General features: G+C 46.6%; 9 protein-coding genes and 1 pseudogene across 14 annotated transcripts; 4 read left to right on the top strand and 6 right to left on the bottom strand.

Moving 5' to 3' along the window:
* Positions 1–3,509: 3,509 nt before the first annotated feature.
* TMEM97 (transmembrane protein 97) lies at positions 3,510–15,192 on the top strand. The gene is made up of 3 exons (XM_003416835.4): positions 3,510–3,719; positions 12,288–12,432; positions 13,836–15,192. The coding sequence occupies exons 1-3, from the start codon at positions 3,591–3,593 to the stop codon at positions 14,093–14,095; spliced, it is 534 nt and encodes a 177-aa protein (XP_003416883.2). The 5' UTR covers positions 3,510–3,590; the 3' UTR covers positions 14,096–15,192.
* A 62-nt stretch (positions 15,193–15,254) lies between these two features.
* On the bottom strand, positions 15,255–21,836 carry IFT20 (intraflagellar transport 20). Of its 2 annotated transcripts, none has more exons than XM_064271465.1 (5): positions 21,728–21,836; positions 18,098–18,226; positions 16,865–16,950; positions 16,209–16,312; positions 15,255–15,537 (listed from the first exon to the last, which is right to left on the bottom strand). In XM_064271465.1, the coding sequence occupies exons 2-5, from the start codon at positions 18,222–18,224 to the stop codon at positions 15,423–15,425; spliced, it is 432 nt and encodes a 143-aa protein (XP_064127535.1). In that variant the 5' UTR covers positions 18,225–18,226; positions 21,728–21,836; the 3' UTR covers positions 15,255–15,422. The 2 variants fall into 2 exon arrangements, with proteins under 2 accessions (XP_064127535.1, XP_010594742.1); XM_010596440.3 differs by lacking the exon at positions 15,255–15,537 and adding an exon at positions 15,542–15,691.
* Positions 21,837–22,103: 267 nt separating this feature from the next.
* On the top strand, positions 22,104–32,904 carry TNFAIP1 (TNF alpha induced protein 1). Its single transcript, XM_003416848.4, has 7 exons — positions 22,104–22,233; positions 25,690–26,008; positions 26,636–26,805; positions 27,210–27,299; positions 27,376–27,428; positions 28,217–28,412; positions 30,293–32,904. Exons 2-7 carry the CDS (start codon positions 25,804–25,806, stop codon positions 30,527–30,529), a joined length of 951 nt encoding a protein of 316 aa, XP_003416896.1. The 5' UTR covers positions 22,104–22,233; positions 25,690–25,803; the 3' UTR covers positions 30,530–32,904.
* Positions 32,904–41,323, bottom strand: POLDIP2 (DNA polymerase delta interacting protein 2). Of its 3 annotated transcripts, XM_003416853.4 has the most exons (11): positions 41,117–41,322; positions 39,678–39,759; positions 38,473–38,570; positions 37,687–37,783; positions 37,453–37,528; positions 37,107–37,214; positions 36,497–36,633; positions 35,638–35,664; positions 35,322–35,447; positions 34,693–34,772; positions 32,904–34,110 (listed from the first exon to the last, which is right to left on the bottom strand). In XM_003416853.4, the coding sequence occupies exons 1-11, from the start codon at positions 41,275–41,277 to the stop codon at positions 33,996–33,998; spliced, it is 1,107 nt and encodes a 368-aa protein (XP_003416901.1). In that variant the 5' UTR covers positions 41,278–41,322; the 3' UTR covers positions 32,904–33,995. The 3 variants fall into 3 exon arrangements, with proteins under 3 accessions (XP_003416901.1, XP_064127533.1, XP_064127534.1); XM_064271463.1 differs by lacking the exon at positions 35,322–35,447 and having other exon boundaries at positions 41,117–41,323; XM_064271464.1 differs by lacking the exons at positions 35,322–35,447; positions 35,638–35,664 and having other exon boundaries at positions 41,117–41,323.
* Positions 41,324–41,459: 136 nt separating this feature from the next.
* Positions 41,460–48,669, top strand: TMEM199 (transmembrane protein 199). Of its 2 annotated transcripts, none has more exons than XM_023556189.2 (6): positions 41,460–41,699; positions 42,765–42,838; positions 43,110–43,199; positions 43,644–43,686; positions 44,457–44,518; positions 44,810–48,669. In XM_023556189.2, exons 1-6 carry the CDS (start codon positions 41,489–41,491, stop codon positions 44,903–44,905), a joined length of 576 nt encoding a protein of 191 aa, XP_023411957.1. In that variant the 5' UTR covers positions 41,460–41,488; the 3' UTR covers positions 44,906–48,669. The 2 variants fall into 2 exon arrangements, with proteins under 2 accessions (XP_023411957.1, XP_003416908.1); XM_003416860.4 differs by having other exon boundaries at positions 44,406–44,518; positions 44,810–48,666.
* A 380-nt stretch (positions 48,670–49,049) lies between these two features.
* VTN (vitronectin) lies at positions 49,050–52,674 on the bottom strand. Its single transcript, XM_064271469.1, has 8 exons — positions 52,611–52,674; positions 52,398–52,517; positions 51,985–52,320; positions 51,764–51,903; positions 51,339–51,495; positions 51,029–51,181; positions 50,201–50,545; positions 49,050–50,022 (listed from the first exon to the last, which is right to left on the bottom strand). Exons 1-8 carry the CDS (start codon positions 52,672–52,674, stop codon positions 49,910–49,912), a joined length of 1,428 nt encoding a protein of 475 aa, XP_064127539.1. The 3' UTR covers positions 49,050–49,909.
* LOC135228108 (uncharacterized) lies at positions 52,674–55,916 on the bottom strand. The gene is made up of 2 exons (XM_064271468.1): positions 55,307–55,916; positions 52,674–54,198 (listed from the first exon to the last, which is right to left on the bottom strand). The coding sequence occupies exons 1-2, from the start codon at positions 55,853–55,855 to the stop codon at positions 54,106–54,108; spliced, it is 642 nt and encodes a 213-aa protein (XP_064127538.1). The 5' UTR covers positions 55,856–55,916; the 3' UTR covers positions 52,674–54,105.
* SARM1 (sterile alpha and TIR motif containing 1) lies at positions 55,780–78,579 on the top strand. 2 transcript variants are annotated; one of them, XM_064271466.1, is made up of 9 exons: positions 55,780–56,323; positions 62,500–63,118; positions 65,180–65,392; positions 65,684–65,775; positions 65,881–66,116; positions 68,212–68,314; positions 68,387–68,576; positions 77,276–77,397; positions 77,509–78,579. In XM_064271466.1, exons 1-9 carry the CDS (start codon positions 55,854–55,856, stop codon positions 77,636–77,638), a joined length of 2,175 nt encoding a protein of 724 aa, XP_064127536.1. In that variant the 5' UTR covers positions 55,780–55,853; the 3' UTR covers positions 77,639–78,579. The 2 variants fall into 2 exon arrangements, with proteins under 2 accessions (XP_064127536.1, XP_064127537.1); XM_064271467.1 differs by lacking the exons at positions 77,276–77,397; positions 77,509–78,579 and adding an exon at positions 70,590–72,803.
* Positions 78,580–78,633: 54 nt separating this feature from the next.
* Positions 78,634–98,534, bottom strand: SLC46A1 (solute carrier family 46 member 1). The gene is made up of 5 exons (XM_003416946.4): positions 98,274–98,534; positions 97,021–97,873; positions 83,758–83,841; positions 82,232–82,388; positions 78,634–81,772 (listed from the first exon to the last, which is right to left on the bottom strand). The coding sequence occupies exons 1-5, from the start codon at positions 98,499–98,501 to the stop codon at positions 81,676–81,678; spliced, it is 1,419 nt and encodes a 472-aa protein (XP_003416994.1). The 5' UTR covers positions 98,502–98,534; the 3' UTR covers positions 78,634–81,675.
* A 32,828-nt stretch (positions 98,535–131,362) lies between these two features.
* LOC111752489 (ubiquitin-like protein FUBI) overlaps positions 131,363–139,163 on the bottom strand; it is a 17,852-nt pseudogene continuing 10,051 nt past the window's right edge.

Here is a 139,163-nt window from a genome sequence, read left to right on the forward strand (position 1 = left end):
AGCCCCCATTCCTCAGTGAATTTAGGTTCCCCAGACATAGGGTTTTCTTTTTCTAGAAAAAGAAAACACCTAGTTCCTCATCCCCCCTTGCCTGAGCACCTAGTAGAGGGAGACAGGCTCCACCCCTGAGCGCAGTTCACCCCTTGTGGCAGGACAAACAGCACTGAACCCTCCCTCCCTCACTCTGGTCTGGCTGCTGGGCCTGGGGTTCCAGGCTGACCCCTGAGAGTTCCGGTGGATGCCAGGACTTTGTGCTCTGCTCATGCTCAGCCAGCCATACTAGTCGTTGCTTGCTTACCACCACAAAAGGAGCCTCCACACCCCTCTTCTGCTGTGCTCTTCTGTTTCCCTGTGTTGATTGCCCTCCCCTAGCTAAACATACCCTCTCCACTTCCTGCCCAGAGCCCAAACCCCTTCACTGTGTGGTTCACAAGCCCCTCTACATGCTCAGCCTTCACCTGGCTCTCCCTGAAGGACTTGGCTTCCCTGCAGCCTTCTCCAGCACAGGCTGCGCATTTTCTCACCCTCTGCAAGCTCAGGGTCAGGGGGAATGGGGAGGGGGGTAGGTCACAAGCCTTCCTGCTCCTCAAGGCCGTGTCCACATCATTTCCCCTCCACTCTCTGAGGTTTGGAAACCCTGGTGGCGTAGTGGTTAAGTGCTATGGCTGCTAACCAAAGGGTCGGCAGTTCGAATCCACCAGGCGCTCTTTGGAAACTATGTGGCGTTATACTCTGTCCTATAGGGTCGCTATGAGTCCAAATCGACTCGACAGCACTGGGTTGGGTCTCTGAGGTTTAAGCTATACTCATTCCCACCTTCTTCCTGGTCACTCCCTCTTATTTATTAAAGACTTTGGCAGTGAGCTCATGCCCTCTTTTCACTCAACTTGCCACCATCATCCTAGGTGGCCTTTTTGGTCAACCCGTCCCACACCCTGGGCTCTCTGTCCCTTGACTTCATGTCCAAAGATGTTCTCCTCCACTCCACTTCAGCCACACCCTTCCCTGGACAGAGTCACTTCCTGACATCAGGAATTCAGAAATTCAGCTCCCATGTCATAATCTCCCAACCTTCTGACTCATTTGTCCAGTTACTGCCATCACACTAGGGCCTCTAATCCATTTACTTCTCCACTTCCCCCCAGTCTACCAGCCCCTTTTGGCCTCATGTCACTTCCTATCCAGCTCGAACTGCATGTTCCATCACTTCAACTATTCTTATTCAATTCCTCAAAATCACTAAACCCCAACCCTGGATGAGTCCAATAACACTTTTCTAAATAGACCTCAGACTGCTGAGCACTGCTGGAGAAAAGCACACAGCCTAGAAGATTAGGGCCCCCAGGTCAGGGACCACCTAACTCAACTGGGCCCTCAACACTGCCAGCAATCCTTCTGTTCTGGGCCCATGGCACTAGGAACTCCTCAGACCTAAGCTAATCCTTCCATTCTCACCACCTCCTCAGAGGCCTTGAGCCATACTTCCTGCTGTTTCTCCTGAATGGACAACCTCTCCTAATGTTCCAGAAACTTCAAACAGCATAAAAACCAGTTCTAGTCCCTGTCAAAAATAAGTCCTCTCTTGTTCATGGACCTGCATCCTCACACTTCCTGAATCAAATGTCTTCACTCCGTGCCTCCATTTCCCCACTTGCTTGCCTTACCTCGCTTCGGCCCCCACTACACCACCACTGTTCTCAACAGGCTACCAGTGGGTTCCAGTCAGTCCCTACCTGGTCTCTGCTGCCCTGGCACAGTTGACTGTCCTTCCTTCCCTGTGTTTCTGTGACATCACACTCTTGCTGTCCACCTGTATCTCCATCCCTTTGTTACCCGATTGGGGTCCGTGGCCTGGAGCAATCGACCCAATGAAACGTACTCCAAGTCAGAAAGAGAGAGGAAGTTTATTAGGAGGTGACACCAATGGAGGGCCCCCAACAGCAACGCAAGCTGTCCTTTATGGAGTTCCCCCAAAAGCAATTTTTACATCAGAGTTTATATATCATTTTGGCAAGGATTACCTAATGTTTTTAAGCAAGTGGCCCACAGATGGTTGTATATATCACAAAACAACTACAAGAACTCTTTATTAAAGATATGCATGTCAGACATCTGGACTCTAATCTGTATGTTTGTAACAGGCTGAAAAAACTTACATAAGAATCTCTCAGCTCGTGGAACTGGCCTGCCAAGTCCACTCTGAGATAAGGAGCAAGAAAGAAAGTTGCAAATCAAAAGCGCCAGGCAGCCTTCCTAGCTGCCGTCCTGCAGGCTGAAGGCCATTTCTCAAGAGAACAAAGAAGAGGAGAGAGACCAAGGCCACAGGAGCCAAGAGGGCTCCACACCCCTTTGGATGAGACCAGTGCAGCTGGCAATAAAAAATGCTTATAGATTGCTTAGAGCATCATTATGGTGTTAGTTATATCAAGCTCTCGATCACCCATTTTGAAAAGGAGAAAACATGTTGCAAGCTTTTAGGGTCACACCGTCCTCCTCTGGCCCCTGCAGGTAAGCGCTCCTTCAGGCTGTCTTCCAGACCCTATGCTCTGTGTCTGTCTCAGGCAAGCTCAAACTTTCACTCCCGCCCACAAATCTACATCTCCAGACAGGTTCATCCAACTGACCACTCAGATGATATAGACTGCTCAATATCAACACGGCCAAAACAGAATTACCTTTCCTTCAACTCACTTCTCTGAGTCCCCTCTTCTCAGTGATGGCAGCTCTACCCATCCTGTCCCAATCCAGACCTGGGCCCAGTATGTAAAGAGCAGTACCTTTTGTTTTTAAGAGCAATATTTGTTGAATGAAAAAATGAATACTTGACACCACCCTCACTCTTCACAGCCCATCAGCAAATCCTGTCAATTTGACGTCCTCCTATATCCCTCCAGTCTGTCCTCTCTGCTGCTTTTTTTAATTAATTCAGGCTGGCTACCTCTTACGCATCCTTCAAAGGCTCCCTGGACCCCTCGGTTCGGGGCAGGGGTCTTGCTCTGTGTTCCCATAGCTCGGATCACAACGCACTGCCCCCGCCCTGATCTGTGACACCCTCTCAGGATTGGAGCTTCATCTCTGTAAACTCCCACAGCCCAGCGCATAGTAGGCGCTCAGTAAATGCTAAATGAATGGAATGAATGAAGGAAGTAATGAGACCATTGTGGGCAGCCGCGGCTTTCCTCCAGATCGCGCACCGCTTTGCAGCCCAGCGCAACACACAAGAAGACTGCGGGGGGCCGTCGACTCCCAGCATCCCGACCAACTCGCTTCTGCCCCGCGAGCCAAGGCCTTGGCGGGCAAAGAGCCCGGCCTCTGCTCCATTCGGCCCCCAGTGGCCAATGGAAACAGTCTGCGGAAGCGCCTTCGGGACACGTTACACTCAAAGGAGCCAATGGAGGCGCCCAGCAGCGAGTCCCGCCCCTTCCCCGCGCCTCTGCGCCTCCGCTGGCCAATTGGCGCGGCCTGCGTAGGACGGCAGAGGGGCGGAGCGAGCCTTCGGCCCGGTGTCCTGGGCCTCCGCGGCCCGGTGTCCTGGGCCTCCGCGGGTCTCGGCGAGCCGCACCGTGGCTGCTGCTCGGCCCACCCTACGGATGATGGGGGTTCTGAGCGCCAGGCGCGGCCTCGAGTGGCTGCTGTGCTTCTACTTCCTGTCCCACATCCCCATCACCCTGTTCATAGACCTGCAGGTGGTGCTGCCGCGCGAACTCTATCCGGCCGAGGTGAGGGGCGCCCGGTCGGTCCTGGCCCTCCGGTCGCCGAGTGTGAGGTCTGTGTGCGCTGCGGTTGTGCCCTTGTGTCCCATATGAGCCCCCCACCCCGGCCCTTATCCACTCAGGGTTCCAGTTCGGCACCCCAGCCCACCTCCGCCTGCCCTGCGTTCTGCCCGTGCGCCGGCCCTCTCCTTACCCATCAACTACGTTTTCCGTGGGCCGTTCCCAGTCCCTTCCCCCAAGCCGCAGGGGGCAAAGGCTGTTCCTTTTAAAGGCTCGCACACTCCATCTCTGGTCAGTTGTTAGTATTTGAGGAAAGCCAGGAAGAACCAGTGTCTAAATCACGTGTTGGATTTGTTTTAAAGTGATTTTTGGAAGAGCTTTAACATCCCAGTCTAATCCCGAAGAAATAATCTCAGTAGAATTAGACCCATTTAAAGGTTTGGCAGGAGCCCTGGTGGCACAGTGGTTAAGCGCTCGGCTGCTAACCGAAAGGTCAGAAGCTCAACGCACCAGCAGTCGGCTTCCGTAAAAATGTACAGCATTGGAAACCCCAGAGGCAGTTCTACTCTGTCGTATGGGGTCGCTGTGAGTCGGAATTGACTCCATGGCAACGGGTTTTTTGTTGTTGTTCTGTTTAAAGGTTTAAGTACCTTGGTTGGTGCTGCTTGGCGAGTTACAGACTGTCATTACTTCACGTTCAGGATCTGGTAACTTCAAACGCTCAGAAGAAAATTAATGATTCTTCTTCAAATTGACCCTTTCATTTGGGTTAGAGTAAAATTGATTGCCTCTGTAGAAATGAAGTTGAAAAACCTCATTTCTTGGCATTCTTTACTGCAAACTTTAATGCTTCTTTTCTTCAGAACTACAGTTTTCCTTCTAAGGAGCACTCTGGCTGTACTTCTTCCAAGACAGATTTGTTCATTCTTAAAAATATTCAAGTATTTATTCAAAAAAAGTATTTTGAATAAATACTGGCAGTCCATGGTATATTCAATATTTTTCACCAACACCATAATTCAAAGGCATCAGTTCTTCAGTCTTCCTTAGTCATTGTTCAGCTTTCACATGCATATGAGGTAATTGAAAATACCATGGATTGGGTCAGGCACACCTTAGTCCTCAAAGTGACAACTTTGCTTTTTAACACATTAAAGAGGTCTTTTTGCAGCAAATTTGCCTCATGCAACGCATCTTTTGATTTCTCGGCTTCTGCTTCCATGGGCATTGATTGTGGGTGCGAGTAAAATGAAATCCTTGACAACTTCAATCTTTTCTCCGTTTATCATCACGTTGCTCATTGGTCCAGTTGTGAGGATTTTTGTTTACTTTATGTTGAGGTGTAATCCATACTGAAGGCTGTGGCCTTTGACCTTCATCAGTAAGTGCGTCAAGTCCTCTTAGCTTTCAGCAAGCAAGGTTGTGTCATCTGCATATTGCAGGCCGTTAATGAGTTTTCCTCCAATCTGATGCCCTGTTCTTCATACAGTGCAGCTTCTTGGATTATTGTGTGTGCTTTGTGTTTTCTGGGATGAGAGTCTATAGCTTCCATCAACTTTTCCAAAGGGTCTGACACTCCACAAAAGGCTAAGAGCCACTACTCAACAATGTGTCACCACCTCAGTCTTTTTTCTTTGCTTCTAGAACCAAGCATAACTGGGAAGACATCTGGCCTCCCTTTCCGTGGGAAATGCATAGGGGGTGTGTGGCAAGAGCATTAGATTGCAGTCTGGGGACTTTGTTCTCCCAGGACTGGTCTGAGTCTTGGCATGTCAGAGTTCTGTAGTTGCAAATGTCAGATAAGACAGTTGGGTTAAATTACAAGCTCAAACATATACAGGTATCTTAGTTTCCTGTTGTTGCTGTAACAAATCACCACAATATTTGGTGGCTTAAAACAACACATTATTCTCTTAAAACTCCGGAGGTCAGAAGTCTGCAAAGAGTCTTATGGGGCTAAAATCAAGGTGTTGGCAGGGGCTGTTCCTTCTGGAGGAGAATCTGTTCCTTGCCTCTTCCAGTGTCTGGTGGTTGCCAGCATTCCTCAGCTTGTGGCTGTATGACTGCTGACATCGCATTTCTTTCTTCTCTTCTGTAGTCAAATCTCCCTCTGCTTCCCTTTTACATTTAAGGCCACAAGAATAATTTCCCCATCTCAAGATCCTTAACTCATCACGAAGAGTTACAAAGTCCCTTTTGCCACACAAGGTAACATTTGCAGGTGCCAGGGATTAAGACTTGTATCTCCATTACTTGGGGGCCATAACTCAGCCTACCACATAGGGCCAGGTAGTGTATACTTACTCTAAAGGGGTAGTTGCATCTCTGCACTAGCTATTAGTTTTCCTGAAGAAAGAAGAGCCTACTATTGCCACATTTTCAAAACCTGGGTGGCCAGCAGAACTTGGGCATGCTACCTGATTGCAATCTCTGATGTGATGGGTCCCTTTAATACTGGTAATTAGTATGTGAGAGCTCTGGTGACTCAACAGTTAAGTTGGTAACCGAAAGGTTGGTAGTTCAAACCCACCTAGCAGCTCCAAGGGAGAAAGACCTCATGATCTACTTCCATAAAAATTACAGCCAAGAAAACCCTGTGGGGCAGTTCTAGTCTGTAACTAACTAGTGAGTTACTGCAGGTAGCTATTCCATACATAACAGCTGTTAGTTTCTTTATATGTGAAAACGGCTTGGGGGCAGTATCTGACCTCTTCCAACCTCACAAGGAGAAATGAGAATCAAGATCAACAGGCCCAGACTGATTCCCATGAGGCGGAGATCAGACATGCCTCCTCCCTCTGCCATCAATTAGTAATTCTGACACCAACCATCCCTCGCACAGCACTCTCTACTCCTCTGCAGGGTTTGATAGTTAATTGCAATGGCCACACAGAGCTCACAGACCATACTTACATTTATGGGGCTTATTAGGGGAGTAACAGTTACAGTTCAGGGTCAGGAACTCTCAGAACACAGTTCTTCCATCAGGACAGCCTCTCCCTGGTCTTCAGTCTAACCAAAGGCACTCAGCTTTCTCTCTCCGTGGGCTGGGAAGCCCACCCTGCTGTCTCTTGTTGCCAGGTCTCTCCTGCTGTTCTCTCCATCCTTGGTGGTGGTGGGCTCTCCCTCTCTGCTCTGGAAGTAGTTCTCTTTTAAGGCAAAACTGACCAATTCCCTTGGCGGGCCACAATTACCTTATCACACAGTCCTGCACAGTCACTTGGGTGGTAGTTACAAGACCATGGCTAGAAAGGCCATACACAAAAGTAATTAATCACACTGCATTTTTTTTTCTGAATATACCTTTACTATAAGTCCTTGTTCACTACTCACCAAGTACAATTAAAATGGGCCAAACATCGTAAATACCCCATTTAAACTTACATATTTGATTTGGTAGGAGCCCTGGTGGCACAGTGGTTAAAGAGCTTGGCTACTACCAAAAGGTCAGCAGTTTGAATCCACCAGTCATTCCTAAGGGGCAGTTCTACTCTGTCCTATAGGGTTGCTATGAGTTAGAATGACTCGATGACAATGGGTTATTTGATTTGGTAAAGTTGTGTATTTGTTGTTGTTGAGAATATACATGGCAAAACATATACCAGCTCAACAGTGTCTACATGTACAGTTTAGTGACATCGATTACATTCTTCAAGTTGTGCAGTTGTGTTAGGCTGGGTTCTCTGGAGAAGCAAAATCAATGAAGCATGTATATATACATACATATATGTGTGTATAGAGAGAGAGAGAGAGAGATTTATCTCAAGGAAATGGCTTAAGCAGTTGTAGAGGCTGGCAAGTCCCAAGTCTCTGTGGGTCAGGCATCAGGCTGGAGGCTTCTCCTGACTCATGTAGTTTCAGGGGCTGACAAACTCAAGATCAGCTAGTTATATGGCAGTCTGCTGGTTCACAGGCTGCGGAGGCCAACAGATCACAAAGTTGGTAGGCAGTATGACAGGCCGCTGACTCAAGTCCCAAGAACTGGAGGTCAGATGATGACAAGCCAGATGCGGGATCCAGAACAAGCACAAGCCAGTGAGCTTTGCCGGAACATCCATATATATTGGGTACAGGCCACACCCCTGAGGAAACTCTCCTTACAACTGATTAGCTGATCACATCAAATCACATCATGGAGGTGATTATATTATATCACAAAATGGAGGATAACTACATCATTACCTAACTACCAAATTACATCATTACCTAACTGCCAAACTGCATCATTATATAACTCCCAAACCACTGAGAATCATGGCCCAGCCAAGTTGACACACAACCTTAATCATCACACGCAACCATTCTTACCCTCCTTTTCTAAGTTGTTCTTCCCTCATTACCATAAACTCACTGCCCCCTAATCTTTTGAGTTGCTGTTGTCAATATGATCCTAAATAGATAGTTCTTAAAGGCACATAATGCTCAAGGCAGACCTTTTTTACTAGTTAAGCTAAACTATTGTTTGGTTTTAGCAAGACTTCAGGGGACATTTTTGGTTTAAGGTTTAAAGATTATCTCAAGACAAATGTTTCAGGGGTTCATCCACCCTCATGGCTCCAGGAAGTTTGGAGTTCATGAGAATTTGAAATTCTGCATCCTCCCTCCCCCCGTCACCCTTTCATCAGGATTCTTCTTTGGAATCTTTGATCAAAATGTTCAGCAGTGGTAGCTGGGCACCATCCAGTCCTTCTGGTCTCATGGCAAAGGAGGCAGTTGTTCATGGAGGCAATTAGCCACAAACTCCATATCCTCCTCTATTCCTGACTCTCCTTCTTCCTCTTTTGCTCCAGGTGAATAGAGACCAATTGTTATGCCTTGGATGGCGGCTTGCAAGCTTTTAAGACCCTAGGCACTATGCATCGAACTAGGAGGTAGAACAGAGGCACTAAATACATTGTTAGATCAATTAACTGGGATGTTCCAAGCTTTATTTTTTTGTTGACTTATTGTAATAGGGCAAGGGCCAGTGCAAACAGGAGGGGGGATCAGATCCTGGACTGAAAGGCTTTTGCCTCTATTCACTCTTTTTTTAATTGTGGTTAAGTATATATGTAACAAAACATTTGCCATTTCAGCATTCTTCACATGTATAATTTAGTGACATTATGTTTATCATGTTGTTCAACTGTCACCATAATCCATTTCCAAATTTTTCCATCACCCTTAACAGAAGCTCAGTGTCCCCCAAGCAGTCCTCCTTTTTCCCTTCGTCTTTCCTCCCCTAGTAGCCACTAAAAACTTTGGTTTCTGTACGCTTGCCTATTCTAGATATTTCATATGAGTGGGATCATACAACATTTGTCCTTTTGTGACTGACTTGTTTCATTCAGCATTGTTTTCAAGGTTCATCCATGTTGTAGCATGAATTAGGACTTCAGTTCTGTTTATAGCTGAGTAACAGTCCATTGTATGTATGTACCACATTTTATTTATCCATTCATCTGTTGATGGACATTTAGACTGGTTTCACCTTTTGGCTACTGTGAATAATGCTGCAGTGAACGCTGACGCACAAGTATTCTGTTTGCATTCCTGCTTTCAGTTCTTTTGGGTATATACCTAGGAGTGGAATTGCTGGATCATATGGTATTTCTGTGTTTAACTTTTAGAGAACCGTCAGACTGTTTTCCACAGCAGCCGTACCATTTTACAATACTACCAGCAACGAATGGGGATTCCAGTTTCCCCACAGCCTCACCAACACCTGTGGTTTAACTTTTTTTAGTCTCCATTCATTCATTCTCTTTCTTACTATTCACCCTTGATGCTTTGGGGTGGGAAGTGATGCCTTTGTTGCTTCTGTATGGAGAAAATAATAGTAATAATAAAAACCATATTTACTCTCAGAATCTCTTTGAAAAACGCCAAAATTTAACATCTGTTGTCCCTAGAACTAAAAAGCCTACAGGACATCACATAGTGGGCATCTTGGTTTGAGCCAGATCAACACTTGGGAAGACTCTCACTGTATTATGAAACAGTAGGAGTTTAACTTGGATTAGAACATGGAAAGGGGAACATTTTATAGTGTCATTTGCAGCTGGGTAGCGTTCCTTCTGTTAAAATACTGCCCAAGAAACCCAGGTGAGTCTACATCTGGCCTTCACTTTCATTCCTAAGTAGAGAAGAGCCTATTCTTTAGTAGCAACCCCTGCTTTTCAGAAGGCCATGTATTCAGGCCAAGTGGGTTTTTTTTAATTGACAACAGTGGTGAGTTGAAAAAGTCAAAACGTGAGTCAGGTATAAAGGGAAACCATTTTCTTACCCTTTTTTTGTCTTACCTAATAAGTAATTCCTATTAATGACCAGCTGCATTCAGGTATTTTAATAGAATTGAACGTGAATTTCTCAAAATATGTGTTAATCGCATTCAGTCAAAGAATCTTAACATTTACTACGTGCTAGGTATTGTTCTAGGAAAACCCTGATGGCCTAATGGTTAAGAGCTACAGCTGCTAACCGAAAGGTCGGCAGTTCGAATCCACCAGGTGCTCCTTGGAAACTGTATGGGGCAGTTCTACTCTGTCCTATAGGGTCGCCATGAGTCGGAATCAATTCGATGGCAGTGGGTTTGGTTTTTTTGGGTTTAGGTATCGTTCTAAAGACTGTATATGTATTAAATCTTACCAGCAGTGAAATAGGCACTATTACCATCCCTACTTTATAGGAAGGGAAACAAGTTGAATGAGATGAAGGGATTTGCCCAGAGCCAGGCCCTCTGGCTCCCAGCTCCTGTGCTCGTCACCACGCAGCTGTGAGCCTCTACTGTCTGTTCCGCCCAGCTGTCAGCCCAGGCCTGGTCTGGCATCAGTGGGCAGCTGAGCCACGGGGCAGGTGGTTGTATGCGTGCCGGCTGGTTGGATTATTTTTAAGTTTTGCCGATAATCTCAGCCTGCAGAAATTACCGTGCTACGTTCAGGACAGGTCTGCCTCAATTTATGAAATAGGTGGCTCTGAGATATTGTTTACAAATTGAATTAAAAATGAATTGTTCAAGTGGACCAAAATGCTTTTAAAATCCTGTGGTAAATCCTTGAAAGCAAGGAGAATCCTCCAGTTTTTTTGTTTGTTTTCTTTTAAGTTAATCTAGAAAGCAAAAAAGGACTTAACCTTTATGATTAGTCCACATTACTATCCTGAAAAATGCTTAGAAGGAAGCCAAGGGTATTGTCATGAATTTAAATTTCAAATCAAGTACAAATTAGAGATCAGTTGCTCAATAAATCGGTTCTCTAGCCAAGCCCTCTGAACTTAATATTATGCTAACGGATGTTTGTTTCTGGATGTTTGCTTAAAGCTGGCTTTCTATCAGCAACGCGGCCTCATTATTTCACAATAGCGAGCCTTTGTCTTTTGATTAAAAATTAAAAGGAAAATTACTTCTTCCATTTTACTCAAAATTCTTACATTGGAGCCTTTTTTTTTTTTTTTAATCACAATGAAGACTTAGTTATTTGGCTTTGACGGCAGGTGTTGAGGACAGTGCTATCTCTAGGAGGTTACTTGTGACAGACCTGCTGTAGTCCACATTAAATGGACAGGCCTTGGGCAGCCTGAAAGCCAACTGCTTCCTTCCTCTGCCTAGCGTCAAGTCAGTACGGGTCTGCATCTTTTTATCTGGCAGGTTAATTGCAGGGGTGGGCCCGAGCTAGAACTGAGACTGTTAACTCTCAAGTGTTGTCACAGCCTAAAAGCTATAGTTTGTCAGAGCTTGTTCTTCCATAAATATCCCAAAAGAACAAAATTTAGAATTAGGGGAGTTTAGAATAATGAGTCCCTGGGTGGTGTAAACCATTTAATGCACGGCTACTAGCTGAAAGGTTGGAGGTTTGAATTCACCCAGAGGCACCTTGGGAAATGGCCTGGGGATCTACTTCCAAAAACCAGCCATTGAAAACCCACCCGGTGGCACACAGCTCTGCTCTGACACACGTGAGGCAGCCGTGAGTGGGAGTCAACTTGATGACTTTTTTTTTTTTTTTTTTTGAAAAATGAGGAGCTTATTTGAGATACTAAAGTGTCCAAAATCACATCTCCAAAAAGGTTACATATCTCTCCCCCACCAAAGGGCAAGGAATTTAATTCATTTCTGTATTTGAGGGAATCTGGCCCTCAGAGCTTAGTCCTCAGTTGCTATTATGAAAGGAAAAAAGCCAGGATGGCTTTCACATCTCATTTCTTTACAAAGAATGATATTGTTGGCAGAAATGTCATTTGTTCATTCAGCAAACATCCTGAGCCTGCTAAGTACTAGACACTTGCTGTTGACAGTAGGCAACACACCTGGATACGTGTTATCATGGAGTTACAAATGCCTAGTCGCACAAAGAAGGGGCTGGAAAAGCCAGGGAAAACATCATAGAGAAGGTAATATTTGAGTTAGAGCTAGTGAGTTTTTATGAAATGACCATCTGGGCTATATCACAAAAGGCACCCGGGGTGTGCCATCTACTGCCAAGGAGGTTGGTTAGTGAGAGACTTTTCCGTGTATCTTCAAATGAGTCGGAAGTGCTAAGCCTATCCAGCCAAGATAGCTGTAATTCATTGTGAATTATTGCCTTGTCTTTTTTTCAGTTGAGAAACCTGCTGCAGTGGTATGCTAAGGAGTTCAAAGACCCTCTGCTACAGGACCCTCCAATGTGGTTTAAGCCCTTCGTGTTTTGTGAGCTTGTTTTTCAGCTGCCTTTCTTTCCCTTTGCAACATATGCCTTCTTCAAAGGTTAGTAAATGATGGGAAAGTCACACTTTTGCTCAGAAATCAGGTCCCTGAAATCTTTTGGGAAAGCGTCTCCAAGAGAGGGGGAGTGTCCCTGTAGTTTGTGTGAGGGACAGAGGAAGCTCCTAGAAAGAGAGGATTCGATAGAAATGGCCAGAATAGATCTCATAAAGGGACATTAGTGTGGCTTGGGTTAATGTCTTTCTGTGAGGGAGAAAGAAGAGGTAGTGATGTGACGGGGGTAAGGACGATGGGTATGAAGACAGAGGAAAGAAGTATATAACTGAAAGGAAGTGGGGTGGGGGTAACCAAGGAGAAGGGCCTGCTGGGCAGAGGTCTGTAGAGGCGCAGCCCAGACTGGTCAGCTGGGCTGTATGGCTGCTCAGTCTTCCAGAAATCCCTCTCATACTTCTGAAACCTCAGGCCACCTGAAGGGTGGTCTCCTTCCTTTTTGTGTTTTGTTTTCCCCCCACTGAATTAATTTCTTTTATAGTTGGCTTTTATTTTCCTGCGTTGGGCAGAATCACACTGATTTACCAGCAGGAGCATCAGGCTCATGCCTAAAGAGTTTAACTTCTCATTTACAATTTTTTCTTAGTGTTCCCATGTAATCGATGCTTTTACAAAGCAGTAGCAGTGCACTCGGTAATGAAGCTTACACAGCTGAAAATGCTTCTCTCCCACTGGAGTCCCCTCGAGTCACCGAATCCATCTTTGGTAGCACCTGTGGATCATCTCACCTATACACCTATTCCTCACTTACCAGCTGTCGCATCCGACAGTTCACATTTATGACAATAGTAAAAAAAAAATCTACTAGCCAACTATTTTGCACATTAATGATGTACATTTGGCAGCCTTTCATGGCCAGTGGGGCATACAGCACCCACCTACATTTTCCATCTCTCAGGTTTAGAGGGGCAGGTGTCCCACATAATCTGTGATCTAATGGGCTTGTTCTCCATTTTCACATAATGCCAGTTTTCACATAACAACCTGGTCTGTGGAACCTAACCATGTTGGTAAGTGAGGAGTGGGTGAATACAATTCCTTAACAGGTAGATGCCTCAAGGTCCCCCCTCCCCTACCATTTTAGAACAAAATGGGTTTAACTGGTAATGGCCCTGTGACTGCCCTAGAGTTTTTCTCAGTTATATTCTGGGCCACCACCCTTGGCTCTTTGACAGTTAGTGATTCAGGGTCCGAGCTGTTACACAAAGAAAGAAATTTGCTCATTAGGCAGTATAACACTTTTCCATTTGCTGAGTTTTCACTTAGAGCAGGAGGTAAAATGATTGAGCTGAAGGGAGCAGGCAAGCAGAGACAGGGTGGAGACTATCAGTTCTGGCCCTTGGAAAGAGTCATGAACAGACCTAGAGCTTTTCCTTCCTTTTCCCCTACTTTAGGAGGCTGCAAGTGGATCCGCATCCCTGCAATCATCTACTCAGTCCACACGATGACCACTTTAATTCCAATTCTCTCCATGCTGCTATTTGAGGATTTCTCCAAAGCCAGTGGTTTCAAAGGACAAGGACCCAAGACTTTCCATGAACGACTAACCCTTGTATCTGTCTATGTCCCCTACTTTCTCATCCCTCTCATGCTGCTCCTTTTCATGTTGCGGAGCCCCCACTACAAGTACGAGGAAAAAAGAAAGAAAAAATGAGGGAAATAAGCATTGGCCTCGGGGAAAAGATGCCCATAGGACATATTCCTGTTAGACCCAATACATGGAAAACTGCTCAGAACCTATGTCTTTAGCAGCATTTGAAACACACCGGCAGCAATATACAAGAGCACAGTGCTGGCAAGAGCCGAGACAACGTCGCCTTCCAGGGACACTGGGATGAACAGCCTGATCACCTGACGTTGGCTGGAGGGAGGCAGGTAGGTTGTAGGGCAGTGGTGCCCAACACCTCACTGTGTGCCCAAGTTCCACTTCAGGATTACTAGGAGCAGGACCAGACCAGACACAGGATAAGCTACCAAGAAACATGGCCTACTTAGCATATTGGTGAGTCGTTTGACCCACAATATACACGTGACTAAACCCCTGACTCACGATTCTCTACAGCATGTCACTGATCAGCAAAATGAAATAGTGGGATGTTTCTGGCAGTTCTGAAGTTTGAAGTTAGGCCTCCTTAATACTAATTCCAAAATCATGTCTTATTTCCCCTTCCTCCCTTAGCCCAGGAAAAAAGAGAGAGAACATTCTGCAAAGCCTGACTTTCTGTCAGAAATGGGTTAAACTAGAAGGTGTTTGGTTTCTGTCTTATGCAGGTCACCCCAAGAGTAGAGATTTTTAAAGTCACCTTGCTCATCTTCTTTTCAATTTTTAGTCTTCTATTTTTAGAGACCTAACCTATTAGTCCCTTTCCTCTGAAGTCTGTTATCGCAAACCTGACCTGAAAGTGTGCTTTTTGATGGTTAGCTTTCTCCTTCCTAGTACAGTTGACTCATTCCTTCCATCCTGTTCTCGAAGCGGGGGGAGGGGCAGCTGGGCAGGACCTGCCCAGTGTGTGCATACAGGGCTACTGTATGTCAGTGCTTGGTGTTCCATGAGCTCTCTCTGAAGTTTGTACCCAAAGCCAGCCCTAAAAAAAAGGGACCTGTGAACACATGTAGAAAATAGTAGAAACGGATCCCAGTCAGTTCCCTCTGTTTTTGCCTATTTTTTCCTCACACAGGCCATATCTGGCCTGACTGTTGATAGTATTGTCTGACTTGTGTATGTCCAAATAAAGTAGCTGCTGACCACTGCCTGGCTTGTTTTGTGGACTAGGGGATAGTGTCTAGGGTCCTCTTGCAAGGAGAAGAGACAGATCAAGCCATTTGAAAACAATAATTTATTGTTTTTTCTTCCAAAGCTTTGTGGATTTACAAAAAAAGGATCCAGGTTTACAGATTGCTTAGTTCAGACTAAGAATGCAGAGGTGAGAACCTATGTCTCCGTGGTGGCCGGCAGCCACAGCGCCAGTGTTTGCCAGCATTTATGCCCTGACGCTGTTGGAAACAAGTTCCCCCAAATTTGTGTTACCGTCTTCAGAGATGCGTTCCTTACACACCGTCTCACATGGCATACTTGGGTCATTAGTCAACAAGTCACTGGAATGGTACAGAAGTTTGCTTGGTTTATTTTTTTGCCCTCCTGCTACTATAAAAATGAAAAATTTCAGTTCATTTCTGAAAAATAAATTGGTCAATAAATTCATTTTGTTCTGCTTCTACTTTACACAAAGCTTCATATTCAACCCGATACCTGAAAAACAAAATTGTTAAGAAGCCCTAAAAAATGGATGAAATCAACCTTGGACTTAATTCTTCTAGAGAAGAGTATAGGAGATCGAAATGATTCCAAGAAATGGTGTGAGTCCAGAATGAAGGATTAGCGAGGGCAAGAAGAAAGAAAATGCGAAGAAAAAAAAGAGGCGAAGCCCTACCCATGAGCGCCTGTGAGGAAGCTCCAGCCCTGGGAGGACGGTCTCTTCCTCTCAGAGAACCAGCCAGCCTTGCAGACCCTCGCGGCCTGAACTTTCAGTCTACAGCTCCTCCTTCCGTGTTCTCAAACAACTAGAGGTTTGTTTAATGTTAACACATTTTCTGTTTCCTCCCCATCCAACGTAATTTTATTTTACTCTAAAAATCTTCATATTAGGTTGGGACAAGTAAGACACTTCCTGAGAGAACAATGATGAAGAATAAGGATGAAAGGTGACCATTCCAGAAGAAAAAGTAGAATCTGAGCAAAGAAGAACCTGTATTACATCAGGACTTACCTTTCTAGCTGCATTTTCTTTTCTGCTATTAGTGCTTGAAGTTGCTGTTGCTGGGCTTCCCTCTGCTTGGCTATGGATTTGAGCAAGTTCCGAGCACCAATGGCCTAGAAAAACAGTATCGCCAAAGAAGGTCATGGCACCCTTAAAGCTGGCTACAGCATTAAGTCCTCAACGTGCAGAAGGGCTGTTTTGGGGTTGATATGTCAGTGCCCAGAGGGGAAAAGAGAGTCAAGCCCCAGAGCTTTTGGGTAAATAAGGAGGATTAACCTAATAGCCCCAAGTTCCTGATGAGTTCACTGAAATTCCAGGAGAAGGAACTGCAGCTCTGTGAGGCAGGGTCTAGGAGTATCTCCTGAGTCTGACACGCTGGTGTTCACCAGCCCTTTTGCTGTGCCATTTAGCCTTGTGTCCTTTGCCAAGTCATCTATGTCCTGCAAGCCTTCATTTTTTCATTTATAAAATGAGGATAAAGCTACCTATCGCAGTACTGATGTGAAGATTAAATGAAGTAATTAAAGTAGCCTATCATATGAGAGTTCAATAGTTAATTGGGTCAGAAATTTTTCTCTCCCAACGAAACCAAGAGGGCAGATGGATGAGAGACTGAGAGCCAGGGTCCCAAGCCAAGATGTAAACAGAAGTCATGTTGATCTTACCTTCATTTTCTCATTTTCTGCTTCTTTTGCAAGTTGGTCAACAAGCTCAATTAAACCACCAACTATTTTCTGAAACTGGCCGATTTCTTTTAGAGAAAGAACAAAAAAATAAAATGTCTTATTTTCTCAGCATCATCACTTCCTCCTCCGTGTTCCCTTTGAGGAGGCGAAAGGGCAGGGCTTAACTGCCTCTCCGAATTTGTGTCAAAACAGTTTAGTGCCTGCTGGCCTAAATTCTCCCACCCTCTGTCTGAAGCTAGAAAAGGGTAGGCCAGGTCCCTGAAGCTGGACTAGGGCACACTTGGACCTTGAGTCCCCACCAAGTCAGCTGCTATTAACTCAGGCTGATGGTTCCAGGCTCCTGGTGGGCCTATCCTCCATATGGGTCCCCATCCTGCTTCACTACAGGTGACAGGAAGCACAAAAGGCTGTGTTAGTAAGAGGACTGGCTCAGGCCATGAGTGCTGCCTCTTGACCATAGACACTATAGATATCAGTTAACGGTGGCGTAGAGGCTTTCTACCTGTAACCAAAGCTTCTAAGGAGCTCCATCCATATAAGTACCTAATCTCTTTTCTTCAGTGTCCTTGGTGTGGTGGAACCCCATTTTACTGAGGAGTAAACGAAGGCCCAGAGAGGTGGGACAACATGCACAGCAGTCACAGAAGACGGGAGATGGGACCCAAGCTACCTTTCACTAGTCAAGCTCTTTCCACAGACTAGAGAATCCCCAGAAAGCTCAGAAACCCCTTACTCTGGCTAAACCTGGCTTGTATTCATGGGCACTGAACTTGCTGGGATGCTGGGACAGGCGGCTTCCTAGAGATCTCGGGCCAAAAGATGGCTTCACTGAGTGTTAAGCTGTTTCTAGAGATTTCAGTTATCACCTTTAACTCCAAATAATGGAAAGCCTGACACTGAGAACAGTTTCTCCAAGAAATCAAATCATGAGCACATAGTTCTATTCAGCCCCCATTAAGTGTAAAGTTTCTGAGAACAAAAAAATTAAAGACACACCCCCCACTCACCACCCCAATGTCTGTTTTGATCAATGCTCTGTGTGGGACTATGTGAGAGCAGGAGAGGAAGGCAGGTAGATGGGTGACGACACATGGGTATCAGAGGCCACCTCAACCTCCAGGGAGCTGGACCAAGAGCTGCGGTCAGGGTGGGAGTAGGAAGTGGATGGAACAGCTCGAAGCTGAGTGGCCATGTCCCCCAAATGACACTCACTGTCCACAAAGTCCTTGCACTCTTCCTTGAGCTCTATGGTCTGCTGGGTAACCTCTGGGTCCAACACCCGCAGCTTGTTCAGCTCATCAAAGTGCAGCCCAGCTTCACCCAGGATGTCCTTGGCCATAACTGCAAAGAAACCAGCCTCAATCCCCATTCACTTCCCAGCCACCAGAGGAAATAACCTGCTTCCAGCCCAGCCCTGCTCTTGCTCCCGGACACCAATGCCAAAAGCCCAGATATTCCAAAGGCTTGTGTTCCTTCTGCCTCCACCTCTCTGAGCCTCATCTGTTTCTTTTCCAACTCCCCTAGAGAAGAGAAGTTCTGCTCTGAAGGGGTGACAGTGGTAGTCACGAGAGCTATGTCATAGGAGCAAGGGTCAGGAAAGAATAAAGTCCAGTTACTGGTCACAGGCATCTTGCATTCAACACATATTTTCTTGAGTGCCTACTATACTGCCAGGTGTTGGGGGTACAAAGAGGAATGCAATATGGTCCCCCTGGAGAAGCACAGAGCTTAGCTAGAGGAAGACAGACATGTAAACTGGAACATTATACTGTGGTAAGTGCTTTTACAGAGAGGACACCACAGAGCAGAAGGAGGACAGCAGCTAACGCAGAGGTGAGGGAGCAACATTTGAACTAAGTGGTGAGCAATGAGCATGTTTATTTATCTCCAGTTATGTACCCAAAAAGCCTTCAAAGGGCTTTTTAAATACACGTATCAAGTAAAAGAAACCTGTGTGAAGTAAAAACTAGGGTTAAAATACAAGAGATCAGGAGTAAGAATATAACCATAATCTATACTATAGGGTACTGTACACTTGCCTGAAGTAGAACCCAAATGTGGGTCATCCTGGCTAGCAGGAAACACAAAAAGGAATGAAGAATCAGCAAGAGTGTACCACAGAGGCGGCCAGGGAAAGGCATCCCAAGCAGAGAAAGCAGAGTGGACAAAGGTCTGAAGTCACCGAGAGGGCCTGTCCTGCCCAGAGGATAAAGGGAAAGAGGATGGAAAAGAAGCTGGGTTGGAGCCAAATCTGGATGAGACTGTACGCTAAGCTAAGGAGTTTGGATTTTTTTTTTTCTCTGTAGGCAACAGAGAACCAACAGAGATAGTGTCTGTCTTCCCAGGTCTCCTCACATTTTTGGCTAAAGGATGTGTCAATCATGGGAGAAGAAACACGTAAAACTCACCCTTGTTCTGGCTTAAGAAACAGGCAAAAAACGAACAGAAACAGTGCATGCCCTGTCTAGAAAAGGAGGCAATACTACTTAATTCTAGTCATTGCCTGCTATAAACCAAACCTGTTGCCGTCAAGTCAATTCTGACTTAGCAACCCTATAGGACAGAGTAGAACTGCCCCATAGTTTCCAAGGAGCACCTCATGGATTTGAACTGCTGACCCTTTTGTTAGCAGCCCTAGCTCTTACCCACTATGCCGCCAGGGTTTCCACTGGCTGCTATGCCAATTCCAAAAACCCAGGTATTCCAAAGGCTGCCATCACCTGCCCCTGCGACAGACCCTTCCCTCTGCTCCCACCTCCCCCAGCCTCACTGGGTTCCCTTCTAGCTTCCTGAGAGACGTTCTGTTCTGAAGGGGTGATTCTGATGGTGACTGCCGGGGGCAGGGGCTCCACAAGAGGAGCAACGGTTGGAAAAGAAAGCCCCACTGTTGCCAGCACTTCCGATTTTCAAGGGACCAGAAATACGGATTTTTATATGAAATCTGACTTTTAAGTGTTGGTGTCTAAAGTAAGGGGAAAAAAACAAAACCACACAACACTGTGTGGGCCAACTAATGTATGTCTATGGGCTGCTTGTGTATGACTCTGTCCCAGAGCCTTTGGCCTCACTAGAATCCACTGAAGTGAGTAAGGTAGCATCTTCCTTTGAAACATTTAATCATACCAAGATTACTTATAATCAGGCTTTTTAAAAAGATTTTGTCTTCCTGGTTGTCCTGATACACTGCACCTCTTCCCCAGGGACTATGCATTCATTCAGAAATATCTACCGAGTCCTTGCTCTGGGGATCAAGTAGTGAACAAAATCCTTTAGCTACTGACCTCTGGACAGACAATAAACAAATAATCACAAATCGTAATAACAATATGAGGAAAGTCACACAGAGCTATGTGAAGGTGTAGCAGGAGGACATAATTCATATGGGGAAAGGGTGTCAGCATAAGGCCTCTCCGAAAAAGCGAAACTTAAGCTGAGACCTAAGGATGTCCAAAAGTTTATCAAGTGAAGGGGAAAGGGAGGCAGTCCAGGCAGAAACAACAGCGTGTATGAAGATTTTGAGGCTATAAGAAACCTGAGGCAGTCCAAGAACTGAAAGGCCACTGTGACTGAAACACCATGAGCAAGAGGGAGAGTGGACAGGATGAGGCTAGATAGCAAGGCTAGAGTTGGATCATGGAGGGCTGTGAAAGCCACAGTGATGAACTTGGATTTTATCTTAAGGGTAATGGGCAGCCAGGGGATTCTCAGCAAGGTGGCATAATCAGACTTGCATTTTAGAAATACAGTAAAACCTGCAAAAGCTGGAACCAATGTAAGGCAGAAACCTGTTAGAGAAGGAAAACTCAAATATTTTCCACTAAAATAAGCGATAAAAAAGTAGCAAGACTACACCCTTTCAAAGGCAGAGACCCAGAACAACAATGCAGTCCCGTCGAGTTCCGGCTTTCACAGGTTTCACTGTATAACTCTGGGTCAGGATGAAGAATGGATCGGGGAGAACAAGAGGGCGGGGTTGGCTACACCACCTTGTTCAAACCTGTAGCCCGAGCACATGGGGCCTTGACATAATTGGCACTCAGTAAATGTTTGTGGCATGAATGACTGTGGGAACAGGTAGTAGGCTATTACAGTAACCAAGGCTTGGAAATGACAAAAAGCGTTCTGATTTGAGATATTTTGTAAGTTGAGTCCATTGGACTTGGCAATGGATTGACTGAATGTGGTGGCTGGGAGGTGAATGAAGGAAAGAGGCGTGATTTCCAGGTCTCTATCTTGAGTCAACGGAATGGCTGGACGGGATAGTTAATGAGATGGATAAGACCAGAGAAGGAGTGTAGGGAGAAGGTTCACAGCCAACTACCAGATTCTCTCCTCACTCCTACCACACACGCCATGTCTGGGCATCTGGGGAACACAGGGTAAATAGCGAGGGCTGACTTCCCTCCAAATAGATGCCGTGACACTCTCTGTGCCCCCCTCACCCCTCTCCCCCCCCCGTCCTCCCAGAGCCATGCCAGGCACAACAGTGAACACCATCCGTGGGGTGTGAAGGAAGGCGCACTGGGCAGAAAGTTTGGAAGACCTGGGCGATGGAGCTGGCTCTGTGCTAACTACGTAAACTCTTGGAACTTATCTGAACCAGTTTCCTCGTAAAATCACTGCGCGCATGAACGCGTAAGAAGCTCCTGGCCTAAGCCGGGTGTAAACACAACTCCCAAAGGAAAAAAAAGTCGGGCTGAATTCCCCCTTCACTTTTGGCCCGGGACAGCCTCCGGGCACGGGTCTGTCAAGTTCATCTCGCCCCGGGCCCGCCCGGCTCTGCCCCCAGCCTCGGGGGCACGAAGCCGAGCACGCATTCTTCGACCCGCAGTCATGGCCTACCTGCAGGCCCCGTAACGGTGGCGCGCTGCGGTCCAGGCTGATGTCTGCGGCACTTTCGCTCTCGGGTCAGCGGTACTCTGCCCACCTGCCGGCCTCGGCCGCTGCCACGGCTACAGGGCCTGTTTACCCGTGACGTCCCTACCTGACACCGGAAACACTTACAGCCGCCCACCCCCACAGAGCCTGCTGGGAAACGGAGGCCTGAGGGTAAGGATGACTGCCTACAAGACCCAGAGGCCTCTGCGCTGGCCGGGTTGCCGGAAGTAGCTGTGGTCTCACCGCAGAATACTCGGAGGGGCCGGCCCTCTACCCCGCGATACCGTGCTGGGCATGCCGGGCCTTGTAGTCTCGGGCTCCCCGACTGCAGGGCTGGGCCGCGGCTCCGGGCGGAGTCGGCGGGCGGAGGATGTGAGCTCACGCTCGGGGATTGCGGGCGGGCAGGCGGCCGCGGTCCAGGAGCCTGCTAGAGACCCAGCTGAGAGAAGGGAGCGGCGCCCCTGGGGAAGGTGAGAGCAGGGGCTGGAGCAGAGACGGGCCCGCTCGGTATTGGGGCAGAGGGGAGGGACGGCGTAGGAGAGATGGAGAGCTCAAATCCTCCTCTGGGGATGGGCGTCAGGATTGGTCTCGGTAGTGAGAAGGAGTACGGGCTGGGGAAGACTCCACAGTGGCTCCCATAGATGTTGGGGCTCGCTAAATTTCACCAGGACCCTTTGAATAAAGGCTAAGATTCACACCTAGGATTTCTCCTAAAGCCGTTGTCTCCTGCCAAGATTGGCTTTCCTCACCATCCCTCGTGTGACGAATTTCTTGCTCCTTATTCCTCAGGACCCCACCTTCTCCCACCGTATTCGCGGTGGCTGTTTATCCTTTCTTCTGCTTGAATCCCTTAATCTTCACTGAGTGAGACACGGATACGCCTCTAGCCCGAAAAAAAAAAAAAAGGCGCCCCCAAATAATCCACACACAAAGTCCGGAAGGAAGAGCACTGAGGGTGTCGCAGGAAACTTCACCTCCCTGGAATTCCCTTCTGGGCGTTACCTGCCGCAGGATTCCTGGAACCCATTGGTTTGGGCGGCATCTGAACTGACGTCATTCATGGGCCCAAAGCAGTTGCTTTTGTAGGGAAGGGAATAGGTTAGCTCTGGACAAAGACTTTTGTCTTTCTCTGTTGACTAGTTTAGCTTTAGTGTTCCTTTTTTTGGCAGAACATGTATGTGTACTTTCTTTGGTCCTGGGAACGTTGGGTCTAGACACAACAGACAATACAAGGGGAACTTATTAAAACTTGTTAAGGGGTGGGTTTATGTCTTTGGGTTGGGCTAGGGAAGTAAGGTGATCTCCTGCCATTTGTTACTTGCCGATTGGACAGATTGTGGGTGAGGGCCCAGCTCCTCAAAGTCCCATCGCTGAGGCCAATTGAAGAGCCTCCCGGACCAACCCACAAAGGAATTCAGTACTTCATACAGCACCTGCTCTGGCCTGTCCTTGCACATTCTTCCCAGGGATCTACAGAAATCCTTTCTGGGACAGCTTAAGTCTTAACAAACCAACATATATTAAATACTTAAAATAGGCATGGCATCGTGTTAAGCATTGTTTGCAGAGCAAAACAGTAAACTGAAACCAGGGCACTGTTACCGGTTTGCATTTACAAGGAACGATGAGCAACTGTAAACTGCATGTTGTGAGGATTAAATGAGGTAATTCCTCTTTTTCTGTCTCTGTTACTACAGTGGTAGTCCAAGCCATCATCATCTCTTACCTAGACTACTGCTTCCTCTGCTCTTCCCACTTCCTCTCTCACATTCTTACAATCCATTCTCTCCACAGGAGCCAGAATGATCTTTTCAGAACATAACCACATCATCTCACTCCCCTGCTTCAAACCCTCCTGTGGATTCCCATTGCAGTTAAAATCCAAACTCTCATGCCTGCTTTTCCTGATCTTACATTCAACCAACTTCCTTCTTTTTTCTGTGCATCAGCCATTTTAACCTTGTTTCTTTTTGTCCAACTTGTTTCTAGCTGAGAGGCTTTGCATTTATTCTTCTATCTGTCTGGAATGCTCTTTCAGATCTCAGCTTAAATGTCACCTTCCCGAAAAAGAGTTTCCTGGCCACTTATTTAAATTAGTGCTTTTCCCTTATCACTGTTTTATTATCTTTTTTGCATTTATCACCTTCTAAAATTGTCTGCTTATTTGTTAGTTTTTTGTTTATTGTCAGTTACACACACACACACACACAAACACACACATGCAAACATGTAAGCTCCGCGAGGACATGACTTGTTTGTTCTCTTCTGTATTCATAGGCTTGGCTCATAGTAGGGGCACAATAAATGCTCTCATTTTATTCTTGCTGACATTATGATGCTTCTTGCAACTTCTTGAAGGAAATGACAATCTCTTCATCTTTCTGTCCCTGCTGCATAACATAAAAATACCAAACCAAACCCATTGCTGTCAAGTCAGTTCCAACTCTTAGCAACACTAAAGGACAGAGTAGAACTGCCCCATAGGGTTTCCAAGGAGCAGCTGGTAGATTTGAATTGCCTACCTTTTGTTTAGCAGCCCAGCTCTTAACCATTGTGCCACCAGGGCTCCACTGCAAAAGGTAGGATTTGTTATTGGTGGTGGTGGTTGTTTTTTTTTCCTAAGTTAATTAAATGGAGTCCTGGTGGCACAGTGGTTAAAGCACTCAGCTGCTAACCAAAAGGTCAGCAGTTCAAACCTATCAGCCACTCCGTGGAAGAAACATGTGGCAGTTTGCTTCCGTAAAGATTATAGCCTTTGAAACCCTATGGGGCGATTCTACTCTGTCCTATAGGGCCACTATGAGTTTGACTTGCACGACGGCAACAGGTTTGGTTTTAGGGTTTAATATGTATTAAATGCTTAGAATTATACCTGGCATATAGTAAACATGCAACAAATATTACCATTTTTTCTCCGGCGAATGAATTTTATTGATTCTTTAGAAAGCAAAAAAAATATGTATATATATATATATGTATATATATTATCTAAATCATAAGGGGTGACCTGGCTTTGCTCTCCTTTTCTTTCCTTGCTCCTCCCTCCTATGAACTCCTGTTAGAGTTTCAATTTCCAAGTCACGTAATTGTTTTTAGATTTATCTTCTGGTCTTTTGTGGCCCTTTTCTTGTTGAGAGGGAAGAGAGGGAAAGATAGGGCTGGGCCCCCTCTCAGGAAAAAAAAAGAGAAAACAGCCATCCTGTAGTTGATCTACCCTGAAAAACAGTGATAATTTCATGAACTTGGGATAAGACTGGTGTCAAGAAATGGGAAGGTCAGGAGCCCCCAGCAGGAGCCAGGGTACCTCTGCCAAGAGCAGTGTGCCAGCACCCTCCCACCTGCCTCACTGCCTTCTTTCTCTCCTAAAGCTGCTTTCACTTTCCTTCCTGGAACCAGACCCCAGGTGGCACTCAGACTAAGCACTGGTGCTGGCTGCTTCTGCTTATGGAATCTGGTAGGAAGGAAGTGCATCCTGTCCCTCTGGCTTCTGGAAAACTCCTAGGCAGGCTGCATTCCCAGTAGGTTTGGCTGGAAGTCGGAGATCCTGGGAACTCAGAATAACAGCAAGTCCGACTGGCAGATTCCACAGGATGAGGATCTCTGCTGTCAGTCTGTTCCTCAGACCCTCTCTGACCAGTTCCAAGGACTTGCTTTTCTTTCTTGCTGCCCAGAGCTGAGCTGAGTCTCCTGGAGGCTGACTCAACTCTCGCTTGGTGAGGTGACCAGAGCCAGGCTCTGAGAAACTGTGCTCCAAGCATGGTTCCTGGGACAGTAAAGAACATCAGGGAAGTCTTTCTTACTGTTGCCCAGGAAGTTGGCCTCTGCCAGGGAGTACTTGGACTGGTCACTGTTTCTACTGTTGTCCCTTCTGGTTTGCAGGCTCTACTCTGCTGACTCCTGTCTTCTCTCACATCTTTTGCCCACAGCACTGAGAGTATGAGGCTCTGGTCTCCACTGGCCACTCACCCGTGACCCCTTCCACCACGGTGGAGCCTTCCAAGCCTACCTCCTGCCGTGTGGTAATCTACCTGCAGCGGGAGATGTCGGGGGATACCTGTCTGTGCCCAGCCTCAGGGGCCAAACCCAAGCTAAGCAGCTTCAAGGGTGGAAGCTTGGGCAACAAGTACGTCCAGCTCAATGTAGGTGGCTCCCTGTACTACACCACCGTGAGGGCACTAACTCGGCATGACACCATGCTCAAGGCCATGTTCAGTGGGCGCATGGAGGTGCTGACGGACAAAGAAGGTGAGGCATCAAGGCTTGTTGAGCGGGTGGAGAGAAAAGGAGGAGTTCCTGAAAAGTGACTTCGGGGCGGGGCTTAAGCCTGGCAGATCTAGAGTCTCAACTCACCTACCATAGGACTTCTTCACCTGGAGTCCTTTGCAAGCTTCAGAATCCTTTGAAATTGTATATAGAATGTTGTGCATTTATGCATTTTTCCAGGGAGAAGATCCATACTTGTTTTATAGTCACACAGAACTGGAGTCTCCTAAGAACCATCGCAGTAGTGCCCAGGCAGTGGGCAGGAGAAAAGCAGGGCCTGATGGTTTCTGTGTTGCAAGAGGTGGGCCTAAGTGCTCCTGAGCTTGGACCTCTGGGGCTTCAGCAGAGCCTGGAGGGCTGTGTCTCCCACAGCAGGTGTCGGTTCTTGGTTGCAGGGTGGAGGGGTGAAGAGCAGCCATGGGCCTGAGAGCTGGAAGTTCTGGTCCCACTTCTGTCACCACTGTGCCGTGGGCCCTATGTTCGTGTAACTCCTTTTCTTGCCACCTGCCACCAGATCCACCCAGTGACCTTTTGCCTCATGCTTGTTTCTGAGACACCTGGAGGAAAACAGTAATTCTCTGGGTCTTAAACTCTGGTCTGAATCCCTAGGCTGGATCCTCATAGATCGATGTGGAAAGCACTTTGGCACCATTTTGAATTACCTCCGAGATGACACCATCACTCTGCCTCAAAATCGGCAAGAGATCAAGGAACTGATGGCTGAAGCAAAGTATTACCTCATTCAGGGGCTGGTGAACATGTGCCAGAGTGCCCTGCAGGTACGGGGCAGAGCTGGAGTGGGTTGATGAGGTCAGAAGTTGCTGCCCTTCTTCAGGGACTTAAGGGTCCAGTTCCTGGCAGGCTGTGTGGGAGGTACGGTGGATGAGTCGGAAACATTTAAATGCAGCCAGGTGTTTCCCAGGCACTGGACCTGGCAGCCTGTCAGTTGTAAGGTGAAGGACTCGTGCCATGCGAATAGGCTCTGCTTCTAGTTTATATGCCTAGATATCTGGATTTGGGGTTTTCTAAAAATGAGGTCTGCTTGCAAGCGGCTCAGGATCTCTGTCTGACCCTCCTCGCCAAGCATGGGGTGGCCATAGCAGAGGGATTTTGATAGGTACCTGGCTAAGCCTGGCAAGCAGAAGATCCCAAAGAAGTGCTCTTTGCTCCATGTGTCCCTCAGGACAAGAAGGACGCCTACCAGCCCGTGTGCAACATCCCCATCATCACGTCCCTGAAGGAGGAAGAGAGACTCATTGAATCCTCCACCAAGGTACCGCCACTTCTCAGGAGTATGGGCGGGGGCTGCCAGGGCCCTGATCCAGCCCTCACTCTGTCCTCCCTCACAGCCCGTGGTGAAGCTGCTGTACAACAGGAGCAACAACAAGTATTCCTACACCAGGTAGGGTTGGGGGGTCCCCTGGGGGGAGAGGGCAGGGGGAATGGCTGCAGAAAGGCCTGAACAGCCAGAGTGGAGACTGAGCAGCCGACTGAGGGAGGCTGCCTGCACCTGGGGCATGGCTAGCGTGCTCTGGGTCTTGGACTAGGTCACATTAGGCAGGGAGGGCAGCAGAAGGGGGTTCAGGGCAGAGGCACTTGGAACGTGGTGCAGGGCCCCGGTTGGGATATAGATGATCAACGTGTAATTCCCTTTAACATGCGTCACATCAGGCAGCCTGCCAGATGTTTTCACATGCATCATCTCAGGAGGTAGAGGAGGGATGCTGGGAAGCCAGCCTTCCTGCTTCACAGCAGGGCTGATTTCCTCCTGCCCCTCAGTGTCCTCTCAGCAGGCCACTGCTAGGTACACCCATGGCTCAGGCTCAGAGTCCCAAATCCCCTCACCCCCAGTGACTCCCTGTGGGCAGGCACATTGCCAGCGTCACCCCCACAGCAAAGAAATGCCTCCTGCCGAAATAGCAGCATACCACCTTCCTGCTGGGCTTAATGAGGGGAGACACCCTCCTTCAGTTCTCTCTGCTTTAACTCAGACCAACTCAACTTCTTTTCCTCAGGCCCCCAAACCCAGAGGGTGCCAGTGAGTGACCCTTTCTCTTCCTGTCCCTCTGGCATCCTGACTTTTGACCATTTCAGCATGACAGGGGAAAGGGGCGGGGGGCAGCTTGCCCTAGCACCCTCCCTTGTGCTGGCACCTCATTCCCAGGCTTGTGGCCCTCATGGGTTTTTCAGCAACTCTGATGACCACCTGCTGAAAAACATCGAGCTGTTTGACAAGCTCTCCCTACGCTTCAACGGCCGTGTGCTCTTCATCAAGGATGTCCTCGGCGACGAGATCTGCTGCTGGTCCTTCTACGGCCAGGGCCGGAAGCTGGCAGAGGTGTGCTGCACCTCCATCGTCTATGCCACAGAGAAGAAGCAGACCAAGGTATGGCGGGTCCTCTCTGCTCGGTGGGGCAGACACACACCAGCTGTGGGAGAACGGGGCACAGCCAGTGCAGCCCTGACTGAACCTTTTACCACACTGAGCAAAGTGTGTGTGTGTTGTCATCTTTCTTTCCCAAACTTCCTGTGATGACACTAGGTAAGGACAAAAGCCAAAACAAGGAATTTGGGGAATGGAGCGGGAATGTGTGTGCTTGTCAGCTGAGAGGCATGGGCTGCTGAACAGCAGGGTGCAGTGGGAAGGACCAGGTCTTTGGAGTTGGCTGAGTGGGAAGGAAGGACCAGGTCTTTGGAGTTGGCTCCGTGGGAAGGAATGACCAGGTCTTTGAAGTTGGGTCTGTGGGAAGGAAGGACCAGGTCTTTGGAGTTGGCTCAGTGGGAAGGACCAGGTCTTTGGAGTTGGCTCCACCATTTACCAGTTTTCTGACTCTGGATAAGCCATTTAAACCATCTGGGCCTCAGTTTCCTTGTTTGCAAACACAGGGATGACAGTATGAATGTAACAGTGCTATTGTGAAAATGAAATGAGGTAATCCTTAGGAGAAGCAGTGTGGTGTAGCGGAAATAGCTTGGGTTTTTGAGTTAGAATGCTGTTCAGATCTCCTGCGTGGCACCCAGTTCTTGGATGTTCCTGGCCAGTTGACAAAAAAAACCCAAACCAAACCCACTGCCCTTGAGTTGACAGCCTCTGCAGTAACAGCACAGTGCCAGGCAGGTATGCGGTATTTAACAGGTGATGGTAATATGATCTGTTAACCCCTTTCTCTCAGGCCGCAAGCAGAAGGTGTCCTCCCCAGAGAGCTGCTTCCTCCCTGAGTGTATGTTAAGGTGTCAGCACATTGGCTGGGTGGGATGGCAGTTCATCTGGGGAAGAGCTGCATGGGTGTGAAGGCCTCACTGTGGCCAAGTTCTTGTAGCCCGCCTCGGCCCCAGAGTAGCTAACTGCCTTCAGCTCAGTGGTCTGCTGACAGGAAAGGACAGCTTAGAGGAGATGACCTTGCTTACTGTGTTTTTCAATTTGGGGAGGAGAAGGAAAGGGGAGCAATTGGCACGGGTGGCCCCGTGTGCAGGATGTCGGGAGCCAGGGTTCTGGGACAGGTCTCTGGGAGCTGGAGGCTGTGGAAGTAGCAGCAGTGCCTGTCACCTTTCAAAGTGTTTTTTCTTTCATGAACTTTTTTGACCCCTCACACCACACCTGTGAGATAGGCAGGGTTAGAACCATTCTCCTCATCTGACACCTAAGGACACAGAAGCCGCAGATGACAGCAAGTTAGGCGAAAATTCAGGTCTCTTCATTGCCAGCCCTTTTCTTCTTTCCAGGCTGATCATGGGGGCCTGGGCACACTGGATCAGTCAAGCAATAAAACTGCTCATGAGAGCAGCTGCTTTTTATTTAATTGTATGTTTTTTTAAATTTATTTACTGTGTCAGGCTCTCTGCTAAGCAGTCTATTTTTCATGTATGTTCACAACTCCATGAGGTAGATAGTAATCAGCATTTTAAATGTGTGAAAACTGAACCACAGAATGGTTATGTCCAAGGTCCACGGCCAGTAAGTGGTGGGAGCTATATTGTACCTAGGCCCGACCACAAAGCTCACAGGTCCCTAACCTCTATGCACACTAGTCCACTGGTCCCGGGTTGGGGTAGGGTGGGGAGGGTGTTAGTATTTTGAATCCTTACATCCATAGAGTATATCTCACACCTCCGTAAGAGGAGACTTGCCTGCCCTCATGAGGCAGAAAGGCATCTGTCTGGTGACACTTAAGGACACCTCTGGAGCCAGCACAGGGTTGAGAGCTCTGACATGCTGCACCCTCTCAGGGATGAAACTCACGCAGTCCTCTTGTCCCTTCACCCTAGGTGGAATTCCCAGAAGCCCGAATCTACGAGGAAACACTCAATGTCCTACTCTATGAGACCCCCCGAGTCCCTGACAACTCCTTATTGGAGGCCACAAGCCGCAACCACAGCCAGACTTCCCCCAGTGAAGACGAGGAGACCTTTGAACTGCGGGACCGTGTCCGCCGCATCCATGTCAAGCGCTATAGCACTTATGATGACCGGCAGCTGGGCCACCAGTCTGCCCATCGGGACTGACTTGACCCTTGGGGGGTCAGGGCGCAGGAGGGCCTGTTTCCCCTCCTATGGAATCCCGCCCCATTGGCCACCCTGTGCTGCCGCCAGCTGGGTCTCTGCTCCAGCACCCAGAGGCATGACAGGCCCTGCCTGGGAAGTCAGAGGGCCTGGGCAAAGGAGAGACCACATTTCTTTGCCCTGCTTCCCTGAGCACAGAGGACTGAGTCCTGTCCCCTGCCTGACAGGGAGAGCTTCTGTCCCATGGGTGATGGGACCGACTTAGCCACCTCCTGCTAGGCCTCTGCTGAGCAGCCTTTCCCGTACTGAAGGGCCACCCACTAGGTCTCAGCTGAGGTCCGAGGGAAACAGTTCATTCTGCAGGAAAGGCAGCTTCTGGTGCTGTGGAGGCCCAGTTTCTTACAGAGGGTGGGGCTCCTTTTTCTTCTAAGGTATTTAAGCACAAGCTAGGTGTTTGATTTTAAAAAATAATTTAGGGAATGAATGAATACAAGTCTAGTAATGAAGGGACTGGGCATTTCTGCCACCCCTCCACGATGCCAAGACCTTGGGTAAGGTAGAGCTCTTGGCCTTTTTCGATGCCTTGGGATCTGTTTCTGTAAAGCACTTTGTACTTTTATCCAGGAGATTTGTATTTGCTCTGACACATGTCCTATTTTTTCTGACCCTAGTTCCGTTTACCGTGCAAAGCCAGTCTGAAGGAGGGGATAAACAGGAAGCAATAAAAACTCACCAGTTCTGGCTTTGCCAGGCTGACCAAGCAGCCAGCCTACAGAGCCCCATGGAAGGATTGTAAGTTGGGGCCTGTGGTCCTAGTAGCATCCCTGTGAAGAGACATTTTAACCAGACATTTTAAGAGTCACACAACTGGCTCTTATAGTCTAACATGACTGCTCTTATTTGATCTTTTTGTCCTTGGGTGCAGTTGGCCCCAAGGCACACTGTCCTCACTGATTGTAAAGCCAAAGAGTATAGGGGCCAGGAGCTGCTTTGTCGAGAGCATGAGATGGAGCAGGAAGGCTGTGGGGCCATGGGCACCGCATAGTGGCATGGTGCTGGGCTTGCGTGCCCATCAGCTGAGGGCAGCCCCTGCATAGAGGGGGCACATGCTAAGCCATACTTCCCCCGGCCCATGCAGTCAGCTGTTGGTTTTGTGTCCTGGCTGGGGATGGTCATTCTGCTAAGTGGTGAGTCTCCAAACAGGATGACCTGAGCAGCCCTAGCCCCTTGAAGGCCTTCATGCCTTTCTTGTCGGAGGCGCCAGGCACCAGCTTTAAGCAAGAGTGAGTTCTTTGGGGCTTTCGTTTTCATTCCCTTTCTTTGTTTGGCTTAGCCCTTGGAAGGCAGCTTATCGGAATTCTTTTCCAAAGGAATGCCAGTGGGGAGGGAGCAGTTCTGCCAGCCTAACAAAGCAGCACACCTCTGCTTGGGGAGGGACATAGGTTATCAAGCTTATCCCTCTTGACTGTGTTTGCTGTAGCTAAGCAGCTGCTCATGGCTGACACCACAGAGCCTATGGGCAAATGCTAGGCCCAAGGTTAGTGGACACTCAACCTGAAATACGAGATGGGGAGGGAAATGTCTTTTGAATCAGGCGTTTTACATTTTAGTCACATCTTGAATGTATAAACAGTTCTGAGACTCCGGTCAGGCACTTTGGTGATCAGTACTGGCCCTCACTGGGGTAACAGACGAAGACAAATCCGTTTGACAAATTCAGGCTTTAGCTTTGTGGCTATCCCACAGAGACTGGAATGTTTCAGCCTGAGGCCACTGCCTTATTTCCTCAGCTGACCTCTCGAAGTCCTTTAATACTCATTCTCAGCTTCCCACTGAGGTATTTGAAAGTTTGTCCTTTGACCTGTCCATCCCTGTAGCCTATGCTTACTGCTTGGACATTCAGTTCCTCAGTGGTGATAGTCTGGTACTCTGGGCACTTACTTTCTCTGACTGAAACTATCTCCTTGGTCTTAAGAAAAACATTGACATTGAATTCACTGAAGTGATCTTAGCTTCTTTAATCAGACTTTGTGACTCAAAGGTTTGGGGAGTTTTCTTTAAAGGTTTCCCAGCCCCATTCAGAAAGCAGCTCATAAGTGGATTTTTCAACTCCAGACGGCCCAGGAGAGAGTAAATAAAAAGTGTGGTGGAAGGTCAAACCTTTCTGTCAGTTGCTGCTGAGAAAACCAGAAGCCTGCTATCAACACTTACCAGCTTTGGGCTTTGTTGAATTTGGTATCTGACCAAGGTCTGCCAGAGGATGGCACAGATCCTGGCAAGAGAGAATCTTTCCTTGAATCATGTAACGGAACTACTTTGTGGCTCGGCATATCATGGAAGGAAACACTAATTTCTAATAAAACTGTGTTACACTGCAATGGCACAGAGCCGTGTTTACTCCGGTATGGCTTGACCAGCTCACTGCTGTAGGCGTCATTCCTGTACTTCCCTTCACCACCTGACCTTGTGTTCTCACAAGACCAGCTGTACTCAGTTGCCCTGAAACCCAGGCTCCCCCTGGTGCAAGATTAAGGGCAACACTAACAAGGTGTGGAGCTGAGGCTTAATATTAATTCAAGAATAGAACTACCTCTGTTACACAGTCAGCACACGGGTCAGGAGGCAGGATCCCCTCAATCCTCCTCTACACCTCCCTGCCCTCTCCCAGAACTTTGTAAGATACAATCAGGGCAAAATGCAGCACAATTCACACCCGACCCTTGGAGATCTGAGAGAGCTTAGTTACCATTCATACCCAAAGCTGTTCCTCAGGTATGCCTTTGTGGTTGGGGTGCTTAACAGACTGCCAGGCTCACAGCTAGAAAACCCGTTGCTCCTGGAGACCCAGCTGGCCTCACTCCTCTCCAGGCCTGGAGATGCCAGAGATGTCAGTGGTGCTAAAAGCCAGGCCACTCCTCTGACCTAATGCTGGCACCTGCCTGTGTATTTTGCAAGGGGTAACGAAGACGAGTCCAGTCCAGCCCCCACCCCACTGGGTGAGACATGGTGACCGTGGAAGCTATCCAGCCAGCCCCCAGCCTCTGGAGGGGGCAGCTGCCTGGAAGGGTAAGACGTAAAGGTCAGAAGGGGAGCCTGAGACCCTGGGAACAGAAATGGCAAGGGTGTGGCCAGGCGTGCACTAGTTTATTGACCAAACCTTACTTTCAAATAACTTGTGTGACAGGCCAGGAAGCTCCCCCAGGCCTGCGGCAGCTGAACACACCAAGGTCCTCATGGAAAGGTTGACTAGAACACAGTGTAGGCGGAGCTTATGGGGGGCCAGCCTTGGAGGAGTCCCACGTGGATGTTCCGGAGAAAACAGTTACCTCCTCAGAAAACACAATCAAATGACGCCAACAGTGGAGAGACCTGCTGTGGCCCGCGATGGGGAGACGAGTGCTGCAGCGACTGTGGGATTAACGCTCTCCTGCGGCAGGCCCAAGCCTGGGCATCCGGGGCCTCAGCTGGCCTACCAGTGAAGGCCTGACGGTGGGGTCTTCTCATCTTTATTGCTTTCCAGGGAGAAGGGAGGGATCCGGACATCAAAGTGGGAGCCATCAGGTCTCTCAAAGCGGAAGGTGCCCCTGCAGGTCAGAGAGAAGCTGGTTTAGCAGGAGTCGGGCTGAGGTACTCCTGGCCATCTAGATAGCTACATGGCCTCAGCCTGAACCACAGGCCAGATGAGGCACACCTGACTCACTTCTGCCAAGCTCATGACAGGATGACACTGGTCCAGAGACCCAAGGGAAGTAAGAGCTTAACAGCCCCTCCCAGCCCTACACAAAAAGAAGAAACACTGCTATCCTGGTCTGGCCATTAGAGGCACAGCGCGTAAGCGACCTGACTGAACTTCCAGGCTAAGTAGTGAAACTCCAGGAGAAAAACCCAACTACATGGGCAACCCAGTGCAGCAACAGACCATTAGGTTTCTTTGGCCTAAGCTGTTGATCCACAAATCACAGAAAACCGGAAAACAGGCAGGCAGTCATGAAAAACTAGACAAGTCCCAGACAACAGTGAACAGCAAGAAAGGCCCCACCTCAGGGCTTAACTTGGCCCAGAGTTAACCCCAAGCTGTGAAGAGAAACGGGTGGCCCTCTCCCTCTTCTCTGACCTGCAGCTTGTGTCTGTAGAGTTGAGCTGCCCTGCCCAGCACGTTCACTTACCACATGTGCCCACTGGAAGCTTGCAGGGAGACATGGCTGCTGTACTGGAACGCAGGCTGCTCCTTGGATAACACTGGTTCCTGCATGGGTTCAGGGAAAACAGTCAGGCCAGGCCCCAGGGAAACATTTCCTGCACCCCGGGGGCCATACGGTGAGTGCCAGTTCCACACCACCATGTCAGCCTGGCACTCTAGGGCACTCCCATAGTGACTGCCTCTCAGTACCTCCTCCCACAGCATGGCCCAGTGACCATGGACCTTTTATTCTGATTCTGGGAAAGATCATCTCAGACTAAATGTCTGAAGCACCAGGCAAAGGTGCTACAGGACCTCCACTTACTATACCCCTTTCAGTGCCCATCAAGGAGAGGGGACACTGTCAAGTGCCTGAGTGCCAGATACCATGCCAGGTGCTCTGCAAACCTTTGCTACTTTAATTCTCCTCCCAATCACCAGGTAATAGGTATGATACCTACTTTAGCAATAAAAAATTAAGTCTTTGGTTAAATAACTTGCCCTAAATTATGCAGCTGGGAAGTAACAGCCAAAATCATGTACCCACACCATCTAACTCCAGACCCCTGCTCAGCAGGACCAGAGCCTGGACATTACTGGCCTGGTGGTGCTCACCCTTCCCACCACCCCTCGGCCTCGCACTGTCTCCAAGGTGCCAGACAGACTGAATATCCTCCAGTGCCGCTCCCGGAGCTGTACCACGTCACTGTCAAGGTTCTCCAAGCGGATGCAGTAGCGCCACTGTGGGGGATGGGGAAGAGTTCACGTCGAGAAAGAACTAGACTTTGGGCTAGCCCACCCAGAATTCCGCAGACAGCAAAAGGCAACAAAGACGCCAGCATTGCTGGGCTCCTCCGGCCACACCTTCCAACCTGACACCCCCAGGTACAACTCCTGGCATCCCCTCCTCCACCCTGGGGGAGACACTCACCCAGTAGACGTGGGAATTCTGAGCTTCCTAGGGGAAAAACACAAAGAACTTAAGTCCCAGAGAGTAGGACCAAGTCTGTTCCAGTCAACACCTCTCCAGTGGAGAGTCATCCCAGGAAGGTTGCAGAGACAGCAAAGCTGCACGTATCTGTGGGATGATGGTGACGACTGAACTAGGTTCACAAGCCCACAGGAGGCAGCCTCCCCTGGGCCCATCCCTGGGCTCCTTCCTCCTCATCCTGTCAAGTTTACCAACAGAGCTGGATGCCATCTGACATCTCCTACAGGGCTCTTATCTCTCTCACCACCCTCCTTCCAGCCCCACCCCCAGCATGCCTGGCCCAGGCTGCTGGCCACTGCCTCTGCCCCACACAGCCCTCCTTTACTGCAATACTCTGTTTGTGGTATTTTGGTCTCCTCCACTACCATGAGCTCCAGGAAGCCAGGAACAGTGTTTCATTTATATTTGTATCCCCAGGACCTAGCTTACAGCCAGGCAAGAAACAGCTCAATAAATGTCTGACTAATATAAAAAACGTGAAGACCAGCCTACATTGCTTTAAAGGAGTATGTGTATATTCTTCATAAACATGGTTCCCTTGGAACCAGAATGAAAGAAGGAAAGAGTCAGCCCGAGGAGTCATTTCTGGGAGCAGTGAGAGGCATTGGTACCTATGAGTTTCCCTCCTCTGGGTCTTGGTGTCACCCATTACCAAGAGACTGCCCAACACATGCAGCACTTAGGAGCAGAACCACAGGGACATGGTTTAAAGTTAGAACCCACCCAGCAGTCACACTGGGGACACCACTCAGAATCTGGAGGCCTAGCCCAGAGGGAAGGGGCCAGACTGGACACATACCCTCATGCCCATGTAGAAGGGGATGACAGTGACACGGATGTTCTCGGTTGTTTCCCGGTGGACATCGGAGAGCTCCAGCCAGGGGTGGTTCTTCTCCTGCCAGGCCCGTAATGTCTCCCGAGCCACAAAAGGGGGTGCTAGGGCAAGAGACGACTGGTCAGTCCAGGCCAGAGTCCAGACCGTTGTACCCAGGCTCTTCATGTGGGACACTCTCCAACTGCCCCTCCTAGAAAACCCTTCCCACAGGCAGCCCAGGCCAACGGGACACCCAGACATGAAACAAAAGCACACGCCGGAAGGACGCACAGAGCAGCCCACCAAGAATAAGCCCTGAGAAGGTAGTATGATTTCATGGGAAGGGAAATGGACCAGGAGTTAGAAGCCCTGGTTTTTAGACCTCACTCTGCCACTATCTAGCAAGCGTGGGTCACTTCTTCTCATCCCTGAACCTCGGTTTCCATACCAGAAGGAGGAGCTAACAGCTGTCTACCTGACAAGTCCAATGGAAGCCTTGAATATGGTTGTGGAAATAGGCCTGAAATTATGTCTATGAGGGTCTCTCTGAAGAACGCCCCCTCCCATTCCACATCCTCTTCTTGAAAGAGATTACCTTTTGTCTGATCATACAGAAGAAATCTTTCAAAGAGCTCGTGTTGGATGGGAACCTGATCAGTGGAGGTGTAGGGCAGGATGTCTTCATGGCTGACATAGTCAAGGCCTGGCACAGAGAAGCAAAGAGACCAGTGAAACTCACACAGCAGAGCAGAGGGACGGGGCTGAGAAGAAACAAACAATTCCTGGTCTTGTCCCAGCATAAGACGATCCTGGCAAGATTCCTCCCAGCATCTATAATCCCTCCCAGCAGATGAAAGGGTATCAGAAAGGCATCAGAGTCCTCTCCCTAAGACCCACCAGATCCCTCATCGACAGATACCACCCAGAAGCCCACCACTCACCTGGGATGGCATAGAGGGCCCGGCTGTCATCATGGTTAGCCAGGAAGGTCACAGCTTCTGTCTGGGACCTCTGAGACTAAGGCAAGAAGTGAGTCAGGGGCTTTCTTGGCCACTGTCCAGCCCTGGGGGCTGATCTGGGCTCTGTCTGCCCCCTCGTCCCTCCCTTCATCCCCATCAGTGTACAGGTCTTTCACCTGGGAAGAAACAGCAGGCCCAGCCATCCGGCTTACTTACTATATGTGGACAGTCTCGGGCATCGATCAGCACCTGATAGTAAGTGTGAGTTTTGCCTTTAACCTCCTTGGAGCCATGGCCAGCAGGGTTCTCTGCTCTGTAGGTGGAAGAAGCCCAAGATCACCCTGAGAGAAAAAGAAGCCACTCCTACCACCTTCTCACCTAAGCAGAATTTTGCCTCTGGAGGTGCTTTAGCACCACCCAGGCACCTGCTCAGCAATACCCCAGCACAGCCGCTCCATCAGGAGCAAACAATGGAGCACGGAGGACGCATGGCACAGTCATCATTTGTCCTGCTCTCTAGATGCCTCCAGGAAGAGGGGGGCCATGTTGAGAAAACCAAATTGCTGCCTCAGTCCCCTGTGCCCAGAGTACCCCACTCTTCTCCCGTCCCAGGGGTTTCCGTGATCATTTAATGGAGCTCGACGGTTTTTGTTTTCTTAATGTATTCTAGCAATATGAAAGTAAGGAAAAGATTCTAACTGACATCAGGAAGACTGGTCCCCCAGATGTTCTCTGGGGTGCTTAAGAGAAAATTGAGAGTAGCTTAGGAGAGCATCTTTGGGAGGCCCGAAGGGACCCTCTGGCTTAAGACTGTTGCTGGCAGTGAACACTTTTGTCTCCATAGGTATTAGTGCCAGAAAAGTACTCTGGGGCTGGTCCCAAGACCCAGAAAAATGCTGTCTTCACCTCTTGGGCCCCAGTTACGTATGCCTGCCATCCTTTCAGGCCATGAGTCAGGCCTTCTCCTAAGGATACTGTGAGGCACAAAGATGGGAAACTTACTTTTCTGAAGCTGTAGAAGCCACATCCCGGTCATATAGTCTGGCCTGCCAGGGAAACAGGACAACACCTCGGTAGCCAAAAACACTATGAAGGAAAAGCTGGGAGAAAAGGGAGACCTTGGTGAATCTGCTGTCTTGTCAGATCCATCCAGAGCCTGGACCACCAGGCAGCACAGGTCGGGGTAACTCTAGCTTAAGCTCTTGAATCTCTCCGTCTTGAACTGTGTGATCAATCCAGACAACTTCCCTCCAGGCCTCACTCTCTGCTTAGAACACTTTTATCCTGCTCCACCTGGATGACTTCTACCTATCCTTTACCTTACATTACAGCTTAGACATCACTCTCTCTAGGAAGTCTTCCCTGACCTGACTCTCCTCCCCTTAGCACAATGTGGAGCCATTGTCCATTTGTCTATCTTTATTCCTTTCTAGAGTATAAACTCCATGACGGCAGGAACTATGTCTATCTTGCTTTCTGATTTAACCCCAATGAACCATGCCTTGTCCATTAGAGGCATACAAAAAAAAAAAAAGAATTAAATAAATGAGTCCTCTTTATCTACCAAACCAAAAACCAAACCCACTGCCGTTGAGTCAAATTCCAACTCATAGCAACCTTATAGGACAGAGCAGAACTGCCCCACAGAATTTCCAAAGCTATAAATTTTTACAGAAGCAGACTGCCACATGCTTTTCCTGTGGAATGGCTGGTGGTTTCAAACTGCCAACTTTTCGATTAGCAACCAAGCACTTAACCACTGCGTCACCAAGGCTCCTTCCTTATCCACAAGGGGCCTGAATCTGTCTCAGCCAATCACCACAAAGCTGACACAGAAAAAAATTCCTCAGACCCAGAGCTCAACACACTACAACCAGCTCAGCTAGGACCAAACATCAAAGCTTTGGTTTTCTGGAAACTCCCTCCACTGGCTTCCCATCATCCATTACATGAGAGGACTCTGCCATCAACTGAGTCCTCTCCTCACTATAGTCCAGACCATCCATGGACATAACTAACTGGGAAAGAGAATCCACTGATGCGCCAAATTCAAGAAGACAAAAACCCATCTTGAAAGGTTAGTGGTTCTGATATGGCACTAAATACCAAGGTAGAAAACAATAACATTCAGGCCTGTGACCAAATCCGACTCCCTTTGGAAGCAGGGCATACCGTGAAAATGAAAGATGGCCCAGCCTAGCACTCACCTGCCCAGTCTCATATTTTCCGTTCTGTTTTGGCACCTCAAACACACCGACTGTTTCCAAAACTTTGCCCTCTGGTCGGTTCCTGATTAGGAAGAAAAAGAACAAGCAACTGAAAAGCTGAGATGGTAATGGCATTTATCCATCAATAAAGCTACTAGAATACTGCAGGGTGAAAGCAATGAGAGCAGAGAAGGGTCAGGCCCGTGGAGCCGGCTAAAGCAGGGAAGGGTCCTGCCAAACCACACCACAGAGCTTCTGCCTTTCCTCCTTAGAGGTCCAGCCACAGGCCCCTCCGTGATCAGACCTTCAAGCTCTCAGTGTTGGAACTGCTCCCAGGTCACTTCTCCACTCTCAGCATTCCTCCTATCATGCCTGCTTATATGTACCCTTCACCTCCATTTCTTTCTGACCCACTCTCCTAGCCGTTCCACCTTGCATTTTAGTTACTTGTGTGCATGCCATATGGCCATTAAAGACTCGTAAGTTCCCTGGGCACAATGCCTGTGTCTGATTAGCCTGGACTCCCGTGAGTCTAGTGTATAAGAGGTTCTCAATAAATATTGGTTCTGTGTTGTAATTCCATGTCCTTCTCCCCCTCTAAACTGTAGTCCTCACCCTGCCCTTGAGGGCGTAACCATCTCTGCATTTCCTAGTGTACATCCTAGTAGCCTCTCAAGGCAATTTTTCTTCAGATTTACATGAATTTTCACAGGGGTCTTAAGCTGCAAATAGTTACCATCCCTCCCCAATATGTTTCTAATCTCAGCCACTGAAAGTTCAGGTCTCTGGACAGGGCTGCTCTTCTAGGGGACCCTGAAAGCACTATGACTCTTACTATTTTGGAGATGTGAACTTTATGCTTCCTCTTGGTCCTCCAGCCCCAATCTGACCAACTTGCCCCATCTTCAGAGACACCATCCCCAAGGGCTCAAATCCCCTTCCCCAAGTCACATAGAATCTGTCTCCCCAGTGTCTCAAGGAAACTTAGAACCCACGCAGGGCCCAGACCCAAGATACTGTTTCTCATCTCCAGCATCCTTCTGAGGCCTCGACCCATGGGGTGCGGGGCGGGGGGGGCTGGGAGTACACGTCAAAAGCCTGAATTAAAAGGCTGGCCACTAACAGTAGTGCTCGGGGACGCCCTCCCAGCTGGTGAGGTAGAATTGTCTCTGGGAGAGTTACTTGTTCTCCCTCTGAGCCAGTCACCACACAATCTCTCCAGCTCCTGCACAACCCAGGGCTCTGGGTCAGTCACGCTCCCTTCTTTGCTCCTGGCACATGTCCCAGGCGACGCAGGTTGGCGCCCTGCTCGGGACCCTCTCCCGGGCAGAACTCAGCCGGACTGGTACATGCCCGGTCTCCTGGCCTCCTCATGGGCCGGGAACACCGCTCCCTGGGCTCCAGGCCAGGTCCCCTTGCCCCTTCGCTCCGTCCCTCACCGGGACGAGAGGTGCCTCCGTGTCGTCGTGGTTGCCGCTGGCGGAAAGGCCCCAGCTCCACCCGCTGCACAGAGCGGCCTCGGCCCCTGTGCCCTGGTCAATGACCGGGACCACCAGCGACTGCCAGCGACCAGGGCCCGCCGGGCCGCACAGCCCGCCATGTCCCTCCCGAGCGCCCGCAAGGCTTGCTGACACAGGACCCGACCCGCGGCCGGGCGGCGTTCCGCCCCCGCCCCACACTGCCCCGCGCCGCGCCCCGCCCCCTTGGCCCTCTGCCCTGCCTCGCCGCTTCCCGCGAGCTCTGTGGTTCTTCCGGCGTGCTGCAGGCGGAAGTCCCGGCTCAAGGTCACCTGACCATAGAGTCGCATAGACATGGCGTCTTCCTTGGTGGCTGGTGAACGGTTGGTTCGCGCTTTGGGCCCCGGCGGGGAACTGGGCCCAGAGAACCTGCCCCGGAAGCTGCGGGCGGAACTTGAGGCCGCGCTGGGGGAGAACCACAAGAGCGGTGATAGCCCCGGTGGCCCCCGACGCCTGGTTTCCTTCGGACTGATCCGGGATCTGCACCAGCACCTGAGAGAAAGGGGTGAGCCCCAGCCTCCAGTCCGGGGCCGCTTCCTCGTTTCCGAAGTCTTCTTCCTCTTGAGATCGTTTTCATTCACTCTGTTTCGCCCCTGGAACAGTCGTCTCATCAATAGTGGTTGTTGTTAGGTGCCGTCGAGTCGATTCCGACTCATAGCTATTTTTCTTACAAGAGGGTCACCTCATAAGCCCTGGAGCCACCCACGGTCTTCACGACTCCTCTGGGAATCCTTCGTGGGATAAGAAGATTTACTTGTACAGTTTCCGCCCTCTTGAGAGTCTCCCTTATCAGGCACACAGATTCAGGCCACATTAGGAATCAGCGTAGCATAGTGAGCTTGTCCTGCTTGAGAATCTGAATTTCTTTTCATCTCAAAAGCAAGAGTTGTCAATTCTTCCTTATTCTTTTTTTTTTTTTTTTTAAGATAGGATGAAGAAAGCCTTGCAGAAAGATTTGGACTAGGAATAGCATCTGAGTTCTAGTCATGCCTGTGCCACTGACTTCCCTTGGAATAATCATTTCCCTCCCAGAGACCTCAGTTTCCTTATCCCTAAAGGGAGGAAACAGGACAAACTGGCATTCTAGGTCTTTTGCCAGAATTAACAAAATCTAGCTGGAAACAAAGCGTAGACTCCTCAAGTATTGGTACTGAAAAGGACCTTAGAAAAAGATATGCTAAGCCAGTGAACTGAGTATTTAGCATCACTGTCACTCGAAGGCACTGGGTTTATGGGTTGGGTCAGCTAAGGATCACCTAAACTGTTTAGGGATGACCTCTGTGGCCATAGAAATGACCTAACTCAAAGGCAAATGTAATGGCTTCCACCTTAGTAGTGACATTGGCAGCATAATTGAGAACTGACAGAGTCAGCTGTGCAGCACCAGGAGAGGCTTATGTGGAATTGTCCTACATTCTTCCCAAGTGAAAATGATCTGGCAAACGATTGATACAGTAGTGGCTGTCTTTTATTTTTCTAGAAAGAATGGAAGAACTAGACCCTTCTCTGATCTAAATTCCTCAACCTTAGCTTTGTGGATCACTATGTTGTGGAAACCTTTTATTCCCAGACTCCACGCTATATCTTCACGAGCTTCTGGAAGGCAGCGAAATCTATCTCCCAGACGTTGTGAAGCCTCCACGGGTATGTAGGGGATATATCTGTGAGAATGGGCATTAGCTAAGTTGAGCTGATTTATGATACTTGAATTTACAAATAAAACTTTGCCTTTTAAATCCTTGGGAACCAGGGTGGGGAAAAAAAAAAAACGTCCTCCCAAATTGACAGCTGGAAATGAAGGCAGAGCTGATGACATGAGTCTTCTGGCGCCCTTAGCCTCTTGGAACCAGTGATTGTGACATACTTTTTAGCAAACTGGAAATATAACTCTTCTCATTTGATTTTTCTGCCCTAGAACCCAGAGTTAGTTGCCCGGTTGGAGAAGATTAAGATACAGCTGGCCAATGAGGAATATAAGCGAATCACCCGTAACATCACCTGCCAGGTAAGGGTAGTCCTATACTGTACCAGGTAAGGCACAGAGGGAAGAAAAAACATGGAAACATGATGTGTGTACTATTCAGAGATCATAGGCACTTTGTGCTGCATGTACACCAAATATACTCCTAACTCATTCATTGGAACCCTGGGTTCAAATGGTGACTGATTCTTAATAGTTACAGACAGGGCTCCCGACTGTTCTCTGCCCTGCCCCTGCCCTAGAGCAGGAGGCGGGTAGATGGTTACTCAGTGCTTATGCCCTTTCCATGAAATGCTTGATCTGTGATCCAGGGAAGAGACAGACTGGTTCTAGAGAAAAAGAATCTATGGAAAAAGCAGAGTGAATGTGTAGGAGAATAGAGGGAACTGAGCAACACTGATAAATGGGTACTTTTTGGCCTGCCTCTGAACTTCCATTCTGCAATCACCTGGTTTTCCTTTTTCCTAGGATTCAAGACATGGTGGGACTCTCAGTGACCTAGGAAAGGAAGGTGAGATACCAGGAAATCAGGCTAGTAAAACCTCTCTCTGGGATGGATCATGGCACTCCTCCCCACCCCCATGCTCTGGGTTTAGGCTTGAGCTATTTGTCTAGCTGGGTTCTGTAGAGGAGCAAAACCAGTGAAGCGTATATATAAACGTATAAACATAGAAAGATATATTTAAAGGAAATGGTTTATGCAGTTGTAGAAGCAGGTCCCAAATCCATGGGTCAGTAGTAGGCTGGAGGCTTCTCCTGACTCATGTGGTAGCAAGGGCCAAGGAACCCAAAATCTGTAGGTCAGGCGGCAGGCTGCTGCTCATGGGGTTGCAGGAGCTGGTGAATCCAAAATCTGTAGGTCAGGTAGCAGGACCTCAGGTCCCAAGAACCAGAGGTCAAAGGATGACAAGGTAAATGAAGGCAACAGAGAGAGCAAGAGCACCTTGCCGGAACATCCATATATATTGGATGTAGGCCACACCCCCAAGGAAACTCCCCTTTCAACTGATTGGTTGCTCACATCAGATCGTAAAATGGAGAACGATTATATAATGACTGCCAGGCTACTGAAAATCATGGCCTAGCGACATTGACACATAACCTTAACCATCACACTATTCAACATTGTTCTTTGAGGGAACTCAGTTAATGGGGGAGGCACCCATGAGATTACAGGGGCTTCTGAAGAATGTTGACCTAAAGGCTTTTTCTCTGGGCTCCTTCTCAAAGTGAGGTCGGTGAAGGCTCTGGTCATCACCATCTTCAACTTCATTGTCACAGTGGCAGCTGCGTTTGTCTGCGGCTACCTTGGAAGCCAGTATATCTTCACAGAAATGGCCTCGGTGAGTGGGCACTGGGCAGGGTGGGTGCCCCAGAAGGGGCTGTTAATGGGAAAGGGAGGATGTGTGCCTTGCATAGGTCAGAAATTGAATATTTATGCAATAAACAAGGAGCACCTGGGCTTACCAGCAGTCATAGGGGTGGATAATAACCCCAAGAGAAGCCAGGTCCCCTCTTCCCCCCCGCCAAACTTAAGAACTGGGTTGGGGTGTTTTCCATCCTTGATAACGTGCTGGGGTTGCAGAGCTGAGTGCTAGCTTGCATCCACTAAACATCGTTCTCCCCCTCCCCAGCGGGTGCTGGCTGCCCTGATCGTCGCTTCTGTGGTGGGTATGGCCGAGCTGTATGTCATGGTACGGGCGATGGAAGGCGAGTTGGGAGAGCTGTAACCGGTGCTTCATCTTCAAAGTCTGGAAAAGGTTTGGGGAGCTTCAGGCTCCCAGCTTCCTGTCACTCTCAATCAGCCGATCAGGCACTTTGTTCTAAGCTCCAGTAAGTCAGAGGGCCAGGCCACCTGCTGTTCCTTTTGGGGAGCTCTGTCATCCTTGAATTTCCAGAGGGAGAAGCGGAGGGGACTTAGGCAACAACACATCTTAAAACTGAAGGGACTGACCTGTTAGTACCGTCTCCTGAACTTGGTGTTCCACCTGCCTTCTCCAGTCCATTCTGAGCACTGCTCGGGCTAGTTTTTTCCCGTTGGGAGTAAATGGAATCTAGATCTTTCCAGAAGTAGACATATTGCCTTGAACTTACCCAAGTGCACAAATCAGTTGTCATCCTTTGTACACGTATCCTTGATGCAGACCTGGAATTTAGGTCAGAAGGGTCCCAAAAAGCAGGAAGGGTCTCCTTTCCTCAGGTTGTGCTGAAAGAGGAACTGATCAGAGGACATGGAACAAGAGAAAGAAGGGTTGGTGCGGGATGGTGAAACTGGAAGCAAGGCAGCTGTCTTTTCAGAATTGTAGTTTTGATCTTCATCCACCTCTCCTTTCTGCTTGCCTTTTTCTGATTTTCTACTTGCTTCCTCCAGTCTCTACGACTCACCAATCCTCCTTCCCACCTTCCCATCGCCCTTTGCTCTGCCTCCAAAATTGAAAATCCAGATGGCAAAACAGTATGTCTGTCTTTAACTGCAAAATTCCCTGTGTTTTTATATGGGAGGATTATACCTACTGGGGATTGTCTGAACTAATAAAGAGGGCAGTTTTTTGTAGGCAGGGACTATTTTCAGATTTAACTGTATGTAGTATGAATATATATATATTTTTTTTTAGTATGAATATACACACTGTTATACATAAGCCTCCCGCAGGGTATCTTATGTGGGTTCTTAACCATGTTTGGGTGAATACAAAAAATTACATGTAAATGTTCATAGTTGACGAATTGTTTTACATGGTTGCCTTTGGTCTTCACAATAGTCCTGAAGGCTGGAAAAAGAAATGATTTAGGCCCCTTTTCCAGAAGACTAAACTGAGACTGAGAGCCATCAAATGACTGGTTTGTGGTCCTTCATTTGATAAATCGAGTCAGGAACCCCTGGGTTGTCCCGAAGTCTCTGTAAAAAAACAGTGTTCCACTTATAAAAACTTCCATTAGTGCTGTGATGATAGAATCTGTATAAGGTTCTTAAAAGGTTATCAATATAAGTTGTTTATCCAGTAAATATTTATTGTATTCAGTGTATTCTTATTTCAAATCCTGCGACAAATAACACAAAGGCTTCCATAGTTCTGAGAATTGTACAGGGGCCGCTCCTAATGGTTGTTGTAAGTTGTCATCCAGTCACCTCTGACTCATGGTGACCTCATGTACAACAGAATGAAATTTTGCCCAGTCCTGCACCATCTTCATGATTGTTGGTATGCTGAAGGCCATTGTTGCGGCCACTTTGTATTTTGAATGCCTTCCAACTTAGGGGGCTCTTTTTCCAGCACTATGTTGGTGAGGTTGTCATCCCCTCTCCCCCTCCTGCCACCTCCCGCAGCTCCTGTCTCCCCTCTTTGCACCGTTCATTAGAATGAGGTCTGTACCATGTTCCAGCCCTCTACTCCCACATACCTCTGGGGTCAGGACTACTTGTGGCTGTAGCTCTGCATGACCTACAGGCAGCAAGCATCTGTGGCAATGAGCACTTCAGATCTCCTTTATATGCCAGGCACTGTGCTAGCTTTCAGGGATAGAGAGAGAAAAGATCTAGCCCCTGCCTAGTGTGCTAGATGGTTTCTCTCTGCAGGGGCACCAGGTTAGAAATGGGAACTGGATGGCCTGTTCTCCAGTTCCCATCACAGAGAAGGGAGCTCAGTCTTCTCAGTCACCCTCTGTCTCACCATACCATGCTTTCTCCAGTGCGCCCTGGGTCCAGGGCTTCCCAGAGAGAGAGGGGAATGCTTGGCAGGGAGTGAGAGGAACAAGAAGTTTGGGTCCAGTCCAGTTTCCCATGGCCTGCGGTACGGAAAGGAAACTAGTGGTAACATCGAGAGCCCTAAAACTGCCACACACCCTGTGAAGCGCTTTACCTACATTGTCTCATCTTATCCCACACATAGAGATAAGCATTACCATCCCATTTTCCAGGCTCACAGAGTTTTAGAGCCTTGCCAAGCTTCAGTAGCAGAGAAGCTCCACAGTGGAGGCAGCTGGAGTGTCGTGGAACCAGAGGGTCTGGGAGCAGGCATGCCAGCAGAGGCTCCCATCGCCCCAAGGTCTGTTGGCCAAAATCCTTAAGTCTGCCAGTTGACTTTGCCCCTAAGCCCAGCAGAAACCTGGGTAGTAGCTCTCCACACAGGATCTGTGTGGAACCCAGCCCTATTTAGGGATTAGGTGATGGAGGTCAATTTCAAAAGCAAAGGGCACCGTCCCCATTTGCAGCACACAACAATCCAGATTAAGATACAGAGTTGGGGTTTTATTTGGAGATTACAGGTGACAGTGATCCCAGAAGCCATTGCTGCTGTACCCGCACCCACCCCAAATTTGTCAAGTGGTCTCTACTTGTAAAAGGAGAGAGCAGGGGATCCATTTCTGTGCCAGGTCCTAGGAGGGGCAGGCCTAGGGTGAGCCAGAAGAACCAGAGGAGGGTCTTGCAAGCTGTGGGCCTAGATTAGGAGTGGTCCAGGTTAGTGATGACAGCCGAGGCATAGACGAGGTTAGACAGGCTGCCCGGTGAGGTCTGGGGAATAGTTTGCTCCAAAGAAGGGTGGGCCCCTGAAGCCCCAGCCAGTCCACACTGGGCTGCAGCTTTAGCCCCTGCCCAGCCATGCCGTGGACTCAGGCTAGGAGCTGGACAGGAGGCATGTGTACACACGCTGAGGTGTACTGTTGGAGGTTCAAGTCTGGCCCAGTCTGTGGGGCTTCAAGGGCTTCTGGAGGGTATCTGGGAGGGAAAAGGAGCTCTGGGGGTAGGGTGGTTCAGGCCTGGGGTTTAGGCCTTGTGGCTTCCTGTTCTTGATTCTCTTGGCCCAGCAGTTCTGGAACCACACCTGGTAGGGAAGAAAACGGAGTCTGTTCTGGCTCTAGCATCTCCTACCCCCAGGAACAGAGAAAGCAGAACCCAGAGGCTGGATACCCAAGAGAAGGAGCCATGGGACAAGCCCAGAAGCTGACTGCAGGGGTACCCCTGGCCTGAGAAGAAGTCACAGTTCATCGGAATCTTGCCCTCAGGGAGATGGGTGAGCCAGGGCAGGTGCTCACGGGTGCTGATGTCAGGATAGGGCAGTACTGCAGACACCCAGTCCAGCTCCAGCAGCTGCCTTCTGCTGAAAGGCGTCCGCTTCCTTCGGTGGGAACCCAGTCCCCAGGCATGACCCGAGGGCCGGTGGCAGTCAAAGCAGGCAGTCAGTTTCCTGCGGCAGCCTTCTGCTTCCACCCCCTCTCATCCCCACTCACCTCCAACTCAAAGCCCTCAACAGACACTGAAGCCCCTCCACCCCACTCCTCTCGGACCTTCCCCCGTCACATCCTTGCCCACCTCCCCACTCTGTCCGCCCTTTCCCCGTCAGATCACCCTCTGTGGCTCCATCCATGGGGCTGGCCGTGGGGGCTGGCAGATAATGAAGACCCAGTGGGCCATGCCAGGGCTGTGCCCACACCAGATCCCTTGGTTCAGGTTTTATCCTGCTCAGCGTGGCTGGCCCCGCCTCTGGGTGGTGGGGGGGCGGAGCTTACAATCCAAGGCGGTGGGGGTCTGTGGCAGAGTGTGGGTGGGGCAAAAGCTTTGTGGCCTCCATTGCTCAGGGCTTCTCAAAGGAAGCTCGTCCCAGCCTCCTTCCTGGAACTTCATATACTGGCAGTCTGTGTCCAGAATCCTGTACTTCATGAAAATCTTCCCAAGGCTCCTAGAAAGCTAAAGCCTTCTCTCTCCTGCTCTCCCACACCCCCTGGAGTCCTCCGTGCCCTGTCCTGGTCCTGGACACCATCATGGGCGAGTTGAGCCCTAGTCCATGACAGAAGACTGGGCTAGTGAGGCTGGCCAGGATGGGGAAGAGTGACAGGGGACAGCAGATGAGCTGGAGCCATCCACCTCCCCACCGCCCCGCCGCCGCAGGGCTGGAGCCAGATGTCGCTGGCCGCCAGATGTCGCTGGCCACCAGATCACCCTGGGGTTTGCTTTAGAGCTTTGCTTGCATCTAACCCTTTCTGCATCTAACCTGACCCCTCAGAAGCCCAGATGGAGTCATCCCAGAGAGGGTTCGACAGGTGCAGTTGAGGGTTTTTAAGAAGGTGTTTGGTTTTACAGTGTTCTCTTCCTTGGAAGTCCCTTGCACCACCTTTCTAAGAGAAGAGGTGCATTTGAATTTCATTTCCTGCCCTCCCCTCTTTTCTAACCTTACCGCCCCCTACCCAAGACTCAAGACAGAGACCTCAAAGAATGAAAGGGGTGTGTTTGGGGGAGCACAGTGACCAATTTCCCAAGGGTTCAGGAGTCCAAGCTACCTGGATTTCAGGCTCAGGATGGGCAGAAAAGCCAAGCCAGGACCCTGCCACCTCCTGCCCCTTCTCCTCTGAGACCATTGTCAGCTCCCAGGGGCAAAGCATGCCTGGGACTGCCGACGGTAGTGTGAACTCCTGATCGTCATCAGAGGGGTTCAAGCTCCTGCTTAGCTGCTGGTGGGACTCTTGGGGGCTGCTTAGCATGGGAGGAGGGCTGGCTTTCAGGGGCTCCTCCCCAGCCCACCACTTTTCAGGTTCATGAGCTGGCCTGAGCCAACATAGCTTGGACACACAGGCCCTTCTCCATCCCCTCTCCCAGCCCATCGTGACAGCCAAGCTTCTCCTCCCTTACCAGCCTGTTGAGTCCAGTCAGGACAGAAGTCTTAAACTCAGAACCAAGGGACCTTTATTGAGGTGGGAGGAGGAAGCTACAGAAGGCCCAGCGGTGTGGACTCAGGCTCCTACTGGCTGCCAGGAGCTGGGCAGCCCAGCCAGTACTGGGCGATGGGGCGTGGGTAGGGAGGGCTCACAGTGTCCACTCGCTTCGTGCGAAGGTTGACTCGGTAGTACTTGTCTGGAAGAGAAAGCAGGAAGGGTGTATGAGACCTGCCCACTCCTGCCCTGAGAGAGAAGACCCAGGTCTCTCCTGGATGGGTAAGTGAAGATCTACAGTGCAGCCAAAGACTCAGGCCTGACGTTCTGGGGTCACCACCCTTGGCTAAACCAGCTACAGGGTTGGCAGGGTCTCCCACCTCCTGAAAAGAAGTAGACACTCTGAATGGGCTCGCAAGAGGCAGGAACCAGCCAGTCCATGTCGTAGTCATAGTAGGTTCCCAGCCCGCTCTCCTCACTGGAGAACCAGGACTGCCAGACTGAGCGGGAAGGTCGGCGTGACTTCTGGCTACGGCCACGGCCGCGACCGCGACTGCGGCGAGACGAGTAGCGTTTGCGGTTGCGACGTGCAGACTTGTGTTTTTTGGCCAAGGAGGAGTGGGGGGCGAAGCCTGAGACGTAGATGCGGCCAGCCATCGCAGCATCCACCTGCCCCGGCACACCACGCCAATCCCGGCTGATGAACTTGGGCTCGCGGGCACCACCTGAGGCGGGGAAGGAGTTAATAGGGGCCCTGGGAGCTGGGGCCTTGCCCCCTCTGGCAGGGCCCTTAAAGGTCATCTGGTGCCAGAGATGGGCTGTGTCTTGCTCAAGGACACCCAGCCAGCTAGTGGCAGAGCCCAGCCCCCAGGCCTCTGACTCCCGGTCCAGTGCCCTTCCCCAGCCCTCCCTCCCTCCCTCCCTCATGTCCCTGGGTATCTCCTCCCACCCCCTGGACTCCCTAGTCCCCTCAAGCCACAGGCCCTTCCTCTGTTGGCTGTATCCATGGCTGTGGTAGGCAAAGTTCAAGGTAAGGGGTCCAGGCTGAGCTAAGCCTCCCCCCAAAGGTCAACAGAAGCAAAGTCTGGACTGAATAAACAGCTATTGATCCATAGTTCCACGACCACACCCCCCTCAGTCAAGCCCTCCCCCTACCCAGGGGACCCCAGCCCTCTTGAGGGGGAAGCAAGACTTGCCTTCCCTCGTACCAGAGTGTCTGCCCCAGAAGAGAAGCTCAAAGATGTCCTCCCAGCTGTCCCGGTGCATTAGGGCAAAGTGGGCAAACACAGCAGACAGGGAGCTGCCTTCACACTCCTCCCGACTGGGCTGCTGCTGGAACTCGTATTCCCAGTACTGATTCCCTGGGGACAAGGCAGCTGGCCTCAGGAGGGCGCCATGAGCAGGGCTGGAGCCCCTAGCATGGGTTTAGGTATAACTGGAGGCCTGCCCCATCGAAGTGTGGAGGGAAATGGGGACTGCACCACTGCCTGATCATTCTCCCACCCACTCCCTGAATACCCTTAAAGAAGTAGACGCGTTCCCGGCCACTGTAGCTATGGGCAGGGAGGGCCAAGGCCGCATCCACGTTGTCCGGGATGCCCTTGAAGCCTCCAGAGATGTTTCGAGGGTAGCCAGCGTCCAGGACACCATCCTCGTAACGCCAATACTGGCTACCCTAAGGAGTAGGGAAGGTGAGAGGAGTGACGAGGCAGCAGGCAGGCACAGGGCAGGACCTCCCACCCTAAGGCAGCTATCCCCCAGCTCGAGGCTTGTTGCCCAGGACCAGGAGCCTCAGACTGCCCTGTCATCGCAGAGCCTCAGCCAGGTACCCACAGGATTCCAGATCTTGCTGGCATTCCTGCCTAGCCTGGCCCTGGGCATAACAGCTGTCAACCCCTCCCTAGAAGCCCTCTACCCTGACCCACAGCCCCTGGGCCTGGCACCTTGAAGAGATAGGTCTTCCCCTGACAGTTGATGCGAGTGAAGGCGGCATCAATGGGGCCCTCGATGCCCCAGACATCTCGGATGAGTTTGGGGTACCCAGGCCTCACTGCCTTTTCATCCAGCTCATAGCAGTACTGTCCTGCATTTGGGGAGACTCTTGTGAGAGGAGGGAACCTTCCTGGGGCAGACCCCCACCCCTGAGACCTGCCCTTGGAATCACCTCGGAAGGCAAAGAGGGAACCATTCTTGAGGTCGGTGAAGGCGTCAAAAGGCTTCCCGCTGCACAGCTCCTCCTCCTCTAGGGACTCAGAGATTCCTGGGTCACTGATCCCAGACCCTGGAGTCTCCGCCTCAGGCCCTGGGATCAGCTTCTCAGGCTCAGAGTCTTCTTTCTCAAGGATCTCAACAGGACTCTGCTCTACGCTCCTGAGCAGGTCAGGGCCCTGGGCGGAACTCTCTGGCTGTGTGTGGCTGCTGGTGTTGTCTTTGATCTCTGCACGGTAGTCGTAGGTGCCATATTCATCCTCAGGCAGGGTGAATACATCTCCGCGAGTCACTGCAGATAGAGAGGGTGGTGTGAATCTCCAGCTGCAGGGGGTCCTCCAGGCCTACCCACGGTAGCTCTGGACGCACCTTGGGGCTTGCACTCGGCTATGTAGTCGGTGCAGCAGCTCTGATAGTAAGAGCAGAGCTCATCACACTGGCACTTCTTGTCAGCATTGAAGCCCTCCGTGCAGCGGCCCTTGCACGACTCTGTGGGGAGGGGGTGTCAGTTGGCCAGGCCAAGCCCGGCTCACCCTTTCCAACCCCACATTGGCCCAGATGGCCACCAACACCCTCCTGCACCTTGGTCAGCTAGAGCAGCCCATGCCAGCAGGGCCAGCATCAGAAGGGGTCTGGGGGGTGCCATGGCAGGGCCTCCAGCCACGAGCCTGCCGAGCTGGGCTCTGAGTTCCCTGAAGCCTCAGCTTTGATGTCAGAGGAAAGGAGGAGACTGGGAGGGAGGGAGGAGGGAGGGACTAACAGAAGAGGAGCTGCCCTCTCTGTTGCTCTGTTTGCTCAACCTTCAGCCCCTAGTACCCTGACCCCCAGGCTACAGCAAAGGGTCAGATTCCTGGAACCCAGGGCCTGGGAGAGCTGGGAAATGAGATCTTTGCCAAGCCGAGGGTCATTTCAAATAGCACAGTGGGTCTAGAGGTCAGAAAGAAGGTCCTCTCTGCTACTTACTGGCTGCGTGACCTTGGTCAAATTGCTTTACTTCTCTGCGCCTTGGTTGTTTTTTCAGTAAAATGGGATTAATAATACTTGCCTCGGGTTGTTAACCAATGTCATGCAACAATGTGTGTGCTAATTGTTTGATGAGAAACTAGTTCTGTAAACCATCTAAAGTATAATAAAAAAGGATTTTTTTAATGCAAATGCTCACATTGGATTTCCATTTTAATAATTTTTATTGTGTACCAAAGAAAGCCTTTCCCAGAATTCCTCCCAGCAAACTTCCTTTCATTGGTCAGAATTATTACACCTTTTAATACTACTAGGAGAGGGAAGGGGAGCACCACGATTGTTTTATAGGCCAGTTTTAATCCACCCCCTGGGTTTATGGATGAGGCCCACCTCCTTAGACACTCATGGAAAAAGTCATGGGTACCTAAATAACTTGGAATTCTATTAGGAAGGAATAGGCTGAGTCGCTCTGTGGGAGGCAGCTAATAGTGTCTGCCACAGAAAGTTTTATTTGATGCCTTCGTTGAATGTTTCTCTCTTCAATCTCTTCTGTCTCTCTCACTGTCTGTGCGCTCTCTGCTCTATCACATCACCAGCACCGTCATCACAGCCAGAGCTAGCCTAGAAACTTTAACAATTTATGTGGTCACAAACATCAGGATGCGGTTTTCTGCGTGATTCTCCACTGTAGTGCTGAGTTAATCTGTGCCAAAACCACCTCAAAATCCTGGACTTCAAAATTCTATTGGCTAAAAATTAAACAAAACTGAAAACTGAAAAAAATAATCATACTTGCCTTATGCGGTGTTGGGAGATTGCCTGAACTAGAGTCAACAAAATGTCCGGTGCCTGGATGAGCCTCACATTCATTCTCCATAAATGGTTATTAATCCATGATGTGCTGGATCGGACACACCCCTGGCTGGGTGGCTCATCCAATGAATAGTTTGTGTATTTAGGGCAGTAAAAGGGAGGGCAGGAGGAGAGATGGTAAACAGTCTGGGGGATTTTTTTTTTTTTAATTGCAAAAGAACAAAGTTTGATTTCTTGGTTCTCTCTTGGATGCACTGATTTTCCCAGGCTGGTCTTCACAACACAGGGCACTGGGTGAATATTAACCCTTGGGACTGGATTTGATTCCTGAGTTTTCCATGAATCCACTGATCCTGGACTGGCCATTCCATGTCCCCACTCTCAGTCTCTCCATCTGTAAAGAATGGGAGTGGGCTAGTCCAGCACACTTAGAGTCTCATGAGAACTCTAGGCCCCCATGCCCGGAAAATGCCCACTGGCACAGAATGTCTGATTTTGTGCATAATTTCAGAAGGTCCACAGGCCTCCTGAGATCCTCCTACCACCTGGAGGAAGTGATCCCCAGAGCTTCCAGCTGACCTTTTCTGTTCTGTAATCAGAGGTGAGGGTGACTTTGGACACTGTCTTCTCTATGGACCTCAGTCACTTCAGCTGTAAAATTGGAACGTTAACCCTACCCTGTAGGGATGTTATGAGTCCTAACTGAGAAATATGTGTAAAAGGCCATTGTACAGTCATTACAATGATTGCTGTAACCACTAGTAGGAGTCCCTGGGTGGCACAAAAGGTTAACTGCTTGACCGCTAACCGAAAGGTTGGCCATAGAAACCCACCTAGAGGTGCCCTAGGGAAAGGCCTGGTAATCTGCTTCCAAAAGGTCACAGGCTTGAAAGCCCGATGGAGCACAGTTCTACTCTGAAGCACATGGGGTCTCTGTAACTCAGATGCCACTCAAGGCGACGGATGCGGTTTTTGGTAACCACTAGTAAGGGAAGAGGCGCCTGGGTGGCACAAGCAGCTTTTGATTGGCGGCTAACCTATAGGTTGTCAGCTGAAATCCACCCAGCGCCTCTGCAAAAGAAAGTCCTGGCAAATCGCTTCCTTAAAGATTATCTAAAACACCGGAGCTCATTCCTGTGGAGTCTATTCTGATTCATGTCTTACAAAGCAGAGTTGCTCCATAGGGTTTTCTTGGATATAATCTTTACAGAAGCAGTTTGCCAGGCCTTTCTTCCATGGAGCCGTTTGAACCGACAACTTTACGTTAGCAGCTGATTGCAAACTGCTTGCACCACTCATAAGCCAAAGCCAAAACCCAAACCCATTGCCGTGGAGTCGATTCCGACTCATAGCGACCCGAGAGCAGTTCTGTTCTGTAACACACAAGACGGTCGTCATGAGTGGGGGCAACTCCAGGGCAGCTAACAAGGAAAGAGGCACACTCAGCTGTGTTATCCCACGGTTCAGAGTCAGGGGGAAACCAGCAGTCCTTTCCCTCTCACCTCCCTCCCCCTGCCTCCAGCATGGGGGTTGCAGATGCGGTAGCGGGAAGAGGCCTGGCCCGAGTATGGGCGTGGCTGGGGCCGTTGCGGGGGCGTGGCTGGGCCGGCTGAGGAGGAGGAGTTCGACGAGTCGAGGGGTGGGGCTTCGGCCCGCGTCCGCGGCTTCTTAGGGGCGGGGCAGCTGCAGAGGTACCCGCAGCCTGGCCGAACTGGAGCCTGAGCCCAGCGGAGCTTTGTTGCGGCCGCAGCTTCTTCCAACATTTGGGTCCATCCCTCGCCTCCGCGCTCCCTCTTTCCGCCCACCGTTTGGGTCTGGGCCTGCATCTCCTTCCCCAACCTCTCCGCCCCGAGCCTGCGCTCACCACCCCCCACCACCACCAAACTTCTGGCCAGCGCTCTTGCCTGGTACCCCTCTCTCCACACCTCTTCTTCTCCTGCATCTTCTTCCTCTTGGTCTGCTCTGAGATCCCTCTTCCCCCGAGGTTCCGGGTCTCCCAGCTCCACCCCGCCCTTCCAGACCGGGGATGTCCCCGGCAGCCCCGCGCCCATGGTCCTGACGCTGCTTTTCTCCGCCTACAAGCTGTGTCGCTTTTTCGCCATGTCGGGGCCACCACCGGGAACCGAGCGGTTGGCTGTGCCAGGGCCGGACGGGGTCGACGGCGCGGGCCCATGGTGGGCCGCGGGCGGCCGCGGACCCCGCGAGGTGTCGCCTGGGGTGGGCGCGGAGGTGCAGAGCGCCCTGGAGCGCGCTCTCCCGGAGCTGCAGCAGGCGCTGTCCGCGCTGAAGCAGGCGGGCGGCGTGCGGGCCGTGGGTGAGGGCCTGGCCGAAGTCTTCCAGCTGGTGGAGGAGGCCTGGCTGCTGCCTGCCATGGGCCGCGAGGTGGCCCAAGGCCTGTGCGACGCCATCCGCCTGGACGGTGGCCTCGACCTGCTGCTGAGGCTACTGCAGGCGCCCGAGCTGGAAACGCGCGTGCAGGCCGCGCGTCTGCTGGAGCAGATCCTGGTAGCCGAGAACCGGTGAGGGCGCTGGACTGGGGGACGGCACCGCGGGGTGTGGGAGCGGCAAGGGTGGTCGGGCGCCTGGGTCTCCCGTATGCCTTGCATTGTACTTAGTCCTTTGACTTCCTTTACCTTACTACAGCCCTGCACGTTAGAGGTCAGCGTGCCCATTTTACAGATGAGAAAACTGAGGCTCGAAAGTTTAGTGACTCGCTCAGCATCACAGAATGAACTAACGCTGCAGCCAGGATTCCCTCCCAGGGCGAGCGAGCTGGGGGCTGGGGACAGGAAGAAGAAGACTGGAGTAGGTCCCTACCTGTCCCAATGGATCGAGATAGCAGTCTACTGCCAATGCCCTTGTAAACCCACAACCGTCCTATACATGGTCCTGGGTGCCTTTCTGTGCTACTCTCTCTCCTCCTCCACCCATAGTACCCCCACTGGGAGGGGAAGGAAACACGATGCTCAGATGGGTGAGAAGGTAGAAGACCCTCCCCTCTGCCCTCTTCCGAGGCTGAAATGAGTACTGGCCCAAGGGTTACTCACCCGCTCACATCATCCCCAGTTCACCTCCTGCTTCCTCCTCCTTCATTCTGGTACATGTCACAGACCAGACATGATCTCATTCTGTAACGGCTAATAAGAAACAAGATTTCTGCTGGGACGAATGGGTGAGGGAAGAGGAAACTGAGGCCCAGAGCTAGGCTCAACAAAACAGAGTATGTGTTTTCTGCCCCGCCCTAAGTAGTGCCAAGATACTGTACCAAAACTGAGCCAGTTGCCGTTGAGTTGACCCCAACTCGTGGTGACCCCGTGTGTGTCAGAGTAGAACTACACTCCATAAAGTTTTCACTGATTTTTCAGAAGTAGATTGCCAGGCCTTTCTTCTGAGGCACCTCTTGGTGGACTCCAACCTTTCAGTTAGCAGCCTGTTAACTGTTTGCATCTCTCAGAGACTCAGTAAAGTGGGCTCAAACTGAGGTCTGGTTGCCACTCCCTTGCCTGCCTCTTGGGATCATCCATGGAATAGAAGACCCCTGAGGACTCGCTTTCCCTCCCTCTGATGCCAGGGCAGATCAGGCTGTCACACTCCAGTCTCACGCTGAATTCTCGGGTCCTTCAGGCTAGAAGGGTTCTGTTCAGTTCGTTCAGTTCTCACACTGCATGATGAGATGAGAATGGGGTAGGAGCACAATTCCTTGACATTTTCAAAATGAAAAATAACCTTGTGATTGGTGGAACGATACAAGTCCAAAAATATGTAAATGAAGCAATTTCAGTTGGGAGGCCAAGTTAGGAGTGTGCTAGTCATCAACCTCTCATTTAACATCGGGTGCAAAGAATTTCGAGGTCTAGCAAGTGGAGTGGGTGCTCCACTGGGTGTGGTGGGACCCAGGTTGAGGTGCATGTCCTGTGTGCTTGGTCCTATGGGGTTGGGGCTATGACTAGAACACTTGGGTAGTGGGTGCAGCCAGCACCGTAGGAAGAAAAAGGCCACAAGATGCAAACAGAGTTGACGTTTTTCAAAGTAAAAAAAAAAAAAGAAATGACAATCCTTACCTAATTCAGAATTACCGGTGGTTAAGTAATGGAGCCCTGGCTGCTAACAAAAAGGTCAGCATTTGGAATCCCCCAGCTGCTCCTTGGAAACCCTATGGGGCAGTTCTACAGTGTCCTATAGGGTCACTATTATAATCCACCCGACCGCAACGAGTTGGTGGTTAAGCGTTCAACTGTTAAGCGATAGGTCGTCAGTGCCAACTCACTAGCTGCTCCTCGGGAGAAAGATGTGGCAGTCTGCGTCCGTAAAGATTTACAGCCTTGGAAACCCTATGGGGCAGTTCTACTCTGTTCTGTCTGTTCTCTAGGGTCGCTATGAGTCAGAATCGACTCTATGGCAACGGCGTGTGTTTTCGTTTTTTTTTTTTTTTTTTTGTCCCAAGAAACAATGTGCTTTTGCCCAATTGCTTCAGAACCAAGGACAGAGCATAGCGGGCCGGGATCAAAATGCCGAGAGAAGGGGGCGGGGGGGGGGGATGATGACATGCTGAGAACTTAGGTTTATAAAACCTTTTCCATCCTCTTAAAAAAGATTCTTCCACCCATGTGTCCACCATGCCAAGAGTTAGAATCCACTTGATGGCAACTGATTTGTTTGTTTGTTTTTGATACATATGCACGGTTTTCCCCTCCTTTGGAGCAGGGATTTGAACCCAAGCTTGTGTGACTCCAAAGTATGTGCCCCTTCCACCAGGTCCTCAGCCTCTTGGGCTGCAGAAGAATTAAAAGCTAAGAAAATAGCACATAGTTCAACTCTGGAGGGACCAGGTGCATAGGGAAAGGCAAGGGCTGAGGGAGGAGAGCAAGAGACTCAGAATGAAGTCCTAGCTCCGAACCAACGTTCCTGAGCAAACCCTTCCTTTCACCAGGCCTCAGTTAAGTCTTCTGAAAACAAAGGTGTTGGATTCGCTGATTTCTTTAGCACATCCAGGCTCAGATATTCTAGGAGTTTGTATAGCCAGATTGTTTTGGAATGTCAAAGTGAGGAGAAAGGATCTTGGGCTCTGGAGACCTGGGTTTGACTCCCAGCTGTGCCTCTCACTAGCTGTGTGACCCAAGGCAAGTCACATAAGCTCTCGGATCTTCAGTGTTCTCATTTATAAAAGGAACAACTACAGTTCTGGCTGCCCAAGAGAGCCAGAACTGGAATGGATGACGAGTATACGTCCGCTCCTTTGGAGCTGAATGATCAAGTCAGCAAACCAGCCCTGGTCTTACGACGTGTTCTGTGCTCAGATAGGCCCTGCAGTAGACCCAAAGTCGCAGGCACCGTGGCCACTGCAGTGCCAGCTGAATGAGGACTCTGTGGCTGGGTGGGTCTCTAAGTCCCTGGGGGCTGCCTCACCTGTGGAGGACATCGCTTATGGAGGTCAGGGAGATGGTAAACCTTCGTCTCTGCTCAGAGTTTGAGTCTGCTGGCCTCCAAGCTCTCCTCCTTTGGCCTGTCCACCCACCAGCTGCCAGAGTGAGTGTCCAAAAACCCGCATATGACCAGGCCACTCCTCTTCCCAAAGCCTTTCAGTGACTCCTCATTTGCCATCAAGATAAAGCAATGCCTTGAAGTGGCCCAAGGGCCTCCAAGACTGATCTCCTCTTTCCTCACTTTCCCCTCGAGCCCTTCCCCTCAGCCAAACTGAAGCATGGGCAGTTTCCCAAGTGCACCAGCTCTCAGACACCTCCGAGCCTTTGCATATCCATGCCTGGAATGCCATCTCCCCTTCTCTCCCTGACTAATGCTCCCACCATCTTTCTGAACAAGCCCAATAGGAAACCATTCCAATGTATTAATGTGTATCTTTTTATCTGTGTTTTGCAAAATCTTTATTGTTTTGTGTGTGTGCGTTTAATGCTATATAGCACTTTCTGTTTCTCACGTTTTTCCATTCAGGGTTATGTTTTTAAGGTCATTCATGTTGCTGTGTAATCATCTACTCAGTCACTCATAAATGTTCAATAATCCCCCAGGGTGGGCGCATGCCCATGCCACCTCTCCACTCTCCCAGCTTGCTTCCAACTTCCCCACATCATAAATAACACTCTCATGAATATCCTCGTCCACCTCCCCTGGGGAGCTGTGTGTAAAAATGGCATGAGGGCAGCTTCTGACCACCTCTAACTTCACAAGGGGGAAGCAGAATCAAGACCAACAACCCAAGGCTGATTCCTATGAGGTGAAGGTCAGACATGCCTCCTCTCTCCGCCATCTTTACCAATTCTGACAACAATTGTCCTTCCCAGGACACTCTCTACTTCTCTGCTGGGTTTAAAAATTCATTGCCATGGCCACACAGAGCTCACAGGCAATACTCAAAATTATGGGGTTTATTAGGGAAGTAACAGGCTACAATTCAGGTTCAGGAACACTCAGGATACAGTTGTTCCAGCAGGACAGCCTCTTCTCAGTCGACTCTCTTTCGGCCCCTTGGCTGCTACCCTGCTTGGGCAAGTGTTACAAAGCTCTTTTAGCTTTGTCGGTAAGTGCCCCGAGGCACTGCACTCTGCCAGTAAGCCTTAGCTGGAGGGCACTCAGCTCTAGCATTGTGGGTGGGCAAACCTAGCTCCAAGTGCCCAGACACGCCCTACTCTGCCAGCAAGGCTCCTGCCCAAAGGCACTCAGCTTTCTTGCTCCATGGGCCAGGAAGCCCACTGCACCGCCTCCTGCCAGTCTCTCCTGCCATCGTTTCTCTGCCACTGGTTCTTGCCATCTTAAGTGTTACAGCTCTCTCTCTCTCTCTCTCTCTGCCTCCTGGTTCTAGGATCTTCTTAGTGTAGGGATCCCAGGTCCAAAGGATAGGCTCCACTCCTGGCTAGTCTTTTTTGGTGGTGGCGAGATCCTCTTTCCCACCTCTGGGATGGCTCGTTTTAAGCCTAGTGAGATGGCAAAACTGACCAATCCCTTTGATAGGCCACAATTAACTTATTTGTACAGTTCTGCCCAATCACTTGCATGGGAGTTACAACAGCATGGTGAGAAAGGCCATGCAAAAGCCATCCATTGCATCAGACTGTGTGAGAGCCCCAGTTCCTAGCCCATAGGATGTGTGTATCCTTAATTTCACCGACTAGTCCCATCCTGTTTCCTGATTGACTGTCCCAGACTGCCCCTCCGCCCACCATGCTTCAAGGCGCCCATATTCCAACACCTCCTCAGCCCTTCATATTATCCGGCTTCTAATTTGTACCACTCTAAGAAGTGTAAAGTGACAGTTGTTGTTTTAATTTTCGTTTCTCTGATTTCCGATGAGTTAGAGCATCTCTTTATTTGCTTGTTAGCATGTTGTATTTCCTCATTTATAAATTGCTTAATATGTCCTTTGCCCATTTTCCATTGCATTTCCTTTCTTTTTCGTGATGATTTGACTATTTATATATTCTATATAGTAACTTCTTGTTGATTTTATTGTTTTTCTTTGTTGGCTTTAGACATTGCAGATATCTCCTGCCTTATTTCTATTCCTCAAACATGCTGAGCTCATCAGCCCTCAGGGCCTCTGGCCTGGCTATTCGCTTTGCCTGTCATGCTGTCCTCCCAGATACTTGTAGGCAGGGGTCTCTCTTGACAGCTCTCAGATGTCACCTGCTCAGACACGTCCCTCCACCGAAGCACTCCCCATTACATCACACAGTTTTGGTGTCATCACGACCATATCACTATTATCTTGTTCATTCACTGTTTACTAGCTTATTGTCTGTCTGCTTAAACTGAGTATAAGCTCCAGGTAGTCTTAGTCACTGTTTAACGCAAGCCTCTAATGCAGTGCCTGGCACACAGTAGGTCTTAAATAAATGTCTGATGAATGAATGAATACCTCCCCCCGCCCCCCGCCAGTTATACAACATGGAGTGAAGAAAAGCTTCAACTGATGTTAAGGAGTTAACTTTTATTGAGTCTTTACTATGTGCCAGGCACTGTGCCAAGCACTTTGCATGGATAACCTCATTAGTTCTCACATAACCCAGAGAAGTAGGCACTGCTATATCCCATTTATGTGATGAGGAAAATGAGGTACAGAGATAAAGGAAGGTGCCCAAGGCCCCACAGCTACAAAGTGGCATAGAAGAAACCAGGACCCAGGTAAGTAGTCTGCTCTAGAGCTGGACTGTTAACCACTACACACTGCCTTTTAAGGGAAGGGGAGAGAGAGGAGATGACTGGCGTGGCCAGGATGGAGCTTGTTTATAATCAGAGAAGTCCAGAGGCCAAGTCAGGGTAATGAGCGCCCAGGAGCAATCTCTAAATTGCACCACCCCCCCCAATTTCAAGAGGAATAGACTTTGATAGCAGCATGTCAGCAGAAACACCCTCTTGTCTGGCCGCCTTAATCAGACACCTTTTATATTTGTGGTGCCTTGGAAAGTCATTGCGTGCCTAGTCTGGCGCCTCCCTGGACTTGTGCCCCGGGGGTAAGTGCTCCCCTCTGTTCTCCGTCCCCCCCCCAGAAGTCTGGTATCCCAGGCAAGAGGTTAAGAGTGGGACTGCTGCAAGGAGGGTAACGCTTTTCCCCAAGCCTCATATGACACTAGCGAGCCCCAGAGAGGGTAAGTGATCAGGCCATGGCCCCCCAGGGAGGCAAGCCAAGCCCCGCAGGCCCTGGCAACTCCGCGCCTTCCCTCCTCCCACTTTCTCCTGGCAGCGACCGTGTGGCGCGCATCGGGCTGGGTGTGATTCTGAACCTGGCGAAGGAGCGCGAGCCGGTGGAGCTGGCGCGCAGCGTGGCAGGCATCTTGGAGCACATGTTCAAGCACTCGGAGGAGACGTGCCAGCGGTTGGTGGCGGCCGGCGGCCTGGACGCCGTACTGTTCTGGTGCCGGCGCACAGACCCGGCGCTGCTGCGCCACTGTGCGCTGGCTCTGGCCAACTGCGCAATGCACGGCGGCGCAGTGGCGCAGCGGCGCATGGTGGAGAAGCGCGCCGCAGAGTGGCTCTTCCCGCTCGCCTTTTCCAAGGAAGACGAGCTGCTGCGACTGCACGCCTGCCTCGCGGTGGCGGTGCTGGCAACCAACAAGGAGGTGGAGCGCGAGGTAGAGCGCTCCGGCACACTGGCGCTCGTGGAGCCGCTTGTGGCCTCACTGGACCCGGGCCGCTTCGCCCGCTGCCTCGTGGACGCCAGCGACACAAGCCAGGGCCGCGGACCCGACGACCTGCAGCGCCTCGTGCCACTGCTCGACTCGTCGCGCTTGGAGGCGCAGTGCATCGGCGCTTTCTACCTCTGCGCTGAGGCTGCCATCAAGAGCCTTCAGGGCAAGACCAAGGTGGGTGTGGGTATGGGGTCTGATGGATGGAAGGTTAGAGAGCGTCTGGGAAGGCTTCCCAGATGAAGTGACATTCAACTGGGACCTGAAGTACACGTAAGAGTTAGGTGAAGGGAAAATGAGGGATGAGGGGCCTAGTCATTCTGGCTTGAAGGCAAGACCAGCAGTTTGAACTTGGTCTTTGGGGCAAGAGGAGACCACTGAGAAACTTTAAAGCAAGGGGTATTTGTGCTTTACAAACATCATCCTGGCTGCTGGATGGAGAAAGGGTTGGCAAGGATGAGATTGGAGGCAAGGGGGCCAGTTAAGAGGCTATGACAGGGGGACCACTGTCAAGGACTATGACATGACAGCAGAGGCAGAGAGAAGCAGACAGATTCATGAGGTGTTAAAGGGCTGGATTTAGGACTTGGTGGGTGGCTAGCTGAAGCAGAGGGAGTTGCTGAGGGTGATTCTTATCTTTGGACTTAGACAACCCAGTGGATAATGGCACCTGATACTGAAATAAGATGAACTGGGTGAGGCACATGCTGGAGTGGGGAGGCGAAGACAATGAGTTGAGTTTAGTGAGACAGATTGAGTTTGAAGTGCCTGAAAGATGCCCAGTTGGAGAGCTCCAGTGGGCAGTTTTGTTGTTTGGGCCTGGAGTCCCAAAAGGAGATCGTAGTTGGAGAGAGAAAGAAAAGCTTGGGGGCAGGACATCTGTGTGTCAGCCAGATAAGCCTCACCTAAGTTCCAAGGGGCCTCCATGCTCAGGGCCTGATCCACAGCCTTTGCCTTTACTTTAATGAGCCGTGTGGCCTTGGGCCCTTGGCTTCCCCTCTCTGGGCTTCACAGTGCCTCATTTTCATTCTCGGAAAATTGGAGTTGGACAACAGCAGCAGTCCTTCTTACCCTGGACGTGGGACTAATAATAGTTAATTACAATCAGTGAGTGCTTTTTTTGTTTTATAAATACTACAGATTCAAGATTCCATCTGTAAGAATGTCACCCTCCCTCCTTTGCATTCCTCTGGGAGTGTTGGGAGTTGGTGACAGCTGGTACACAGGGAGTGGTGTACACCCTATGGCTCACTCTGTACCACAGATGTCATCTGGGGGCGCTCAGTGCAGTGTGTCTTACAATGATTGTTGCCTATCGAGTGTGCCCCCACAGATCAAGAAGAGACCCTAAACTGCAATAGGGGGTCTCTGAGGCCTCTTCCAAAGTCTGATGCTCTAGGAGCCCCTGATTCTCCTCTCTGTGCCCCAGAGTTAGGCCAGGGGTGGACTTGCCTCACAAAGCAGGTCATTCTGCTTTGGGAGAAGGGATTTGAAGGAAAGTAGGGAATGAAGACCCCAAGGACTTGGTCTGGGCAGCAGCCATGATCACCAGCTCTGGCACCCCCTTTTCCAGCAATGCCAAGTGAGTGCAGTTCGACCCAGACATAATGAGCGGCATGCCAGGTACAGAGCTTCCACCATGACTAAAACAGGACTTCAGTTTATAGTCCAGTGGAAGTTACATTATCAGCTAATGACAGTGGCTTTCAGAGTGTGGTGCAAGTGCTAATTGGAGGTGTGGACAAGCTATGGGGGGAACCAAAGCAGGCTGCATGGAGGAGGTGCTAAGTCGATTCGGATTCTAGTGGATGAGTAGGAGCCCCACAAGCAGGGGAGGAAGTAAGGATCTGGGATCAGCATGGGCCAAGGCATGAGAGCCTTGGTGGTTTGTGTGTGATGGAGGGGAGGGGGGCATGCCAGACAACTGGGGAACGAGTGGAAGGAGAGGTGACCTGGGAGCCATGGGCAGGGGCTGCACAGTGCAGGACTCTGGAGGCCTACTGAGAACTTAGACTTTATCCCAGGGCATATGGATGCTATTAAGGGGAGAGATAAAGAGGGCCTGGTCAAGAGCTGAGAGAGCTTCAGGATGGGGAATCCACAGGAAATGGTGACATATTGGATGAGGGTTAGGGCTGATGGTGGGGCTTTCATCAATGAGGGGAGACAAGGGGCACCTTCAGGGCTGCTGGTGAATTATTGGTGGACTCAAGACGACCTCTACTCCCTTCCCTGCAGGTGTTCAGCGACATCGGTGCCATCCAGAGCCTGAAACGCCTCGTCTCCTACTCCACCAACGGCACTACGTCGGCGCTGGCCAAGCGCGCATTACGCCTGGTGGGCGAGGAGGTGCCGAGGCCCATTCTGCCCTGCGTGGCCAGCTGGAAGGAGGCCGAGGTCCAGACCTGGCTGCAGCAGATCGGCTTCTCCCAGTACTGCGAGAGATTCCGGGTAGAGCTGCGGCGGCTGCCTCCCTGGAATCTGAGTGGGCGCGTCTCCGAGGGCCCCAAGGCCGCTAAGGGACCGTTAATGCGACAGCGCCCCCTCCCGGCCAGCAGGCCCCACTCCAGGGTGGCCATTTGTGGATGGAGAGCCTGTACTTAGCCACTTTCGGGGCCACTCGGCTCTGATCTGGGTCCCATTCACCTCCCTCTGTCATTTCCTTTCTCTCCCCTTGCATCTTGTGTTTGGGTCCAAGGGCTGAGGAGGAGAGCCCTTCCTTACACCTTCCCCCTCCCTCAGGAGCAACAGGTAGATGGCGATCTGCTTCTGCGGCTCACGGAGGAGGAGCTCCAGACCGACCTGGGTATGAAGTCCAGCATAACCCGCAAGAGGTAGGAGCCTCCTGCCCGCCCAACCCTGGCCAAGTCTAACGAAATGCCCACTGCGCCATGGGCCAGTCCTGAGTCAGAATCTCAGCGTCCTCTCCTCCACGGCAGGTTCTTCAGGGAGCTCACAGAGCTCAAGACCTTCGCCAACTATGTGACGTGCGACCGCAGCAACCTGGCCGACTGGCTGGGCAGCCTGGACCCGCGCTTCCGCCAGTACACGTATGGCCTGGTCAGCTGCGGCCTGGACCGCTCCCTGCTGCACCGCGTGTCGGAGCAGCAGCTCCTGGACGACTGCGGCATCCGCCTGGGCGTGCACCGTGCGCGCATCATCTCGGCCGCCAGAGGTCAGTCTGCCAGCTGGTACCCCAGCCCGCCGTCAACCCCAGCCCTGGGGGGTGAGGGGACACACACGGTGGGGCCTCAGAGCCTCTCTGGCCATTTATCGAGCACATGGGCTGCGTGGTCGGGGCTCTGGGGATGTAAAGGTGAATATATTGCACTCTGCCCTGAAGAAGGTCCCAGTCTGAGATGGGTAGGAAGGTGTGAGTGAGGCAGGTAGGTAAAGAGCTATGGCAGCTGGCCCTAAGGGAGCCCAGAGGAAGCACTGTCTTAGGTATAGACTTCCAAGAGGAGGGGATACTTGAGCAAGTCTTAAAGGATTTGGGGGGCGGGGAGGAGTCGTGAGGAGTAAGGGCACTCCAGGGAGAGAGAGCAGTCTATAGGAAAGTGTGGAGCTATGACAGAGCATGGAGGGTGCATATAGGGGAAGGGGCGGGAAGTCAGAGGGTTCATCCTATTCACCAACAGCTGACAGTATGGGTTGTGAAGGTGCTTTCATGAGGGCATAGTAGATTTTAGGGTGCTGGCAAACCCTTCTTTTTTACTGAGAGATTAACCAAAAAAACAAAAATCAAACTTGTTGCCGTTGAGTCTATTCATAATGACCCTGTACGACAGAGTAGAGCTGCCCCATACATTCTCCAAGGAGTGCCTGATGGGTTTGAACTGCTGACCTTTTGGTTAGCAGCCATAGCTCTTAACCACTATGCCACCAGGGTTTCCACTGAGAGATTAGCTAATGTTTATTGGGCAATTACTACATGCCAGGTACTGTACTAAATTTTAATGGATATTGTCGCATTAATCTGTACATCCATTTTATGCAGTGGGCATTAATATTTTTTAAATCAACTTTAAAAACTTTTTAAAGGATAAAAAGAGGTATAATTGAACTTGAAAGAGTCCAGTTCAAGGAACTTTGAAAAATATACAGACCTGTATAAGGGTTTGGGTATAACCACCATGGTAGATGTTACTTTTAGAGACGAAACTTACATGCAAAGAATTTAAATAAATTGTTCAAGGTTATAAAAGCCATTAAATGACAACTGGGATTTGAACCCCTGGCTTTCTGCTTCATAAACAGACAAATGTCGTCTGTGGGTGTTCAGTCTGAATACTATAAAAGAAAAGAGATTCTATTCTTTCATCCATTCATTCGACAAATATGCACTGAGCACCTACCAGGTACAAGGAATTGGCCTTTGCCTTTGGTCTTTTGCTTTAACCAAAGCAGTTGGGTTTTATCATTTTTATATGGTATCTTCCAATAAAAACACCAAGTTTTTTTTTTGTTTTTTTTTTTAAACAGGAGGTTCCTAGGGCTGAAATAGCTTACAAATCCCTTCTATAGGGAGTAGGGAGCCATTCAGTTTTTAAGTGGAGGCAATGACATGTTCAGATCTGGATTTTAGAAAGACCCCTTTGGTAGCTGTGGCAAATGGATTAGGCTGGGCAAGTGAATTTGAGGACACCAATGAGGAGGCTGCAGTGGGGGGCATGGACATAGGAAGGGCCCAGGCCAGAGTCCAGGATGTTTAGTAGATAGAGTCCACAAAGCACAGTGCTTGGCTCTGAAGGCCAAATGACAGCACCATGAGGGCAGGATTTGTCTGTTTCGTTCACTGCTGATCCAACAATAGGGATACTGCCTGGCACACAGTAAGTACTTAATAAGTGTTTGTTGAATGAATGAATGAGAGGCAGGAATTGAGGCTGATACCAGGTGTCTATCTTTGGTGGGAAACTATGACTAAGGGATGAGGGGATATTCATGATGTGTTGAGTCTGGAATGCCGTTGGGTAGCTGGCTGTATAGGTCTAGAGATCCAGAGAAAGGGAGGGCTAGAGGGGCATATCAATGCCCCTCAAACACAGCCTACCTCCTGAGAAGGGCTCACCAATGGTCAGCATCCTTCCTTCCTGTAGCCTCGGTTTCCCCATCTTCAAAATGGGGAAAACGTATCTGTAGGCCCCATCTCTCCACTTCCATGACCCTTTTTGGAGCTGGGCTGATGGGACTAAGTCCCCAAGGGATGATGTATCTCATGGTGAGTGATGAGAAGCCACCTTCACCATGTTGCCTCTTCTCCACCCCAGAAACGCTACACTCCCCACTGCCCTGCACTGGCTGCAAGCCCAGTGGGGACACCCCAGATGTCTTCATCAGCTACCGCCGCAACTCAGGCTCCCAACTGGCCAGGTGAGGAGGGGCAGGTGGGCAGCCTAAGGCCTTGGGACGAGGCCATGGCAGTGACCTGAGACCTCTTTGCAGCCTCCTGAAGGTGCACCTGCAGCTACATGGCTTCAGTGTCTTCATTGATGTGGAGAAGCTAGAAGCAGGCAAATTTGAGGACAAGCTCATCCAGAGTGTCATGGCTGCCCGAAACTTTGTGCTGGTGCTGTCAGCTGGGGCATTGGACAAATGCATGCAGGATTACGACTGTAAGGACTGGGTGCACAAGGTAGGTGCTGGCCTGGGCCTTTGTGGCCCCAGCAGTGGCCTGTGGCCTAGGGGACAGGGTCCTTCTCCTGTCTCATCTGTACACCCCAGCATCTCCCTGGCCCAGCTGGAAGTCAAGAGCCATAGCTCTGTGATGTGCCTTTAGCAAGCCACTTAGGCTTTCTGAGTCTCAGTCTCCTCATCTGCAAAATGGGGAGAATTTACCATCCTATTTACCTTGTGGGATTATTAGGGTCAGAAACCCACTGCTAGCAAGTGGATTCCAACTCATAGCAACCCTATAGGACAGAGTAGAACTGCCCTATAGGGTTTCCAAGGAGTAGCTGGTAGATTCAAACTGCCAACCTTTTGGGTTAGCTGCTGTAGCTTTTAACCATTGTACCACCAGGGCTCTGTTAGGGTCAGAGAGAGATGAAAATGTTTTGAAATATAAGCTCTGTGAGAACAGAAGGGGCAGGGGAGCATCTGACAGGCAGAATAAAACGGTGGTTCAGAGTATAAGGTTGTGAGTTTGAATTCTGGCTCTGGCCTTTGTCAAGGTACTTAATCCCAATGAACTTCATGTATTTTACTGGCGAGTAGGAATAATAATAGTCCTAACTTCCTAGGATATTGTTATAAGGATTAAAAGAACTAAAGTTTGTGTGGTGCTTAGCAGAGTGTCTGGCACATGGTAACTGCTCAATAATTTAAAAAACCCATTGCCGTTGAGTCGATTCCAACTCATAGTGACCCTATAGGACAGAGTAGAACTGCCCCATAGAGTTTCCAGGGAGCACCTGGTGGATTCAAACTGCTGACCTTTTGGTTAGCAGCCACAGCTCTTAGTCACTATGTCACCTAGCAATTATTAGTATAATTATTATGAGTAAACCCCCAAAAGTCCATTGCCTTCAAGTTGATTCCGACTCATGGTGATGCTATAGGACAGAGTAGAACTGCCCCATGGGGTTTCTAAGGAGCAGCTGGTGGATTCGAACTGCTGACCTTTTGGTTAGCAGCCAAATGTGTAACCATGCTGCCACCAGGGCCCCTAATTATTTCGAGTACTACTATTTAATTCACCATTGTATCTTCAGTGCTTGACATACAGTAGAAACCTATCGAACATTTGTGGAATAGATGGATGGGTGGATCCATGTCACTTCCGCAGGTTATTTTTTTTATATACTTACAACTACAGGTGTATTATAGCAAAAAGATACAAATCAGGATCAGCATAAAGAAGAGATGAATGGAGCAAGGTCTGGGAGGGTTCCCAGTGCAAAGCTTCTGTGTGCCAAAAAGGGTGCACTACCCTCCCGAGTGTATTGATGTTTTTCACTCACCAGGAAACTCTTGGAGCTTCCATGTCCAGAGCCTTTATTGGCTCCATTGCATAGTCATGACTGGGGCCACACTGTATTTGCATGATAGGGGCCTCACTGCATAACATCTGCAGGTTATTAATCATTAATCAGTCAGTAGGAATTAGGAGTAGGGCTGAGGAGTGCAGTAGCCAACTGAGATGGGGCCCTTGTCTTCAAGCAGCTGGGGAGACAAAAATATGCCCAGAATGACTAGATCACATATAACCAAAAAAAACCAAACACAGTGCCATCGAGTCAATTCAGACTCATAACGACCCTATAGGACAGCGTAGAACTGCCCCATAGAGTTTCCAAGGAGCACCTGGTGGATTTGAACTGCCGACCCTTTGGTTAGTAGCCATAGCACTTAAACCACCACGCCACCAGGGTTTCCAGATCATATATAATTTGGTGTAAATACTAGGCCAAGAGGCGAACCTCTTACTTGTAGTAGGACTACAGAGAAGGGAGAGAGCATCAAGGGCTGGAATAATCAGAGAAGACTTCATGAAGGAATCAGAACTTGAGAAAAGCCTTAGAAATTTAGGTAAGTGGAGAGGGAATCCCATGCAGAGGGAACAGCATGAGCGAAGGAACAAAGGTAGGGATAAGAAACGTGGCAACAGCTTATGTGCATCATTGGTATTGCTTTCTTCCTCTTACAGATGAAGACACTGAGGCTCAGAAAAGTAGAATAACTTTCCCACGACCACACTACTAGTGTAGAAATCAGAAAGGCTGGGCTTTGAATTCTGTTCATCTGACTCCAAAGCTCATGCTCTTTGCCAGGCCCATCACTGTGTTCCATGGCCCAGATCTGAATGGGTAAGAAGGGAGTACTTGAAAGGGTTGGATTCAGCTCCCGCTGGCCCATCAGAGCTGATTGTCCCCATCTCTTTCCAACTCCACGTTCAGTGAAGTCAGGTGAGTAGCTTGAAATCAGCCACTGTGGGAATATTTACACCAAGGAAATTGGCAAACAATACAAATCAGGGTTTTGGCTTTTTGTTTGGTTGCTTTTCCCCAGAGAGCTAGTTATTAAACATTTACAAGCATGTCACCTGTTGGATAAAAACTGTGGAAACAGGTTATGGAGGGCCTGGAGCCAGGGAGAGATCCTGTTCTTAAAATGCTGGGAAACAGAGAGCACATGAGAGGGGTGATGCTGAGCCAGTGGGTTTTAAGAATAAGGCTCTGGCACTAGGGTGCAATACAGATTGGCAATGGGTAAAAGTCAAGCCCCAGAGTCCATATAGAAGGGCTGAGTACCAGGCCTGGTTTGGGGAAGGGGCACTGGGCCAGGGAGACCTCCTGGAAGAACATGTCTGATGACCTAGAGAAGGTGGCAGATGACTGCATTCTGAAAGAGAGAGGGGAGTGTGAACTTTGCAATAGCTTAGACTTTGCCTTGTTCACCACTGCATTGCTGGTGTCTAAAACTGCACTTGGTACCAAGTTAGGCTTTTCAAGAGTTTATAATATAGTTGAGTCAATGATTAAACACATCTACTAGTTTAAAAGGCCATAAGACCTGCCTCTAATCAAGTTTCTGTTCATAACTGAGTGATCTTGAACAAATCATTATCTTGCAGACTTTGCATCTATGATGCCATGAGTGGTTTGGGCTGCTGTTGGTTCTGTGTCATTCTGGGTGAAACAAATGTCTAAAGGTTCCCAAATACAGTGCTGCAGGGTCAGAATTCATCCAAATGCCCAGCAGAGAGGTTGAAGTGGCCCTGGATTTGGAATCTGAAGGCTGGAGTCAGAGGTCTGGCCCCTTCTGGGCCAGGCATGTGTGTGACTTGGGAGAAGTCCCTTCCCCTCACTGGGCATCCCTCTCCTCACCCGTAAAATGGAGAGGTGCTCCAGAAAGCCAATCAGGGTCAAAAAAAGTTATACATGTTCTTTTCCCAGGAGGTCTCCCTCCACAAGGGTGCTTAGCACCCATCCTTTTCCCAGCAGATGAAAAGGAAGGAGGAGACAGATGGGGTGCTAGGAGCCTTTGCCTTGGACTAGTCCCAGAGGCTCCGTCATCCCTCCTCGGGTGTTTTTAATGCTTTAATTGCCTCTGATTTTAAAACTCTTTTCCCCGAAGCCACATTTAGTGGGTAATCAATATGGAAAACCACAAGTGAACTGCACTCAGGATAGTCCAATCCCTGTAGTTCCCTCTTGAAAGGAAAAGAAACAGTCAATAAGCACTTACCAGAGCATCCATTAATAGTAAGTTGTATCCTTAGAACATTTTACAGAGCAGGAAATAATAATGGCTAAAAAAAGACCCGTTGCCTTCACGTCAATTCCAACTCATAGGACCCTATAGGACAGGGTAGAACTGCCCCGTAGGGTTTCCAAGGAGCAGCTGGTGGATTTGAACCACCAACCTTATGGTTGGCAGCTGTAGCTCTTAACTACTGCGCCACCAGGGGTCCTAATAATGCCTAAACAAATCCATTGCTGCAGAGTCGATTCCGACTCATAGCGACCTTATAGGGCAGAGTAGAACTGCCCCGTAGGGCTGGTGATTCAAACTGCTGACTATATGCTATGGGTCGGAATCGACTCAACGCCAATGGGCGGGTTATATGCTAGGCACTGTTCTGACCACTTTCCGCAGAATTTGCAGTTATACCTCCTAGGTAGATGTGGAAATCTCAAAGAAAAATCCACACTTTGTACTTTTCTGTTCAGTTCTGACACCAGCAGCCCATTCAGCACTTCTTTCTCTGATGATGCTAGCCACCTGAAACTAGGTCAGAGCTCACAAGTTAAAAGCACACCATCCTTCAGGCTGCCAAATTAGTTGTTTGGGAGCCCACATGACACCCTCACTTCTGACCTGCTGGCTACAAATTCAGGATTTCCCTCTATGCCCCACCCCCCCACCCCAGGATACCAGCTGTAAGCTTAGGGGTCCCTGCCCTTATGTCTGGTGGGTAAGATAGATATTAAGTAAATTACCCACTTAACTAATTTAAATTTGCAACTGTAGCATGCACTGCAGGAATACACTGTGCTATAAGAGCCTATAATAGGGGGTGGTCTGACCTGGTCAGGGAGGTGAGGGAAGACTTCCCTGGGGACATGTTGATTGAGCTCAGATCAGAAAAATGAATAGGCATTAGCCAGATGAAGGGGCAGGGAAGAGCATTCTAGGCTGAGGAATAGCATGTGTAAAGGCCCTGTGCAGGGAAGAAGGATGGCAAGTCTAAGGGGCTGCAAGGTCAGTGTGGCTGGGAGGACAGTGGCAGAGGAATCTGAGATGTGGGCTGTGGCCAACCATGCCAGGGCCTTCCGGGCTACAATAAGGAGTTTGGACTTTATTCTTAGAGCCACGTCAAGAGTTTTAAGTAGGGGGTGACATGGTCAGATTTGCATTTTGCCAAGATTAGCTAGATGAAGGGCAGTGTGGAGAACAAATTAGAGGAGGCAAGAGTAGATGAGGGAATGTGAAAATTGATACAAAAATTCTCAAAAAAATCTAGCCAATAGAGTCCAACAGCATATAAAAAAAATAATAATAATACATCATGACCTAGCGGGATTCATACCAGGTATGCAAGGATGGTTCAACATTAGGAAATCAATCAATGTAAATAAACAAACAGAAAAAGAATCACATGATCATCTCAATCGATGCAGAAAAGGCATCTGATAAGGTCCGATGCCCCTTCCTGATGAAAGCTCTCACCAAAATAGAAATAGAAGGGAAATTCCTCAACACAATTCAGAGCATATACACAAAACCAACAGCCAAACATTATTCTCAGTGGAGACAGACTGAAAGCATTCCCCCTGAGAATGGGAACCAGACAAGGATACTCTTGTTCCACATCGTACTGGAAATCCTAGTGTAAGCAATAAGACAAGAAAGGAAAATAAAGGGCATCCAAATTGGGTAGGAAGAAGTAAAACGATCCCTATTTGCAGATGATATGATCCTATACATAGAAAATTCCAGAGAATCCACAAGGAAGCTACTGGGACTAATGGAAGGATTCAGCAAAGTGAGGGTACGAGATCAACATACAAACTTCAGTTGGATTCCTCTACACTAACAATGAGAACTCCAAAAAGGAAACCAAGAAAATAATACCATTTACAATAGCCCCCCAAAATATAAAATACTTAGGAATAAACCTAACTAGGGATGTAAAAGACTTATACAAAGAAAACTACGAAACACTACTGCAAGAAATCAAAAGAGACCTTCATAAATGGAAAAAACATACCATGCTCACAGATAGGAAGACTTAACATTGTGAAAATGTCACTACTACCCAAAGCAATCTATAGACACAATGCAATTCTGAGCCAAATTCTAACAACATTCTGTAATGAGATGGAAAAGTTAATCACCAACTTTCTATGGAAAGGAAAGAGCCCCTTGATAAGTAAAACGTTAACGAAAAAGAAGAACAAAGTAGTAGGCCTCACACTACTGGACCTCAGAACCTACTATACAGCTATGGTAGCCAAAACATCCTGGTACTGGTACAACGACAGACACATAGACCAATGAAACAGAAATAAATCCACCCACTTAAAGACACCTGATCTTTGACAAAGGCTGAAGTCCATTAGATGGAGAAGAGATAATCTCTTCAACAAATGGTGCTACCAAAAACGGATATCCCTTTGCAGAAAAATGAAGCAGGATCCATACCTCATGCCATACACAAAAACTAACTTGAAATGGATCAAAGACCTAAATGTAAAACTTAAAACTATAGTTCATGAAAGAAAATACAGGGACAATGCTAGGGGCCCTAATTTATGGCAAATATAGAATATCAAGCATAACTAAAAATGCAGAAACTCTGGAAGATAAACTAGATAATTGGGACCTCCTAAAAATTAAATACTTATGCTCATCAAAAGACTTTTCAGGAGAGTAAAAAGAGAACCTACAGACTGGGAAAAAAAATCTTTGGCAACAAAATATCTGATAAAGATCTAATCTCTAAAATATACAGAAAACTTCAACAACTTAACAATAAAAAGACAAGCAACCCAATCACAAAATGGGCAAAGAACATGAGCAGACACTTCACCAAAGAGGACATTCATGGAGCCAACAAATACATGAAGAGATGCTCACAATTATTAGTCATTAAAAAACCAAAACCAAACCCATTGCTGTAGAGTGGATCCCAACTCACAGTGAGCCTATAGGGCAGAGTAGAACTGCCCCATAGAGTTTCCAAGGAGTGCCTGGTAGATTTGAACTGCCGACCTTTTGGTTAGCAGACATAGCTCTTAACCACCACGCCACCAGGGTTTCCTATTAGAGAGATGCAAATCAAAACCACAACGAAATACCATCTCACCCCTGCGAGAACGGCACTGATCAAAAATTCAGAAAACAATAAATGCTGGCGAGTTTGTGGAGAGATTGGAACTCTCCTACACTGTTGATGGGAATATAAAATGGTACAACCACTATGGAAAATGATACGGAGCTTCCTTAAAAAGCAAGAAATAGAAATACCATATGATCCAGCAATCCTACTTCTAGGAATATATCCTAGAGAAACAAGAGCTCTCACACAAACAGATACATGCACACCCATGTTCACTACAGCATTATTCACAATAGCAAAAAGATGGAAACAACCTAAGTGCCCATCAACAGATGAGTGGTTAAACAAACTATGGTACATACACACAATCGAATACTGCGCAACAATAAAGAATAATGGTGAACCTGCGGAACATTGCACAACATGGATGAAGCTGAAGGGCATTATGCTGAGTGAAATAAGTCAATTGCAAAAAGACAAATACTGTATGAGGTCACTATTATAAAAACTCCAGAAAAGGTTTACATACAGAAAGAAACAATCTTTGATGGCTACAAGAGAGGGGAGGACTGGGGAGGGGAAATCACTGACTAGATAGTAGATAAGTGTTAACTTAGGTGAAGGGAAAGACAATACACAATACGCGGGAAGTCAGTACAACTTGACCAAGGCAAAGGAAGACACTTAGAGGAACACAAGGAAAAAAAAAAAAAAGAGGCAACCACATTGAACACTACAGCATATACGATCCTCCAACAACAGTAAAAACAAATAACTTGGAAGCAGATACGTATGCTCAATGGGGAGGGAGGGCGTATAGGCGTATACCCATGCAATACGTAGGTGAGGCTGTGGATATTTCTACGTACATATTTTTATGTACAGCATGTATATTCATATATATAAAGCACAAAGGGGGCACAGTCATAGAAGCTTCCTTGACACATCCAAATACCTTGAGGGACCGAGTTACTGGAGCTGAGGGCTGGGGACCATGGTCTCAGGGGACATCTAGGTCAATTGATCTAACATCGTGCATAAAGAAAATGTTCCATATCCTACTTTGGTGAGTAGTGTCTGGGGTCCTAAAAGCTTGCAAGAGGCCATCTAAGATACATCTATTGGTTCCATCCCATTCAGAGCAAAGGAGAATGAAGAAAGCCAAAGACAAGGAAAATATTAATCCAGAAGGCTAATGGACCACATGAACAACAGCCTCTACCAGCCTGAGCCCAGAACTAGATGGTGCCTGGGTACCACCACTGACTGCTCTGACGGGGATCACAGTAGAAGGTCCTGGACAGAGCAGGAGGAAAATGTAGAACAAAATTCAAATTCACAAAAAAGACCAGACTTATTGGTCTGACAGACACTGGAGGAACCCCCGAGACTATAGCCCCCAGATACCCGTTGAGCAAAGAACTGAAGCCATTCCCGAAGTTCACCTTTCAGCCAAAGATTAGACAGGCCTATAAAACAAACAGTAACACACAGGAGGAACATGACTTCTCAGATCAACCAAATGGGCAACGCCTACCCAAAAGCAAAGATGAGAAGGCAGGAAGGGACAGGAAAACTGGAGGGATGGAATCGGGGAACCCAGTGTAGAAAGGGGGAGTGCCGACACCCTGTAGGGGTTATGACCAATGTCATGAAATAATTTTCGTATACATTTTTCAGTGAGAAACTAATTTGCTCTGTAAACTTTCTCCTAAACCACACACATACAAAAAAAGGCGGGGGATGAGGGGAGACCTGGTGGGGGCTAAAAATAATGGGAGGTTGGAGCAGGGTGGTGGTGGGGTGGAGGTAGAGAACAATGGGTGGATTTGAGAAATCAGTAGGAGTACAATTGTCAGGGCTCATAAGGGATTAATGGGGATGCAGGGGCGAGGGGAAAGTTAAGGTGGACTCAAGGTCAGTGTCCTGCCCTGAGCTCAGCCTTGGACCAGTAGCCCTCCCAGCACCTGCTTGGCCCCAGGGTCCTTGGATAAGGTCAGGAATCTCTTCCTCCTCACCTCTGGGGCCCCTCTCTGTTCTTCCTCCAGGAGATCGTGACTGCTTTGAGCTGTGGCAAGAACATTGTGCCCATCATCGATGGCTTCGAGTGGCCCGAGCCCCAGGCCCTGCCTGAGGACATGCAGGCGGTGCTCACCTTCAATGGCATCAAGTGAGCCTCAGGGTTCCGGGGAGTGAGGGATGAGGGAGGCAGCACGAGGGCAAAGCTGCCAGCAGCAACCTCTGCCGAGCCCTCTGACCCATGCCACCTCTGTGCCCACAGGTGGTCCCACGAGTACCAGGAAGCGACCATCGAGAAGATCATCCGCTTCCTGCAGGGCCGCTCCTCCCGGGACTCATCTGCAGGCTCTGACATCAGTTTGGAGGGTGCTGCACCCATGGGCCCAACTTAACAGCTCCCACTTCCCAAGCCCGGCTGTGACCCCCACTGCCACCATCCTCCCTGGGGGAGCAGCCCCTCAAACTGGCCTCCCTGGGCTGAGACAGCCTGGGCTCTTCTCAGGAAATGGCTCTCCCTCTCCCCCACCCTCATGGCTCACCTGTTATTTGCAAAGGGGAGGGAAGGCAGGCACTGGGGGTGGTGAGGGTTAGACCTCCTCCAGGCCCTCCTGCTACCACCAAGCCTGCCCTCAGCTCTGCCTTGGGTACAGGCAGGGTCAAGGCTCAGTTCTGGAGTTTGTCATACACTCCCCTTCCCCTGCCTTGATAGCAACCAGCTTGAGTAGGGGGAAGGCAGGCAGCCTCTAGCAGGAACCAGGGCAGCGCCCAGGCCCTCTCCAGTCTCAGCACTGTTGCTCTGAGCCAGCCAGGGTCATATACAATGATGGCTGTCGATCAGGACTGTCCCTGGCCCCTGGCTCACCATTTCCTGCCACCCCTGGCCTTGCCCTGTAACCACTCAGTGCCCTTAGCTGGCTGGCCTGTTCTTGGATGCCCCTCCCAGTCTTTCGGAGGATGGCTTCCTTTGGCTCATCCGGGTCAGCCGAGCCCTCACTCTGGCTGGTCTGTAGCTGTGGCCGGCTTTGCAACACTTACTGGTGCACACAACCCCCCTGCTTGGGCACGGGCAGGGGGAGGCCATGTCTTGAGGACAGCGAGCCCACCCTACCCCATGTCTCAGTGTCGTGCCCCAGTTGCCTCCCCCAGCTCCTCACCCATTCAAGGCTGCTCAGCCCCATGGCAGCAGTAGCAGCCTGGGCGGAGGAGACAGGATCCTGATGAAGAGCTGGGGTTACTACCTAGGGCAGTTTCTCCAACTTGAATGTGCATTCTTATCACCTGGGAATCTTGTTAAAATCCAGATTAGATTGAGGAGACCTGTATTTTTCACAAATTTTCTCTGTGAGCTGTTGCTGCCGAGACCCCACTTTGAGGAGCAAGGCCCCGAAACACAAACCCCTCACGAATCTCTGCCATTTCCTAAACACTCCATTCCATGGTCTCTGTAATCATCGCAGCAACCCTATCTGGTACTATCCTCTCCATTTTACAGGTAAGGACAGTGAGGCTCAGAAAGGTTGAGTCATGTGTCCAGGTTCCCAACTTGTCAGTGGCAGCCCCGGGATCTCTGGCACCAGTCCAACGACCTGGTGGAACTGATCTGGGAGGATCATCCAGAGGCTGTCCCCTACAGCCACAGACAGTTGGCTTCTCCCTTGCCCCAAAGAATCTGGCAGCGGGGGGTTGGCTTTAGCAGCAAAAGGCTGATCCAGGGACCACGTAGGAATGTCGTTCTGCCCCACCCTCTACTGGTGCCCTCTCTCCAATAATCCAGGCTCTAGTTAGTGGGGTCTGCTGGAACCTGCCTTGCCCCTTCCCTCCTAAGAGCAGTGGGTTCACATCTCAAGGCTGGCTCAGCTCGCAGCTCCCACTCCTAAGGTGCAGGCCAGGTCACCCCTAGCTCTCCAGCCACATCATCCAAGTCAAAGGTCTCCCTCCATGCCTGGGGCTCTTCTTCCACTCTCCTCCCTGCCAAAGACACTGCCTTCAGCGTCCTGGCCCAGCTCTTCAGCTCTGGCTCACTCGGTTCCCTGCTTACCCTCTTTCCTTCTTTCATGCAACAAGAGTCCCCACCAGTGCCAGTCCCAGGGTGAGGCCCTGGGCAAGGTGAATGAGGCAGACTGGATGCTGCCTTCAGGGCACAGACATAATACAGTGTGACAAGTGTCTTCCAGCAAAGCTTTTTGTCATTTTGTTTCCAATCCATCCTGCTCCCCTGAGACCCCTATGGGCAGTACTCTGAGAGGTTTCCTGGTCCTTTTTTCTTTTTTTTTGGTACACCCTCTACTGTTGCCCATCTCGACTGCCTGGCTTTCTGGTTGACCTCTGTCCCCCTCTTCTGTCTCTCTGGAGAATTAGAGTCCAGATTCCGGCCCTAGCCAGAGCAGCTGAAGGGATGACTGCCCCCCCGCCGCCCCCCACCCGGCCAGTGTATTCAGGGGTGACTGCCTCGCCATGACAAATACCACACAGACCACAGCCATGGCAAGGACCTCGGCCCTCATCTTTGACCCAGGCCTGGCCCATCCTGAGACAGAGGGCTGAGAAGTAGCCTTCCCCCCAAAGCCTGCTTTGACCCAGGTCTGCAGGCTCAGGATTTTCTGCTTAGCTAGGCTTCAGCCGCTGCTCCCAGGTTGGGGCTGAGTCAGCTAGGTCTTCATCCCAATTCCCAGGGGCCCAGAACTGCTCAGGGACACTTAAAGGCCATTCTGACCTTTGGGCCAAAAGTTCAGCAACAGTTCATTCATCCTTCCCCAGGTCCACGCAGGACAATGAAGAGAGGCAGCTTTCTAGAATGTATGAATTCGGAGGGATCTCAGAACATCATCTAATCCAGTGTTTCCTAAACTTGCTTAATCACGTGGGATTTCTACAATTAGGTAATGTGGGGTGTTGCTGATCTACCCCTTCACAGAGGGGCCTGCTTATGGTCACACAGCTAGCCTGTGGCAGTGCCCAGAGTAGACCCAGGCCTGAGGCCAGTTGAGACCTTTTCCCTACTCTTCTGGCCACCTCATGCTGACAGTCAGTGGTGGGCCCTCTCCTGACCTTGGTCTCCCAATTACACAGGGAACAGTGAGACAGGCACCTGGAAACAGGCCCAGGCTACAGAGGCCCCAGCTGGCCCTGGGCCACCCTCACTTTACTTGCATGACTTCTGGCCAGGAAACTCGGGCTGGCAGGGCAAGTAAAAGGAAATGAGGGTGGAAATGGCAGCAGGGGAGTAAGGCCCTGTGGGCAACCCTGGATGGAAGAGTCGAGTGCCACCGTGACTTGGGTCTGTGCCCGTGCCTTAATATTAGCCAGATTCTGCCTTTCCACTTCGGATCCAGACCTTCCCAACTCCCTAGAAATGGGCCCCTCGGTGTCCATGGGAAGCAAAGGTCCCCGAGTCATCTGGGGAATCAGGCTCATCTCCCAGGTTCCCAGTGACCTACGACAGTGGCACCGGGGACGGTCTTCAGCACATGGCTCTGCTGAAATGCCCACTGATAGGAGATATTGGAGGGCTCCATGGTAACAGGACTGATTCCTGCTGCCAGGAAGACCAGTATTGGTCCCTTCAGGAGTGAATCTCTGACTGACCCTCAGGAATGAGGTGGCAGGGCACTACCCCCAGCTTTTTCGCTAGCCTCCTGCAAGCCTGGCAGCTCATCTCCCAGCAGCTCAGGAGAAGAAAATGGGTGTCTGTATGAGGCCTGGGCTGGCGACACCCAGCACCAAGCCTGTGGGCAGCTCAGGGGCTCCTGCCCATCCCAGCACCTACTGTTCTCTGACCTGTGGCAGGCAGACCAGGAGCAGGAAAACAAGGGGCCCCAAGACCCCATGCCTTAGGGGCCAGAAGGTTCATCTCATTGTGTTTATATGGATTTATTATCATGATTGGCATGGTGAAGTCCTGGGACAGGCAGGCCACAGCCAAGGACTGGCTCCCCACCACAGACAGCAACCCTCTCTCTCCAGAGGGCACCAAGCCCTTCCCACAGTCCTCCCTCCCCACAAGGCTAGCACTAATGGAACACGACATTTATCACTAAAGAGTGACTGGTGGCTGGTGCACGTATCATGAATTGAGCCCCATGGGCCATACCATTTTGGCTGGAAGTAAAGATACCAGCTTTCATGCGCCAGCTGGTTCCTGAAGTATCACCTCCATCAGGGCCTCTCCTCTTCCCTGGAGGGTTCTAAATGACGGATGGCATAAAGGGTGATCAGGCTCCTGTCTCAGTGGCTTCCCCACCACCTGCCCTGATGGGCCTCTGAGGTATGATTCTATATCCTAGAGTCATAGGTTGGCACGCTGTGGATGAGGTAGGGACCCTTGGTCTAGCTTGACCACCTTGTCCAAGGTAAGCACTGCCCTTTGAGAGAAGCTGCTGGTGCTGCTGTGGGCCGGGACTGCAGAGGTATCTTTCCAGTTGGTTAGTGGTCACTCCGCTCCAATGTCCTGTCCCCCGGTCCGGGCAGATCTGGGGCTCTCAGGAAATTGCTGGAATTCACTGTGAGGATTAACCTTCTCCAACACCCTGTGAGAGACCAGAGAAGGGGATCAGATTTGCCATGGAGACTCTCAGCTCCTGTCTGGAGAAGTGACACAGCCTTTGCTTGAGTGGACTGGCCCAGGGAGCCCCCTCCTTTTCCCCTTCCCAAGCTGAGAAGTGGAGGACGATGACCCAGAGGGCTCTGGACAATGGCTGTTAAGGTCCAGCCACAATTAGCGGAGGAACTTCTCCAGCTTCCTTTAGCACATTTCTGCCACTATAGTTGCATCTCAAAAATAGGAATGGAGGGGCATGAGGGGAACTGGTGGGTAAAACACAGCCTTGCGAAGAAGCAATGTTAGCTTGATCCTTCTCCTACACATGCCTCCAGGTGGCCCTTGGGGAATGGTCCAAGGGATTAGGCAGCCAATCTGCAAGGGGAGGGGCAGCCTAGGACTGAGATTGGGATAAAGGCCTCTATGATAAGTGTAAGCCTTGCATTACCCAATCAGAATGGCTGGGATGAAGAGGAGGCCAGCACCCAGGAGGAAGGGGAACCCCTTCATGAAGTTCAGCGTGGCTGGGTAGAGTGAGTTGAAGATGCCTGAAGCCATCAGCATAGCCAAGCTATTCACACAGGCCACAGCAGAGAAGAGAGCACCTGTGAAGAAATAAAATAGCACACCCTGGAGTCTGAAAGACTTCAAATCCTAGTGTCACAACCTGACAGCTGCGTAACCTGGGACAAGTCGCTTAACCTCTCTGGGTCTCACCTTCCTCATCTGTAAATCACACCCAGTCTCATGTTGTGATAAGGAGTCAATAAGGGCATGTATGGAAAGCACCTGCTACCCTGTTGTTGCTCGTTGCCCTCGAGTCAATTCCAACTCATGGTGGCCCCGTGTATGCGGAGTGGAACTGCTCTACAGGGTTCTACTCTGGTCATGGCTGTGACCTCTCAGGAGCAGATCACCAGGCCTGTCTTTCCAGGTGCCTCTGGGTGGGTTCCAACTGCCAACCTTTCAGCTAGTAGTCGAACACTTAACTGTTTGCTCCACCCAGGGACTCCTCAACCTGTTAGGACAGTGGATACTAAATAAATGATTGCTGATAAATTCACACTCCTGTTCCTCTTGGCATGTCTGGGCACAATGAAGGTGAAAGAAAAAGCTTACTGAGTGAATGGATGAAGGCACACAGATTCTGAGGACAATAGAGCCTATGGTGGGCTGTATATGGCACTAGGGTCTCTATCACCATCAGATCCTCCTTCCAAGGCAGCTGGGGAAAAGTGAATGAGCTGATGTTTCCAGACTGGGGTCTAGAAACCCTAAGGCCTGAGAAGCTGTCCTTTATAGATACGTCAACAGAAGCCAAATTTGCCAAACGAGCAACAACCAAAGAGAAGTTGACATTAAACTCAAAGACCTCAAAACACTCATTTTACAAATGAGGAAACTGAGGCCCAGAGAGGGAAAGGGTCCTGCCCTAGATCACAAAACCAGTGGGTGACAGAGCCAGGACTTAAACCCACATCCGAAGATCCACTGCTCTTAAAAACAGACCAGGGTTTCATCCTGGCTCGACTACTCACTGAATGACCTTGGGTAAGTCAATTTAACCCTCTGGGCCTCTGCTTCTTCATCTGTCAACTGGGGACAATTAAACTTACTTCACAAGGTTCTCCATTTCCTCTGAGCTTGTACACTCTGAACCAGTGAACTAGGGAACCCTAGCATCATCACATCCATTTCACAGATGGAAAAGCTGAGGTCTGGAGAAAGTAAGTCTTTGCTCTGGTTACCCAGGAGGAAGATAATCATTCTCAGCTGACTGTCAATCCCAACTCTGTGCTCTGAAAAGCCAAGGAAAAGTGGGCGTCCTCCAGCCCCAGCCAATTCAACAGAAATGGATTTATCCTGCCCACTTCTCCAGGGGGAGAGAAAGACGGTCAGCTGCCCCAGCCCATGGCAGTCTACCTGCCCAGCTCAGGCAGCATCAACCAGGTGCAGGTTGATCCTGACACTCACCATGCTCTGACTTGCTCACCAGCTTGGAGAGCTTGGCCCGGATGACAGGTGTAGTCACTAATGACAGGAAGAAGAGCCCATATCCTGTGAATAAATAAACAATTATCAGGAAAATGGGGTCAGGGAGAGGATGCCCAAGTGAGAGACAGCACCCATATGGGACTTAGGATAGACACAGGAGAAATTCCTTTTGGTGAGGGTGGGGAGACAACGACCAAGGAGGAATCAAGACCACTTTCGTTAAGGCTTGGCCCACCTACCACCTCTTTCAGGAATGAACACTGATTCCTCAGTTGCTTTCTTGTCAGAACACTTCTCATGGTCACAACATGCATCACCCACTGCATTTGGCACTTAGTAAGGAGATGGCAGGGCACAGAAAACAAGAAGCAGCTCTGGAAGCAGCCCCAAGTTTAAAGCCTGATGCTATTGCTTACAACTCTGTGACTGAATATTTAACTTTACTGAGCCTGACTATCTGTAAAAGGAGGCTAACAGGATGGTTCTGCAATGTGGTAGGTTAAATAATAGCTGCCCAAAGACAGCAGGCCCTAATCCCTGGACCATGTAAATGTTACCTTATTTGGAAAATGGGTCTTTGCACATGTTAAGGATCTTGAGATGGGGAGATTATCCTGGGCCCTAAATGTAATCACATGTATCCTTATAAAAGGGAAGCAAAGAAAGATATGACAGAAGAGAAGGAAGCAACATGACCATTGAGACAGAAATTGGAGTGATGCAACCACAAGCCAAGGAATGCTGGCAGCCACCAGAAGGTGGAAGAGGCAAAGATCAGGTTCTCCCCTAGAGCCTCTGGAGGGAGCACAGCCCTGCTGACACCTTTGATTTCAGCCCAGTGACACTGATTTTGGATTTCTGGCCTCTAGAATTATGAAAGAATAAATTTCTGTTATTTTAAGCCACCAAATTTGTGGTCATTTATTACAGCAGCCACAGGAAACTAATCTATGAGGAAACAAGGTAACACCCATGAGGAGTATGGCACAGTAAGCACACAGTAAATGTGAGCTCCTTTTCCCTTCGCATTTAGCTACTCACAGGCTTACACTGTTTTCTTCATAACCCTTTCTCTACATTGTGACTGTTGCGTCCTCAGCAATATTGTGAACTCTAGAGGACAGGGCCTTATAGCCAACAAAGTGAATATAAAATGTGATGCCGCAGGGCCCCTTCAGGTGTCATGCTACCCAAACCCCACTATAATAAGACCCTCAGAGCAACAACTTTGCTTCCATCATCTCAGCACCCCCCAGAGCATGTAGCCCGTGACCAAGTACATGAGAGATTGTGTGAGCATGAATCAAAGGTAGCTGGTCCCTGCTTCTGCTACATTATATAAGCAAGCAGCTGAGTTAAGAAATGTATTTGTAACACATTATACTAAAACCTTTGGGACACAGCAAAGGCAGTGCTCAGAGGTCAATGTATAGCAATAGATGAACACATCAAAAAAGAAGGAATAAAAAACGATAGCTTACAACTCGAACAAATAGAAAGAGACCAGCAAAAGAGGCCCACGGCCACCAAGAGAAAGGAAATAATAAACTTCAGAGCAGAAATAAATGAAAAAGAGAATAGAAAAACAACAGAAAGAATCAACAAAACCAAAAGTTGGTTCTTTGAAAGGATCAACCAAATCAACAAACCATTGGTAAAACTGACAAAAGAAAAACAGGAGAGGAAGCAAATAACTCAAATAAGAAACGAGGGACATTACAACAGAAACAACTGAAATAAAAAGGATCATAACAGAGTACTATGAAAAACTAACTCCAACAAATTAGAAAACCTAGTGGAAATGGATGAATTTCTAGAAACACACTACCTACATAAACTAACACAAACTGAAGTAGAAAATCTGAACAGATCGACAAGAGATTGAGAAGGTAATAATAATAATAATAATAATAATAATAATAAAAACTACTAACCAAAAAAGTCCTGGCCGAAATGGCTTTACTGGAGAGAATTCTTCCAAACATTCAGTGAAAGGGCCTGCACCAGTACTACTCAAACTATTTCAAAACAGAGAAAAGGAAGGGATACTTGCAAATTCATCCTATGAAGCCAGCATAATCCTGATACCAAAACCAGGCAAGGACACCACAAAAAAAGAAAATTACAGGTAAATCCCTCTCATGAATACAGACATAAAAATTCTCAACAAAGAGAAAACAGCATCACATAAAACATAATAACACACCACAACCAAGTGGGATTCATACCAGGTACGCAAGTATGGTTCAACATTAGAAAATCAATCAACATGATCCACCACACAAATAAAGCAAAAGAAAACAATCACATGATCATCTCAATCAATGCAGAAAAGGCATCTGACAAAGTCCGACACCCATTCCTGATAAAAACTCTCAATAAAATAGGAGTAGAAGGGAAACTCCTCAATATAATAAAGGGCATCTATACAAAACCAACAGTCAACATTCTTAACAGAGAGAAGCTGAAAACATTCCCTGAGAATGGGAACAAGACAAGGATGCCTTTTATCACCACTCCAATTTAATATTGTGCTAGAAGTCCTAGCCAGAGCAATAAAGCAAGAAAAATAGAGAGACTCCAAATTGTCAGTTTGTTGTACTGTGGGGGCTTGAATGTTGCTGTGATGCTGGAAGCTACGCCACTGATATTCAAATACCAACAGGGTCACCCATGGTGGACAGGTTTCAGCTGAGCTCCCAGACTAAGACAGACTGGGAAGAAGAACCCAGCAGTCTACTTCTGAAAAGAATTAGCCAGTGAAAACCTTCTGAATAGCAGCAGAACACTGTATGATATAGGGTCGGAAGATGACACCCTCAGGTTGGAGGATATTCAAAATACAACTGGGGAAGAGCTGCCTCCCTCCTCAAAGTAGAGTTAACCTTAATGATGTGGATGGAGTCAAGCTTTCGGGACCTTCATTTGCTGATGTGGCACAATTCAAAAAGCAAAGAAACAACTGCAAACATCCATTAATAATCAGAACGTGGAATGTATGAAGTACGAACCTAGGAAAATTGGAAATCATAAAAAATGAAATAGAACACATAAACATCAATATCCTAGGCATTAGTGAGCTGAAATGGACTGCTGTTGGCCATTTTGAATCGGACAATCATATGGTCTACTGTGCCGGGAATGACAAGTTGAAGAGGAATGGCATTGCATTCATCATCAAGAAAACATTTCAAGATCTATCCTGAAGTACCATGCCGTCAGTGATGGGATAATATCCATATGCCTACTAGGAAGATGAGTTAATATGACTATTACTCAAATTTACACACCAACCACTAAGGCCAAAGATGAAGAAACTGAAAATTTTTATCAACTTCTGCAGTCTGAAATTGATCAAACATGCCATCAGGATACACTGATAATTATGGGTGATTGGAATGCAAAAGCTGAAAACAAAGAAGGATTGGTAGTTGGAAAATATGGCCTTGGTGATTGTCTTAGGCTGGGTTCTCCAGAGAAGCAAAACCAGTAAAGTGTACAAATATATATAGAGAGAGAGAGATCAAGGAAATGGCTCATGTGGTTGTAGTGGCTGGAATATCCCAAGTCTGTGGGTCTGCATAGAGGCTTCTCCTGATGCACGTAGCCACTGGGGCCAGCTAACCCAAGATCAGCAAGTCTGAGAGCAAGGCTCTTGTTCACAGGCTGTAAAGATCGACAAATGCCAAAGATGGGCAGGCAAGACCTCAGGTAAGCTGCTAGCTCAAGTCCCAAGAACAAGCAAAAGCCCACAAGCTTTGCAGAATATCCACTTACGTTCAATGCAGGCCACACACCCAAGGAAACTCCCTTTCAACTGACTGGCTACTCACAGCAGAGCCCTTCATGGAGGTGATCACATAATACCAAATCACATCATGGAAGTGATTGCACCATCATCTGACTATCAAACCACTGAGAATTATGGCCCAGCCAAGTTGATACACAATCTTAACCATCACAGTCCACCCCTTGTCAAATTGGCACCTGTACACATCTTCTCAAACCATACATAATCTCTGAATAAAGGCAACTATAAAGTCATACTTGCCCTAACATGCTACAACGAGCACACACACAAAGCAGAAATACTCATAACAATTACAGTCCTTGTTTCTGCAACTGGTCACATGGCTGTAACTGGTATTCAGAACTACCTTCTTCCACCACCCATTCTGTATTCCCTTTGCCCTCCGCAAGCATCTCAGTTGGTCACAGTTCTTTGCCTGGTGGGGTGACCCAAACTTTCATTCCTCAAGCGTCTGAGCCACTAGCAGTCATGTCAGAATTGGATTGCTGTAGTTTTCCATTGACTTTAGTCACAAGACATGGTAGTATTAAGAGACGCCCTAAGGGATCTCCTCCATTCCAGACATACTATTCTTCACCTCCATTATGTAATATCAATCCGATTTCCTCTTGGTAATCAGGATCAACCACACCAGCCAGTATGGTAACTCCCTTCCTTTGCCTGTTGATCCAAAGGTATAAGGAGCCCAAAGTGGCCAGTGTCTCCAGCTGGGAGCTAAGTGGAACTAAGACCTCTATACTTGCAAAGCATAAGGCTGCAGGGACAGGAAGCAAAAATCTTGCAAGTGGGCCACCAGGGGTAATGATGAGTGGTGTCACTCCCATTTTCACCCCTTGATTCTTGGACCATGAATCCTGGCTATGGGAGAAACAGCACCACATATTGGAAGCAGGTTTAGGGAATACACAACCTCCTAGAGAACAGAGCCCCAACCCTGCAAGGTACTGCCTCCTAGCTTTTGCCATAATTGTGTCTTTAGAGGGCCAGTCCATCATTCTATCAAGCTAGCTGCTTCAGGATGATGACGAACATGGTAAGACCAGTGAATTCCATGAGCATGGGCCCAATGCCGTACTTCATTTGGTGTGAAATGAACCCCTTGATTTGAGGCAATGCTGTGTGGGATACCATGACGGTGGATAAGGCATTCTGTAAGTCCACAGGTGGTAGTTTTGGCAGAAGGACTGTGTAGTAAAGGCAAATCCATATCCAGAGAAAGCGTCTATTCCAGTAAGAACAAAATGCTGCCCTTTCCATGATGGAAGTGGTCCAATGTAATCAACTTGCCACTAGGTTGCTGGCTGATCATCTTGAGGGATAATGCCATATTGGGGACTCAGTGTTGGTCTCTGCTGCTGGCAGATTGGGCACTCAGCAATGGCTGTAGCCAAAACAGCCTTTGTTAGTAGAAGTCCATGTTGCTGGGCCCATGTATAACCCCCCTCCCTGCCACCATGGCCATTTTGTTCACAAGCCCAGTGAGCAATGATGGGAGTAGCTAGGGAAAGAGGATGAGTGGTTTCCACAGAACAAATTATCCTATTCACTTGATTGTTAAAATCATTCTGTTGAGGTCACCCTTTGGTGAGCATTCACATGATACACAAATATCTCACTTCTTTGGCCCATTCTGAGCAGTTTATCCACATACCTCTTTTCCATAAATCCTTGTGTCCAATTTTCCAATCATGTTCTTTCCAAGTCCCTGACCATCCAGCCAAACCACTGGCCACAGCCCATGAATCAGTATACAATCACACATCTGGTCATTGCTCCTTCCAAGCAAAGTGAACAACCAGGTGCAATGCTTGAAGTTCTGTCCATTGGGAAGACGTCCCTTCACCACTGTCCTTCAGGGAGGTCCCAGAAAGGGACTGTAGTGCTGCCTCCGTTCACTTTTGAGTGGTGCCAGCATATCGCACAGAACTATCTATAAACCAGGCACAAGTGTTCTCTTCTTCAGTCAACTGATCATGAGGAACTCCCCATGTGGCCATAGGTGCAGATTGGGAGATGGAAGGTAATGTGACAGAAGTGGAGACCATGGGCATTTGGGCCACTTCTTCATGTAAATTACTGGTGTCTTCAGGTCCTGCTTGAGCCCAATCTCATACAAACTACTTTCATTTGATGATGGGGTGTTGTGCGTGTCCAACTCTATGATGCTGTGGATCAGACAACACCCAGTTCCCGATGGGAAGCTCAGGCCACTTGGTGACTTGGTATCCCACGGTTAAGCATTCAGTCTCTACTAAGGCCCAGTAACAAGCCAAAAGCTGTTTCTCAAAAGTAGTTATCTGCAGAGGATGGCAGGGCTTTGCTCCAAAATCCTAAAGGTCTGCAGTGTGATTCACCAATAGGCGTCTGCCAAAAACTCCAAACAGCACCTCTATCTGCCACTGACACTTTAAGCGCCATTGGATCAACCAGATCATATGGCCCAAGTGGCAAAGCAGCTTGCACAGCAGCCTGAACCTGTTGCAGAGCCTCCTCTTGTTCTGGGCCCCATTCAAAACCAGCAGCTTTTCAAGTCACTCGATAAATAGGCCAGAGTAGCACACCCAAATGAGGAGTATGTTGCTTCCAAAATACAAAGAGGCCCACTAGGCATTGCGCCTCCTTTTTAGTTGTAGGAGGAGCAAGATGCAATAACTTATCCTTCACTTTAGGATATCTTGACATGCCCCACACCACTGGACCCCTAGAAATTTCACTGAGGTGGAAGGTGCCTGAATTTTTTGTGGGATTAATTTCCTACCCTTAGCATGCAAATGTTTCTTTCACCAATTAGTCCTGAGTCATTGACATTTCTTCTTTATAGGTACAAGCAGCATTATGTCAACAATATAATGGACCAGTGTGGCATCTTGTGGAAGCGAAAGGTGATCAAGGTCCCTGTGGACTAAATTATGACATAGGGCTGGAGAGTTGATGTAGCCCTGAAGTAGGCAACTGAAGGTGTATTGTTGGCCTTTCCAGCTGAAAGCAAACTGCTTCTCATGGTCCTTCAAAACAGGTATGGAGGAAAAGGCATTAGTCAGATCAATAGCTGCATACCAAGTACCAGGAGATGTATTAATTTGTTCAAGCAATGAGACTACTGGAACAGCACTGCAGTTGGAGTCATCACCTGGTTATGTTTTTGATAATCTATTGTCATTATCCAAGAGCAATCTGTTTCTTGCACAGGCTAGATAGACGAGTTGAATGCGGGTGTGGTGGGAATCACCACCCCTGCATCCTTCAAGTCCTTGATGGTGGCAGTAATCTCTGCAGTCCCTCCAGGAATGTGGTATTGCTTTTGGTTTACTATTTTCCTAGGTAGGGGTAGTTCTAATGGCTTCCACTTGTCAGGGATCCAATGTGGGGGTTCCACCAGTTGCTGAGTATGTCTATTTCAATTATGCCTTCTAGAACTGGGGAAATCACTAAAGGATGGGTTCAGGGACCCACTGGACCTACTGTGAGACAGACATGAGCTAAGGCTCCATTAATAACCTGACCTCCATATGCCCCCACTCTGACTGGTGGGCCATAGTGACGTTTTGGGTCTCCTGCAATTAGTGTCAGTTCAGAGTCAGTATCCAGTAATCCCCCAAAGGTCTGATTATTTCTTTTTCTCCAATGAACAGTCACTCTCATAAAATGCCTAAGATCCCTTTGGGGAAGGCTGGGAGAAAGATTAACAGTGTAAGTTTTTGGCAGTGTATTGGAGTCCTTCCTCAAGGGGGCCCAGCCTCCCTTTCATTCAAGGGGTTGTGGGTCTTTAAACTTGCTCAAGTCTGGAAATTGACTGAGTGACCATGACTCTCTGTTCCGACGATTTGAGTTGGACTCCTGTTTACCTGACCTAGAATTCATCTGTTTGTACAGATCAAGTAAATATTTAGTAGATTTCCTGTCTATTTCACTCCTAGAGACACCATGACTAAGTAGCCAATGCCATAAATCCACACGAGTCAGACTATTCTGATTACTGCTTTGACTCCACTGTCCATTACTGTAACCACACCCATTTTGTGTTTGTTGATTGAGTGCAGCCACTTGGCCCCTACTACCACCGGGTCCAATCAGACCCATTGTAGCTAGGTGTCTGAATTCAGTTAGGGTAGCTCCCACTGTCAAATCTGATTTACATAAAATAGTAATCACAGCCGTCTTCAAAGATGTTAGGGCTCCCTTCACAAATTGGTTCCTCTCCATTGTGGTAAAAGGTGTGTCCTCTGGGCACTCTATGTGTGCATCTGTGGGTCTAACCTGATAAATCCACTCTAGCATACTAATTTCCCCAAGCCTTTGGATATATTCTTCTACAGTATACCAAGGCAGGTCTGGTACTTCAGCTTGATTTAGTGTGGGCCACCATGTAATCCATGCTTCAGCAACCCAACCAAATAAACTATTAGATCCTTTCCTAACTTCTTGAGCTGAAACACTGAATGAAGAATCTGTGCTTATAGACCCATATCAATAAACTCAGACTGATCCATTTTTATGTTGCTTGCACCATTAGCCCACATTATTAATACCATTTCCACACATATTCCCCAGGTTTTGTTTGTACATATTAGAAAATTCAAGTAGTTCTTTTGGAGTATACCGTACCTCCTCCTGGGTCACACCTTGTACTTCACTTTTTGGGGCTCACTGGGACTTGAGTCTAGTTATAGGTCTAGAAGCCAAAATTTGTAGTGGGGAAGTGTTTTGAGAACATTCAGCATTGTCTTGTAAAGCATCTAGCTCAGGTGATACCCTAGGTAATGACTCAGACGAGGGCTCTTTAGAGGCAGCCAGGCTAGTCTCACTATATGGGAGTGGACTGGCTAATGGTTTTACTGGGCAGGGTGGTTTAGCAGGCAAACATGGAGAAATCTCTTCAGATTTCAGCCCTGAGTGACAGGGCTGGTTATGTTGGTCAGAGTAATTCACTGGAATTGAGAGGCTCAATGTCTCCCGTTTCCTGATTATCTGCCCATATGTCTCCAGTCCAAGTTTCAGGATCCCATTTCTTCCCAATCAATGCCCTCACTTTAACTTCAGACACCCCTCGAGGTTGGTAATTCAGTTGGCATTCTAATTTAGCCACTCTTACAATAAGACTCTGGGTTTGGTTTTTGGCAGTATCAGCATTGGAGGAAGACTCATTAGCAACCTGAGTTATGCAGATGACAGAACCTTGCTTGCTGAAAGTGAAGAGGGCTTGAAGCACTTACTGATAACCACGGTCTTCACTATGAATTACACCTCAACATAAAGAAAACAAAAATTCTTATACCTGGACCATTAAACAACATCATCATAAATGGAGATAAGATTGAAGTTGTCAAGGATTTCATTTTGCTCAGATCTACAATCAACACCCATGGAAGCAGCAGTCAAGAAACCAAAAGACGCATTGCATTAGGCAAATCTGCTGCAAAAGACCTCTTTAAAGTGTTGAAAAGCAAAGATATCACCTTGAAGACTAAGGTGCTCCTGACCCAAGCCGTGGTGTTTTCAATCACTTCATATGCATGTGAAAGCTGGACAATGAGTAAGGAAGACCAAAGAAGAACTGACGCTTTTGAATTATGGTGTTGGTGAAGGATACTGAATATACCATGGAGTGCCAAAAGAACTAACAAATCTGTCTTCAAAGAAGGACAATGATCCTTAGAATGAAGGATGGCGAGACTACGTCTCACGTACTCTGGACATGTTATCAGGCAGGATCCTAGTCCCTGGAGAAGGACAACATGCTTGGTAAAGTAGAGGGTCAGCAAAAAGATGACACTCAACAAGACGGACTGACACAGTGGCTCCAACAATGGGCTCAAGCATAACAACGATTGGGAGTATGGCACAGGACCAGGCAGTGTTTCGTTCTGTTGTACACGGGGATGCTACGAGTTGGAACGGATTCGATGGCACCTAACAACAACAACAAACTGGTAAGGAAGAAGTAAAACTATCCCTATTCACAGATGACATGATACTATACATACAGAACCCTAAAAACTCCACAAAAAAAACCTGAAACTAATAGAAAGATTCAACAAAGTAATAGGATACAAGATAAACATACAAAAAACAGTTAGATTTCTATAGACAAATAAAGAGAACTAGAGAAAGGAAACCAGGAAAGCATTGGCATTTATAATAGCCCCTAAAAAAATAAAATACTTAGGAATAAATCTAACCAGGGACATAAAAGACCAATAGAAAGAAAACTATAAAACACTACTGCAAGAAACTAAAAGAGGCCTACAAAAAGGGAAAAACTAAACATTGTGAAAATGTCAATTCTACCCAAGCAATCTATAAATACTATGCAATCCATATTCAAATACCAACAGCATTCTTTAACAAGATGGAAAAACAAACAATTTACCTTATATGGAAAGGAAAGAGGCCTCAGACAAATAAAGCATTATTGAAGAAGGGGAGCAAAGTAGGAGACCTCATACTACCTGACCTTAGAAGCTGGTACTGGTACAACAAAAGACACATTGACCAATGGAACAGAATTGAGAACCCAGATATAAATTCACCTACCTACGGTCACCTGATCTTTGACAAAGGCCCAAAGTCCACTAAATTGGGAAATCAGTCTTTTTAACAAATGGTGCTGGGAAAATTGGATGTCCATCTGCAAAAAAATGAAACAGGATCCATACCTCACCCTGTTCACAAAAAATGGATTAAAGACCTAAATGTAATACCCTGAACAATAAAAAGCATGAAAGGAAAAGTAGAGCTACGCTAGGGGTCCTAATATATGGCATAAATAGAATACAAACCATAACTAACAATACACAAACACCAGAAGAAAAGCTAGATAACTGGGATCTTCTAAAAATTAAACACTTACGCTCATTAAAAGACTTCTCTAAAAGAGTAAAAAGAGAACCTACAGACTGGGGGAAAAAATTTGGCTATGACAAATCCGACAACGGTCTAATCTCTACAACACCTCTACAACGAAAAGGCAACCCTATTAAAAATGGGCAAAGCATATGAACAGACACTTCACCAAAGAAGACATTCAGGCAGCATGAGACACATGAGGAAATGCTCTCAATCACTAGCCATTAGAGAAATGCAAATAAAACTACATTGAGATACCATCTTACCCCAGCATTACTAGCACAAATCAAAAAAGCAGAAAATCTCAAATGTTAGAGAGGTTGCCGCAAGATTCGAAGTCTTATGCACTACTGGTGGGAACACAAAATGGTACCAACATTCTGGAAAACAATATGGCATTTCCTTAAAAAGCTAGAAATACCATACAATCCAGTAATCCCACTCCTAGGATTATATCCTAGAGAAATAACAGCCATCACACAAACAGACATATGCATACCCACATTCACTGCAGCACTATTCACAATAGCAAAAAGATGGAAACACCCCAAGTGTTCATCAACAGATGAATGGATAAACAAACTATGGTGTGTACACACAATGGAATACTACACAATGATAAAGAACAATGATTAATCTACAAAACATCTCACGACACAGATGAATCTGGAGGGCATTATGCTGAGTGAAATAAGTATCACAAAAGGACAAATATTGTATGTGACCGCTGTTATAAAAACACATGAAAAGGTTTACACACAAAAAGAAATAATCTTCGATGGTTATGAGGGAGGGTAGAGGTGGGGAGAGAAAAACACTAAATAGACAACAGGTAAGTGGTAACATTGATGAAGGGTAAGACAGTACACAATACTGGGGAAGCCAGTACAATTTGACCATGACAAGGTCATGGAAGCTTCACAGACACATCAAACTCCCTGAGGGACCAAATTACTGGGCTGAAGGCTGGGGACCATAGTCTCGGGGGACATCTAGCTCAATTGGCATAACATAGTTTATAAAGAAAATGTTCTGACAGTGTTGAGTAGCATCTGGGATCTTAAAAGCTTGTGAACAGCCATCTAAGATACATCTAATGGTCCCACCCTGTCTGGAGCAAAGGAGAATGAAGAAGACCAAAGACACAAGGGAAAGATTAATTCAAAGAACTAATGGACCACAACTACCACAACCTCCACCAGACTGAGACCAGAACAACTAGATGGTGTTTCTGGATACCACCACCAAAAGCTCTAACAGGGATCACAATAGAGGGTCCTGGACAGAGCGGGAGAAAAATGTAGAACAAAATTCAAATTCAAATACACACACACACACACAAAGGACCAGACTTGCTGGTCTGACACAGACTGGAGAAATTCCAAGAGTACGGCCCCTGGTCACCCTTTTAACTCAGTACTGACGTCACTCCTGAGGTTCACCCTCAGCCAAAGATCAAATAGGTCTATAGGGCAAACAATAACACACAAGAGGAATGTGTTTCATAGTTGAGCATCTGAAAGCAAAGAAGGCAGGAAGGAACAGGAAAACTGGATCAATGAAAACAGGGAACCCAGGGTGGAGAAGCGGAGAGCGTTGATACATTGCAGGGTTGGCAACCAATGTCACAAAACAATTTGTGTATTGTTTAATGAGAAGCTGATTTGCTCTGTAAACTTTCACCTAACACACGATTAAAAAAAAAAAAATGAAATCTGTGATTATTGAACAGCTAACTTTGTATATAACACATTTTAGGGCTGTATCAAAACCAACCTGTATCTTTAAAACAGGGCTTCAAACTGGTTCCTTTTGGTTCCAACCCCCTGCTAAGAATCTCAATTTCTAACAAGTTCGCAGGCAATGCTAACGTTGCTGGTTAGGGACCAATTCTGAGAACCATTAGTAGAGCAGTGGTTCTCAAAATTTGTTATACATAATAATCACCTGAGAATCTTGTTAAAATATAGGTTCTTTTTCAGAATACAGAGGGTGGAAATTCAAATTCTTTGCAGAGGTTCGAATCTGAATGAACCAGTTGGAAGTCCTGCTTTAAAAGTTAACTTCCTCATTCTCTGGTCAGTTTCAGCCTGCAGGATCTGAAAGTCCTCCTATCCCCTCCAAAAAAAGAAAGAAGTAAAGCAAGCAGAAATTTTATATTTGTGGTCTGAAGAGACTAGTTTCTCTAAAAATCCAAAGAAGCTGACCAAGGCTATTTGAGGTCCTGTGATTCTTACCACAGAAGTGAGTATTTGAGGCATTAATGGTGTGGACTTTGTTTAAGAACACCACGAACAGCCAAAGGAGGCCAAGGGGTGAAGCAGTTAGTGTATGAGCCATGCTTTTGTATCTCTTACTCTACGATACTAGCAACATCTATGGTTGACAATGTGATTAATTACTTTGGCTACTGAAGGTGTGTATTTTCAGTATATCAAAGATGGCATTTTTTCTGGAGTCTCTTAGTTGTCGGCCCTCCAGTGCAGGCTAGGGGCAAAATGCTGTATTTCCAAAGTCATGAACCCCATTTGGAGGTAGAGTGGCTGGCCTCCAGGACAAGCTGTCCCCGAGCCCACACATTTTACCTGTGAATACGAGGGGTGTGATGGTAGCGAATGCAAAGACTACCATCCCCAGGATGTTGAAGGTCAGGCCGATCTCGGCCACCCAGGTGTCAGCCAGGCAGTACTGAAGAAGCCGAAGGCCCAGCAAGCTGGTGAGGTACTGGAGGTGGTAAGCCGCAGAACCATAACCAATTAGCTTGGAGTCCCAGCAGAGGGGTGCGCTCAGCTCATAGATGGTCATGATGTCCTGGGCCCCAAAGTGCACAGTGATTACAACGAAGATGGCCAATGAGTAGAGGGCCAAATGCTTCCTGGATTTTTCCGGGGATGGAGTCACATACAGCTGGAAAATGGATCGGTGGTGACGAAGCGTGAAGAGCCGGGCTTGGGTCGGCTCCTTCACGGTCTCGCCAAAGCAGAATGCTGCGTAGAGAGTTATGGCTATGAGCAAGGCCAAGGCCAGCCAGAAGGGGTTGGCATAACCCTGGGCCCGCAGCCAGTAGCCCCCAAGAAGGCTCGCCAGCGTCCCAGACACCCCGATGCACGCTTCCAGCAAGGCCATGCGGAAGGTGCGGCTCCTGCTAGAGCTGACATCCGCCACGGAGGCGAAGCCAGCAGCCAGGAGGCCATTGTAATCGCCAAGGAGGGCACAAAGGATGCGGCCCAGCACGAAGTAGCCAACGTGGAGCTGCAGCTGTACCACAAAGATGGACACCACGGCTTGGACCAGCAGGCTGAGCGAGGCCAGCACCAGCAGCGGGCGGCGGCCCACACAGTCACTCCAGGCCCCCAGCAAGGTGGACGAGAAGAGCCCCACTAGGAAGCCGCCCACGTTCATGTAGAGGGTCCAGTGGGAGGTGAGGGTTTCCACTTCCTGTGGAGGCATGAGCCTTAGTGGGGTGCCGTTCCTAACTCTGAGTTCCCCACCCCCAGAACATCACCATCCTGGGACCTATGAGGATTTGGAAAGGACCGAAAAACTTTCTTTGGAGCCTATATGAGAAATGGGCCAAGGCCCCATTCCCTCAGCTTTACCCTCTCCTGTTAACCTTCAAGGCCATGTTTTATTAGGTTAACTTTACCTCATGTCTCACGTTGCAGTTCTTTCTCAGGTCCTAACTTTGCTATGGTCCCGCCCACTGCTCAGTACCCACGCCCCTCAGGGGTCCCCCTCTTTTAAGAGGCTGCGCCTGTCCCCTTAGCTGCCTTTCTGCCCCGGCTTCGCTCCCCTCCACGCTCTTCTCCAGGCCCTCGCTCCTCCCCACCGGCGTTACCTGCATGGTGGGGTTCGCGCTGTGGTTGCTGCAGCTATCCCTATCGCGCGTGCCATTGTAGCCGAGGTCAATACTGAATCGGTGCCACAGATACTGCGTGGTGACCGGGCCCTGCAGGACCAAGGCAAAGTTAGCAAGGAAGACGAGCGGCTCCACGGGGCCGCGGCACAGTACGGCCCGCCCTGGGCAGACGCGGGGCTCGCTAGGGGAACCCGAGCGCCCCTCCATGAGCCTGCGCGGCGGGGCAAACGCGAGCGGGGCGGCGGGACTGGCGCACTACCACGGTGCTGCAAAGCAACAGCCCCAGGCCTGAGCCTGCGCGGTGTGCGCCTGCGCCCAGCGCCCATCTTTAAAAGGCGGGCGGGGCGGGGCGGGGCCTGGGGCCGTTCTGGGCTGGGTGTGGGCGCGAGGCGACCCGGCATCCCTGCGGTCAAAGTGACAGCGCCTGCAAACTGTGCAAGGATACCTGCCCATTAGACCTTTCTCCCAAGCCCAGAAACGCTCGTAATAATAAGAAGAATATCAATAATTAACATATATTGAGCGCTTACTATCTGCTGGGCGCATTACTAAACTCTTGGAGTGCAATAATTTATCTCCAGACAACCGTTCGTGTAGCCACTAATCGATCCCAATCTACAGGCGAAGAAACAAGATTGTCAGGCACGCAAGGGCCAGCGAGAACCCTTGACTCCTGATGCCCAGGCTGGTTTATCTGCGCTATTTTTTTATAACGGAGAAGATAGGAGCAAAACTTTGAGCTTGAATGCCTGGGGTTGGAATACCCAGCCTCTGCTACTACCTTGGGCGTGTAATTTACCTCCCTGTGCCTCAGTTTCCCATTTGTAAGATGAAGATGTTAATAGAATCTACCTCAAAGGGTTGTTGTAAAGAAGAGTGGCCAAATATAAGTACTATTATATGCCCCGCCCTTTTTGTGGTGCTTCAGGGGAAAGTTTACACAGCAAATTAGTTTCTCATTAAACAATTAATACACAAATTGTTTTGTGACATTGGCTGCTAACCTCGCGATGTCTCAACACTCACCCCTCTCAACCTCGGGTTCCCCATTTCCATTCACCCAGTTTTCCTGTCCCTTCCTGCTTTCTCTTCTTTGCTTTTGGGCCACTGTGCCTATTTAGTCTCTTTCATATATGTGATGGAACTACATGTGTCCTGTCTAACTTTCAGCTAAAGGGTGAACTTCGGGAGTGACTTCAGTAGTGAGCTAAAAGGGTGTTCAGGGGACATACACTGGGGGTTTCTCCAGTTTCTGTCAGAACAGAGAAGAGTCTGATCTCTTTTTCTGATTTTGAATTTGGGTCTGCATTTTTCTCCTGCTCCGTCCGGAGTCCTCTATTGTGATCCCTGTCAGAACAGTCGGTGGTGGTATTTGGGCACCATCTAGTTGTTCTGGACTCAGTCTGGTGGAGGTTGTGGTTCGTTAGTCCTTTGGATTAATCTTTCCCTTGTGTCTAAGGTCTTCTTCATTCTCCTTTTTTCCAGACAGAATGGGACCAGTAGATGTATCTTAGATGGCCACTCACAAGCTTTTAAGACCCCAGACACTAATCACCAAAGTAGGATGTAGAACATTTTCTTTATAAACTATGTTATGCCAATTGAGCTAGATGTCCCCCGAGGCCATGGTCCTCAGCCCTAAGCCGTCAGCCCAGTAACTTGGTCCCTCAAGGAGTTTGGATGTGTCTGTGAAGCTTCTATGACTTTGCCTTGGTCAAATTGTGCTGACTTCCCCAGTATTGTGTACTGTCTTATCCTTCACCAAAGTTACCACTTATCTATTGTCTAGTTGGTGTTTTTTATATCCCATCCCTCCCCTCCCTCCTAACCTTCAAATATTGTTTTTTTTTTAATTATTATTGTGCTTTAAGTGAAAGTTTACAATTCAGGTTAGTTTCTCATACAAAAATTTATACACACATTGTTACATGACCCTAGTTGTTCTCCCTGTAATGTGACAGCACACTCCTCCTTTCCACCCTTTCTTTCCATGTCCATTCAACCAGCTCCTGTCCCTTTCTGCCTTCTCATCTCGCCTCCGGACAGGCCTGCCCATTTAGTCTCATGTATCTACTTGAGCTAAGAAGCATACTCCTCACAAGTATCATTTACTGTCTTATAGTTCAGTTTAATCTTTGCCTGAAGAGTTGGCTTCAGGAATGGTTTTAGTTTTGGACTAACAGAGAGTTCAGGGGCCATGTCTTCTGGGGTCCCACAAGTCCCAGTCAGACCATTAAGTCTGGTCTTTTTATGTGAATTTGAGTTCTACATCCCTTCTCCTGCTCTGTCAGGGACTGTCTGTTGTGTTCCCTGTCAGCACGGTCATTGGTGGTAGCTGGGCACCATTTAGTTCTTCTGGTCTCAGGCTGATGGAGTATCTGGTTCATGTGGTCCTTTCTGTCTCTTGGACTTGTAATCACCTTGTGTCTTTGATGTTCTTCATTCTCCTTTGCTCCAGGTGGGTTGGGACCAATTGATGCATCTTAGATGGCCACTTTCTAGCTTTGAAAACCCCAGGCGCCAGTCACCAAAGTGGGATGCAGAACATTTTCTTAATAAACTTTGTTATGCCAAAAAATTGTTTCTTTTTGTGTAAACCTTTTCTTGAGTTTTTATAATAGTGTTCTCATACAATATTTGTCCTTTTGTGATTGACTAATTTCACTCAGCATAATGCCTTCCAGATTCATCCATTTTGTGAGATGTTTCAGAGATTCATCATTGTTCTTTATCGTGTTGCATCCTATTCCATTGTGTGTATGTACCATAATTTGTTTATCCATTCATCTGTTGATGGGCATTTAGGTTGTTTCCATCTTTTTGCTATTGTGACTAATGCTGCAGTGAACATGTGTGTGCGTATGTCTATTCATGTGATGGCTCTTATTTCTCTTGGCTATATTCCAAGGAGTGGGATTGCTGGATGGTATGGCATTTCTACTTCTAAGAAGTGCCATATCGTTTTCCAAAATGATTATACTATTTTGCATTCCCACCAGCAGTGCATAAAGAGTTCCGATCTCCACGCAGACTCTCCAGCGTTTGTTATTTTCTGTTTTTTTGATTCATGCCAGTAATGTTGGGGTGTGATGGTATCTCATTGTAGTTTTGATTTGCATTTCTGTAATGGCTAGTGATTGAGAGCGTTTCCTCCTGTGTCTCGTAGCCACCTGAATGTCTTCTTTGGTGAAATGTCTGTTCATTATCCTTTGCCCATTTTTTAATTGGATTATTTGTCTTTTTGCTGTAGAGGTGTTGGATTTTCCTGTAGATTTTAGAGATTAGACCTTTGTCAGATATGTCATAGCCAAAATTTTTTTCCTAGTTGTTATGGATTGATTTGTGTCCCCCCAAAATATGTGTCAACTTGGTTAGGCCATGATTTCCAGTATTGTATGGTTGTCCTCCATTTTGTGATTTTCCTGCGTGTTATAAATCATAATCTCTGCCTGTGGTTAAAGAGGATTAGGGTGGGATTGGAACACCCTTGCTCAGGTCACCTCCCTGATCCAATGTAAAGGCAGTTTCCCTGGGGTGTGGCCTGCACCACCTTTTATCTCACAAGAGATGAAAGGGAAGCAAGCAGACAGTGGGGACCTCATACCACTGAGAAAGAAGCACCAGGAGCAGAGCACATCCTTTGGACCCAGGGTTACTGCACAGAGAAGATCTTAGTCCAGGGGAAGATACAAGAAGGACCTTCCTGCAGAGCGGTTAGAGAAAGCCTTCCCCTGGAGCCGACTCCCTGAATTTGGACTTCTAGCCTACTAAAAACTAGACTGTGAGAAAATAAATTTTTCTTTGTTAAAGCCACCCACTTGTGTTATTTCTGTTATAGCAGCATTGGTGACCAAGACACCAGTCTGTAGGTTCTCTTTTTACTCTTTTGGTGAAGTCTTTTGACGAGTGTAAGTGTATAATTTTTAGAAGATCCCTGTTATCTAGCTTATCTTCTGGTGTTTGTAGATTGTTAATTATGGTTCACATTCTATTTATGCCATGTATTAGGGCCCCTAGTGTTGACCCTGTTGTTTCTTCCATGATCTTTATAGTTTTGAGTTTTATATTTAGGTCTTGGAAACCCTGGTCATATAGTGGTTAAGTGCTACAGCTGCTAACCAAAAGGTCAGCAGTTCAAATCCACCAGGCACTCCTTGGAAACTCTATGGGGCAGTTCTACCCTGTCCTATAGGGTCACTATGAGTTGGAATCAATTCAACAGCAATGGGTTTGGTTTATTTTTTAATTTTTTTTCTTTAGGTCTTTGATCCATTTTGAATGAGTTTTTGTGTATGGTATGAGGTATAGGTCCTGTTTCATTTTTTTGCAGATGGACACCCGGTTTTGCCAGCACTGTTTGTTAAAAAGACAATCTTTTCCCCATTTAATGGACTTTGGGTGTTTGCCAAAGATCAGGTAGTTGCACAAGGATGGATTTACATCTCAATTCTGTTCCATTGATCCGTGTGTCTGTTGTTGTACCAGTACCAGGCTGTTTTGACTACTGTAGCTGTGTAGTAGTTTCTGAGGTCAGGTAGTGCAAGGCCTCCTACTTTGTTCCTCTTCTTCAATAATGGTTTACTTATCCGGGACCTCTTTCCTTTGCATATAAAGTTAATGATAAGAATGATTAGTTTTCCCACCTTGTTAAAGAATGCTCTTGATATTTGGATATGAATTACATTGTAGTTGTAGATTGCTTTGGGCAGAATTGACATTTTCACAATGTTGAGTCTGCCTATCCATAAACATGATGTGTTTTTCCATTTATGGAAGTCTCTTGGTTTCTTGAAGTAGTGTTTTGTAGTTTTCTTTGTATTGGTCTCTTATGTCCCTGGTTAGATTTATTCCTAAGTATTTTATTTTTTTAGGGGCTATTATAAATGGTATGGTTTTCCTGATTTCCTTTTCGTAGTTCCTTTATTGGTGTATAGGAATCTAACTGTTTTTTGTATGCTTATCTTGTATCCAGCCACTTTGCTGAGTCTTTCTATCAGTTCCAATAGTTTTCTTGTGGCATCTTCAGGGTTCTGTATGTATAGTATCATATCATTTGCAAATAGTGATAGTTTTTCTTCTTCCTTACCAATTTGGGTGCCCTTTATTTCTTTTTCTTACCTTATTGTCCTAGCTAGGACTTCCAGCACAGTGTTAAATAGGGATGGTGATAAAGGACATCTTCGTCTTGTTCTGGTTCTCAGGCTAATGTTTTTAGCCTCTCTCCATTAAGAATGATATAGGCTGTTGGTTTTGTATAGATGCCCTTTATGATGTTGAGGAATTTCCCTTCTATTCCTATTTTATTGAGAGTTTCTATCAGGAGTGGGTGCTGGACTTTATTGAATGCCTTTTCTGTGGTGATCGAGATGATCATGTGATTCTTTTGTTGTATTTATGTGGTGGATTATATTGATTGAATTTCTTATGTTGAACCATCCTTGCATACACCACTTGGTTTTGGTGCATTATTATTTTTGATATGATGCTGAATTCTATTGGCTAGAATTTTGTTGAGAATTTTTGCATCTGTGTTCATGAGAGATATTAGTCTATAATTTTCTTTTTTTGTGGTGTCTGCGTGGTTTTGGTATCAGGATCATGCTGGCATCATAGAATGAATTTGGGGAAATATTCTGAAACAGTTTGAATAATACTGGCATGAGTATTATACCAGTATTATTCAAACTATTTGGTAGAATTCTCCAGTGAAGCCATCTGGGTCAGTATTTTTGTTGTTGTTGTTGGTAGTTTTTTGTTGTTGTTATTGTTACCTTTTTAATCTTTTCTCTTGTTATGGGCCTGTTCAGATTTTCTACCTCAGTTAGTGTTAATTTAGGTAGGTAGTGTGTTTTTAGAAATTTGTTCATTTCCTCCAGGTTTTCAAATTTGTTGGAGTTCAATTTTTCATAGTACTGTTTTGATTCTTTTTATTTCAGTTGGTTCTGTTGCAATGTCCTCCGTTTTATTTCTTATCTGAGTTATTTGCTTCCTCTCTTGATTTTCTTTTGTCAGTTTGGCCAATGGTTTGTCAATTTTGTTGATCCTTTCAAAGAACCAACTTTTGAGTTGTGATTCTGTTGTTTTTCTATTATCTATTTCATTTATTTCTTCTCTGATCTTTATTATTTCCTTTTTTCTTGTGGCTGTGGGCTTTTTTTTTTTTTTTAATAATTTTTATTGTGCTTTAAGTGAAAGTTTACAAATCAAGTCAGTCTCTCACACAAAAACCCATAGACACCTTGCTACACACTCCCAAATACTCTCCCCCTAATGAGACAGCCTGCTCTCTCCCTCCACTCTCTCTTTTCGTGTCCTTTTCGCCAGCTTCTAACCCCCTCCACCCTCTCATCTCTCCTCCAGGCAGGAGATGCCAACATAGTCTCAAGCGTCCACCTGATCCAAGAAACTCACTCCTCACCAGCATCCCTCTCCAACCCATTGTCCAGTCCAATCCATGTCTGAAGAGTTGGCTTCGGGAATGGTTCCTGTCCTGGGCCAACAGAAGGTCTGGGGACCATGACCACCATGGTCCTTCTAGTCTCAGTCAGACCATTAAGTCTGGTCTTATGAGAAGTTGGGGTCTGCATCCCACTGCTCTCCTGCTCCCTCAGGGGTTCTCTGTTGTGTGTGGGCTTCTTTTGCTGTTCACTTTCTATTTGTTCAAGTTGTAAAGCTAACTTTTTAATTTTATCCCTTTCTTCTTTTTTGATATATGCATCTATTGCTATAAATTGACCTCTGAGCACTGCCTTTGCTGTGTCCCAAAGGTTTTGGTTTGATGTGTTTTTATTCTCATTTGATTCTACGAATTTTTTATTCCACCTTTGATTTCTTCTATTACCCAGTGGTTTTTAAGTGAGTTGTTATTCAGTTTCCTTTTTTCCTCTTGCTCTTCCTGTTATTAATTTCTACTTTCATGGCATTGTGATCAGAGAAGATGCTTTGTATTATATCAGTGTTGAGTTTGAGTGTTGCTTTGTGTCCTAAGATGTGGTCTATTCTGCTGAACATTCCATGTGCGTTGGAAAAGAATGTGTACTTTGCTGTTGTTGGGTGAAGTATTCTGTATACGTCTATGAGGGCTGGTTGGTTGATTGTGGCCTTTAGATCTTTTGTATCTTTCTCGATGTTCTGACCTTTACCAAGGGTGGTATGTTGAAGACTTACACTATTATTGTGGAACTGTCGATTTCTCTTTTCAGTGCTATTAGAGTTTGTTATATGTGTTTTGGAGCCCTGTCGTTGGGTGTGTACATACTTATTACGGTTAAGTCATCATGGTGGATTGTCCCTTTTATCATTATATAAAGTTCTTCCTTGTCTTTCATGGTGGGTTTTGCCTTAAAGTGTATTTCGTCTGAGATTAGTATTGCCATTTCTGCTCTTTTTTGGTTGCTGTTTGCCTATGTATGTTTTTCCATCCTTTGATTTTTAATATATTTATGTCTTTGTTTCTAAAGTGTATCCCTTGTAGACAGTGTATTGATGGGTCATGTTTCTTTTTTTAATCCATTCTGTCACCCCCTATCTCTTTATGGGTGCATTTAAGCCATTTACGTTCAGTGTATGAGTTTATTGCAGTCATTTCATAATGCATTTTTTTGTGTGTGTGCTGACGTTTTTTTGTTCCTCTTACTCTCTTGTGCTAAGTTCCTTTTGTTTGTGAAATTTCTTTTTGTTTCTTTCATTTTTGTAGATTTTGTGTTTCCTTGGGTTTTTTGTTTTTCTTCTTTATATTGATGAGTAGGTGTCATGGATTGAATTTCGTCCCCCAAAGTGTGTGTCAAATCAACTAGGCCATGATTCTTAGCATGTGTGATTGTCCACTATTTTGTCATCTTATGTGATTTTTGCATGTGTTGTAAATCCTATCTCTATGATGTTAATGAGGTAGAATTAGAGGCAGTTATGTTATTTATTTATTTATTTATTTATATGTTATTGAGGCAGGACTCAATCTACAAGATTAGGTTGTATCTTGAGTTAATCTCTTTTGAGATATAGAAGAGAGAAGCAAGCAGAGAGACACAGGGGGCCTCATACCACCAGAAAAATAGTGCCAGGAGAAGAGTGTGTCCTTTGGGCCTGGGGGCCCTGTGCTGAGAAGCTCCTGGTCCAAGGGAAGATTGATGACAAGGACTTTCCTCCAAACTGACAGAGAGAAAAAGAATTCCCCTGGAGCTAGCACCCTGAATTCAGACTTCTAGCCTTCTCAACTGTGAGAGAATAAATTTCTAATGTTTGTTAAAGTTATCTGCTTATGGTATTTCTGTTATAGCAGCACTAGATAACTACAACAGTAGGTTTCTTAACTTTCCTTGTGGTTACCTTGAAATTTACTCCATCTTCCTAAATTTGAATAAGTCTTTTATTACAGATACCACCTTGGCTTCCTCTCCATTTGGAAGTCCTGTACCTATACTTTTTATTCTCCCCTGCATTGTTCTGACGTTGTTGCCATTTACAGATTGACATCACTGGTTCCCTGTTGTAGATCTTTTAGTTTTGTTTTGTTTTGTCCTTGAGGGTTCATAACCTAGGATTGTATCTGGCTGATGCTGTCCTGTGTCCTAGATTCAGGTTGTTGTCTGATGTTGTTTGTTCCCTAACCAAAGCACTCTCTTTAATAATTCTTGTAAATTTGGTTTGGTTTTTACATATTCCCTTAATTCTGTCTATCTGGAAATGTCCTAATTTTACCATTATATCTGAGCGGGAGTTTTGCAGGACATATTATTCTTGGTTGGCAATTTTTTTCTTTCAAGGTTTTACATATGTCATCCATTGCCTTCTCGCCTGCATGGTTTCAGTCAAGTAATCAGAGCTCAGCGTTATTGTTTTCCCTTTGTATGTGACTCTTCTTTTTTTCTTTAGCTGCTCTCAGGATTCTTTCTTTATCTTTGGTTTCGGTGAGTGTGATTATGATATGTTTTGGTGACTTTCTTTTGGGGTCTATCTTCTATGGGGTTCATTGAGCTTCCTGGATGGTCAGCTTTTCATCTCTCATGATATTAGGGAAGTTTTCTGTCAGGCAAATCTTTCATGATCCTCTCTGTTTTCCATTTTCTCCCCCTGTTCTGGAACTCTGATCACATGCAGACTTTTGCTCTTGATTATATCCCACACAATTAGGTTTTCTTCGTTCTTTTCTCTGGTTTTTCCTCAAACTGGTGTCCACGGATTTGTTTTCAATTTTGCTAATCCTGTCTTCCTTTGTTTCTGATTTCCTCCTAAAATCTTCTATTGCGTTGTCCATTTCTCAAATTTTGTTGTTTAACTTTTGGATTTCTAATTGCTGTTTTTGTGTAATTTCTAATTGTTTATTTATTTTGACATTTTATTCTTGTATTATTTTCCTGAATTATTGCATTGCTTTGTCTGTGTTTTCTCTGATTTAGCCTATTTTTTCCTCAGTTTTCTTTGCATTTTCCTTGATCTCTTTCCTAATCTCTACGAGAGCCCTGAGTATTATAGTTTTAAATTCCCCAGCAGGTAGTTCCAGTGCCTTTTCTTCTACTAGAAGCTCATTTAGTGTTTGTTTTGGATGCTTTCTGAAGCCATTCTGACCTGTTTTTTGAATATGTTTTAATATTGTCTGCTGTCTCTGAGAAATTCAGGAATTAATTTCTTCGTTTATTGATTGTAGGCTTGTTTGTTCCTCCTGCCTTCTTGTTTTATTTGTTTATGTCTTGGCAGCTGGGCTGGGCCTGTTTCGTTGCTTGCTTGTCTGTGGACAGAATAGTTCTCATCGCCTTGTCCAGGTGGGCAGGGCCAGTCTCTTAGCTATGGTACAGCAGGGCAGATCCAGCTGTGGGGTCGGGGAGGCAGGGATGGGATGGGTCGTTTATCTGCAACATGAACTGGGCCAGTGGGGGAGGTCTGGGGGCAGCGTGGTGGAGTGGGGCTGGTGGTTTAGAAGTCCATATCAGTCCCCTATGGGGGCACAGCACTTGGTAGGGCGAGGCCGAGAGTCTGGAGGTCCATGCCAGTCCCACTTGGGGATGCAGCACTCCATGGGGCGGGGCTGGGGAGCAGCATAAGGTCGGGCCTGGGGATCCAAAGGTCTGCTGGTGCCACTTAGGGGCACACTACTCAGCAGGGATTGCAGAGAGTCAGGAGAGAAGGGAGTGGATGTGATATATGGAGCTAGGTGGGAGGGAGAAAGAAAAAAAAAAGAAGAGAAAGAAACAAAGGAAAAAAAACCCAAAATGGCAGCTCAGTGGAAGCCAGTGGGTGGGGGCGGCCAGACTTGGGGAGGCCAAGTTCTGGTTGGTCTCTAGCTGTGTGGTTTGGCATGGCATGTCAAGAAGGGATGGAGGTGGCATACAGGGCTAGGTGGGCAGGAGACAGGAAAGTAAGAAAGAGAAAGAGAGAAAAGAAACAAAAATGCAAACAAACAAAAACATATGGCACTGAGGGAATGAGCCATTGGGGGCAGGGCAGAACTGGGGTGGCAGCAAGCTGGTGTCTCTCTTGAAAGACAGTGTAGTACGGCCCATCAGGAAGGGGGATAGGCAGCGCAGGGTGCTAGGTGGAAGGGAGAAGGAAAAGGGAGACAGGGAAATATATATATATATATATAGCGCTGAGGGAGCTGGCTGGTGGGTGCAGGATGGACCCAGGGCAACAGTGACTGGTGTCTCCTTGGCTGAGTGACCATGGCCATGGATAGTGGCACAGGCAGAGTATAGGGCAGAAGGATGAGGGGTGGGAAAGCATGTATCTCTAGTTACTGGGTGCACTGTCTCCTGTTGGAAGCTCTGTGAAGTTGCTTTCCCATATTCCCTGTCATTGTTGGCTGTGCTCCAAGATGGTGAAGCTGTGCCACATTAGTTGGCAGGGGACCTCCACTCCATAGCTCTCCTCGTTCTCTGTTCTCTGTAAGTTTCTTCTTTCATTTGGTGACTGATCTAGTTCTTTATCTCTTCGTTTGGTGGTTAGGGTTCCAGGACTGATGTTTGTGTCTGTTTTACATAGTTTTTCTTTTCTGCAGAGGATTGACATGGTGCTTCTGTCTATACTGCCATGTTGGCTCCCCCTTCAGCGCTATATTGTAAATAGGCTAACATTCCCTTCCTGCCCTAGGATTCTTTCCTGAGAAACTAGTTTTGCTTCTGGGGCTGGGGACCAGCTCTGCAGGCTTGTTTGAAGATCAGAGTGGGAGGAGATGGCAGTGGAGAGTCTGGGAGGCCCTTAAGTGTGGCCCTATGCACCCGGGTGTTCCCACTGCAGGAATTTGGCCAGCTGCTGTGCAGCTCAGACCTTGTCTGGGCCTCGATTTTACTGCCTGTAAAACAAGAATGGTAAAAGAGAATTGGTAAAACCCATCCCCCGCCCCATCATTTATTCATTCAATATGTATGTTGAACTCCTCTTATGCACCAGGTACTTTGCTAGGGGGGCTCTGGGAACACAACAGTGAAGCAAACAGATGGCGCCCACCTGGCTCCTTCCAGCTGTGGAAAATGCTTTAAAGGAGAGGAGTGTGGGGCTCCATTGGGGCCTGGACTGGTTTGAGGGGAGCAGAGCCAGGAAAGGCTGCCTTTCCCAAGTACTGGCAGCTGAGGAGAGCCCTGGAGGCACTCCTGCACCATGATCCATGGGCTTGATTCTTGGGGTAGCCTCATTTTTTAAAAAAATTTTTATTATGTTAAGTGAAAGTTTACAAATCAAGTCAGTCTTTCATACAAAAGTTTATACACACCTTGCTATATACAGAAACCCTGGTGGCGTAGTGGTTAAGTGCTACGGCTGCTAACCAAGAGGTTGGCAGTTCGAATCTGCCAGGAGCCCCTTGGAAACTCTATCAGGCAGTTCTACTCTGTCCTGTAGGGTCGCTATGAATCGGAATCGACTCGACAGCAGTGGGTTTTGTTTTTTTTTGTTGTTGTTGTTGTATACTCCTAATTGCTCTCCACCTAATGAGACAGCACACTCCTTCCCTCCACTCTCTCTTTTCATGTGCATTCAGCCAGCTTCTGACCCCCTCTGCCCTCCAGTCTCCCCTCTAGACAGGAGATGCCAACATAGTCTCATGTGTCTACTTGATCCAAGAAGCTCAGTCTTCACCAGTATCATTTTCTATCCCATTGTCCAGTACAATCCCTGTCTGAAGAGTTGGCTTTGGGAATGGCTCCTGTCTTGGACTAACAGAAGGTCTGGAGACCATGTCCTCTGGGGTCCTTCTAGTCTCAGTCAGAGCATTAAGTCTGGTCTTTTTATGAGAATTTATAGACTGCATCCCACTGCTCTCCTGCCCCCTCAGGGGTTCTCTGTTGTGTTTCCTGTCAGAGCAGTCATCGGTTGTAGCCAGGCACCATCTAGTTCTTCTGGTCTCAGGCCGATGTAGTCACTGGTTTATGTGGCCCTTTCTGTCTCTTGGGTTCATAATTATGTGTCTTTGGTTTTCTTCATTCTCCTTTGCTCCAGGTGGGTTGAGACCAATTGATGCATCTTAGATGGCTGCTTGCTAGCATTTAAGACCCCAGATGCCACTCTCCAAAGTGGGATGCAGAATGTTATCTTAATAGATTTTATTATGCCAATTGACTTAGGTGTCCCCTGAAACCATGTTCCCCAAACCCCCGCCCCTGCTATGCTGGCCTTCGAAGTGTTCAGTTTATTCAGGAGACTTCTATGCTTTTGGTTTAGTCCGGTTATGCTGACCTCTCCTGTATTGTGTGTTGTCTTTCCCTTCACCTAAAATAGTTCTTATCTACTATCCAATTAGTGAAAACCCCTCTCCCTTCCTCGCCCCTCTTATAACCATCAAAGAATATTTTCTTCTCTGTTTAAACTATTTCTCAAGTTGTTATAATAGTGGTCTTATACAATATTTGTCCTTTTGCAGCTTACTAATTACACTCAGCATGATGCCTTCCAGATTCCTCCATGTTATGAAATGTTTCATGGATTCATCATTCTTCTTTGATGCATAGTATTCCATTGTGTGAATACACCATAATTTATCCATTCATCCATTGATGGGCAGCTTGGTTGCTTCCATCTTTTTGCTATTGTAAACAGCGCTGCAGTGAACATGGCTGTGCATATATCTGGTTGTGTAAATGCTCTTATTTCTCTAGGATATATTTCAAGGAGTGGGATTGCTGGATCGTATGGTAGTTCTATTTCTAGCTTTTTAAGGAAGTGCCAAATCGATTTCCAAAGTGGTTGTACCATTTGACATTCCCACCAGCAGTGTATATGCGTTCCAGTCTCTCCACAGCCTCTCCAACATTTATTATTTTGTGTTTTTTGGATTAATGCCAGCCTTGTTGGAGTGAGATGGAATCTCATTGTAGTTTTGATTTGCATTTCTCTAATGGCTAATGACTGTGAGCATTTCCTCATGTATCTGTTAGCCAGCTGAATGTCTTCTTTAGTGAAGTGCCTGTTTATATCTTTTGCCCATTTTTTAATTGGGTTATTTGTCTTTTCGCAGTTGAGTTTTTGCAGTATCATGGAGATCTTAGAGATCAGGCACTGATCGGACATGTCATAGCTAAAAACTTTTCCCAGTCTGTAGGTAATCTTTTTACTCTTTTGGTGAAGTCTTTGGATGAGCATAGGTGTTTGATTTGTAGGAGCTCCCAGTTATCTAGTTTCTCTTCTGCATTGTAGTAATGTTTTGTATATTGTTTATGCCATGTATTAGGGCTCCTGTGTTGTTTCTTCCATGATCTTTGTCATTTTAGATTTTATATTTAGTTCTTTGATCCATTTTGAGTTCTTGCACATGGTGTGAGGTATGGGGCTTGTTTCATTTGCAGATGGATATCCAGTTATGCCAGCACCATTTGTTAAAAAGACTGTCTTTTCCCCATTTAACTGACTTTGGGGCCTTTGTCAAATATCAGCTGCTCGTATGTGGATGGATTTATGTCTGGATTCTTAATGCTGTTCCATTGGTCTATGTATCTGTTGTTGTACCAATACCAGGCTCTTCTGACTACTGTGGCAGTATAACAGGTTCTAAAATCAGGTAGAGTAAGGCCTCCCACTTTTGTTCTTCTTTTTCAGTAATGCTTTACTTATCAGGGGCCTCTGTCCAGATTCCTCCATTTGTTTCTCCATCTCATTAAAGAATGTCATTGGAATTTGGATCAGAATTGCATTGTATCTATAGATGGCTTTTGGTAGAATAGACATTTTTACTATGTTAAGTCTTCCTATCCATGAGCAAGGTATGTTTTTCCACTTACGTAGATCTCTTTTGGTCTCTTAGAGTAGTGTCTTGTAGTTTTCTTTGTATAGGTCTTTTACACCTCTGGTAAGGTTTATTCCTAAGTATTTTGTCTTCTTGGGGGCTACTGTAGATAGTATTGATTTGGCGATTTCCTCTTCAATGTTCTTTTTGTTGGTGTAGAGGAATCCAACTGATTTTTGTATGTTTATCTTGTATCCTGATACCCTGCTGAACTTTTCTATTAGTTTCAGTAGTTTTCTTGAGGATTCTTTAGGGTTTTCTGTGTGTAAGATCATGTCATCTGCAAATAGAGATACTTCTTCCTTGTCAATCTGTTGCCCTTTATTTCTTTACCTAGCCTAATTGCTCTGGCTAGGACCTCCAGCACAATGTTGAATAAGAGTGCTGATAAAGGGCATCCTTGTCTGGTTTGCAATCTCAAGGGGAATGCTTTCAGACTCTCTCCATTTAGGATGATGTTGGCTTTGTATAAATACCCTTTATTATGTTGAGGAATTTCCTTCTATTCCTATTTTGCTGAGAGTTTTTATCATGAATGGATGTTGAACTTTGTCATATGCCTTTTCTGCAGCAAATGATAAAATCATGTGGTTCTTGCCTTTTGTTTTATTTATATGATGGATTACATTAATTGTTTTTCTAATGTTGAACAATCCCTGCATACCTGTTATGAATCCCTCTTGGTCATGGTGAATTATTTTTTTGATATGTTGTTGAATTCTATTGGCTAGAATTTTATTGAGGATTTTTGCATTTAAGTTCCTGAGGGATTTAGCTCTGTAATTTTCTTTTTTTGTGGTGTCTTTACCTGGTTTTGGTATCAGGGATATGCTGGCTTCTTAGAATGAGTTTGGAAGTATTCTGTCCTTTTCTATGCATTGAAATACGTTTAGTAGTAGTGGTTTTATCTCTTCCCTGAAAGTTTGGTAGAACTCTGCAGTGAAGGCGTCCGGGCCAGGGCTTTTTTTTGTTGGAAGTTTTTTGATTACCTTTTTAATCTCTTCTTTTGTTGTGGGTCTATTAAGTTGTTCTACTTCTGTTTGTGTTGGTTTAGGTAGGTAGTAAGTTTCTAGGAATCCATCCATTTCTTCTAGGGTTTCAAATTTGTTAGAGTACAATTTTTTGTGGTAATCTGATATGATTCTTTTAATTTCGGTTGGGTCTGTTGTAATATCGCCCGACTGATTTCTTATTTGGGCTATTTTCTTCCTCTCCTGTTTTTCTTTTGTCAGTCTGGCCTTTGGTTTATCGATTTTGTTAATGTTTTCAAAGAACCAGCTTTTGGTCTTGTTAATTCTTTCCATTGTTTTTCTGTTTTCTATTTCATTTAATTCTGCTCAAATTTTTATCATTTGCTTTGTTCTGGTGCCTGAGGGTTTCTTTTATTGCTCTCTTTCTGTATTTTCAAGTTGTAGGGATAATTCTTTGATTCTGGCCCTTTCTTTTTTTTCGTATGTGTGCATTTATTGATATAAATTGACCCCTGAACGCTGCTTTTGCTTTGTCCCAAAGGTTCTGATAGGAAGTGTTTTCATTCTCATTGGATTGTATGAATTTCTTTATTCCATCTTTAATGTCTTCTATAACCCAGTCTTTTTTGAGCAGGGTATTGTTCAGTTTCCAAGTGTTTGATTTCTTTTCCCTGCTTCTGTCATTGATTTTTACTTTTATGGCCTATGGTCAGAGAAGATGCTTTGTAATATTTCAGTGTTTTGGATTCTGCTAAGGCTTGCTTTATGACCTAATATGTGGTCTATTCTAGAGAATGTTCCATGTGCACTAGAAAGAAAGTATACTTGGCTGCTGTTGGGTGGAGTGTTCTGTATATGTCTATAAGGTCAAGATGGTTGATTGTGACATTTAGATCTTCCATGTCTTAGTTGAACTTCTTTCAGGATGTCCTGTCTTTCACTGAAAGTGGTGTGTTGAATTCTCCAACTATAATTGTGGAGCTGTCTATCTCATTTTCAATGTTGTTAAGAGTTTGTTTTATGTATCTTGCAGCCCTGTCATTGGGTGCATACATATTTAATATGGTTATATCCTCCTGGTATATTGGTCCTTTAATCATTATATAGTGTCCATCCTTATCCTTTGTGGTAGATTTAACTTTAAAGTCTATTTTGTCAGAAATTAATATTGCCATTTCTGCTCTTTTTTGATTGTTGTTTGCTTGATATATTTTTTTCCATCCTTTGAGTTTTAGTTTGCTTGTGTCTCTGAGTTTAAGGTGTGTTTCTTGTAGGCAGCATATAGATAGAGCGTTTTTTTTTTTATCCACTCTGCTACTCTCTGTCTCTTTATTGGTGCATTTAGTCAATTTACATTCAGTGTGATTATGGATAGGTATGAGTTTAGTGCTGTTATTTTGATGTCTTTTTTAATGTGTTGTTGACAGTTTTTTTCCCACTTAATTTTTTGTGCTGAGTAGTTTATATATTGTCTTTTCCTCTTGTTCGATGTTGTTGATTTTGTTTCTGCTGAGTCTCTATTTTTTCTCATGTTTTATTTTGATGAGTAAGATATTTAGTCTTCTTTGTGGTTTCCTTAATATTTACGCCTATTTTTCTAAGTTTAAACCTAACTTTTATTTTTTTATATTGCCTTGTCTTCCTCTCCATTTGAAGGATCTATGACTACATTTCTTAGTCCCTCTTTCTTGTTTTAATGTTGTCTTCTTTTACATAATAACATTGCTGTTTCCCTGTTTTGAATGTTTTTTTTTATCTTGATTAATTTTTGTGATTTCCCTGTCTGTGTTGACCTCTGATTGCTCTGTCCAGTGTTCTAGTCTTGGGCTAATACCTGATATTATTGATTTTCTAACCAAAGAACTCCCTTTAGTATTTCTTGTAGTTTTTGTTTGTTTTTTACGAATTTTCTAATCTTCTGTTTATCTGGAAATGTCCTAATTTCACCTTCATATTTGAGAGACAGTTTTGGTGGATATATGATTCTTGACTGGCAATTATTTTCCTTCAGTGCTTTATATAAGTCATTCCATTGTCTTCTTGCTTGTACGGTTCTACTGAGTAGTCTGAGCTTGTTCTTATTGACTCTCCTTTGTAGGTGGCTTTTTGTTTATCCTTGCCTGCTCTTAAAATTATCTTTGGTTTTGGCAGGGTTGATTATGATATGTCTTGGTGACTTTCTTTTAAAATCTACCTTATGTGGAGTTCGATAAGCATCTTGGATCTTCTCATCTTTCACTGTATGAGGGAAGTTTTCTGCCAACAGATCTTCAACAATTCTCTCTGTATTTTCTGTTAGCCCTCCCTGTTCTGGTACTCCAATCGATCGTAGGTTATTTCTCTTGATAGAGTCCCACATGATTCTTAAGGTTTCTTCATTTTTTTAAATTCTTTTATCTGATTTTTCTTCAAATATATTGATGCCAAGTGCTTTATCTTCAATCTCACCAATTCTGCCTTCCACTTGCTCAGTTCCGCTCCTTTGACTTTCTACTGAGTTGTCTAATTCTGTAATTTTATTTTTAATCTTCTGAGTTTCTGATCGCTGTGTCTCTGTGGATTCTTGCAGCTTATTAAATTTTTTGTTATGTTCTTGAATAAACTTTTTAAATTTCTTCAACCGTTTTATCTGTGTGTTCCTTGGCTTGTTCTGCATATTGCCTGATCTCCTTCCTGATGTCTTGAAGGGTTCTTTATATTAATCTCCTGTATTCTGTATCTTGTAATTCCAGGAAGGAACTTTCATCTAGAAGATCCCTTGATTCTTTGTTTTGAGAGCTTCTTGAAGTGATCATGGTCTGTTTCTTTACGTGATTTGATATCGACTGTTGTCTCTGAGCCATCTATAAGTTATTGTATTAGTTTATTTTATGTTTGTCTGCTGTATCCTATCTTCTTGCTTTGTTTTGTTTTGATATGCCCAAATGGGTGCTTGAGTGAGCTAGCTTGATTATTTTTGTCTTTGAAGCTCAGACGTCCTGTCACCAGATGGTTAGAGCTTTTATCAGGTATATCAGCCTAGGAGTCCATTCACTTTTCTTGTATGGATTCAGCTCAGGTGTCCAGGTAGCTGGTCATCAAGTATATGGTACAGGCTCTGTCCCACAGTTTTAGAGGTACAGGAGTGATTGGTGTAGGTACTGGTATCTGATTGCAGCAGTGGGTTATGCTCTGAGCAAGGCAGGGGCTGAGAATTGTCCCCAAAGTGACTCTAAGGAAAGCACATCCCTCTTCCCTACAGCATACTGGTGGGTGGTTCTACCGACAGACCATGGGCACCCGATGCTTTTGGTTGTAAGGACTGGGAGGTACCAGTTTTCCTTGGACCCCATCATGGGTGGCTGGGTGACCCGGGTGGAGCTGCCAGTCCCTAGGCTCCTGATGTGGGTAGGTGAGGAGCCTGTTTAATAGGCAAAGTGGTGTCAATCGTCAAAGACTCACCTCTCCACCACACAACTGAATCAGTTGCAGCCTGCCAACAAGGGCCTATTCTCATGAAATAGGCCCATAAATGTCCATGCACTGGGGAAAGGTATTCAAAGTCCATGGACCGTTTATGCCTGGACAGGAGCTGCTTCTGTTCGGAGCTCCCCAGGTTAGTGGAGCTGGCAAATAATCTTTTCCCCCAATTGCGAATTTATTCCTTCTCCAAGTCTGAGAGGATGGCTCCAGGTGCTCAATAGGACCTATCTCAGGCCCAGGGAAATCAACTGCCTCTGAAGCCAGCTTGGGTACAGGGGGTGCGGTAAAATATACAGAACTACTTAGCTTTTGCTGAGAGTGCCATTCCTCTCTGGCTCCGGAGATGTGAGTAGGCTGTGCGGCTGGCTGCTTCTCCCTGAGGAAACTGCAGCCCAATGCTACTACCAGCCCAACACAGCCACTCCCTGGAGTGGTGCCTGAGAGATCCTGGCAATTCAGGTCTGGCAACTCCTCTCTACTTCTGAACCGTCTCCCCCCCGCCGCCCCCCCACCGCCTCTCAGTCAGTTTTCTAACTTTGCCTTTGATGTTTAGGGCTCCTAGCTTGTCATAAATATAACTGTTTCACTTGTTTTTTTTTTTTTGGACTTTGTTGTAAGAAGGATTGCTGGAAGCATCTGGCTATTCCACCATCTTGGCCCCACCTCGGGGTTGCCTCATTTCTGGGCACTGCAGCTGTAAGTGGGCTTGTTGCTGGCTTATCCACTGTCCCCTGCCCCCTCTCCCACTAGGGGAAAAGCTCTGGGAACAGGAGTCCTATTGGTCTACACCATTGGTCTCTACCATCAGTTTATAATGTACCATACCAGTTGATGTGGGATACATTCCACTCATGGCAACCCCATGTGTGTTATGGTAGAACTGTGCTCCATGGGGTTTTAAATGGCTAATTTTTCAGAAGTAGATTGTCAGGCCTTTCTTCCAAGGCATCTCTGGTAGATTCCAACTGCCAACCTTTCACTTAGCCGTTGTTGTTGTTTTTAGATGCTGTTGAGTTGGTTCTAACTTGTAGCAACCCTGTGCACAACAGAAAAAAACACTGCCCAGCCCTGCGCCATCCTCACAATTGTTGTTATGCTTGAGTCCATTGTTGCAGCCACTGTGTCAATCCGTCTTGTTTAGGGTCTTCCTCTTTTTTGCTGACCCTCTACTTTACCAAGCACAATGTCCTTCTCCAGGGACTGATCCCCCCGACAACATGTCCAAAGTATGTGAGACATAGTCGCACCATCTTTGCTTCCAAGGAGCATTCTGGTTGTACTTCTTCCAAGACAGATTTGTTCATTCGTTTGGTAGTCCATGGTATATTCAATATTCTTCACCGACACCACAATTCAAAGGCATCAGTTCTTCTTCCGTCTTCCCTATTCATTGTCCAGCTTTCACATGCATATGAGACAATTGAAAACACCATGGCTTGGGTCAGGTGCACCTTAGTCCTCAAGGGGACATCTTTGCTTTTCAACACTTTAAAGAGATCTCTTGTAGCCGATTTGCCCAATACAATGCATATTTTGATTTCTTGACTGCCGCTTCCATGGGTGTTGATTGTGGGTCCAAGTAAAATGAAATCCTTGACAACTTCAGTCTTTTTTCAGTTTATCATGATGTTTCTTAGTAGGTCCATTTGTGAAGATTTTTGTTTTCTTTATGTTGAGATGTAATCCGTATTAAAGGTTGTGGTCTTTGATCTTCATTAGTAAGTGCTTCAAGTCCTCTTCACTTTCAGCAAGCAAGGTTGTGTCATCTGCATAAAGCAGGTTGTTAATGAGTCTTCCTCCAATCCTGATGACACATTCTTCTTCATATAGTCTAGCTTCTCAATTATTTGCCCAGCATACAGGTTGAATAAATATGGTGAAAGGATACAACCCTGATGCACACCTTTCCTGACTTTAAACCATGCAATATCCCCTTGTTCTGTTTGAATGACTGTCTCTTGATCCATGTAGAGATTTCTCATGAGCACAATTAAGTGTTCTGGAATTCCCATTCTCCATAATTTGTTATCCATAATTTGTTATGATCCACACAGCCAAATGTCTTAGCATAGTCAGTAAAACACACGTAAACATCTCTGGTACTCTCTGCTTTCAGCCAGGATCCATTTGACTTCAGAAGCAATATCCCTGGTTCCATGTCCTCTTCTAAAACCAGCTTGAGTTTCTGGCAGCCCTCTTGTCTATATACTGCTGCAGCCACTTTTGAATGATCCTCAGCAAAATTTTGTTTGCATGTGATATTAATGAATTGTTCAATAATTTCTGCATTTGATTGGACCTTTCTTGGGAATATGCATAAATATGGATCTCTTCCAGTCGGTTGGCCAGGTAGCTGTCTTCCAAATTTCTTGCTATATAGTAGCACCTCCAGTGCTGCATCCATTTGTTGAAACATCTCAAGTGGTATTCCGTCAATTCCTGGATCCTTGTTCTTCACCAGTGCCTTCAGTGCAGCTTGGACTTCTTCCTTCAGTAACATTGGTTCCTGATCATATGTTACCTCCTGAAATTGCTGAACGTTGACCAATTCTTTCTGGTATAATGACTCTATGTATTCCTTTCATCTTCTTTTGATGCTTCCTAAGTCATTTAATATTTTTCCTGTAGAATCCTTCAATATTGCAACTCAAGGCCTGAATTTTTTCTTCAGTGCTTTTAGCTTGAGAAATGCTGAGTGTGTTCTTCCCTTTTGGTTTTCTATCTCCAGGTCTTTGTACATGTCATCATAATACTTTGTCTTCTGGAGCTATCCTTTGAAATCTTCTCTTCAGCTCTTTTACTTCATCATTTTTTCCTTTTGCATTAGCTACTCGCTGTTCAAGAGAAGGATTCAGAGTCTCTTTTGACATCCATTTAGGTCTTTTCTTTCTTTCCTGTCTTTAATGACCTCTTGCTTTCTTCAGGTATGATGTCTTTGATGTCATTTCACAACTCTTCTGGTCTTCGGTCATTAGTGTTCAATGTGTCAGATCTATTCTTGAGATGGTCTCTAAATTCAGGTGGAACATACTTGAGGTCATACTTTGGCTCTAGTGGACTTGTTCTAATTTTCTTCAGTTTCAACTTCAACTTGGATATGAGTAATCGATGGCCTGATCTGCCGTTGGCCGCTGGCCTTGTTCTGACTGATGATATTGAGATTTTTCATCGTCTCTTTCCATGCAGTTGATTTGATTCCGGTGTATTCCATCTGGTGAGGTCCACATGTATAGTCACCATTTTTGTTGGTGAAAAAAGGTATTTGTAATTAAGAAGTCATTGGTCTTGTAAAACTCAATCATGTGATCTATCTTTCTATCCCCAAGGCCATGTTTTCCAACTGCTGATCCTTCTTTGTTTCCAACTTTGTAGTGGAGGGAGTTAATTGTTTGCACCCTCAAGGGACTCCCTACAGCAGTCTAGTTTCCTATTATATCACCTGAGTGGGAAAGAGTCCCAGGCTCAGAACAGGTGAGTGCTGGCTAAGCACTGGTTGACTGAATGACACCCCTCCCCCACAAGCACCACTGCCCTGTGAGAGAGGGGAAACCTACATTAAACATTTAAACCTCTGGGTCAGTTCCCTCTCTTCCCCTCCCCACCACCTACACAAAAGTTTGTCCAGGTTAGGTCAGTTGCAGTGAGGGAGGGGTGCCCAGCTGAAACCTTGGAATTATTTTTAGATAAAGAAACTAAGGCTGGGTGAGGTAAGGCCAAGGTTCCACAGCTGGGTGTGGGACAGGGTGTGGCTCAACCCAGAGCCAGAGCCTGTAAGTGATGTCTATTAGACTGGACACCTCTCCTGACTCCTTTAAAACATAAATAGAGCCAGGCCACTGTTCTGCTCAAAACCATCTGATAGTTTCCGTTTCACTCAGAGTCCCTCCTACTCCATCCCCCTTGCTGTCTTTGCTCCAGTCACACCCCTCTCCTTCCAAATCGCCTCATTGCCTTTGCATTTGCTATTCCAATACTTGGAATGATCATCCCCCAGATATCCACCTGACTGGCTCCCTGATTTCTCTCGGATCTCTGCTAAAATGTCACCTGATGCCCCTATATAATAGTAACTCCCCTCCTGGCACTCCTTAACGCTGAACATTGTTTTATTTTTTCACTAGTGTTTATCATTATCTGAGTTATTATAAATTTCTCATTTCTTTATTTGTTCTCCATTTCCCTTTTCTAGAAGTCATGATGGTGGGGGCTTTTTTTTTTTTTTTCCACTACTCTATCCTCGGCACCTAGAATAGTGCCTGGAACATGGTAAATGCTCAGAAGATGTTAGTTGAATGAAAAAATGAACTCCTTTCAGTCCCAAGGAGAAGGGATTCCCTGACTGGAACCCCATAACACTTCAGGAAGTTTGCTAGAGTCAAGCTGCACTGTGAAAGAATCCAGAGTCCTAGAATCTACACCTGGAAGAAAGCCAAGAGATCGCATCTTGGCCTACCCGCCCACATAAAAGATAGGGATACTGAGCCCCAGAGAGAGGTGATTTACCTAAAAAACCAAACCAATTGCCCTCGAGTGGATTCTGGCTTATAGTGATCCTATAGAACAGAGTAGAACTGCCCCATAGAGTTTCCAAGGAGTGGCTGGTGGATTTGAACTGTTGACCTTTTTGGTTAGCAGTCATAGCTCTTAACCACTGTGCCAGCAGGGCTCCAAAACCAGTTGTGTTGACCCCAACTCATGGCAACCCCACGTGCATCAGAGTAGATCTGTGCTCCATGGGGTTTTCAATGGCTGATTTTTCAGAAGTAGATCACCAGGCCTTTCTTTTGAGGTGACTCAGGGTAGACTCAAACCTCCAGCCCTTTCTGTTAGCAGCCAAGCACATTAACTATTTGTACCACCCAGGGACTCCACCAACATTCTGTGACATACCTGTTGTTGTTGTTGTTAGGTGCCGTCAAGTTGGTTCCGACTCACAGAGACTCTAAGCACAACAGAACAAAGCACTGCCTGGTCCTGCACCATCCTCAATATTGTTGTTATGCCTGAGCGCATTGTTGCAGCCACTGTGTCAATCCATCTCCTTGAGGGTCTTCCTCTTTTTTGCTGACCTTCTACTTTACAAGCATGATGTCCTTCCCCAGGGAATGATCACTCCTGATAACATGTCCGAAGTATGTGAAACTTGGTCTCGCCATTCTTGCTTCTCAGGGACATTCTGGCTATCCTTCTTCCAAGATAGATTTGTGCATTCTTTTAGCAATCCATTCAATATTCTTCACCAACACCATAATTCAAAGGCATCCTCGATTCTTCTTTGGTCTTCCTTATTCATTGTCCAGCTTTCACATGCATATGAGGCCATTGAAAATACCATGGCTTGGGTAAGGGGCACATTAATCCTTAAAGTGACATCTTTGCTTTTTAACACTTAAGAAGTCTTTTGCAGCAGATTTGCTCAATGCAATACACTGTTTGGTTTCTTGACAGCTGCTTCCATGGGTGTTGGTTGTGGGTCCAAGTAAAATGAAATCCTTGACAACTTCAATCTTTTCTCCGTTGATCACGATGTTGCTTAATAGGTCCACTTGTGAAGATTTTTGTTTTCTTTATGATGAGGTGTAATCCATATTCAAGGCTGTGGTCTTTGATCTTCATCAGTAATTGCTTCAAGTCCTCTTCACTTTCAGCAAGCAAGGTTGTGTCATCTGCATAACGCAGGTTGTTAATGAGTCTTTCTCCAATCCTCCTCGGATTATTTGCTCAGCATATAGATTGAATAAGTATGGTGTAAGGAAAGAACCCTGATGCACGCCTTTCCTAACTTTAAACCATGTAATATCACCTTGTTCTGTTGGAATGACTGCCTCTTGATCTATGTACAGTTCCTCATGAGTACAATTAAGTGTTATGGAATTCTCATTCTTTGCAATGTTATCCATAATTTGTTGCTGTTGTTCTTTTGGGCCAACACATTAGCAGAGATTTGGTTTTAAATGAGAATGCACATACTGGTAACACAAACTGCTGAAGGAATGTAAATGTAAGTAGTCTTTCAGTAAATAATTTGACAATATCTATCAAGACCTTTAAAACCACCAATTGCCGTTGGGTTGATTCTGACTCATGGAGCTCTCAAGTGTGTCACAGAAGCAGTGTGCTTTTTTGAGGGGGTGCTGGTATCTTAGTCATCTAGTGCTGCTGTAACGGAATACCACAAGTGGATGGTTTTAACAAAGAGAAATTTATTCTCTCACAGTCAAGAAAGTCTGAATTCAGAGCATCAGTTCCAGAGGAAGGCTTTCTCTCTGTGTCAGTTCTGGGGGAAGGTCCTTGTCATCAATCTTCCCCTGGTTTAGGAGCTTCTTAGCACGGGGACTCCAGGTCCAAAGGATGCACTCTGCTTCTGGCAGTTCTTTCTTGGTGGCATGAGATCCCTATCCTCTCTACTTGATTCTCTCTTTTATATCTCAGAAGAGATTGACTCAGGGGTGCAAGGCCAAGGTGGCAGAATAGTCAGACACTTCCTGTGGTCCCTCTTACAACAAAGACCCAAAAAAACAAGTGAATTGATTATATATGAAAATCTAGAAGCCCTGTTCAGCAAAGACAAACTTGAGGAGTCAGCCTGAGTGGCAGGGGGAGGGAGAGAGAGTTCAGAAGGGGTGAAGAAGTGCCAGTCTTGAGGTGGCCAGCACGTGCAGGTAGGTTGGCTGGCGCATGTGGGCTGACGTGAGCAGGAGTGCTTAGGACCCATTTCACCACATCAGGAAAGACCAGGTAGTGAAGAATCTGCACAAGCCTCTGGATCCAGGGGGAAGCGGTATTGGATCTGCAAAAGTTAAGTGCAAGGGTCTAACCTACTGTGTGAGATCAAAATAACCCCTCCCCCTCAAGGACTTCCACAGTAGAGAAGTGCCACTTTCCTCTCACCCAGCCCCCTCCCCACTCTGCTCAGACACCAGTCTGGCAATATTCAACAATTGCCACGCCCCCTAAGCCAGAACTAAGAGCTAGCATGCCCAAACTAGTCTTCCGGCTTTAGGAAAAAAGAAAAAACACCTGCCAAGTCTCCTAAGCTAGGAACTCAGGGCAGGCACTGCCCCTTTTGCCTAGGTACTGGCGTAATGGGTCCAACATCGCAGGCCCTCATTAATGTCAAGCCCCGAGCTGGAGTTTCAGGAATATCCATGCCCAAACCAGTCTCACAGCTTTAAAAATCACCACACCCCCTAAGCTGGGAACTCAAGACAGACACTGACCCTTTGCCTAGGCACTGGCATAAAAGATCCACAGACGTGTAATGCCCTTCACCCCTGCCTAGACCTGTGTGGGCCGATTCAACAGCATAGGCCCTCATTAGCATAGAAAACCAGGATATATCCCTGAAGCCTGTTTCCAACTGCAGCAGCCAAGGGGAAGTTTCAGATTCATGACATTTGACACTGCCCTGACCATTAAGCAGGGTCCTCGCCCACCCACATCAGGGGCCTGAGGACTCACAGTTTCACCCATTCCAACTAGTCACCCACAACAGGGGTCTGAGAATAAGTGGTGCCTCCCAGTTGTTACAGCCAACAGCATTGGGTTCCCAAAATCTGGCTGCAAAACCCACCCAACTATGTGCTCTAGGGGACAGGGACATGCTTTCCACCCAGGCACTCGGGGGGAGCCATCAGCCCTTTGATTAGCACATATCCCCCTACTGCTGTCAGAAACCTGTACCTGATCCCTATTAGCCTGCCTGTCTAGGACTGTAGGTGAGAGTCTGCACCACACACTCAGTGATTGACAACCTGGACACCTAAGCTGAATATGCACAAGAAAAGTAAACAGACTTGTGGGCTTACACACCTAGTAGCAGCTCTAACCACCTGGTGACAGGACATGGGAGCTTCAAAGATGCCAATATCCAAAGTAGCTCACATGCCCAGCCTACTTGAGCATATAAAAACAAAACAAAAATTAAGGCACAGTAAACAAACCTACAATAAATAAATACAATAATTTTTTGATGGCTTGGAGGCCACAGTCAATATCAAGTCACATAAAGGAGCAGGTTAAGATAGCTCCAGCAAGTGGCCAAAACAAAGAACCAGAAACCCTTCCAGAGGAAGAGAAGGTCTTGGAATTACCAGAGTTAGAATTCAAACAATTAATATGCAGAGCTCTTCAAGAGATCAGGAAGGAGATCAGGCAAAATTCAGACCAAGCCAAGGAACACACAAACAAAACAATAAAGTAATTCAGGGAAACAGTACAAGAACAGAAGGACAAATTTAGCAGGCTGCTAGAAACAATAGACAGCAATTAGAAATGCAAAAGATTAATAATAAGATTTCAGAATTAGACAACTCAAGAGAAGGTCATAGGAGCAGAATTGAGGCATGTGAAGTCAGAATTAGTGAGATTGAAGATAAATCCCTTAACACCAGTTAATTTGAGACAAAATCTGAAAAAAGAACTTTAAAAAAATGCAGAAACTCTAAGAATTATGTGAGACACTATCAAGAGGAAAAACCTACAAGTAACTGGAGTACCAGAAAGGGGGGAGGGGTAACGGGAAATACAGAGAGAACTGTTGAAGATTTTCTGGCAGAAAACTTCCATGATATCATGAAAGACAAGAAGATATCTATCCAAGAAGCTCAATGAATGTCACGCAGGGTGGATACCAAAAGAAAGTCACCAAGACTTATTATAATCAAACTTGCCAAAACCAAAGATAAACCTAGAATCTTGAGAGCAGCTAGGGATAAATGAAAAGTCACCTACAAAGGAGAATCAATAAGACTAAGCTCTGACTACTCAAAAGAAACTATGCAGATAAGAAGGCAATGGGATGACATAAATAAAGCCTTGAAGGAAAAAAAAACTGACAGCTAAGAATTACATGTCCAACAAAACTGTCTCTCAAATATAATGGTGAAATTAGGGCATTTCCAGATAAACAGAAGTTAAGGGAGTTAAAAAAAAAAATTACAAGAAATATTAAAGGCCAGAGAACCAACAATATCAGACAACAGCCCAAGACTAGAACACAGGCGAGAACAACTAGATACCAGCCCATAGAGGGAAGCCGCAAAAATAAGTCAAAGCTAAAAAACAGAAAATAGGGAAATAGAGACATCAATATGTAATTAAAAAATAAAAAAGAGGGACTAACTAGTGTAGTAGTAGAACTTCCCTATGGAGAAGTTAAGGCAATATCAAGAAATAAAAGATTGGTTTAAACTTAGAAAAATAAAGGTGAATTTTAAGGTAACCACAAAGGAAACCAACAAATCTATCCATCAAATTAAAAAAGAAGCAAAATATATAGACACAGCAAATACAGTATCAACAATAATGAAAAAGATGAAAAGAAAATACATAGAGAAAAACAACTCAGCACAGAAAATTAAGTGGAAAAAGAAACTGTCAACACCACAAAAAAGTAAAAATCACAGCAGTAAACTTATAAAAAAAAAATAAAACTCATACCTGTCAATAATTACACTGAATGTAAATGGAATAAGTACACCAATAAAGAGACAGAGAGTGGCAGAATGGATTTAAAAAACACTATCTGTCTATATGTTGCCTAAAAGAGACACCCGTTAGTCTCAAAGACATAAACAAACTAAAACTCAAAGGATGGAAAAATACATATCAAGCAAACAACAACCAAAAAAGAGCAGAAGTGGCAATATTAATTGACAAAATAGACTTTAAAGCAAATTCCACCAAAAAGGATAAGGATGGACACTATATAATGATTAAAGGGTCAATACACCAGGAGGACATAACCATAATAAATATATATGCATGCAATGACAGGTGTCCAAAATACACAAAACAAACTCTAACAGCATTGAAAAGAGAAATAGACAGCTCCACAATAATAGTAGGAGACTTCCACACACCACTTTCGGTGAAGGACAGAACATCTAGAAAGAAACTCCATAAAGACACAGAAGATTTAATGCCACAATCAGCCAACTTGACCTCATAGACATACACAGAACACTCCACCCAACAGTAGCCAAGAATACATTCTTTTCCAATGCACATGGAACTTTCTTCAGAATAGACCACATATCAGGCCACAAAGCAAGCCTTAACAGAATCCAAAACAATGAAATATTACAAAGCATCTTTTCTGACCACAAAACCATAAAAGTAGAAATCAGTAACAGTAACAGCAAGGAAAAAAAAATTAAATACATGAAAACTGAACAACACCTTGCTCAAAAACTACTGGGCTATAGAAGAAATCAAGGACAAAATAAAAGAATTCATAGAATCAAATCAGAGTGAAAACACATCTTACTAGACCCTTTGGGACACAGCAAAAACAGTGCTCAGAGGTCAAATTATAGTGGTAAAGGCACACATCCAAAAAGAAGAAAGGACCAAAATCAAAACATTAACCCTACAACTAAAACATATGGAGAGCAGCAAAAGAAGCCCTTAGGCCCCAAAAGAAAGGAAATAATAAAGGTTAGTGCAGAAATAAATCAAATAGAGAACAGAAAAACAATTGAAAGAGTCAACAAGACCAAAAGTTTGTTCTTTGCAAAGATAAAAAAAAAAAAAAATCGATAAACCATTAGCCAAACTAACGGAAGAGAAACAATACAGGAAGCAAATAATCTGAATAAGAAATGAGATGAGCGATATCACAACACACCCAACTGAAATAAAAAGGATCATAACAGAATACTATGAAAAATTGTACTCCAACAAATTTGAAAACCTAGAGGAAATGAATGAATTTCTAGAAACACACTACCTACCTAACCTAACACAAACTGAGGTAGAAAAACTAAATAAACCTATAACCAAAGAAGAGATTGAAGAGGTAATGAAAACAAACAAACAAAAAACTTCCAATAAAATAAAGCCCTGGCCCTGATGGCTTCACTGGAGACTTTTACCAAACTTTCAGTGAAGAGTTAATACCACTACTAGAGCACAAAGGTATTTCAGAGCATGGAAAACTTCCAAACTCATTCTATGAAGCCAGCATAACCCTGATACCAAAACCAGGTAAAGACACCACACACAAAAAAAGGAAGAAAATTACAGACCAGTATCCCTCATGAGCGTAGATGCAAAAATCCTCAACAAAATTCTAGCCAATAGAATTCAACAGACCATCAAAAAAATAATTCTTTGTGACCAAGTGGTATACAACAGGGGTGGTTCAACATTAGAAAAACAATCAATGTAATCCATCACATAAATAAAACAATCTTATCAATTGATGCAGAAAAGGCATTTGACAAAGTTCAGCACCCATTCATGATAAAAAAAAAAACCTCGGCAAAATAGGAATAGAAGGGAAATTCTTTGACATAATAAAGGGCATTTATACAAAGGCAACAGACAACATCGTTCTAAATGGAGAGAGCCTGAAAGCATTCCCCTTGAGAAAGGGAGCCAGACGAGATTTCCCTTTATCGCCACTCTTATTCAATATTGTGCTGGAGGTCCTAGCCAGAGCAATAAGGCAAGAAAAAGAAATAAAGGACATCCAAATTGGTAAGGAAGAAGTAAAAGTATCCCTATTTGCAGATGATATGATCTTATACACAGAAAACCCCAAAGAATCCACAAGAAAACTCCTGTGACTAATAGGAAATTTCAGCAAAGGATCAGGTTACAAGATAAACATACAAAAATCAGTTGGATTTCTCTACACCAACAAAGAGAACTTCGAAAAGGAAATTGCCAAGTCGATACCATTTACAACAGCTCCCAAGAAGATCAAATACTTAGGAATAAACCTAGCCAGAGATGTAAAAGACTATACAAAGAAAACTACAAGACACTACTGCAAGAAATCAAAAGAGACCTATTTAAGTGGAAAAACATACCATGCTCATGGATAGGAAGACTTAAAATGTGAAAATGTGAATTCTACCCAAAGTGATCTACAGACGCAATGCAATCCTGATCCAAATTCCAATGGCATTTTTTAACAGGATGGAGAAACAAATCACCAACTTCATATGGAAAGGGAAGAGGCTGCAGATAAGTAAAGTGTTACCGAAGAAGAAGAACAAAGTGGGAGGCCTCACACTACCTGATTTTAGAACCTATTATTCCACTATGGTAGTCAAAACAGACTGGTACTGTTACAGATACATAGACCAATGTTACAGAATTGAGAACCCACACGTAAACTCATCCACCTATGAGCAGCTAATATTTGACAAAGGCCCAAAGTCCATTAAATGGGGAAAAGACAGTCTTTTTAACAAATGATGCTGGCATAACTGGATATTCATCTGTAAAAAAATGAAACAAGACCCATACGTCACACCATGTACAAAAAGTAAATCAAAATGAATCCAAGACCTAAATATAAAATCTAAAATGATAAAGATTATGGAAGAAAAAATAGGAACAATGCTGGAAGCCCTAATACATGACATAGATATTATACAAACCATAACTAACAATGCACAAACACCAGAACGAAAACTAGATAACTGGGAACTCCTAAAAATCAAACACTTATGCTCATCAAAAGATTTCACCTAAAGAGTAAAAAGAGAAACTACAGACTATGAAAAAAAAAATTTGGCTACGACAGATCCGATAAGGGTCTAATCTCTAAAATCTACAAGATACTGCAAAATTTCAACAACAAAAAGACAAAAAACTTGATTAAAAATGGACAAAGAATATGAACAGAGACTTCACCAAAGAAGACATTCAGGCCGCTAACAGACACGTGAGGAAATACTCAAGATCATTAGCTATTAGAGAAATGCGAATCAAAACTACAATGAGATACCATCTCACCCCAACAAGTCTAGCAATTATCCAAAAAACACAAAATAATAAATGTTGGAGAGGTTGTGGAGAGGCTGGAGCACTTACGCACTGCTGCTGGGAATGGAAAATGGTACGACCACTTTGGGAAACGATTTGGCGCTTCCTTAAAAAGCTAGAAATAGAGGTACCATACCATATAATCCAGCAATCCCACTCCGTGGAATATATTCTAGAGAAATAAGAGCCATCACACAAATCGACACATGCACACTCATGTTCATTGCAGCACTGTTCAAAATAGCAAAAAGATGGAAACGACCTAGGTGCCCATCAACAGATGAATGGATAACAAATTATGGTACGTACACACAATGGAATACTGCACAATGATAAAGAACAATGATGAATCTGCAAAATATCTCACAACATGGATGAATGTGGAAGGCATTATGCTGAGTCAAATTAGTCAGTCACAAAAGGACAAATATTGTATGAGACCACTATTATAAGAACTGAAGAAAAGGTTTAAACACAGAAGAAAACATTCTTTGATGATTTTGAGGGTAGGGATGGGTGGGAGGGGAATTCACTAGACAGTAGACAAGAATCATCTTAGGTGAAGGGTAGGACAACACACAATACAGAAGTCAGCACAACTGAACCAAAGCAAAAGCTAGGAATTTTCCTGAATACAACCCGAACACTTTGAGGGACAGAGTAGCTGGGTCTGGGACCTCGGGACCGTAGTTTCAGGGGACATCTAGGCCAATTGGCATAACAAAGTTTATTAAGAAAATGTTCTGCATCTCACTTTGGTGGTTGGTGTCTGGGTGTTAAAACCTCGTGAGCAGCCATCTAAGATGCATCAATTGGTCCCAATCCACTTGGACCAAAATGGAATGAAGTACACCAAAGGCACAATGAAAATATTAGCCAAGAGACAAAAGGTGCATGTAAACCAGAAACGCCATCAGCCTGAGACCGGAAGAACTAGATGGTGCCCAGATACCTCCAATGACCGCCCTGACAGGGAACACAACAGAGAGTCCCAGACAGTGGGAGAAAAGTGTGGAGCAGAACTGAAATTCATATAAAAAGCCCAGACTTCATGGTCTGTTAGAGACTGGAGGAACCCCCGAAACTATGGCCCCAGATGCTCTGTTAACCCAGAAATAAAACCATTCCCAAAGCCCACACCTCAGACAAAGATTAGACTGGGCTATAAAGCATAAAATAATATCCATGAAGAGTGTGCTTCTTAGTCTAGCAGATACACGAGACCAAATGGGCAGCTTCTGTCCAGAGGCAGGATGAGAAGGCAGGAAGGGACAGCAACTGGTTGAATGGACACAAGAAACCCCGGGGTGGAAAGAGGGAGTGTGCTGTCACATTGTAGGGATTGCAACTAACATCACTCACATAACAATATTTGTATGAATTTTTGTATGAGAAATTAACTTGAGCTGTAAATTTTCACCTAATGCACAATAAAAAAAAGAGATTGACTCAAGATACAACCTAATCCTGTAGATTGTGTGTCCTGCTTCATTAACATAACTGCCTGTAATCCTGCCTCATTAGCATCATAGAGATTAGGATTTATAACACATAGGATAATCATGTCAGATCATGAAATGGTGGACAACCACACAATATTGGGAATCATGGCCAAGTCAAGCTATACACATTTTAGGGGGACACAGTACAATCCATAACAGCTGGGCTAAGTGGTTTTATTAGAGAAAGCCAGAGTTACTTAAGAGTTGGCACTGGGGCCCTTCTTCTTGTCAAAGGTGCTCATGACGTTGATGAAGTGCCAGTTGTAATGCATACACAATTTGGCCTGGCTGACCTTCTTCTGTTTGGCTACTTGGGAGTCTGACATGTCAGTTTCCCATCATGATGCAGAGTAGGCAGGGTCTACACCCTATACTGGCCCAGGGTAGCCTCATCCTCTGGGGTGTGCCTGTTAGGAGCATGATTTGGTATTCTGGGTCTGTACCCTTCAGCAACACTACATGAGCTTTGATCTGGGCTACCGTCTCCTGGACGTCACCTCAAGGGTGTGTAGCTCCTGGGCTTGAACAAAGAGCTGTATGATTGCAACTGAAATGCAGTCCCAGCTCCATAGGGTTTTCAATGGCTAATCTTTTGGCAGTACATTGCCAGGCCTTTCTTCTGAGGTACCTTTCAGTGGACTCAAACCCCCAGCCTTTTGGCTAGTAGCTGAGCAAATTAACTATTTGCATCACCCATGAAGACCTGCAGTACAGTGAATTACTTAATATGGCCCTTCTGGCTATGGTGTTTGTGACTCCCACACAATGATTGGTTGGGACTATGCACATAAGGTGCTTGTGGCCCACCAAGGGGATTGGGCAGCTTGCTGCTAATGCAAATAAGGTGCATGGAACCTGTGATGGTTAAGGTTATGTGTCAACTTGGCTGGGCCAAGATTTTCAGTGGTTTGGGAGTTATGTAATGATATAATCTGGCAGTTGTGTAACGATGTAGTCATCTTCCATTTTGTGATCTGATGTAATTATCCTCCATTTTTTGATGTGTTGTAAATCCTAGCCTCTATGCCTGTGGTTATGGTCTCACCTGGGAGTCAGTTGTCTGTTATGTTAATGAGGCAGGATTAGGGTGGGATGTATCTTGAGTCACCATTTTACTAGAGGATGTGACTCAAGACACCACCTTTACCCCAGTCACCACCCTTACCACCTTAATTCAAGTCATACCCTTGTACCACCTTCTCAAATAAAGGGAGTTTCTTTGAGGGTATTGACTGCATCCAATATATATATAAATGCTCTGGCAGTGTTCTCTCTCTTGCTTTGGATCCTGCATCTGGCTGGTCACCATCTGACCTCGGTTCTTTGAACTTGAGCCAGCAGCCTATCATCTAACCTGATTCTCCAGCGTCCGCAACCTTGTGAGCCAGCAGCCTGTCATCTGACCTGCTGATTTGGGTTCATCAGCCCTTGCAACCACATGAGTCAGGAGAAGCCTCCAGCCTGACACCTGATCCACGGATTTGAGACTTACCAGCCTTCACAACCACATGAGCCTTTTCCTTGACAGTTTGTGAGTTCTGTGAGATATTGCAGTGGATTACAGAACCCAATGACAAGAAGGAGAGTAGTGAGGGGAGGAGGAGGAGGAGGAGTTGATATTAGAGACGAGGGAGCGATACAGCAGTTTGGAAAAGTTGGACATTTGGGGCATCTTTAATCAGCACCTCATAGGAACCAGCTTCGTGTTGATCCTTCAAAAAGAAATTATTCATTCCTTATGTTCTTTAATTCCATATTTGGGTCTCTATCCTAAGGAAATAATCTGAAGTACAGAAAAAGCCTATGTGCCAAGATGTTCTCCATAATATTACTGACAACAGTAAAAATAAATTGTAGACAACCTACTTGTCCAGCTGTGGTTATTTACAGTATATCCACTCAATGGATCTTAGCCATTAAAATGATATATTCAAAGAGATTGTAATAACATAGGAAAATGTTTATGTCATAATTTTTTTGTGAAAAAACCAGAGACCTTTTTGTTCATTAAAAAAAAATTTTAATTTTATTTTTTTTAATATGCTGTAGAAAAGAATTGCACTAAGACTGAAAGACATAGTACTAAAATATTAAGAGAAAATCTTACATCGCCTCACTGAATAATTAACATGTTAATTAGCAATGGGATGTAAGATTTTCTTCTTTTAAAAATATTTTCAACTCTTTTAATGTAAATGTGTATCTTTATAATAGAAAAAAAAAATTTTTAAATCTGAGGATGTTGCTGTACTTCAAATCTATGCTGGTTTAACTGCTGAAGATTGGCTTCATGTTCCTTGGGTTCTTTCTGGATCCCAAGCCATAGTGTATGTTGGCCCCTTTGCCAGGAATACCTTTCTTACCTTGCTTCACTTATGGAACTCCTATTCATCCTTCAAAACCAGCCTCTGTGTCACATTTCTAGACAAATTAATCATTCCTCATATGAGCCTCCACAATACTGTGTTCATACATTTAACCCTGGTTTTACGCTGGTTTACACAGGTGTTATGGATTGAATTGTGTTCCCCAAAAATGTGTATCAACTTGGCTGGGCCATGGTTCCCAGTGTTGTGTGATTGTACACAATTTTGTCATCTGATGTGATTTTCCTATGTGTTATAAATCCTGCCTCTAGGATGTTAATGAGGCAGGATTAGGGGCAGTTATTTTAATGAGGCAGAACTCAACCTACAGGATTAGGTTGCATCTTAAATCAATTTCTTTTGAGATATAAAAGAGAGAATTGAGCAGAGAGACAGGGTGACCTCATACCACCAAGAAACAAGAGCCAGGAGAATAATGTATCCTTTGGACCCGGGGTTTCCTGTGCTGAGAAACTCCTCAACTGGGGAAAATTGATGACAAGGACCTTCCCCCAGAGGTGACAGAGAGAAAGCCTTCCCTTGGAACTGGCACCCTGAACTTCTAGACTCCTAGACTGTAAGAGAATAAATTTCTCTTTGTTAAAGACTTTCACTTGTGATGCTTCTGTTATGGCAGCAGTAGATAATTAAGACAACAGATTTGCAACCTGGTTGGAGATATATATTCACTTGTTTGTCTCCTTCCAACACCCTGCTTCCAGATTTGAGATCACGGACAATGTTTTCTTCATCTCTGTATTCTCTAGCACTGGGCCTGTATGCAATAAGATGAAAATGGTAAATTGATTTCATGTCATGCACCAACTCTGGTCAGTTGATTGATTGCAGCTGCCTTGATTGCTGTGTTGAGTAGGGCTACTGCGTGGCTTGGTGAGGAGGCCTGTGATCCATTAGTGATGTCTGCCGTGGGCTTAGGAATGATGAGTATTTGTCCAACCCTGAAATATTTCAGTCTTATTGCTCAATAAATTTTATTGCTCAATAAGCTGTGTTGAGAGACTTTGGAGAAGTTCCTAAAAGCTGTAAGTATCTCTTTTCTGCCAGGCAGGTAATGCCTCTAGAAGGCAGACTGTACAACCAATGATTATTAACAGTGAGAGAAAGGTTGCAACATGGAATTCCTCATCGCTTTGGCAGTCTTGTCATAGCTTCCAACCAAAACCTGTGCTTTCTTTCCACAAGTGGCCAACTGTAGCTTCCAAAGTGTTGTTCATGTATTTGAGTATTAAGAGGCAGGGAAGAGAGAGCATGAGGGGGGAAAGCCATTTCCTGGTTTAAGTTGCTGCTTCTTACATAACAACCCTACAAGTCAAAGCAGCATTCATGTCACTACTACGAGTATTGGAAGCACTGAAGTAGAAACTCCAACTTTGTCCATCTCACTGTGAGACTTCGGTCAACTGCTCTCCTGGCCTCAGTTTTCTCATCTATGAAATAATTTCTGAGCCTCAATTTCCTCATCTGTGAAATGAAGTAATTATATCTAATCCATGAGGTGGTGGTTAGGATCAAATGAGAAATTGTGTGTGGTTGTGTTCAGGTACCAGAGATTGTGGTGGCTGCTGAGCCAAGCTTGAAGGTAGGAAGGGATTTCACCAGAAAGAAGTGAGGTTGTCCCAGGTGAGAGTACTGAGCACCAGAGGAGAAGACTGTCCTGAATCCAGAGAAGTTCAGGGGAGGGGTGGGGACAGATCTTCAATCACACTGGACACTTACACCACAAGGGAGATTTTCCAAACCACTTCCTGTCTTGGGGTTCCTGCCCTTGGGCCCATTTTAAGCTCTTTCTTCTCATTGTAGCCATTCCATTCTTTCACACACACACACACACACACCACCCCCATTCTGTTGTTCAGCCTCTACTGCCTGCCAGGCTCATAGTTAGGTGCTGGAGGTACAGACAAGAGCTTACACAGTCCCCTCAGGGGGTTCCTTGACCAGTGGGGAGACAGGACCACAAACCTCAAATAACAATAACAGAAGTATGTGGTAGCACACACCAGCTTAGAAAGAGAATGCCCTCAAGAAGAGGTCAAGGAAGGATTCACAGCAGAAGAGCTGAAATCCTAACCCCTGCACCTGTGAATGTGACCCTGTTTAGAAATAAGGGCTTTTATTATGTTAATGATCCCTTCCCTGGTTTTACACTGGTTTATACAGATTAAGGAAACCCTGGTGGCATAGTGGTTAAGAGCTTCAGCTGCTAACCAAAAGGTCGGCAGTTCTAATCCACCAGCCACTCCTTGGAAACCCTATGGGGCAGTTCTACTCTGTCTTGTAGTGTTGCTCTGAGTCAGAATTGACTTGATGGCAACAGGTTTGGTTTGGTTTTTATACAAGTTTACAATCTGGTTGTAAGTATGTGTTCACGTGTTTGTCACCTCCCTATCCCTCCCCACATCCTGCCTCCAGACTTGAGGGTAGATGCAATGTTTTCTTTGTCTCTGTATTTCCTAGCACTGGGGTTGGCGTTAAATGGTGTCTTATAAAAAGGGAAAACAGACGTGGAAAGATACACACGGGGGAAGGAACCATTTGAGGAACTGTCTACAAGGAGGGAACTTTCCCTAGAGCCAATGCCCTGATGTACACTTCTAGCCACCAAAACAGTGAAATAATATCTTTGTTCTTTAAAGCCATCCATTTGTGGTATTTTTGTTACAGCAGTACTGGGTAACTAAGACAAAAACCCAAACCAAACCCACTGTCATTGTAGGGTAATCCTATTCAGCTGTATGCATCCCCTCCTAATGGAATCAGCTTTGCTCTTCCCCGAAGCATGCTGGGGATGAATTGGGGATGGACTCAGGCTAAGGGACAATGCCAGGAGTGGCATGAATGGACCAGTGGCCAAGGCCGAGGAATGCCTTAGCAACAAGAAGGAAAACATCTGGGCCTGGACGTGAAGGCCCTGTGAACACTGACTGCCCAAGGGCGTGGGAGAAAAAAAATGAGCCTTGGTCCCAGCTGGAATGGTATATAAGCTTGTGTCCCTTGCTAGGTGGTTGCGGAGTGTTAAACTAGTCCAGCCGCCCTGGGCCACGGTCCCATAAGTAAATTTCCCAGATAAACCATAAGTCATGATTGCTGATTCCGGAGTCTTTCTTTGGTCTCTTGGAGATGCCGCTGACCTTGAGTTCAGGCGCCACTGGGTAGTTACCCAACAGTCATTAAGTCGATTCCGGCTCATGGTGATCCTATAGGACAGAGTAGAACTGTCCCATAGGGTTTCCAAGGAGTGGCTGGTGGATTAGAACTGCCGACCTTTTGGTTAGCAGCTGAGCTCTGAACAGCTGCGCCACCAGGGCTCCAACACACACAAGGATCTAGGCGAATTATGCATGAAGACTTGCCAACACAGGTTTTTACAGCATATTTTAAATATTTACATTTAGCAAACGAACACATTTTAACATACACACACACTACAGTGCTATTTAACTGTGTTATTCACAGAATAATTACAGTATATATGTATATTATATATATGTTGTTGTTGTTGTTAGCTGCCGTCGAGTCAGTTCCGACTCACAGTGACCCTATGCACAACAGAGCAAAACACTGTCCAGTCCTGAGCCATTCTTACGATGCTTGTTATGCTTGAGCTCATTGCTACAGCCACTGTGTCAATCCACCTCGTTGAGGGTCTTCCTCTTTTCTGCTGACCCTGTACTCTGCCAAGCATGATGTCCTTCTCCAGGGACTGGTCCTTCCTGACAACATGTCCAAAGTATGTAAGACGCAGCCTTGCCATCCTTGCTTCTAAGGAGCGTTCTGGTTGTACTTCTTCTAAGACAGATTTGTTCATTCTTTTGGCAGTCCATGGTATATTCAATATTCTTTGCCAACACCACAATTCAAAGTTGTCAATTCTTCTTCGGTCTTCCTTATTCATTGTCCAGCTTTCACATGCATATAATGCCATTGAAAACACCATGGCTTGGGTCAGGCGCGCCTTAGTCTTCAAGGTGACATCTTTGCTCTTCAACACTTTAAAGAAGTCCTTTGTAGCAGATTTACCCAATGCAATGCGTCTTTCGATTTCTTGACTGCTGTTTCCGTGGGTGTTGATTGTGGATCCAAGTAAAATGAAATCCTTGACAACTTCAACCTTTTCTCCGTTTATCATGATGTTGCTCATTGGTCCAGTTGTGAGGATTTTTGTTTTCTTTATGTTGAGGTGCACTCCATACTGAAGGCTGTGGTCTTTGATCTTCATTAGTAAGTGCTTCAAGCCCTCTTCACTTTTAGCAAGCAAGGTTGTGTCATCTGCATAATGCAGGTTGTTAACGAGTCTTCCTTCAATCCTGATGCCCCATTCTTCTTCATACACTCCAGCTTCTCGTATTATTTGCTCACCATGCAGATTGAATAGGTGTGGTGAAAGAATACGACCCTGACGCACACCTTTCCTGACTTTAAACCAATTAGTATCCCCTTGTTCTGTCCAAACAACTGCCTCTTGATCTATGTAAAGGTTCCTCATGAGCACAATTAAGTGTTCTGAAATTCCCATTCTTTTGCAATGCTATCCATAATTTGTTATGACCCATACAGTTGAATGCCTTTGCATAGTCAATAAAACACAGGTAAACCCCCACATGTCTGTCAGTTTGTTGTACTGTGGGGGCTTGCATGTTGCTGTGATGCTGGAAGCTATGCCACTGGTATTCAGATACCAGCAGGGTCACCCATGGAGGACAGGTTTCAGCTGAGCTTCCAGACTAAGACAGAGTAGGAAGAAGGACCCAGCAGTCTGCTTCTGAAAAGCATTAGCCAGTGAAAACCTTATGAATAGCAGTGGAACATTGTCTGATATAGTGCTGGAAGATGAGCCCCCCAGGTTGGAAGGCACTCAAAAAATGACTGGGGAAGAGCTGCCTCCTCAAAGTAGAGTTGACCTTAATGACGTGGATGGAGTAAAGCTTTCGGGACCTTCATTTGCTGATGTGGCACGACTCAAAATGAGAAGAAACAGCTGCAAACATCCATTAATAATCAAAACCTGGAATGCACAAATTATGAGTCTAGGAAAATTGGAAATCATCAAAAATGAAATGGAATGCATAAACATCGATATCCTAGGCATTAGTGAGCTGAAATGGACTGGTGTTGGCCATTTTGAATCAGACAATCATATAGTCTACTATGCTGGGAATGATAACCTGAAGAGGAATGGTGTTGCATTCATCACCAAAAAGAACGTTTCAAGATCTATCCTGAAATACAACGCTGTCAGTGATAGGATAATATCCATATGCCTACAAGGAAGACCAGTTAATATGACTATTATTCAAACTTATGCACCAACCACTAGGGCCAAAGATGAAGAAATAGAAGATTTTTATCAGCCGGTGCAGTCTGAAATTGATTGAAAATGCAATCAAGATGCATTGATAATTATTGGCGATTGGAATGCGAAAGTTGGAAACAAAGAAGAAGGATCAGTAGTTGGGAAATATGGCCTTGGTGATAGAAACATTGTCGGAGATAGAATGATATATATATATATATATATGTATATGTAATATATATGTGCATATTATGCAGGAACA

This window comes from Loxodonta africana, chromosome 18 (genome assembly GCF_030014295.1).
Source record: "Loxodonta africana isolate mLoxAfr1 chromosome 18, mLoxAfr1.hap2, whole genome shotgun sequence".
NCBI classification, from domain to species: Eukaryota; Metazoa; Chordata; class Mammalia; order Proboscidea; family Elephantidae; genus Loxodonta; species Loxodonta africana.

Excerpts from the sequence above, each read along its gene's own strand:
- TMEM97 (XM_003416835.4), top strand. The coding sequence starts at position 3,591 with ATGATGGGGGTTCTGAGCGCCAGGCGCGGCCTCGAGTGGCTGCTGTGC. Across the intron at positions 3,720-12,287 it reads GCGAACTCTATCCGGCCGAG|TTGAGAAACCTGCTGCAGTG; the intron begins GTGAGGGGCGCC and ends TCTTTTTTTCAG. Across the intron at positions 12,433-13,835 it reads AACATATGCCTTCTTCAAAG|GAGGCTGCAAGTGGATCCGC; the intron begins GTTAGTAAATGA and ends CCCCTACTTTAG.
- LOC135228108 (XM_064271468.1), bottom strand. The coding sequence starts at position 55,855 with ATGGGCGCGGGGCTGCCGGGGACATCCCCGGTCTGGAAGGGCGGGGTG. Across the intron at positions 54,199-55,306 it reads CTGGAGGCAGGGGGAGGGAG|ATGGAGAGACTGAGAGTGGG; the intron begins GTGAGAGGGAAA and ends CATTCTTTACAG.
- TNFAIP1 (XM_003416848.4), top strand. The coding sequence starts at position 25,804 with ATGTCGGGGGATACCTGTCTGTGCCCAGCCTCAGGGGCCAAACCCAAG. Across the intron at positions 26,806-27,209 it reads TGTGCCAGAGTGCCCTGCAG|GACAAGAAGGACGCCTACCA; the intron begins GTACGGGGCAGA and ends TGTGTCCCTCAG. Across the intron at positions 28,413-30,292 it reads CAGAGAAGAAGCAGACCAAG|GTGGAATTCCCAGAAGCCCG; the intron begins GTATGGCGGGTC and ends CCTTCACCCTAG.
- VTN (XM_064271469.1), bottom strand. The coding sequence starts at position 52,674 with ATGGCACCCCCCAGACCCCTTCTGATGCTGGCCCTGCTGGCATGGGCT. Across the intron at positions 52,518-52,610 it reads GGCTGCTCTAGCTGACCAAG|AGTCGTGCAAGGGCCGCTGC; the intron begins GTGCAGGAGGGT and ends CCCTCCCCACAG. Across the intron at positions 51,182-51,338 it reads ACGCGTCTACTTCTTTAAGG|GGAATCAGTACTGGGAATAC; the intron begins GTATTCAGGGAG and ends CCTTGTCCCCAG.
- POLDIP2 (XM_003416853.4), bottom strand. The coding sequence starts at position 41,277 with ATGGCGGGCTGTGCGGCCCGGCGGGCCCTGGTCGCTGGCAGTCGCTGG. Across the intron at positions 35,448-35,637 it reads AGAATTCCCACGTCTACTGG|TGGCGCTACTGCATCCGCTT; the intron begins GTGAGTGTCTCC and ends CATCCCCCACAG. Across the intron at positions 34,111-34,692 it reads GCTTCCAGTGGGCACATGTG|GGGCACCTTCCGCTTTGAGA; the intron begins GTAAGTGAACGT and ends TCTGACCTGCAG.
- IFT20 (XM_064271465.1), bottom strand. The coding sequence starts at position 18,224 with ATGGCCAAGGACATCCTGGGTGAAGCTGGGCTGCACTTTGATGAGCTG. Across the intron at positions 16,951-18,097 it reads GTGCAAGGACTTTGTGGACA|AAATCGGCCAGTTTCAGAAA; the intron begins GTGAGTGTCATT and ends TTTCTCTAAAAG. Across the intron at positions 15,538-16,208 it reads AAGAAAATGCAGCTAGAAAG|TGACTTGTTGACTAATGACC; the intron begins GTAAGTCCTGAT and ends GTACCATTCCAG.
- TMEM199 (XM_003416860.4), top strand. The coding sequence starts at position 41,489 with ATGGCGTCTTCCTTGGTGGCTGGTGAACGGTTGGTTCGCGCTTTGGGC. Across the intron at positions 41,700-42,764 it reads CCAGCACCTGAGAGAAAGGG|ACTCCACGCTATATCTTCAC; the intron begins GTGAGCCCCAGC and ends TTTTATTCCCAG. Across the intron at positions 42,839-43,109 it reads ACGTTGTGAAGCCTCCACGG|AACCCAGAGTTAGTTGCCCG; the intron begins GTATGTAGGGGA and ends TTTCTGCCCTAG.
- SARM1 (XM_064271466.1), top strand. The coding sequence starts at position 55,854 with ATGGTCCTGACGCTGCTTTTCTCCGCCTACAAGCTGTGTCGCTTTTTC. Across the intron at positions 56,324-62,499 it reads ATCCTGGTAGCCGAGAACCG|CGACCGTGTGGCGCGCATCG; the intron begins GTGAGGGCGCTG and ends TTCTCCTGGCAG. Across the intron at positions 65,776-65,880 it reads TCCAGCATAACCCGCAAGAG|GTTCTTCAGGGAGCTCACAG; the intron begins GTAGGAGCCTCC and ends CCTCCACGGCAG.
- SLC46A1 (XM_003416946.4), bottom strand. The coding sequence starts at position 98,501 with ATGGAGGGGCGCTCGGGTTCCCCTAGCGAGCCCCGCGTCTGCCCAGGG. Across the intron at positions 83,842-97,020 it reads CACACCCCTCGTATTCACAG|GATATGGGCTCTTCTTCCTG; the intron begins GTAAAATGTGTG and ends ATTTATTCACAG. Across the intron at positions 82,389-83,757 it reads GGTGAGCAAGTCAGAGCATG|GTGCTCTCTTCTCTGCTGTG; the intron begins GTGAGTGTCAGG and ends ATTTCTTCACAG.